This window comes from Artemia franciscana, chromosome 10 (assembly GCF_032884065.1).
Source record: "Artemia franciscana chromosome 10, ASM3288406v1, whole genome shotgun sequence".
NCBI classification, from domain to species: domain Eukaryota; kingdom Metazoa; phylum Arthropoda; class Branchiopoda; order Anostraca; family Artemiidae; genus Artemia; species Artemia franciscana.
The window spans coordinates 21392074-21525964 of NC_088872.1; the positions used below are offsets into that span (position 1 = coordinate 21392074).

Consider the following 133891-nt stretch of genomic DNA (forward strand, 5'->3'; position numbering starts at 1 on the left):
TGGTTGAGGATATTTATGTTAAAGCGCTGAAAAAGTCTAATTTTGCAGAGGGAGGAATTCACCCGGACTCATTACCTTTTTAGTTGCTGCAAGCTTAGCAAACACTTTCGACGAGAAAATTATATTGGATAATGAGATGAATGTTATGTCAGTTTCAGAAAAAGACCTTCACTGGTCTAGTGGCTATATCCTCCATGGTAAAGAGTTGAGCAATAAATCTGCCACTATGAATGAGGTAGACTGTCGCATCACTATCTCTAGCACAGATAAGACTGAGAAGGAGAATCCGTGTTTCAAGGTCCTTTTTGCTGATGATAAAGTGAGATCCCCAATCAAATTGGAAAACAACAGAGTAATGGTGAGTGATGATGTGGATCCCGGTGCAAGAAATAGGATCCATTTTGTTTTGCATAAGCAGCGAATTCTTCGTTTTGTATGTGACAAAATTGGTGCTACAATTTCAAGTGGAATATCTTATGAAGGAGAAGAGCTATCCCACATAGTACCTTTATCTAAAATGACTCTGCACTTTGATAATGAAGCCTTCAAAAGGGCTCTAGAACAAAATAGTCTTCCTGGAGTCCGAGATACTGCCGCCCAAATATTCATAATGGCCGACAGTATTGCTACCTGTATATCAGATGTTTCTAAAAGTGTAGCTTGCTAATACTTTACCCATTTGTCACTCAATACGATACTTCTGTGGTATATGATACTTATGACTATATAAATTTGTTTTTTTTTGCAATTATAATAGCAGAAAACCCAAATAGCACTATATTTATTTCATTCTTTGATTCGTATCAAAACATATAAAAATGAGGTGACAGAAATGAAAGAATGAAAGAGGGTTATTTTGCACTAGTATTCAACATGAGCCTCTAAAAAGAACTTTGTAAACCACAAGAGCATAGTTTTAAGCGCTCTAAAGTCCCTTTAGCTTATTTCCTGTGTGATTCTCGAAAACTTGGAACATCAAATTCAGTGCCCAAGGCCATCCCATTCCCGTCCATTTTCACCTCACACGTGGGGCACAAATGGACGGTGTACCAGAGAATAAAGACGAAGGTAAAATTCTCCGTGACTTAGCTTAAACAGATGATATGATCAGCATAAGCAAAATGTTAGCGAAATGAATGAGTATTCGGATACTTGGAATGTCCAGGATGCAAAAAAAAGAAAACGAATCCTAAGATTATTGTTATTCTCATCATAATTACCATAGCTCAGGCTTCAAAGGACTATTGCCAGGACTATAACCAAGGGTTGTTAATTGCCGACGTCTAAAAGGAGTGCAAAGCAAGGCCGAAAAAGAGGACTTTTTGCTTAAAAGAGTTTGCTTAAGAGAATAGCAACTTAGCCAAGCATTTCAGTGATCCTAATTTTGGTATTTCACTGACATGGGCTGTGGTCTTCTGCTAAAACAAAACACGAAAAAGAGCAAAACCATAATTGCGATCCGAGAAGATAATGCTCCCATAAACCTAATCGGACAATATCCACCAAACTAAGTTTTTTTTTCTCCTTTTATTAGTAATTTTTCTTTGGAAACGAAACTTAAAATTACAAGAAACAACTTTAGAAGGTTATTTTTTCTTATTGTAGCCCTGCTATTGTGATTATCACTAGAAAATGAGAGAAATAATTGACATGAAGATGTTCCCATTGGACGGAAGCTTCAATTCGTTCAACCAAATTTGGGAGCACACTGTTATCTGGATTTATTGACTTATTTATCGACATGGTGTCGGACAAAGTTCACCTCGTTCAGCCATAGAGACAACATGTTTCCATCTCTTTTACAATTGGTCAAAAATATACAACAAATAAAATATTTAAATATGAGATATATACAGAATAGATAAACTACAATTAATTCAGCTATAATATAAAAGTTTCCACCCCTTTCATAAATAATGTACTGACTAAAACGGTAGATAGAAGTTCGAATAGGAATATACCCTTTTATTAGACAGTGATAATAACATTCACCAAATACACCGGATATTTCGATCACATTTTACAGTGACCCATCATCAGCTGGTATTAAGCAGTATTCCTGCTGAGGACAGTACTGTACATGTGATAGGTATATCCAGTATATTTTGTGAATGCTATTATCACGCCTAATAAAAGAATTTATCCTTATTCGAACTTTTTATCGTCAAAGAAGGCGGTGTGTTGTTCGAAATTACTTATTTCCTAAGGCGTATATAGAAATACTACAAAATGGAGGATTTGGAAAGTATGGAAAATTTACCCTTTTTTTGCTCTACAAATAAAATATACAACCCTAATAGAAGTTTTGAAGCTGAATTCAACACTGCAATTAGAAATATTCCGCTGCCTAGAATTATTTTAGCCATATTTCCTACCTCTTTCTTCATTTTGTTGTTTCTTTTTCTCAAATTGGATGCTTTGGGCCTTTGAAAAATTATGAACATAAATTTAAACTGAAAAGCTTTATTGCTGCAACATTTTTTTTTATAAATTTCGATACCGTTATAAAAGAAAATTGAAGACCAAATATCCTACAAAGACTCTGGGAAAAATTCCAAAATACCGAAAATTTCCTTTCTAACATAAAACAGACCAATAAGGAAAGAGAAACTTCAGAAAACTATGGCACAAGAACTTTGAACAACGATTGTATTCTTACTTGGGTATTTGAATTCAACATAAAGTGAACCCCATCCCATTTCCCTCTCACTATTATTTCTCTTTATGGTCCTTCTAAGTGTCTGACTGACTTACCTATCCAAAAATGATAATCGGCTCTGAGCAATCATCTTTTTCAATCTGGAGGAACACCTCGTTATCATCAAGGATTTGAAATGGGTCTTGCAACGCCAAACAGAAAGGCAGCATTTTCCACCGGAATTTTCATTTTATTTCTGATATTTTTAAGGCCAAGAACAAAGAGTCTTCTAACGATTTCAGACCAAAAATCTTCCCCAATGATGTTCAATGTTTTGGAAATTTCATCTATGTTCCAATCATTTGGCAAGCTTTTTAGTTTCTTAACGAACATATTAAGCTGAACAAGAGATTTTGCTTCTTTTGAGAGTGCCTCTTCAAGCATTTCATGAAGAGAATGGCACAACACTAGGATTTATTTATTCAAGGAGTGTTATTACTTCTCTATTAAGCTGAACTGGAAGGAATCGTGAGTAGTCAACAACACCAAGGGTAAAGTCATTATTCTTAAATTTGACCATTGAAGGCCTTATCAAAATCTTTGTTCCTTCTGAGGTCAGTTCATTCATATATTTATCTTCTATAGCTAATAAAACACCTTTAACGCCAGCAAGCCGGATTTGAAATGCAGAAGGTACAGAATTTAAATTTAGTTGATTTGACATTTTCATAGCAAAGGACAATCGGAGAAAGCCGGTACCGTCAGTGAGCAGATCTCCTGAAACAGATTTGATGTTAGGAACAGCTTCTATATTTTCAGGAAGTGCTTGAACAGTAGGCTGGTCGCAAGAGCAAAATAAACACAGGCTTGATAGGTATAGAGAAACAGAATAAAATTCTTTCTGGTTCAATACAATTTCTGCTCTTATTTGAGCAGCCACATTGACGTTGTCACAAGCAACAAATATTGCATTGTGATTTCTAAGCCCACTATTGCTTGTAATCAAGAAATGGTATTTTTCACCGTTTAGAAGAAGTCCTTTTTGGAGTATGCTGTGAACAAATTTGAAAGAATTGACACCCTTCAAGTTCTGCAAGTTTTCATCACGAAACTTGACTACGGTAAACTTAAATTTCCTGTAGTTCCTAAATAGCCGTGATTTATGATCATTCACAACAGGATCATATATGTTTCTTGTTGGTGTTATAGTTACTTGACGAACCTTTGTCACTAAGGAAAAGGATTTATCTTCAATAAAAGTATCCGTGATTTCCTCTTTTATAGAAGAAATCAAAGAAGCAAAATCAATCCAATAGGACGAAAGTGGCTTCCGAAAAAAGTGACTTCTCAGTTTATTCACCAAGACAGTTGTATCACGTAGGTGTAGAGACATTTCCAAAAATTGTTTTATATAAGTATTAGGTGCATTGCAGTTTTTTTGTGTCTGAATAACAGACAGTTCCCATAAAAGTAGCTGGCGATCGGGATTTTTTACTACCTTTGCCCAAAGGTCTTTTAGTGACTGTGATGACACAGGTTCAATGTAAACCGATGTGTCAAAAACTGAACAAGGAAACAGCCCACTATAATAGAACAAGTTTCGGAGCATTATTGGCGAAGATTATTTTTCACATTAATTTGGATATGAGTAAGATTCTTACTCATATCCAAATTAATGTGAAAAATTATCACCGAGTTTTCTGAGAAATATTGAAGCAATTTCGCGTCAAGCCCATTTAATCCGGTTCTGTAAAAAAGGTTCAAATAATCTTTTTGGTCGTCCTTTACCACGAGCGACGGTACACTGCTGTAAGGCAAAAATAGTTTTGCTACATTTTCCTCTTTCCAATCAATTAATGCAAAATCGAGGAGAAATGAATAATCGAATAAGACTGTCCTACAATAGTTTCTTTCATGTACCTCAAGTTCCAGGGACTTTTTGTTGACAAACCGCAACAGGAATCGCATGGGTGGAGATTTCAGAATGGCAACTTCCTCACAAGTTTGCTTGTCAATAAAATTTCCAAATGACAGGGACGTCAGCTGCCATTCTACTTGGCATCACTTGCACTCACTGAATTCACTTGGTTGAAGAACGGACCAAATTTTTACTCCCGGATCATTATTGATCTTGAAATTCCAAGATGTGCAAAGTTGATCATAACAATAATTTGCTGTAAGTCCATTGCAAGGCCAAAAGCGGATAAGCACAGATTTTTCATCTGTAGATGAGCCGTTATTGACAGTGTCAGCATTAGTATAGGCCGTAACAGCTCCAGCAACAAGGATAGGCAATTCTACTGCGACATCAGCTCCTGCGACAAGGATAGGCAATTCAAGCCCCACGCCCGGACCGCCCCAATCCACCAATCAACTGTCTTGCAGATGCAAGTGACGCAACATTGCGATGTCGCAAAGGTAGGTATTTACGAACCTGGTGGTTATTACACAATATAGTCTAGGCTAGTAAATTTATGAATTTCTATGCTGGAAAAAATATTTCTAAGAGTAGGTCTAGGTTTTTCCTAGCTTCCAATATGGTATAAGCACTTAGGAGGTATAATTAAGCCTATACTAAATGATCCTCCAATCTCTACCCTTTTTCCCCACATTACTCTTAATTTTTATGCCTTATTCGCGTATTCCTAATTAAAGACATGGAAAAATTACGTGTGACCCGATACAATTTTAAACTAAACTAGATTCTCCGCAGATAGCGGACGATCCCGGCAATGCTTAATTGCTGTTCATACGTTTGTTTCAATACAGCTAGCGATGAAAAGATTGCAACCAAAACGTTGTTCATACGTTGGATTTATTGTGAAATGTGGACTTGCAACAATATTGTATTAGACTGTGGATACAAACACACAAATATGGATAGATTGCATTCAAAAGAGGTAAGTTTTTTTACATTATATTTTCTAGTATAGGTAGATTTTAGAAAATTAGACTGTACTTCAACTAGTACCTGTAGTTAAAGACATGCAAAGTCTGAATAGAGAAATCTACCTAGGCTAGATACAGCTTGGACTATATTTTCTAGATTGGACTGGCATATCCAACTTTTCATATTGGACTTGGGTTCGAGCCACCATCGGAAAAGCACGTAAAAGGTCCAGTTTTCAACCACTTATGTTTATACTTTGTTGTCTCAAATGTCTAACTTTCTATAAACACATTTTTCACTTTAAAACTTTTATTGAACAAAGCTGATCGATACAAAAATTTAATAAGAAAGCGATACTTGTTCACAATGCTTATCAATACAGAACGGAGACAATGCTTTAAAATCAACATTAAAGAATTTCACATTAATATTCTCACTTAAAAAATCATTCCACAACGAATTAGGTGTAAAAATATTAACAATACTTTGAAATGAATAACGACGTAAGCGTAAAAGAATAAACACTAATACATGAAATCCACAAGCCATAGTCATTGTATTTTGAATTTTTCTTCGATTCTGAGTCACTATTTCAAATCTGTCTACAAATTGTCCAATATTTTTCCATTCAGAATAATTTCTTCCGTAGGTGTCAAAAACCTCAATCGTCTCCCGGGACATCACTAGTAAAGCAACCCAATGACCAAAAAGCAGCCTAGATGGACTGGTATTCACAACGATGATTGTCGGGAAGCTGGTAAATGTAAGATGATCAAGAAAGTCGGAAGGTAAGCAGAAACTTTTGTATTGTTTAGCAACTATGTCCTTTTTTAAAACAGCTAGCACTTGATTCGTATTCATGGTGCAATCGGGAGAAATACAGCTCCTGATTTGTCAATTTCCAAAAATGTCTCTTGAAATCCGATAATTATAAGGCTAACAGACGCATCTGTAGCTTGTGAAAAAGTGAGATCTAATCGAAGTGTTCCGTCTTTAATAAGAGATAGATCTGGAGTTCCAAAAATATCCAAGCATATAAGGGAAGAATCACGTATCCATTTATCATAGGATAGTCCATTTTAAAAAGTTGTTTCGTCTCCTCCCAAAGTTCGCATGGTCATTTCATAAAGAAGTCTATAACTCTGATCAGAAAAGTTTAGGGAATAAATTGGCTGTCCATTCACTTTAAGATGCAGAGAAGATAGATGAAAAAGCTCAATTTTAAACGGGCTTGATTCGTAGCTTCCCAGCTGATTCGACGTTTTTACAAGGCCAAGAATAACTTTTGAAGGGAGATGTCCATATGTCGTCAATGAACTCTCAGCAAAAGAGAGACTTCCAGTTGGAATAATTCTAGCTGTAGGCATCAGTTTTGGAATCATAATTTTCAGATTACTTCCGCTTGCTTTGATCTTTTCTACTGCCAACGCTAGCGAGGATACAATTTTTACTTTTCGGATATGTAAAACTGCTTCACTTATTGTAAGTGTAACATCAGGAGCGGCTTTTACGAGTTTTCGAAAAACGAATCTAGGCAATGATGGGAAAAACTTTATGTCAATTTTTAATCCAGGTGGTATAAACTGATTTAGTTGGAAGAAATCGTGCGATGGTCGCGCAGCAAGGTGTAAAGTTTCAGTGGCGAGTACCGCCAATTTAGGATCCAAAGTACCATCTTCTTTTGTGTAAAAACCATAGTTTGAACCATGCGATTTTTTTGTACTGTTTGGCGTTAATAATGTATACGATGCGAATGAAGTGTAGGCACTTAACGAATTACCACTCGATACAAGCGTATCATTGACAAATACTTGAATGTTTTGGAATAAAGTATTCATAATGCCCCCATCATCGTATGAAACATTGTCGCTATCGGTTACAGGATTTCCATCTGATTTAAAAACTTTGACTTTTAATTCTAAAATACTGTTTCGCATATCAGAATAATAGTTTTCATTGCTTGAAAAGCGAAAATGAATAGGTGAACCATCTGATAAAGGGACTATTGGGTACATTGGATCAAAATATGCAGACTTGACAGATACATCAACATTTGGGCTTTGAAAATAGCTGATGGATGAACTAACTGAGGGCACACTGTCTTCGGTTGGAAGGAAACTCATTTTTCGTCAAAAAAATCTGCTTTTGAGCGCTTAATTTTCCGGATAGGTCTTGCTTTCACCTTGGATCGATGCAAACTGATCAATTTTCGTTTGCGTGGTCTACTTATACCACTTCCACGTTGTTTCATACTTTCCGTTATGTCACGTACTTTATTTTGTATATTTTTTTTCAAGGATGAACCAAAATTTTGTCCTTTTTCAAAGTCAGTGATTGTATTGCCAACAACATCAGACGCCACAGGAACAACAAATTTTCTTAAAAGAGGTATGGCAAATCGCATCATTTTTCCAAAAAATTGGCTAAATGCACCATATCCAACCATAGGTGCAGCTTTTCCTTGATAGTAATCCATTCCACCTCCATTTTGTATTGTTTTCACAAAACAGTCTACAGAGGGACAAATAAATTGTCTACGGCTATTCATCTTTTCTAAATTCGACTGTTAGCGAGATTAGTCCTCTATTAATGGGTATGATGTTATTCTTTTCAGTTCTAAAACTAAAATGAACAATTTCAATGTTTTGTCTACTTATATCTAAATAAATAAGTGGCTGGAACGAATAGCTAATCACTTCCTCGTTTGTCGTTTTTCTCGGGAGAATTCTTAGGATGGGAGCAGATGTATTTCCAATACGTGAACGCTGAACAATGTCCGTGTACACAAAGATTGAATTCCACTGGTAGTAAAGTCCTGGGACTAAAGGTCCTTCAATGCCATAAGTCTGGTGAAAATTATTATCCGGTTCTGGCTCAATAATGTTTTCTTTGTATCCAAGAACTTCTCGCAAACCATCACTAAGATAGCAGGATTCGCCGACTTTTAGTCCCAGTATATAGACTCGATCATATAGTTTATTGTAGTGAAAATTAACCGAGTCTTTGCCGGTATAAACCAAATTATTCATGTCTTTGATAATTTCCGGAATTGTATTGTACCGCTTATTCTTTGGAAGCGTTATTTTAGTGCCTAAACGTTTGCTTGAGTCTTTGTTATCACCAACAAATCTAAACAATTTGAAAAAATAGTCTTGATCTTGTCTCAAAGAATCGAAAGAGTTGGTTAAATGGAGGGATACCAAGGCCATTTTCCATCCTGATCCTTGAAGCACAATGGGGGGGGTTAAGCTTTGTCAGGAAATCTGCAATCTTGTTTGTTTGATCATAAACAGGGTCTGGGACGTCCGAACTAAATGAAACATAGAAGGATTCAATCGACATTTCTAGCTTGATCTGCGTTTATCCAAGTGTTGAAAGAGATGGGGTATCCTAGCCAACTGACAAGCAACTGTTTAACTCCACGATATATTCGTCGTTTAAGTACTTTATCTATAACGTATTCATCGGGCTCTTGAACTTTTTGTAGTTCACTCTGATAAAAACATCCGAGAACAGGCTCATCTGACAAATCCACTAATTTAAATGTGACTGGATCTGTGGATTGAACACTAGCAATTCGAAAAATGTCTTTGCTAAAATTAAACTGTCCTTTCTCAAAGATTCCTTTACCAAGTAAGATTCTAACACTTTGTCCAACTTGTAATTGATTCCTAACCCTTTTCTGCTTGCTTTCACTTTTTCCATACATAAAATCAGAAATATAAGGTGTATTTTGTAAGTTTACTTGATTCGGTGCTAAATTTCCAAGGCTACGATGCGATGAATCATTATACTGAGAAACAATTAAGTCAAGTCTTGGTACAAAAGAAAATGTATTAAAATGAGTACAAAATGCACTTAGACGAGAACGAAGTGTACGTATGCTTCTTTCAACTATTGTAGCTTTCAGATAACTATGGGTATGATAGAGTTCAATTTGATACTTTTCAAGAGTCTTTTTCACACTTGGATTCAAAAATTCTTTTCCTCTATCGACGTGAATCTTTTTAAATGTCTGTTCAGAAAACACTTGCTCCAATTGTTTTGCAACTTCACTTCCATGCTTACTTTTCAGTGGCTTTACAAAAAGTCTGCGTGAAAAACATCAATAATGACCAGTAAAAACTTGTACGGTGCATTATGCTTGGCATAAGATCCATTCAAACTCATTAAATCTGCTTGAGCAATCTCAAAGGGGTAGAGTGCTATAGTTTTTCTAAAATGTTTCGGTCTAACAGCTCTCCTATGCAAAGTATAGGACTCTTGCTTCTCCAAAAACTTTTGAGCTTCTTGTTGAGATGTATTTGCAGCCAATGCAAGACGGCGTGGTGAGGAAAGAGCACCAAACTTGCCAATATTTTCATAAACTTGCTTTAAATTTTTTGCCATTTGCTTAGTAATGAAATCTGTGTTGGGCTTTTTGATGGTCGTCGATAATGAATTCTAAAAGTACCAGTCTTGAATCTTTGTCTCGATTTGATTGGTGACTGGCTTGGTGACTCGAGAACTGTAGAGTTGACACTTGCAAAAGATCCGTCACTTTCAGTGACTTGTTCTGAACTGATTCTTCTTAAATTTTGTATGTCTTTTAAAATGGCTTTATTTCTGATTAGACTGAGGGGGATATTGCTGTCAGCTAAAAAGTTTATAATGTTTGAATCAATAGCATATCGTGACTTCCTATTCGAAATCAGGTCCGTTAATAAATCTGTTGCATTATAGAGCTTATCGTGAATTTTTATATTGTTAAATCCACGTTCAATTTCAAATCCATCCAGTTCATGCAAGTGATGATATAATAATTGTGCAGACTGTCGGTAGGATACAGGGAACTTTTCAAAAAGACCTTCATACTCTTGTGTGCTCGCCTGTGGTGAAAAAGGTTCCGCCACGCCCGGACCGTGATTTTGATTTACCGGTGCAGCGCACGGGCCCAGATTCTGATTTACCGCGGTTGGGTCCCGTCGTGATACTAGCGGTCCGCTGGGTTGCGGTTCTGAGGATAGGCTAGGTTTTGAAACAACATCCAATTTAATTGGTTTTGTCATATCACTTCGATACTTTTGAAGGCGAGACATTGCAGATTGAAATAAAAGTAATTTTTCAGAATCAGATATGGAATCGTTGTTCAAGAAATCAGCCATCTCATATTCAAAGCGCTGCCTTGGCTGAATAGCTGTCTCCAGTGGAATGAGCTTGTACGGTCGAACTGCTGCCATTTCTGGTAAGTAGAGATCCAATTAAACTTCAAATAATTGGTAATAATACACCAAAAAAGCCACTTCCTTGTTGCACTAATTTAGAGCGCTTCTGTTTAATATTCTTCTTTTTAACTGATAAATCACGGATAATTTTACGATGTTGACAGCACCGTTTCTTTTGACATAATGGCATCGAAATGTTTGAATTGGTGATATTTAAACAAAGTTCTGAAAATGCTTTCACAATATCCTTGTCCAAATTTTGTAATAAAGCACGTCTTAGCTTGGGTTTAGCTTTAGCTAAAACCTCTACAAAAGGATGAAGTTGCTTCATTCGTTCCATCTTCAAGACTAGTGTCATTTTTTCAATGCGTATGGTAGATATACTGTTGCTTCTTTTTCGAAAATTCTACTTGTTAGCATAAGATTTCTATCCTTGCTATTCAAATTTATAAATAAGTATCCAAAAGGTTTATCGGTTGCCATTTTATAGCTGTCCAATAAATAGCGAGAGTTTCCTGGGAACATTTGTTTCCCTAAAGCTGTAATAGAGGATTGATCTCGTGCTTGTCGAAATAATACAAATATATTTGTATTTAAGCTTATCGTTCGAATACTTTTTGTTTGTTGAAAAAGATTATGCAATACTAATATCACTGAAATGTTCATATGATGGGATTCGAGTGTCCATAAATCCAACAGCTTTTCAGAGTACTTTTCCATGTGCGTTGCAAGGTCATCAAAAATCACTAAAGAATTTGACTTGAGGTTCTCAAGAATCTCAAAGTTCTGAATAAAATGGACATATGGCATTTCTTCTTTTATTTTATCATAGATTGTCTGCCATATTCGATAACAATAGTAAATTTCTCTCGGAGGCTTTTCAAATAGTTTTTCGTTTTCTTTAATTAATTTAGATATGAAAACACTTTTCCCCGACATCGATGGGCCAGCAATAATCATCCGAAATGGTGTTTCAATTTTAAACATGTTGACTGATTGCTTTTCTTCTTTAAACTGACACTTTTCAAGATTATCCACTCCTCTTATAGATTATCTATATCCAGTTCTTTGAAGAGAAAAAAAAGTGTTGGTTGTAAATGTCTTTTAGAAAGTTCTTGCAGTCTTCACAACAATGGATTAAAAGATTGTTCCGTTTTTGAATAATTGCTCGAATTTCTTGAGGTTGTCTTTCTTTTTTATCAATATAGTATAACACTGTGTTCTGTAAACAGTCACGGATTGCATCTTCAAAGTCACATATCCCGCTATGGCTACTATAGCCTGCTAATTTTGCATCCAACGTTAAAACGTCCAAAATTGTTGTTTTGCTGCATTTACATTCTCTTCCGTTTTCTAAGAGCCTTATCTGTAGCTCAGGTAAAGAATTGCATGAAATACACACTCGACTATTTAAAATGTTCCAATTGTTATAGTCCATAAATGTTTTACACTTGCATTTATATCTTACTATAAACTTCTGACATAGGATTTCTAAACACTCACAAAGAAAACTAACTGTAGTATACATATTTTCACTAGCACTTTCTATACAATACTAAATTTGTTTTTGAAAATGTCAATCATATCTGAGATCACTTCATTTCTTCAATTTTGTAATGTCCAAGAGGAAGGGTAGTGATCCCATCATCAAAAATATATACTTTGTCCGAAACACCAGAGATGGCAATACGGACAACTTCCATTGTATATAATTTCAACTTGAGAGATCTTATGGCGTTTGTTGTAGTTTTAATGACCCTTCCTTCAAAAACAGCTTCTTTAAATCTTTCCGCCGTTAGATATTTCTTCATCAGATGTTTTGATGTTCCTTTGGCAGCCTTCTTTAATTTCTCGTTCTGCGTTACAACACAATAGCATTTAGGCGAAGCGGCGATTAATTCTATGAACGTATCGCTTCCTAGTTCGTTTTTAAGCCTGCCAAATTCATTCTTCTTCTGGCTATTTATCAGATGGGGATATTTGATGGGGTCCCAATTGGAAAAGTCTATGATAGGTCGGAGGGTTGGGGATGTCAAATTGCCGACTAAATCCTTTGTAAATATCTTAATAAAGACTGAGTCGGTATCTGAGTAAGCTAAATAAATTCTACCAGAAAGAGGCCCACCATAATATGGAACTAAATTGTCCCACAATGTCTCAGCCATAATTTTCTTGGATATAGATAAGATGGCTGCACCAGCTGCAATATTTTTGTTCAGGAGGGCATGTCTCTTTTTTCTGAATATCAGCGCAAGATTCTCATTAACTATTGAGAAAGAAGATATATTACAGTCTCCAACCAGACGTCTTGTAGTTTTCAGATCTGTTGTAACTATACACGACGTCCTTTTTCGTACTTGCTCTACAGATTTCCCAAAAATAGTGTTGTTAAATAGCTTATAGAGCTCACTCTTCGTTTTAGATTTTGTTTGTGATCTTCTTTCCATAAAATGGTCAATATACGTTTTCATAAAAAATTCCTGTTTGAACTGAATTACGTTATGGATATGATCTAGACGAAAATGATGATTGAGTATAAATTTCAAGTATGTATGGTGTAGGGTAATTTCCTTTTTGTAGCCAAAAGATGCGAGCAATTTATTTGTTGACGTCCATGGGATCTTGTCTTCCTTTATGCGTCTTTGGTTGTATGGTGATAAATCTTCAAAACGGATTTTCTGTCTGGAAATAGGGTGTGGCATCATTTGATAATAGTCGTGGAATTCTCGTGGAATTTCTCCACTAACTGTCACAAAATAGCCATACTCTCCATTCTCTTTTATAGTAGAAAAGTCGGGGTAATCCTGAGATTCTAAAATTTTATAGTCACCAATGGGCATTTTATAATTTGACATGCAGTTTGCATATAGTCCATTATGATCTAAACACAAACCGTAGCTTGGATTATCAGGATGAGTAGGGTCACATTGAATGTACCGATCATTATGGAATACCAAGATTGCCAAATAAAATGTAGTCCCATTTTTTCCGCAATACCTCTCTTAATTTCATCTGTACAAATCATAAATATTCTTTTTCTTTACAGGGTTCTCCTCCAGTATTCCTGAATTTCTCACAAGAAAACTATATTTATGTATATATTTTATTTAATTTGTATATTTTTAATTCAGTACAATAAATTTATATGTCTACTTCTTACTCCAGACTACTTATACCATATTGGAGGCTAGGAAAAACCTAGACCTACTCTTAGAAATATTTTTTCCAGCATAGAAATTCATAAATTTACTAGCCTAGACTATATTGTGTAATAACCACCAGGTTCGTAAATACCTACCTTTGCGACATCGCAATGTTGCGTCACTTGCATCTGCAAGACAGTTGATTGGTGGATTGGGGCGGTCCGGGCGTGGGGCTTGAATTGCCTATCCTTGTCGCAGGAGCTGTTGTCGCAGTAGAATTGCCTATCCTTGTTGCTGGAGCTGTTACGGCCTATACTACTGTCAGCCAAACAAACCTTCTCGATTTTAAGAGCTCTGCAATTGTTTAATGCAGCTTCAATTTTGCTTTGAAAAAGAAAGAAAATGTGAAAATAAAACCTATAATCTAAGCAGTTGCAAGGCAATTCTGAAATTTATTGAATTCAGATTCAAAATGTCCCTATGAAAGACGACTCAACCATGAAGGTCCGACTCAGGATTTTACTGTTTGCTCAAGAATGAGAAATTAGAAACAAAACGTAGGAATTATTTTATTTCTAAGCGTCATATATTGGGAAAGTTGTAGCAAAGATGTTACCTGCTTCGAACTGGAGTTAGATATGATTTCAGCTTTTACTTAAAAGAGTTCTTACTTAGATACCAAGCTTGGTGGAGTTATGTGTTGAAGCCAGAGCCAAAAAAGAAGATTCGGAGGGAGGGGAAAGGTTTTAACTCGAATTATTTTAAATAAAAGCTGAAGAACTTAGGGTAAAATAAGAAAAAAAGAAAACGTAGAGCCAACAACATTTCAATTTTATAACGAGAAAATCGAAACGCCGAATTACTTCAGAAAAAATCGTTCAAAAAACAATTGCTTACTTTTTTTGTCTAGTTGATGGAACATCTTTGAATTAATTCTTAACATTTTTACTTTTTCACATTAAAAATGAAATTGATCCTTAAAAGTGACTGTTTATTGAACTATCCTAGCAATAAAACCTTACTTCCGTGTCTCGCATAGTGGTATCTGCTTGACCTTTGTGTCAAAAAAACGAAAGAATATGTTTCTCGAACATCACTTTAATTTTTTTCTCTCTAGTGGTCTTCTCGACCAATCTTGAGACGAAAACGAGGGGGCTTAACTCTCTTTGCTCGTATATTACTAAAACAGAGAAGGTCTGCAGCCCTTCAGCCAAAATCTAGTGGATTACAAAGGTTCATGAATATAAAGCTATTTGATTTTAGATATTTGCTAGGTGTTACTTCGGCTTAAAAAAAACAAAAACTTAAGAAACTGATGAAATCTCAAAACTGAGTTTCCAACCCAGATTCACAGTGAGGGCTACATAACTAATATAATACCATACCTGCAAACAGGAAAGGTGGGGGCGTCATCATCCCTAACCCTTAATGTGAAAAACTAAAATATACTACTGAAAACTCTTATTTTCTTTGCAGTCGCCCCCCACCCTGTCCTTAAGGTAACACCTGTGGAGACCTAAAATAAAATGCTACTCAGTACTCTGAAATAATAACAATAAATATTTGGTATTCTAAAATAAATTCAACAGATATTAAGAGCAATAAAGAGAAATAAAAACATGAAAAAAAAAAAAAGAAGCAAAAACAGAAGCCTGCAGACAAGCCAGACTTAAAACGAAGTTCCGCTTTCACCTCTAAGAAATGAATTATTTATCTATACACCATTTAATGTGGATTAGGATGTCAGGAATTTATGCCTGATTTTCAGCATACTTAACGTCGTGCCATTCAAAACAAATTTTGCCCATGAGAATAATTCGATAAGATATTTGACATTCGACAACCTTCTGATGAATTTTATTTTTTAAGATGTGTCATGTATATTGTATGATCGCCGGTCAAGTGTTACCGCCAGAGATTGGCTCTCAAGTTTTTATTCACTTCCTCCTAGTTGAAATGAAATGAATGAACTAAAGGAGTTTTGTCTCTAGTTTAAGCTAGCATGAAAATGCCGGACGTGTCATTCTCGGTCAACATGGGTTAAAGCAATATTATAAAATATATTTTATTTTTATATATTTTGTTTATTTTTCTTATAGTATTTTTCTTTTTAAAGTATACACTAAATAGGTAAAAAAGAGCTAAGAGCTCATATGGCACTTGTGACGCGGCAAGAAGAGCTAAGAGCCAAGAGCTCATATGGTATTAGCTCTAACAAATTCTAAGAAGCAATAGATTGATTTAAAAGGAAAATCAGAGGCTTAATGCCGGTCAGGATTTAAAATAAGAGCTCTGAGTCACGATGTCCTTCTAAATATCAAAATTCATTAAGATCCGACCATCCACTCGTAAAATATAAATACCTAATTTTTTCTAATTTTTCCTCTCCCTTTAGCTCCCCCAGGTGGTCGAATTTGGGAAAACGACTTTATCAAGTCAATTTGTGCACCTTCCTGACACGCCTACCAATTTTCATCGTCCTAACACGTCCAGAAGCACCAAACTCGAAAAATCATTGAACCCCTCCCCAATTCTTCCCCAAAGAGAGCAAATCCAGTACGGTTACGTCAATCACGTATCAAGGGCAGTTACTTATTCTATACACCAAGCTTCATCCCGATTCCTCCACTCCAAGTGTGTTCCAAGATTTCCCCCTCCAGCTCCCCGAATGTCAGAAGATCTGGTCGGGATTTGAAATAACAGCTCTGAGACATGAATTCCTTCTAAATATCAAATTTCATTAAGATTCGACTCCCCCCAATTTCACAGGATCTGGTCGGAATTTAAAATAGAGCTCTAAAGCACGATCCTTCTAAACATCAAATTTCATTAAGATCTGGTCACCCTTTCGTAAGTAACAAATACCTCAATTTTAAAAATTACCCCCCCCCCCCCCAACTCCACCAAAGAGAGCAGATCTGGTCTGGTTATGTCAGTCACGTATCTTAGACAGGTTTTTATTCTTTCCATCCAGTTTCATCCTGATCTCTCCGTTATAAGTATTTTCTAAGATTTCCAGTCCCCCCTCCAACTGCCCCCCCCAATGACGCTAGATCCGGTTGATATTTAAAACAAGAGATCTGAGCTACGAGGTCCTTCTAAATATGAAATTTCATGAAGATCCGATCACTCCTTCGTAAGTTAAAAATACGTTATCTTTTTTAATTTATCAGCATTAATCCCGCCCCCCTAATAGGGTGGATCCAATCCAATTATGTAAATCACGCATCTAAGACTTCTGCTTACTTTTCCCACCAAGTTTCATCCCGATCCCTCCAATCTAAGCGTTTTCCATGATCTTAGGTTTCCCCGCCCCAAAATCCCCCCAATGTCACCAGATCCGGTCGGGATTTAAAATAAGAGCTTTGAGACACGACATCTTTCTAAATATCAAATTTCACTGAGATCCGATCACGCGTTCGTAAGTTAAAAATACTTCATTTTTTCTAATTTTTCAGAATACCCCCCCCCCCCCAACTACTCCAAAGAGAGCGGATCCGTTCCGGTTATATCAATCATGTATCCAGGACTTGTGCTTATTTTTTCCACCAAGTTTCATCCTGATCCCTCCACTCTAAGTGTTTTCCAAGAGTTTAGGTTTCCCCCTCCCCCCCCCCCAATGTCACCAGATCAGGACAAGATTTGAAATAAAAGCTCTGAAACACGATATCCTTCCAAGCATCAAATTTCATTAAGATCTGATCAACCGTTCGTAAGTTAAAAATGCTTGAATTTTTCTATTTTTTTCCGAATTAAAGGGCCCCCCTTTAATTCGCTTATTTATTATTAAAATACCTAATTTTTTTCAGAATTATCCCCCCCCAAACTAACCTAAAGAGAGCGGATCAGTTCTGATTATGTAAATCATGTATCTAGGACTTGTGCTTTATTTTTTCCACCAAGTTTCATCCCGATCCCTCAACTCTAAGTGTTTTCCAAGAGTTTAGGTTTCCCCCTCCCAACCCCCCCTCCCCCCCAATGTCACCAGATCAGGACAAGATTTGAAATAAAAGCTCTGAAACACGTTATCCTTCCAAGCATCAAATTTCATTAAGATCTGATCAACCGTTCGTAAGTTAAAAATGCTTCAATTTTTCTATTTTTTTCCGAATTAAAGAGCCCCACCACTCCCCCCCCCCATACTGGGAAAACTATTTCTGATTTAATCTGGTCCTGTTCCTGATACGATTGCCAAATTTCATCGTCCTAGCTTACCTGGAAGTGCCTAAAGTAACAAAACCGGGATCGACAGACAGACCGACAGAATTTGCGATTGTTATATGTCACTTGGTTAATACCAAGTGCCATAAAAACCATATTCGAGCTAATCTAGAAAATGCCCTAACAAAACACAAAATAGTGTGACAACTTTAATGCCCTGACAAAACACAAAATAGTGTGACAATGTCGAAAAACTAAATATGAGAATCTTGATAATGCACCTGAATTTTGCTTTCACCAGCCTTTTATGTGCAACTAGGGTCCGCAGGTAGTTTTAATTTTCAAATAGTATTTTGGCATATGACATACTTATTCCCGAAAATTGGTTCTGTTGGAACCTGTACTTTCACCTCAACTCTATTTTATTGTACACTCCTTTATTTTGAACAGGTGTCCACTAAAATTTTTATACTTGCTTTAGTACTACTATCTACTTTAAATTTAGAAGTTCTACTTTTTTCTTCTTTTTCATTCAAAAGCTTACGAATTTTTATTATGCAAATAGGGATTTCGGATAGTGGAGGGAAGTGACAATAAAGTTTGGAACAACATAATCATTTTAAAAGGGTACGCCAACCGGGGCCTCGCACCGGAGGAGGCTCACGTCCCCCAGATCCTTGATTTTCCTGAATTTTTGGGAAATTCTTATTCAAATTATAAAGCAAGTTGTTTCTTTTATTATTTTTCCCCTCCCCAAAATAATTCCGCTTACGCACTTAGTGTCAACCCGGGTGAAAAATACAAATTATTAGGTTTCCATTTGTCAGCATCTTCGAAAGCGACCCCAGAATGAATTGTGGTATCTGAGAACTGGACACTGGAAAATTGTCTAATAGAGAACACTATAATAATTTGTTAGTGCTCTTACGTGCCCACAGAAGGACATCTTCTTTTTCCCAAAAAATACACATTGTTTTGTTACTTTTGTCCTTCTTTAAGCAGTTGAGCACAATATTTTTCCATAAACAATTGTTTTCCCCATTATCATCTATTAACATTCGACGGAAATTCAGCTGTCAGCAATTCTACTTTGTTTTTCAGGCCAAATTCAGACGACAACCCAAAAACAGGCCTAGAGCAATCCTGACTAAATGAGAGGATTTGCTATTGGCACGTGAATGTTTACAATGTGGTAAAGGGATCTTAAAAAGGTGTGGAAGAAGTATAGAGATGTTTTCCAACAGAAACTGCAAGATATGTTGTTTTATTTCTTTTTTATTAACAGTTTAAAAGGACTGGTATTAATTATTTGACAATACTTTTAGAAGTTTTGTCTGTTATCCCAAGCTGTTGTTGTACTTTTCTGAAACCAATAACGAATCAAAATTTGCTTCTCAAATATGCATTAAAACCTTAGGTACATCTCTTAGGCTGTGTTCAGTCTGTAGCAATGACTTATAATAAGCTGTTTTCATCCAGCCAGACAACAGTAGAAGATGCAATTTCTGGAAGCTATTAGTGACACTCAGTATTTACTTTGAAACGGCTAAACAGTTGCCAAGCGTTCCACTCGGTGGATGCACCAAAGAGTGCAGGTGAGTTGAGTGTCCTACACAAAAATAAACAAAGCGAATGGTTTGTTAGTCTTAAGTGAATAATAACCTAAAAAAATTACTTTCAGAAGACTATATTGATTAGAATATGAATTAAAAGGGGGTAAAAAGTGATTCACTGAACATATTACAAGAGTAGTCAAGGAGTCGAAAAAAGAGTCGTAGTAGAGTCGTAGTAGTAGTCGAAAAAAGAGGGAAACCCCCCTAAAAGTCATTAAATCTTAATGATAATCACACCATCAGACTCAGCGTATTAGAGAACTCTACTGTAGAGGTTTAAATTTCCTATGCGGAAAAATGTGAAATTTTGTATTTTTTTTTGCCAGAAGAAAGATCACAGATGGATGTTTATTATTATTATTATTATTTTGTTGTTGTTGTTGTTGTTTTTATCCAGTGGTGATCGTATTGACAGAGTGGTCCTAGAATGTCGTGGGAGGGCTCATTTGAACGGAATTTAAAAGTTCAAACGCCCTTTTTAAGTGACCAAATAAATTGGAAATGACCAAATAATTGGACAACTAGGCCCCCTCCCACGCTGATTTTTTCTCAAAGTCACCAGATCGAAATTTTGATATGGCCATTTTGTTCAACGTACTCGAAAAATCTAATAACTATGTCTTTGAGGACGACTTAATCCCCCAGGGGGAAGGGCATTAAAGTCCCCGGGGGATTGGCTGAAAGTTATGACCTTTGCCCATTGTTTACATATAGTATTGATTATTTGGAAGTATAAAGAAGTTTTCAAGGGGTTTTTTTCTGGTAGTGAGGGGGGAGGGTTCCTGGGGAGGATGTTTCCATGGAGGAATTTTTCCTGGGGGAAGAGAATTTCCATGAAGGGAACGCTGGATTTCCCAGCATTATTTAAAAAATAATCAGAAATTAAATTAAAAAACACAAGCTCTCCAATAGAAGTGTACTAATTGAATAGATATATTGGTATCAATAGTAAACGAACAATCATGATTTAAATAAAAAACAATTTTTTTAGCTGAAGGTAAGCAGCAATATTGAAACTTCAGACGAACAGATATTATCACGTATATGAAAAGGTTGCCCCCTTCTCAGTACCTCACTCTTTACGCAAGTGTTTGAATTTCATTCCAATTATTTAAGAATGGCTCCTGACACACAAGGACCGTTTAATTAGAATAATAAGCTTTTTACAAATTCACAAACACTTTAGCGTAAAGAGGGAGGTACTGAGAAGGGGTAACTCCCTTATATACGTAATAAAACCAAAAGAAAAATCTGAGAAAATTGCGGTTCAAACAGTTCGTGGTAACAAACTGTAAGTAAGAAGCGATCGGGCTCAATAGTAACCGAAACTCTAAAAAGCGGGATTTTGATATCAATAGATATACTAAAAAATCGACTTTTAATGCTTATTTCAATTATATAAATTTGATTAAGTTTAGTCTTACCCATTAAAGGTTACGAGCATGAAAATAGTTTCCTGATTTTCGAAAGAAAGGGGGAAACACCCCCTCAAGTGATCATAATAAAAATCACACCATCTGATTCAACGTATCAGAGAAACATATTGTGTAGGTTTCAAGCTGCAAAAAAGTAGAGTTTTGTATTTTTTTTTTTTGCCAGAAGATAGATCACAGATGTGCGTTTATTTGATGATGTTATTTTCCAGGGGTGATCGCATCGACCCCGTGGTCCTAGAATACCGGAAGAGGGCTTATTAGAACAAAAATTATAAGCTCTAGTGCCTTTTATAAGTGACCAAAAAATTGGAGGGCAATTATGCCACCTCCCCCGCCACTTTTTCCCCAAAATTGTCCAAACAAAATTTTGAAATAGTTATTAGGTCCTTCATCGTTGAAAGGCCCAATAACTATTGCTAGGGGTATAACATGACCCCCTCCCCCCAAAGCCCCAGAAGAAAGGTCTTTAAGATATAAAATTTTCCCTTGTCTATGTATAGTATTATATTGGGATGCATGCATCGTTTTCAGGTGGGCGGGGTGGACGTCTTTAAGTTTAATATCTTTAAGCCTAGAGGATACTCCCATGGGGAGAGGGTTTTTCCGTGGGCATGGGGTCAGATTTTCTTGCATCATTTCAAAAACGATCTGAAATTAAATAAAAAAAAAAACTAGTTTTTCAACTGAAAATAAGAAGCAACATCGAAATTTAAAACGAACAGAAATTTTTACGTATATGTAGGGTATTGCCTCCTCCTCAACACCTCGCTCTTTCTACGTAAGTTTTAATCTTAAACCCAATTCTTTAAGAATGACTCCTGAAACACAAGGGTCGTTAAATCAGAACAATAAGACGCTTTTTTAAAAAAGCTAAAAAACTTTAGCGTAAACAGCGAGGCGTTGAGGAGGCGGCAACCCCCTTCATATACGTAATAATTTATGTTTGTTTTAAGTTTTAATGTTGCTCCTTACTTTAGTTGAAAAAGCTTGTTTTTTTTATTTAAATTCAAAGTGAAGAATGTTCAGGAGAACAGCAATATAATTTTGAGAACTAAGATTAGAATATTAAAAACAATGGCAATGATAGCAGTCAAATGTGGTTCTGAGAAGGGTCAGTTTAAAAAGGTAGAGGAAGTTGTGTTAGATGGTTTGCATATAATATTGTCAGTTAGAGATAATAAAGAGTTATCACTAAAATCGCAACTCTGGTACCCAGGGTTGGCGCCCAGTATTATCTAAAATCGGGACAGAATTTTTCTAATCTTGGGATGCAAATAAATCTAAAGTCGGAATAGCACCTTGCTAATCCCGGTATCCTGGGAAATCAGAAAAGAAAAACAGCATCTCGATTTATGTAAAGTAGCAGTTGAATTATTATAAATTCTGGTACCCGATGGAATCCAAAGTTAGGATTGCAGCTTACTAATTCTGCTACTCTAGGAAAATAAAAAAAAAGACGTCTCCCTTTACCTACATTAGCAGTAGGAGTACTGTAGATGCCCGGACCCCAAGAAATCTAAAGTCGGGATTGCAGCTTGCTCGGTACGCAAAGGAAAATAATAATTTTTTAGTCCAGAACCTTTATCTCAAAAAAGGGTCGAACCCGGACAAAATTGCAATATAAACGAAAATTGCACCAAAATGATCATAAAAAAATTCTATACAATATAGTTAAAGTCCCCATAAACCCGAGTGAAAATAGTTTAAAGTGAGTTATCTGGGGTTTTTACATACGCTGATTACGAATTGACATCTAAAATTCAGTATAGAAAAAGAGTACTGCGGAAAACGGGGGAAAGGGGAAAGAGGGGAGAAAAGAGAAGAATACAGGGTATGGGTAGAAAGCGATTTGAAAGATATTTTTGGGGTATTTCTATCTGGTGATTACGAAATTAAGAAATAAAATAATATAAAAAATCGATTAACATAAAACAGGGAAATGGGGGAGGGAGGGAAAAGAAAAAATATACAGGGTAGGGTAGAAAGCACGTGGAAATGTGTTTTCTGGGGTTTTTCTATCTACTGATTATAAAATTGACATCTAAAACAAAGTTCGACAACAAATACAGGATATCTATAGAGGTTCGGCTACCCCATAGGTTCCAAAAAGGCAAAAAAAAACTCGAGAAAGAAATACGGAAAGATACTGAAATTGCATTATTCCGTATTCCTTGCCGTTATCAACAAGCGCGTGGGTTCGTCGACATAATCCTGTTCTAATTCGACATTCAGTAAGAGAAGCAAGGTAGACTAATCACCGCTGAGTTCCTGACGGAATGACATCTAGCGGAGCCAATAGTCCCCAGTCTGCGTGGATGCTTACACATGTGACATGGTAGCAGGATAAATCAAGGTACGACGAGATTTTTTGTTAAGTCAAGCATAATTTTGCGTATCGGCAACTCTTCTTTCAGTACTAAGCCAAGCTTAATTCATTATTTTCCCTGGGTGCCCGAATTCATGGTTATTAGTTGCGTTTTGTTAAGATTAAACAAGAGCGACATCTAGTTTTTCAGCTTGTTTTCAGAGACGGTCTTTCGAGATGGCGCGCCATTTCGAAGGTTCAGAATTCATTTAGAGAGTTATCATTTAAAGGTATCTGCCCTATTTTTACCGAAACTAAGCTGCTCTTCTCTTTCAGTGCAAGATGAGTCGCTCCAACAGACTCTGCATTCTTTGTCAGCAGGACATATCAAGTTATGATGACACATCGGTTGTTCTGCCTGCTAAAGGAGCACCATCGGTGAGCACAGCAAGCAAAGACTGAGGTGAGCAGATTCCTGCAGAACCAGGTCAGATTGTTCATAAGGCATGCCGAAAAGATTACTGCCGCCAAAGTACCATTTATACCTTGAAACAGACAAGTGAACAACCTATCCCTAACGAGACTCCGAGAAAACTGAGATCTCAAGATTTTTTTAATGCCCAGGTCTGTTACATTTTTTGCAATTCTGAAGTGGGGTCGGAGAAGTCGATAAGAAAGGAGACCAACGAAGAGTGCGTGAAAGCAGCCACGACAAGAACTTAGACACTCAGTGTGGCGGGCTTGCGAAAGTAGAAGCAGAGACAATTGGGCGACGAGTGTTCTCAGAAAGATCAATTGCATTCTTTCTGACTTCCATGCTGCAGATGCAGTTTACCATTACTATGTGAGCTTTAAGACAAACAAAAGTATGCCAAAACCGTACGAAGAGGAGAAAGAGAACGATTCTGCCAAGGCAGGAAGACCAGCCGAAACAAAGAAGCGAGAAGCTTTTGAAAAGTATCTAAAGCACTTTAAAAATATAGAAGACCAATACTTTACTCTTAGTGATGTCGTAGAAAAGATTAATTTTTTACTTGGAGTCGGAGAAGCTTACATCCAACGTCTTTTGCTTGAAAGCTATGGGGATCGTGTGCTTATCATGCATTTGCCTCGGAAAGCTAGCATTGTGACATTCAGAGAGACAGGCTGCGAGAGCCCGCGATGCAGCTGCGAGAAAAATGGATTAGCGTGTACGTTCGCGTGCGGAAAATGTCAGGGTATCAACTGTTTGAACAGGGACAACGAGATTGTCGAAGATGAGGAGCTCGACTAGTGATATCAATGCTGTGTAATTTAAGTCAACTGTACTGCCTAAAAAAGTGCAGATTTTACCAATAGTTTTTGAAATTCTCTTTTTAGTTTTTTATTCAACGATATTGCCTTCGAAAGTGCAAATTTTACCTATAATAGCTGAAGTTTTATATTGTGATCACTACCAAACGGTTGTTTTATTTATGTTTAGTAATTCAAATGGTTGTAAGAAATGTCTGTGATTCAAGAAAGTAGAAGTTTGATACTTATGCGAGTTATTTTGTTCATAGGCCTACTTATTAGTCATTAGCAGGTGGCTCAGGAGTCAGACCTCCCTTCCTCTTTTCCGTTATTTCCTCCAGTTTTGTTCGGTTTTTGTGGTTCTCGTTTTCTTTCCTTCATTTGAGGTGTCAGTTTTGTGATCAGCAGATAAGAAAATCCCAGAAAACCCACTTCAAACTGATTTCTACCCCTGACTTCAATTGTCCCTTTTCTTCCCCTCTTTCCTCCTTTTCCCGTGTTATGGTGGGGCTCATGTTCTTTATTCCATTTTAGATGCCAGTTTCGGGATCAGCAGATAGAAAGACCCCAGAAAACATTTCAAAGTGCTTTCTACCCCTACCCTGTGTTTTTAAATTTTTCCCCTCTTCCTCCTGTTCCCCCCATTTTCCGTAGTACTTTTATTCTATACTGAATTTTAGATGTCAGTTTCGTGATCAGTGTATTGGAAAACCCCAGAAAACTCACTTTGAACTATTTTCTGGGTATGATCGGCAGTTTTCCAAATTTCCCCCGCATTTCCCCCTTTTCCTGTTTTTCGGGTACTCACCCCAATTGGATTTATGGGAAATTTAGTATGTTGTATGTAATTTTTTTCTGATCATTTTGGTACCATTTTCGTTTATATTGCAATTTAGTCCGAGTCAAACCCTAAAAGTCCTGGACAATTTAGGTTATATCATGTGATCTAATGTCTTCAAGACTAAGTTGTCGATTTTATTAACCAACAAAATTAGCAATCCGCATTCCCAATTTTATAAACTTGTCAATTTCATTGGTACCAAACAGGGGCGGCTCTTGGGGTAAGCGAAGTCAGCGGTCGCATATGGCACCGAGTGACAGGAGGAGTCTTGAACAAAGGGCACCCTCTGTGGCAAAGCGTATCAGAGACGCACTCCGCCACCGGGCGCCATGTGACTTAATCAAGACAAAAATTATAAGATAATTGGATAGCCTCCCAAACCGATTTACATCACCCAAAGAATGGTATAATTTCTTAGCAATGAAATTGCCTCAACTTGAACAATCCGTCTTGGCGCAACGCACGTCAGTTGCTAGTTATTTTATGGCACTAATTTCAAATTTTTCAAGGAGAGTCGTGTTTGCGTAGGGCAAGTGTACTGAAAAATCGAATGAAGCACTTCGATAATGCCGATGACTGTCATGGTTCTGGCTTGAACGCCGTTTCGATTCGCACCAGCTCACACAAAATTAACAGATATTAAACCTCAGACACAAAATTGATCGGTAACCACATTGAACTCAAGCGGACGGGGGGAGGAGGGGGGTGGGGAACTAGTGTAGAAACATTTTCTTTTAAAACAGGTTTTTATTGTAATTAAACCGAAAAAATTGTTTAACCACACTGTCAGTAATTTTATTTTGTAGTCTAAATCTAAAAAAAAACTAGACCTTGACTTATGACCTTCGGCTTTGTGATGTTAACGCTTTATGCCGTATAGTCTTTATTTACTTCTGCCTTGTATGTTTTAATGCATTGTTTCCCATAATATTTTATCAGAATATACTTGACTTTAACTTACTTGACTTAAGTCTCCTGCCGGGCACTGCTCGGCGTAGAGAGTGACGTCTGCCTCCTCCACCCACTTCGGTCCATGGCGAGTATTTGCTCTTCGCTCTGTCTGATGTTTGCCATCGCCAAGAACTCGGACAGGCTGTCGGACCAACGTTTCTTCGGTCGGCCGCGAGGTCGCTTCCAACCAACTTTGATAGGGTCAAAGTCATAGATCATCTTTGCGGGTAGATGTGATGGCATTCGAAGCAGATACCCGAACCATCGTAAGGCTCGCTCGGCTGCTTGAGTCGAAAACCAGGACTGCTTTTTGAGCTGCAGAAGCTTTTCATTGCTGACGAAGTCGGACCATCGTAGGCCCTCAATCCTCCTCAGGCTCTTTGCATGAAATACGTCTATTTTCTTGAGGGTTGCAGCTGATGCTTGCCATGTCTCAGCTCCATAAAGCATCACAGAGCCGACTAGAGCGTTGAAAATCCGCAGTTTTGCTGTGCGACTGATTTGGTTTTTGGCAGAGGTTACGATTCAGTCTACCCATGACAGAAGACGCTTTAGATAATCTTGCCTGCAGCTCGGGGAGAATTGAGCCATTTGAAGAAATTACGGAGCCCAGGTAGGTAAAGTCTTTAACAACCTCGATGCTAGTGGTGCTGTCCAGGCTAATGGGAGAGTTAATAGCAGGAGAAGACGGGTCTATGGCCATAATTTTAGTTTTGTTCCAGTTTATATGCAGTCCTACTTTGGCAGCCTCTTCTCGCAGAATTCGGAGCGCTTCCAGCAGCTGCTCCATGGAGTCCGCCAGAATGGCCAAGTCATCGGCAAAATCGACATCTGTGATGGTATGATCTCCGAATTTGAGCCCAAAGCTGAGACATGAAGTGGTTTTTGTCATAACGTAATCTATGATGACATTGAAGAGATCTGGGGCCACTACACATCCTTGGCGCACCCCTGTCGTGATTTGAAAGAACGGGCTGCGCCGACCATTAATTTGTACACAGCTCTCCGTCCCATGGTGCAGCGTCTTGAGAAGTCTGCAATATTTCTCGGGTAGGCCAGTCAACTCTAGAATCCACCAAAGAGCTTTTCGATCGACTGAGTCAAATGCAGCACGGAAGTCAACGAAGGCAATAAATGCTTTCTGTCGGAACTCTGTGGTCTTCTCTACTATTTGTCGAATCGTGAAAATCTCTTCGATGGTTGAACGATCCGACATAAAACCAGCTTGCTCCGGTCGCCGGATTTTTCGAATGGTGCTCTGACATCGATCCAGCAGGACCATTGAAAACAGTTTGCCAGGGACTGACAGTAGGGTTATTCCCCGGTAGTTGGAGCAGTCGCTTCTCGAGCCTTTTCTCTTCCATAAGGGGATGATGATACCCTTCCGCCAATCCTCGGGAATTATCTCTGTTTTCCAGATTGTAGAGAACAGGGTGTGTAGAAACAGGAGCATTGCAGGACCTCCATATTTTAGCAGCTCTGATTTTAAGCCATAAATACCAGCAGATTTATTATTCTTGAGTCTTTTTACTGCATGTCCAATTTCTGAGGGGCTGAGAGGCTCATCTGGAGGAACATCTGTTCCAGGTCTTTGACTGCAAGGTTGGCTGGGACTATCATTAGGAGGCGCAGACGGACCAGTATTGTTGAGGAGCGAACAGAAGTGGTTTCTTCCACCACTCAAGACAAGAACCTTCGTCAGAGAGAAGTGCACCATCCCTGGACAGGACGGGACCCAAGGTGGGACTTTTATTTTCAGTGAGGTCTCGGAGATGCTTGAATAGACTCTCCAGGTCTTTCTTTTTTGCAGCTAGCTCAATTTCATCGGCTTTCCTTGCAACAAACTGGGTTCTATCCCGGTGAATGAGTCTATTCCGCACTCCATTGAGCCTCCGATATGTGGTCATGTCCCCAAGAAGTCTTGCCTTCCGTCTTTGCTCTATGACTTGCAGTGTTTCATTAGTTAGCCACGATTTCTTTGGATAACTCCTCTTGCCAAGCACCAGTTGTGCTGCTTCACTGGTCTGCAATTTAAAATGCTTCCAGAGATCTTCGCTGCTATTAAGTGATCCAAGGGCCTCGAAGCGATTCAATATCTCGATACTGTACTTCTGGCGAGTATCTGGTTCCTTTAGTTTCCCAATATCTGCAGCGACTAGTTTTCTTTTCGATTGTTGTGCATGGAGGCGAAGCCGAAAATTGGCGCACACAAGCCTATGGTCTGCGTTTCCAAGCTCTGCTGATCTATAAGTTCTGCAGATCTTCACCAATGATCTCCAGCGTTTGGAAATAATGACGTAGTCAATCATCTTCTTTGTACGACCGTCATTACTATACCACGTGTACTGATGAATAGTTTTGCGTTGGAAGTAGGTGTTTGCAATGTAAAGGTCGTGAGATCGGCACAGTTCAAGTAAGCGGAGCCCATTGTCGTTAAGTGGGTCAGGGGATACAGGACCAACTGTGCCACGCAATAAGCCCACATCATCGTGGAATGTCGCATTAAAGTCACCAAGGAGAACAGTTATATCATGGGGTGGGATACTGTTGCAAGCCATCTGGACAAAGCAGAGTAGAAATCCTCCTTATTCGCATCATCAGAATCGTTGGTCGGGGCATAGCATACGATGACAGTCATCTTACCATGCTTGTGTCCAAAGCGGGCCTTCATTAATCTGTCAGATACAGCTTCGTGTAAAAGTAAGGCCTTTCTTGTAAGGCTATTTAGTGCAAGTCCAACACCATTCCTTCTCGAGCTTCCTCCAGACCAGAGCAATGAGTCATTGTTACCTATTCGCTCTTCTCCACTTCTGGTAAGACTTGTTTCTGTAAGACCTGCAATTGACACTTTGTTCTTGCGACGTTCTCCAGAGAGTAGGTTCTTTGACGCAGGTGTATTAAAAGTCAAAACATTCCAGGTGGCTATTTGTAGCCCCCTTCGGTCCATAAGGTTTAGTCTGTCAGTCTTTCTGAGGTCGTCAGCATGTCCATTGACGCGCGATGGTCGAGATCTTAAAAGGGAATCCGGGTCCGAGGCTATATTGTCACTTTTCGTAGCACTTAATTTTCGGGTGGAGGGTCGCTAGCCCAGACCCCTAGGCCTGGAATCTGATTAGGGCTAGGTTAAACCTAGGTACTGAGATTCCCGGGGTGGGCTCCACCCGCCACATGATGTTTCGGCCGTCCTGATCGGAGTGTTTAGTTAGGGGAAAAACCCCATATCCAGAGGCACGTGGTCAGCAGACAGAGTCTGCCTCATTCCGGACGAACTCCATTCACCTACAAATAAATACATAGCTCCACATAATCATTTGACGGGGAAGTAAAATTAATGTGTGTGGGTTTGTAGGGGGTGTGTTTGAAGCTTCAAAACGAGGATTTTAGTCCCTGTTTTTCTAAAAACAAAAAGAATAAATTATGAGACGCAATTCAGGTCGTCAGTTACAATAGATAGTTCTAAAATATGAGCCGCGAATTTTTCAATCCTGATGACTTAAAAAAAAAAGTTCTCAATTACAATAAAATGAAACAAACCAATTTTAAAAGGGGTCTTATTTCTATTTTATTTAATTGTAAATGGCAATGTACAGGGATCAAAGAATTTGTTTATGTGTAGGCATATTTAATATGGTAAATAAAAGTAAATGTTGTCAAAAGAAATGAAAAAACCGATGCTAATATTTCGTTGTATAGCTTAAGGCCGGACTGTATGTTTATGGAAAATTAGCTTACGATCTTACGGTACAAAAAAGGGGTGGCTATCTTGTAATGAATACAAATGGCTTTAGAAAGCGATCCTTACTTGACTCAGCAAAATTTGATTAGCAGGGTTTCAAGCTGACATGTGATTTCAAATGACAAAATCGGAAAAAAAGGTAAAAAGAGGACAAATAAGAAGAATTTTGTTTCACTCTCAGCATTAGCCTTTATTTAAGTTGAGGAAGGAGTAAAGTAAAAAAAAGAAAATCAATTACAGAAAAAACGTGGGGATAGCTGATAAAACATTGAAACGAAAGAATACGCTTATTTAGTGTAAATTATTTGATAATTTATAGATTATACAATTTTTTGATTGTTTACACAGAATATACCAATAGTAAAGGGGAAAATGTTCTACCCCAGTTGTGTCCCAAAAGAGTAAGGGTCTAAATGTTAAATTTCTGTTGATGGCGAGGAGTATTTCAAACTAAATCGAAAGCCATTTTGTGGATCCTAGTTATATGGAAATAAGAGTGAAATTTGAAAAACAATTATTTGGTGGAAACACGTAATGATAAATTAGAAATTATTGACGATAAAGAATACGCTTATTTTGAGACAAATTATTTGGTAATTTAAAAATTAGACAATTTTCGATTGTTTACACATTGGATTTATCATTGACAAAGGAGGGAATGTTTCAACTCAATTGTGTTCCAAAAGAGTAAGAGTGTCAAAGTGAAACTTTTGCTAAAAAATATTGGTACTTGTCTATACACTTGAGAAGTGAAACTTGGTCAATGCTGGTGGAAAAAAAATACGATGAAAACAGAATACTTTATTAGCAAAATTGTTAAAACTACAACTTAAAAATATGCTCCCAGAACGCAGGAATATCCTCAAGAATCACGTTAAAATGAACTCAGTCTTCTGCTTTTACTGCCTCCCGCCATATGCACTCTACTAAGTAAGAATGTAAAAGATGGCGGGATGTACCTCGATGCTGTTTGTTCCTCCACCTTGCGGAACCCCACATTCTCTATACTTTTCGGGCAGAGACGCCGGTTTCTGGGTCGACAAAATTTATTTTTGTAGGTCACTTTCAAATGAGTGGAACCTTCTTATTCCAGCTCAGTTGTGTTGTAGTCCTTCCAGCAGTCTGGAAGCATTCTTGATCCTGGCTCTTTTTGAAGCTTAATTTGTTGGGTATTTGTGTATAATTTAGAACACACTCAATTTGTGAAGTTAGGTTCTTTCGTGGAACAAACTACGATGCAGGTACATTTTAATGAAATATTTTATATATAGAGGTGGTTAGGTTAAGTTAAATTAGATATTTGATATAATGCACCCTCCCTCCCTAAGATGCAAATATATAGCCCAAAATTTTGATAAAGCTAATGCATTAAAACAAAATATGATGAAATATAATGCTTTATTAGGAAAATTGTAAAATTACAACTTAGAATTGACGCACTGTTTTGCTGTGGGCAACAACCCCTTATCCTAGAAAAATATAATTGCCTCTTTTTCAGTCTTTGGCAAATCCCAAATATTCATTTCAAAATCCATGTTCAGACACTATCTTCTATCACTATGCGTAGCAAACTTATTTGAGTTTTGTATTTGTAGCTATGGAACCGGATTTTCTCAACAAAATTATCGAGTGTGTTCTGAATTGAATTGAATCAATTCAATAATGAACAACGTAGTTTGTTTCACGAAAGAACCAAACTTCACTTATTGAGTGTGTTCTGAATAATACACAAATAACAATTGATGGAGTAAAGAATCTGCTAGTAAAGTTTCTGCTCCTCGCTCGGGGACTTCCGCTTAAAAGCTTTCACCGTGGAAAAATCTTTTCCCGGAACTCCCTCTCAATACCTACTCCTAAACCAAATACCTACTTGCGGTAAGATTCTTCCTGCATTATTTTTTCTTTTTTGTAAACAAGGATTCATCTATTTCCACTATATCACCAGTTCCTCCAATTTTCCCACAGTTTTTCTGTTGCATAGAAAACCCGCAAACTTCCCATTGATTTGAACATCCATGGTGGGATACTATATTCTATCACTAGTCAAAGCAAACTAACCGGTGTCCTCAAGAATCGCGTTAATAATGAACTAAAATGAACTAGGTCAAGAATCGCGTTAATAATGAACTTTTCTTTGCCTTTGATACGGTCAGCCGACGCTGAAGCTCCCAATTTAATAGCTCACAAATGACCTTCACAATTTTGCTAATAAAGTATCCTATGTTCATCACATTTTATTGTCACCAAACTTCACTTCTCGAGTATGTTTTAAATAATAGACAATTGCCGGGGTATTTTTTAACTAAATCAAAGGAACCATGTGCAAATGGCTTATAAAAAAAGTGTATCTATATTACTTTAGGAATAGCGAAGGGTTTTAACTTAAAACTTCCAGACCTCCTATTACTGCTGCTTCTAAAATGGCTGCAACCATTCATCAACTTGACTACAACTACTTGCGACTGTGACCATTTCTAATTGCAACTGCTTTCATGTAATTTTGAAGGGATTATTGATCAACATCAGAGCATATTATTTGCATGCAGGTTGTAAAAAATTTCTATCAGCAATAGCCTTAGAACAGCAGAGGGTGTTAAGTTGAAACTTTCAGGGGTTTGTTGAAAGGGATGTAAGAAAGTAATTGAGGAGAAGAGGACTGCATGTCTGAAGACTCAGATCCTTATAAATGTGGTGCCTCGCACTAGACGATAGGGCAATAATTATGAATGATACAATTTATCGATTGTTTCTATGTAGAACTTACAATTGAGAAAGGGAAGGGGGGTTATATTCTGGAATAAAAAAGATCAGAGGTTTACGGTGAAACTTCAAGACGTTTTGACTATTTTGAACGAAATGGCTAATTTTCATCTAATATCTTTGTACGAATGTTAACGAAAAAGGGCTTAGGTCTCAATCCCTTTGACTCTTTTAAGCACTAAAACTTTCAAATTTCAAATGAATGAGCACCTTCCGAAGTTTATATGAATGAAATGAAATTCTATTACTCTTTACTTATACCGCGTTTCAGATATTTGTATTGAAAACCACCAAAAATTTCATCATTTCAACACTAAGTTTTAATTGAATTCTAATAAAAGGATTTATTTTGGTACACAAAAACAGAACGCAGTGAGTGGAGAGAAACAACACACCCTCTGGAAATAAAAATGCATATATCATTAGGTTGCAACAAAACGTACAGGCCAAAACAAACTTGATACTTTTTCTCTACAAAACATGATCAAATAGAAAAAAATCTTAGTGACTAAAAAGACAGAAAAACACTTTCTAAGTATTAATTATTCGGTGTGGTATGAAAAAAAAAAGATATAGAAACAGTGCAATTCCTCCTTTCTTCTAATCTAAACAATTTACCAGCAAAGTTCTTATTGCACTTCAAAAATTTATACCTACGAGTTTTTGAACTTGCTTTCAACTTAACTCCATCCAAAATAATGGGAATATTTGAGGCACAGAAGCATTCTACAGTTGAAAATTATCCCGACAGATTTAACTTTGGTAAAACGTTTGAGTAGATATAAGTATTAAGCAAAAAAACATGATTTACGAATGATGATGAGTCAGAAGAATTGTTCCCCTCCAAGGGCATAAGTTCTTCCCCATTTTTGGCCTTCTCGAAATCTTTGCCTCCCAAGAAACGCTATCTTTCCTGAGACAAAATTCTGTACACGTCCTCAAGTGGGACTTAGCTCTTCTGTTTATCCTCTTTCATAGGTAGCGCAACAGCGCAACCTAAGAAGAGCAATGTGGGCACAATTTTATTACTTATTTATTTATTTCTTGGTTTATTTGTTTTAAACCAGGGCACCTCGTATCGAAGGGGTTGTCGTAGAAACTTCGAAAAGGGCTCTTTCGATTGAAAATTGAAAGGTGATTCCTTTTTAATAATTGGGAGTCATCTAAAATATCACCCTAATCATTTACACTAACACATCCAATCGAAATTTTGAGATGGTGATTTTTTTCAACATAGTTGAAAGGTCCGGAGATTATGTCTTTGGTGATGATATCCCCCCCCCCACATCCCTGAGGGCAAGGGTTATAAACTATCCCCTAGGGACATATAAGGTTCATATAGAAAGGGTTATCGTATAAATTTTGGAGGGGCTCATTGGATTGGTAATCAGAAGTTTTGGTACTCTTTTTAAGATTCAGCATCATTTTAGGGTGGATACCCCCCACACCTCATATTTTCCCTAAATATATCCGATAAAAATTTAGAGATGGTCATTTGTTGTTGGAAAAACTTTAAAAAAGCCTCATTAGATTGAAAACTAAAAGGGCCAGTAAGCTTTTCAATAGTAAAAGTGATTGGAGGGCAACAAGACCCCCCCCCCACGCCTATCAATTCCCCCAAAAAAATTAATCAGATTTTAGAGACAGTCATTTTGTTCAACATAGTTGAAAGGTCTATAATTTATGTCTTTGAGGATGACACCTTCCCCCCACAGCCCTCAGGGCAAAGATTGTAAAATATGCTCCAATGGCATATCGGCTAACGTTTAAATGGAAAACTTTGTCATAAAAACCCCAGAGGAGCTCATTTGATTGAAAATTAGACATTCTAGTGTCGTTTTTATGAGCCAGAGGGATCAGAGGGCAGTCACCCTCCTAACCCCCCCCACCCTGCATCAAATTTTTCACAAATGCATCAGATAAAAATTTTTAGATCACCATTTCTTCAAAAACAGTCCAAAGATCATGTAATAAGGCCAATGGGGTTGAAAGAATCCTCCAAAGTCTGTGGACAAGGGTTGTAAGTTATGCCCCAGGAGAACATAATATTTAGAAGGGGTGGTCGTGTGAACTTTAGAAGAGGCTCTGTCCAAGATCTCATGGGAAAGGTCTCTTAAAAGTTTTTGCTTGCTGGATAGCAATAGTGCTCCAGTGAGTGTGGATATAATAAATGGTTATTTTGCTTCAATTTCTAAAATTTATCCACTACCCCAAAATATGCCTGCCAAAAGTGCAGTGAGGGACATTCCTGATTGAAATACATCAGACCCAGCTTAAACTGGAAAATCTTGACACAGATAAGTCAACACCCAGGTGATATCCCTACCAAATTGATTGTGAAATATGCCCAGTATTTAAGTGTACCTCCAACTGCTATTTGAAATACATCAGACCCAACTTAAACTGGAAAATCTTGACGCAGATAAGTCAGCATACCGATGTGGTATCCTTACCAAATTGATTGTGAAATGTGCCCAGTATTTAAGTGTATCTCTAACTGCTATTTTTAACCAATGTTTTGTAGATGGTACTTTTCCAGTGTGTTTTAAACGAGCTACTATATCACCTATACCGAAAAATAGGACTCCAAAAGTTCCCTCTGACTTATGACCTATATCGAAAACTTTTATTTTCTCTAAAATTTTTGAAAGTTTTATTTTCTATTTCCTTTTTGACTATATTCAAGATAAAATCACCCCAAATTTGTTTGACTTTAGGCCGAATCATAGCACCACGCATTGCTTAATTTATATACTTGACACTGTTTTCAAACATCTTGAGCTAAATAGTTTCTATGTTGAGGCTGTTTTTGCTTATATCAGGTGTACCATACACGTATCAAGAGGTTCTCTATGTAGACCTAAGGATCGTTACATTCGATTCCTAGGCATCTTGCTTGACAGAAATCATCAAGCAACATATTGACCTGATTGAAATTAAAGTCTCCAGGAGTCAAGGAATCCTTAGAAAGCTCAAATACATATTTCCAGGGTTAATTCTTATAATCATGTTCTGCATCAATGCCGGGGATTGTGATCAGTGTATTGTTTTTGGTGATGACAGTACTCTTGGCACAACTGGTAAAACTGAATCTGATCTTCGTTCAAAGATGATAGGCCTTTTTGAGTATGATCAAAAATTATGTTAGAGAATTTCTAGCAAGTAAAACAAATCTGTTTTCTCTTGGATTTGATGTCTCTGGTTTGATTTAATTGATATTTAATATTTAATTGAGTTGGGATCTTTAATTGAGCTGGTGAAATCATGTGCTACCCCTGTCTAACTTGTCAGTTTTGGGGATTATTAAGTGGGCGACTGGATTTTATTTTGATTTAGTGTATATTTTTTGTATTGGAATTTTTCTCGCTCCTGTTCTTTCCCAGCCATGGAGCCTTATAAGGGAGATTGTCTTGAAGTATTTTTGTTTATGAAATTTCTTATTAAATAAAGCACTCAGAACTCAGAGATCACTTTGAATCTTAAAAAGATTACTAGAACTTCTGACTACCAATTTAGTTGGCCCCTCCGAAGTCTATACGACCACCCTTTCTATAAAAACCTTATATGCCCCTAGGGTGTAACTTGCAACCCATACCTGAGGTCAGCGGGGGAGGTCATCCTCAAAGATATAATTTTCGGACCTTTAAACTACGTTGAACAAAATGGCTATCTAAGAATTTTGATTTAATGTTTTTGGGAAAATGGTGGGCGTTTGAGGGGTTAGTTCCCCTCCAATTAGTTTTGACTATTAAAAGGGGAACTAGTCCCTTCGATCTTCAACCAAATGGGCCTTTTTTGGAGTTCCTATGACGATAAATGGCCATGTAAAAATTTCTATAGGCTGCATTTAGCGAAAACAAGAGGCTGGGGATCCATCCTCCGATTATTCTGAACCTATAAAGGGGCACTAGAAATTCTTATCACCAATCCATTGAACTAACTCCTAAGCTTATACAATCAGCCTATAAACACCCTATGGTACCTCATATAAGCTTTATATGCCCCCAGGGCATAACTCAAAACCTTGCCCTGAGGGCTGGGAGGGTGGTGTCATCCTCAGCTATAATTGCCGAACATTTCAACCACATTCAATAAAAGGGAACTAGCTCCTTCGATCTCCAACCAAATGGGCCTTTTTCGGAGTTCCTATGACGAGAAATTGCCATGTAAAAATTTCTATAAGTTGCACTAAGCGAAAACACGAGGCTGGGGAAAATATCCATCCTCCGATTATTCTTTCGACCACATTTAATCAAATTGCTATCTCAAAATTTTGATTGGATATTTTTGGGAAAATGGCGGGCGTGGAGGTGGTTTAGTTAACCTCCAATGACTTTCGACGATTAAAAAGGGCACTAATCCTTTCAATTCTCAATCGAATGAGCCCTTTTTGAAGTTTCTACGAACAAAAAATGGCCATCTCAAAATTTCTATCAGATTCATTTGGGGAAAATACGACGGATGCAGTATCCACCCTCCCATCACTCTGAATCTCAAAAAAAGGCACTAAAACATCTGATTACTAATCCAGCAAGCCCCCTTTGAACTTTATACGGTCACCCTTTCTACGCAAACCTTAAAAAGACACCTTTAAAAATAAAAAGACACTATCCCTTTCAATTTCCAATCAAGTAAGCCTTTTTTGAAGTTTTTACGAAAACAAATGGTCATCTCAGAATCTCTATCAGATACATTTCGGAAAAATACAAGGTGTGGGGGGTATCCAGCCTTCGATTGTCCTAAATCTCAAAAAAGGCATTAAAACATCTGATTAGTAATCCAGTCAACCCCTTTTGAACTTTACACGATCACCCTTTCTACGCAAACCTTATATGCCCCCTGGGAATAACTTACAATCCTTGCCCTAAGGGCTGCAGGGGGTTGTCATCCTCAAATACACAATTTTCCGACCTTTGATCTACTTTGGACTAAATAGCTATCTCAAAATTCTGATTGGATGAGTTTCGGGAAATGGTGGGCATGGGAGGGGGGTTAGTTGCTCTTCAATCACTTTCGATAATTAAAAAGGCACTAACCCTTTCAATTTCCAACCGAGTGAGCCCTTTTTGAAGTTTCTACGAAAAGAAATGTTCATCTCAGGATTTCTATCACATACATTTCGGGAAAATACAATGTGTGGGGGAGTATCCAACCTCCGATCACTCTGAATCTCAAAAAGGGCCCTCTAACTTCTGATTAGCAGTCCAATTAGCCCCTTCCGAAGGTTATATGATTACCCTTTCTATATACACATTATGTGCCCCCAGGCCATAACGTACCACCCTTGCCCTGAGGGCTCTAGGGGAATTTTCATCCTTAAACACATTATTTCCTAAGCTTTCAACTACATTAAATAAAATGGCTATCTCAAAATGTAAATTGAACGTGCTCAATAGTAGCGGAAACTCTAAGAAACAGTCATCTCAGTGGTCCTACAATGTCACAAGAGAGCTCATTCTAACGGAAATTGAAAGTTCTAGTGCCCTTATTAAGTGACCCAAAAATTAGAAGGCACCAAGACCCCCTCCCAAGCACATTTTTCCCCAAAGTCACCGCATCAATATTTGAGATAACCATTCTGTTCAGCTTAGTCGAAAACCTAATAACTATGTCTTTGGGGACGACTTAATCCCCCACAGTCCCCGGGGAGGGGCTGCAAGTTACAAACTTTGACCATTGTTTACATATTTTAATGGTTATTATGAAGTGCACAGACGTTTTCAGGGGGACTTTTTCACGCTGGGGTGGGTCGGGGGAGAGGGTTACATGGGAGGATTTTTCCATGGAGGAATTTATCATGAGGGAAGAGAATTTTCATGAAGGGGGCGCAGGATTTTCAAGCATTATTTAAAAAAAACAATGAGAAAATAAATAAAAAAGAATTTTTCACCTGGAAGTAAAGAGTAGCATTAAAACTTAAAACGAACATAAAATAATACGTATATAAGGGGGTTGATCTCCTCCACAATACCTTGCTCTTTATACAAAAGTATTTTTAGTAATTTCAATTATTCATTCTACGGCCTTTGTTAGTCTGAGGTCAATTTTAAAGATTTGTGATAAAATTCAAGCTTTAGTGTAAAGAGCGGGGTATTGACGAGGGGGCAAACCCCCTCATATACTTAATAAAAATACAAAAATATAGAAGTTCATTACGTACGCTAATTTGTAAGGTACGAATGTTTATTACTAACAAAAACATTCATACAAAAAATAAAAAAATCTAGTTGCTTTTTTAAGTAACCAGAAATTGGAGGGCATCTAGGCTTCCTCCCCCGCCCCCTTTCTTCCGACCAAAACTATGAGAACGCCATTTAGCAAAAAAAATTAATATGCAAATTTCGTTTTAATTAGTCATGTGCGGTGAGCCAAAAAAAACGTGCGTTAATAACGTACAGAGATTAAATAAAAAACAGAAGTTTTTTTTAACTGCAAGTAAAGAGCGATATTAAAACTTAAAACAAACAGATATTATTCTGTATATGAAAGGGGTTGTCCTCTCCTTAACACCTCGTTCTTTACACTAAAGTTTTTTTTTATTGTTTTAAAAAGTAGAGTTGCGACAAAGAGTCAAACTTTAGTGTAAAGAGCGGGGCGTTGCGGAGGGGACAACCCCTTTCATATATGGAATAATTTCTCTTCGTTTTAATATAGCGATCTCAAAATTTCAGCTATTTGCTGCCATATAATGAGGTATAGTGTCCCTATGCACTTGAATTATATTTATAGGGCCTTGAGTAGGGTGGTCATATTACTATCCCATAATGGGACCATGTGCAAATATTTATTTTTTTTCGAATAGGAGGGGGGAAACTTTTCATTTGCCAACATTTTTTTTCTTAAAATAGAAGAAGTTGCTAACAAAAATAAACAATACTATGAAATTATGGGGGGACACAATAAATTAAAAAACTGGGATAACTGTTTGACACGATTCTAACTACTTCCATTAAGGAAAGAAAACAATTCTATCCTTTAGCGAGATTTTAGGGGGCTGACGAAAGCCTTTCTAAAGCATTTATTATTTGCTGTTTGTTTAAAATTTGATCTGTGCTTTTTTTAATTTGGTATATTAAGCAATAATAATAATATTGATTTATTCCGTTTTGTTAGTAAGGTAAAAGAGGCGCCCTTTTTTAAGGTAGACATGTTTTATGCTTCAAAAAAGAGAACAAGAGCTAAGAGCTCATATGGCACATGTGACGAGGCGAGAAGAGCTAAGAGCCAAGAGATCATATGGTATGAGCTCTAACAAAATTCTATGAATCAATAGATTGATTTAAAAAGGAAAATAAGAGGCTTAATGCCGGTCAGGATTTAAAATAAGAGGTCTGAGTCACTATGTCCTTCTAAATATCAAAATTCATTAAGATCCGATCACCCACTCGTAAGTTATAAATACCTAATTTTTTCTAATTTTTCCTCTCCTTTTAGCCCCCCACATGGTCGAATCTGGGAAAACGACTTTATAAAGTCAGATTGTGCAGCTCCCTGACACGCCTACCAATTTTCATCGTCCTAGCACGTCCAGAAGCACCAAACTCGCCAAATCACTGAACCCCTCCCCCCAACTCCCCCAAAGAGAGCAAATCCAGTACGATTCTGTCAATCACGTATCAAGGACATTTGTTTATTCTATCCACCAAGCTTCATCCCGATTCCTCCACTCCAAGTGTTTTTCCAAGATTTCCCCCTCCAACTCCCCCCAATGTCAAAAGATCTGGTCGGGATTTGAAATAAGAGCTCTGAGACATGAATTCCTTCTAAAAATCAGATTTCATTAAGATCTGATTATCTATTCATAAGATAAAAATACCCCAATTTTCACGTTTTCCAAAAATTCCAGTTTCCCCCTCCAACTCCCCCCAATGTCACAGGATCTGGTTGGAATTTAAAATTAAAACTTTAAAGCACAAGATCCTTCTAAATATCAAATTTCATTAAGATCTGGTCACCCTTTCGCAAGTTACAAATACCTCAATTTTCAAAATTACCCCCCCCCCAATTCCACCAAAAAGAGCAGATCCGGTCCGGTTATGTCAGTCACGTATCTTAGACAAGTTTCTATTCTTCCCACCCAGTTTCATCCTAATCTCACCGCTTTAAATATTTTCTAAGATTTCCGGTCCCCCAATGTCACCAGATCCGGTCAGGATTTAAAATAATTGCTTTGAGACACGATATCCTTCTAAATATCAAATTTCATTGAGATCCAATCACCCGTTCGTAAGTTAAAAATACCTCATTTTTTCTAATTCTTCAGAACTAACCCCTCCCCCAACCACTCCAAAGAGAGCGGATCCGTCCCGTTTATGTCAATCATGTATCCAGGACTTTTGCTTATTTTTCCCACCAAGTTTCATCCCGATCCCTCCACTCTAAGTGTTTTCCGAGTTTTAGGTTTCCCCCTCCCAACTCCCCTCTAATGTCACCAGATCTGGTCGGGTTTAAAATAAGAGCTCTGAGCCACGCTATCCTTCTAAATATCAAATTTCATTGAGATCCCATCACTCGTTCGTAAATTAAAAATACCTCATTTTTTCTATTTTTTTAGAAATAACCCCCCCCAACTACCAAAAAAGAGCGGATCCATTCCGTTTATGTCAATCATGTATCTAGGACTTGTGTTTATTTTTCCCACCAAGTTTCATCCCGATCCCTCCACTCCAAGTGTTTTCCAAGTTTTAGGTTTCCCACTCCCAACTCCCCCCCCCCAATGTCACCAGATCTGGTCAAGCTTTAAAATAAGAGCTCTAAGACACGATATCCTTCTAAACATCAAATTTCATTGAGATCCGATCACCCGTTCGTAAGTTAGAAATACCTCATTATTCCTAATTTTTCAGAATTACCCCCCCCCCCCCAACTCCACCAAAGAGAGAGGATTCGTTCCGATTATGTCAATCATGTATCTGGGACTTGTGCTTATTTTTCCCATCAAGTTTCATCCCGATCCCTCTACTCTAAGTGTTTTCTAAGATTTTAGGTTTCCCCCCTTCCAACTCCCCCCAGTATCATCAGATCCGGTCGGGATTTAAAATAAGAGCTCTGAGACACAATATCATTCCAAACATCAAATTTCATTAAGATCCCATCACCCACTCATAAGTTAAAAATACTTCATTGTTTCTATTTTTTACGAACTAGCCGGCTCCCCACTCCCCCAGATGGTCAAATTGGGAAAACGACAATTTATAATTTAATCTGGTCATATCCCTGATACGTCTGCCAAATTTCATCGTCCTAGCTTACCTGGAAGTGCCTAAAGTAGCAAAACCAGTACCGACAGACCGCCAGACCGACAGACAGACCGACAGACCGACAGAATTGGCGATTGCTATATGTCACTTGGTTAATACCAAGTGCCATAAAAAGTGCTTTATTTTATAATTTAGAAATCTTTCCTATGACAGAAACTTAATCTCTCCTTATGCATATTAATCCCTCATGGAGGCAGTGACAGTTGTAATCTTCTAAAGAGCTAACCACGGCCCACGTTAACTGAAAATTTAAAAACGCATTTTGAAAAAAAAATTGAAAGAACAAAACCGGAAAAAAAATTTCCATTTAAGGCTGATTCCCGAATGGTGACTATTATCGAGATTAATCTTAATAGTGAAAGTTGCTTGCAAAAATACTTTTATGAGAATTTCAAACCCCTCGAAAATGGTAAAGGATGGAAATGAAAATGTACCACTAGAATCATAATGATCAAAAGCCTATTGCAGGAGATTTTTATTTCACTACTTTAAAAACCAGAAAAATATATTTTCATATTATTATTATTACGAATAGCGGTAAGCATAAATGCTTGTCGCAAAAACACAATAACACAAAATCATAATACTTATCTAAAGTAAATTGGCAACGACAAACTAAACAGCAAAAACTTCTAAATAAAACGACATTACACAACAAAAGCATCTAAATAAAAAGGCGTATTTACTAATGCACTCATAAAATTTCGAACACTCTCTGCTTCGACAACCTCCAAAGGCAAACCATTCCATGGTCCGGCAACCCTACTAACAAAAGATAATTGACCAATTTTTTTCAGTGGTTTTGGGGGATATAATTTATAATCATGCTGACGAGTAGAGTGATAATGGCTAAATTTAAAAAATAAATTTGGATCAACATCATCCACTTCTTTAATTATACGAAACACATTTACAAGGTCATTGCGACGTCTACGAAACTTCAACGACGGGAGTTGAAGCCTAGAAAGTCTCTGCGGATAAGAAAGACGCTGAAGGTATGGGACCAATCTAGTGGCCCTTCTCTGAACCTTTTCTATCCTATGCTCATGCGTTAGACTTAATGGAAATAAAACAGAAGTATTATACTCAAGAAGAGGGCGGACCATTGATTTGTATAGTAGTAAGAAATTACGAAGGTTAAACCTACTAAAGCTTCTCCTTATAGACGATAAACGATAATTCGCATTCTTTACAATTTTCGAGACATGCTTATCAATTTTCAATTGGGTATCAAAGTAAACACCAAGGTCACGCACTATTTCGTTAGAAGGGATTCGTATGCCAGACAGCTGGTAAGTATGCACAGGTGGGAGTTTACGAACATAGTGTAGAACAACACACTTAGAAGGGTTTATGAACATGGAATTAGATTCGCACCAATTAGAGAGTCAAGATCCTCCTGTAAAAGTTGCACATCGTTTTGGTCTCGTACTGGTAGATAAGGTTTTACATCATCCGTGAACATCTTGATAGAATGCTGAACAGAGGAAGGCAGATCATTAATAAATAAACAAAATAAAATTGGACCCAGGCAGCTACCCTGGGGGACTCCGCTTAACACATCAATTGAGGATGACATAGCTCCACCAACAACAACCTGCTGAGTTCGTCCATTTAGATAATCAGCAATAAATGTAATTGTTTTTTTTTACCTAATTTATAAGCTGCACATTTTTTAAGAAGGGTGGGTAATGAGACTTTGTCGAATGCCTTCGAGAAGTCGATGTAAATGCAGTCAAAGGGTATAGCTAAATCGGCAAAACGTTGACAATCCAAAGTAACCTCAAGAACCTGAGTATTACAAGACCTATTTTTTCGGAAACCATGCTGAGCAGGATTCCAAAGATGATTTCCGTCAAAATACTTTTGAACGCGTGAAACAATCAACTTTTCCATCACTCGGCAAAAAATAGACGTGATTGAAATTGGCCGATAGTTATTAAAATCTGACCTGGAGCCACTTTTGAGAAGCGGCTTTACCAAGGCCTTCTTCCACCCTGACGGACACAGTCCATGCGCCAAAGATATGTTAAATATATAGGTAAGTGGTTCTGCAATTTCATGAGCAATTTGTCATATCATTATCTTCGGGAAACCGTCTATATCCGGCGCTTTAGACGTATCTAATTTTATAAGAATAGTATAAACTTCGGTCAGTGAGAAACCTGAATCATCAAATGAAATAAGAATGTCCGGTGACGCAATCGACTCTACATGAGATGCAAAATTAGCATCATTTGAATGAATTGGCTGTGTTTTAACAAAAACTGAAGAAAAAATTTGGTTAAAAATAAGAGCCTTCTCAGAATCACTATCAATCTTTTGGTGTGTATCCTGATGTGTGAACGTAGATGAAGATGGTGCAAGGTTAGGCTTATTCCTATTTACATATTTCCAAAATATTTTAGGTGATGCGGTGCTTGAGTGAATAGTACGCGACTCAAGCTCTTCACGATTAGCCCTAAGAAGCCGAGTGACCTTGTTTCTCGCTAGGGAATACGCATGCCATTCACCTTAATCCTCTTGCAACTGAGTATCCAAATGCCCTTGTCTGACTACTTTACTATGTCGTGACTCAATATAAGACCGCCAAAGACTATTTTTTTAACGTATTGCTTGGAGTATGTGTCCCGGAAGTTTAGGATTATTTCTGCGACCGGAAAAATTCCTCACCAAAGGAACAAATTTATCCCTACATTCCCTCAACACTTTTTTTAAAAAATCAAACGCGGTGTCCGGAGAAACATGATTATTTTTTAGTTCATACATGATATTAATAGACGAAATAAATTGTCGCATTGATTCATAATCGGCTTTAGCATAATCATGCCGATAAAACTCAAAACCTCTCTGTTGAGCATCAATATTCATGTAAATATCTAACACAACATGATCGCTTTTACCTAAAGGCGGACGGAAATCTACACTCAAAATATCATCGATTGACTTGGTAATAACCAGATCTAAAATCGATGGAATAGCATCATTCCTGGCTTGAGTTGACCTAACAATATGTTGGTATAAGTACAGATCATCCAATCTATCTGAAAATTGCTGCTCAAACGATGAAGTGGACAAACTCGTACTATGCGCATTCCAATCTATCAAAGGTAAATTGAAGTCACCTAGAATAAGGAACTTTGAACTACGACCAACAAGACGAGAAATACACACTAGAATATTGGCATTATTAACTGGACTCGATAAATTCACAGTAGGACTACGATAAAAAGCTGCAATACACATGTAAGTACTATGATAAGGCAATTTAACATCAACCAAAAGACACTTCGACACTGAGTCTTCTAACGAATCAACAACCACAGAAAACTTAATAGAACAATGAATATAAATACAAATCCCTCTTTTAGCTGAATTTTTAGATACTAAATTATATTGTGGTAGCGGCTGAAAATAAATAGACGGGTCACTGAAATATTTTGGTAAAACTTCGGTAACAACAACTAAATGCGGTTTACGTTGCTTTATTAGCTCAATAAACTCTTCCCATTTAGATGACAGGCAGTCTGCATTTGTATATGTCACCAAAAATTTATCACTCAGACACTTCAACTTTTTTAGGGAGTCACTCTTCGATGTTTGCGTAGCTATTTGGGGTTTCACGAAAAGAGTTATTATTCACGAGGGTTAGTCCGTTTTTGCTACGTTGTATTTTCCAGTTGGTTTCTCCAGCGTTCAATTTCGATTTCAGCTCCTCTTTCAGGGCATCGTACTTCTTTTTTTCCAACAGTTCAATCGTGGTACGATCATGAGAGACTTTGAACAAGGGGTAGGTAGCTTTGATACTAGCAGTCTCGGACATCAGAAAGAAACAAGCTGTATCACGTTCTACCGGTGTCCTAAACATCAACTCAATTGGCCTGATCTTACCAGGCGTATGTTTACCAAGTCTAACTGAGTAGCTACATTTCGCAGGGTAAAGTACAAGTAGCTTGTCGTTGAAAAATTTGCAATCGGTCTCGTTTTGTTGTCTACGAGATGACAAAGTAGCGTCTTCAGCTGAAGCAAACACGATCAGGTTTTTTTGTTTTTCCACAAAATCTGATACACAAAATGAACTTAAGTTCGAGCTACTGACACTGATTTCCTTGTCCTTTTTCACATATTTTTCAGTTAGGCTTTTTTCCAAGCTCTGACACTTCACTCCTATTAGGTTCTCGGTAAAATACTGGACGTCGGAAAGTGTGCACTTATTTTTCAGGTCATTCTCGATTTCAGCTACTTTTCGTTGGCTAGGCTCTAATAAAGTGCAAAACTTATCCTCCATCGCCTTAAATGACCTTTGAATTTCACCCCTCAAAATATCTTTAATTTCTGCAGATGTCAGCCCTTGGTTGATCGTGTTTTTCTTTTGTTTACATACGGGGCAGAACCAAAATGACCCGAGCCTCTGAGTCATTTTTGTGAATAAGTTGTATTCCGGCTCTGTCATTTCCAAGCATATGATGCATACCAAGGATTCGCACGAGTCGCAAAGCAATGCAAAATCGTCATCTTGCAATTTGGAGTCACAACCTTTGCACTCATCAACACCTTTTTTGGGCAAATGTCTTGGTCTTTTTTGGGCAACTGTGTTAGACGATCTTTTATTTTTCTCCATAACTCTATCGTTCTAATAGTGACAACAGTGCGCACGCGCTAATTTTGACACCAAGCGTACACGTGGGATAATTAAAACAAACTCAAACAAAATAGTCCTTAAATAACAAGATTGACCTTAAATATGCGAGTTAGGGTAATACACCACTCTATAAGGTCACTTATTAGCAAAGCAGGTAAGCAGATTGATACTTATTTCCTCTGATTTTTGAAGACTTTTGGATTACACTTAGATAAGACAAGAAAACAGCGTTGCCAAAACAGCGTTGTTGCAGAGGAATCACTGGTGTATCTTCTCTTTCTGTCGCTTGAAGGGCACTAGAACATGGTAGAGAGCGGTTTATGGTCTCACTTGGAAACTGATTTTTATGTAAAAATGTCTTTTTGTATAGAAGTCTTGAAAACAACATCAGAAAGTGCCATATAACACCAAAAACGGCAATTTTTGGTGTCGTGTCTGGAGTCGAAAGGCTGGGAAGCATGACAAAGGTTTAAAATCCTTTTCTAGTACATCCCCTCACATCATAGGGATGTTGTACAAATTGCCTGCTGATAGAAGAACTAGAAGGTTACTGCACCATAGCACCGATATTGTTAGTGATACTTTTCAAACCTCTTGATCATATCTAAGTTATTTTTCAAAATTTGTCTTGATAATGCTATCGTAAAATGTCATATGGATCTAAAAATGGCACTCCTGGGTGTCATTTCTGGAGTTGAAAGACTGGAAAGCATAAAATGGATACCTTTATATTCCTCATGGTCGAAATCCCTCAAGTGCCGACTTTGAGCCCAATGTCTTGAAAACCCAGGAAACCAGTAGGATGTGTTGACCGCAGTGAGGTTCGTGATTTCTTATAAGCTATCTACTGACTAGCAGAACTAACAGATTACTGCAACATCGCAGAGATATTCGATGGCTGAATTCTAGGCTCTTGACCATTTCTATGTGCTTTTTATAAATTTGTCTTGATAATCCCATCACAACATGCCATATTGTATCAAAAATGACACTTTTTTGGTACCATTTCTGAAATTAAAAGCCAGGGGGCATAAGAAGTGCCATTATAATCTTTAAGGTCAAAAACCCTAACTCAAGGCACAAAACCTCCGCTATCGTGTGTTTCTTCTCCCAGCGTCTAAAAAAAGTAAAAATAAGATAAGCTTTCAGAAAAAAACTACAGATGAAACAATGGTTTCACTCAAATTCAAAAGTTATTTACAAATAATAGTACAAATTATTTATATTTATCCTACCACTAGAACTTAATTACAAAAGAAAAACTTCCGAAAATTTGAAAAAGAGCTTGAAATCCTGTTGTGATGTTAGAAATTAATATTTAATCCCTATTGATTTCTGGAAATATTTCTGGTCTACGCCCAGTTATTATGAAAGTAAACATTAAATCCCAAAATCAGCAGAATTTATTCTGTATAGAAAGGGGGCTGTTTGTTCCTCATCCTCCCCCTCGTTGTCGTAGAAACTTTGTAGGAGGCTCTTTTGATCGGGAATTGAGAGTCCTAGTCCTGGAGAAAGAGCTTGAAATCTTGATGCGCCAATTTTTCCTTTTTCTCTCCAACGAAGCGGGGCACTGAGACATCGTAGAAGCGTTCAACTGTGTAATCAATTGAAGTTTTGGAACTAAGGGTCCATTTCCCCAACCCTATCAATTTTCTTATGAGCTGGTAACTGGTTTTGACATGTCACACAGGCCTGTTAAATAGGGCCATGACTTTTTATTTCTTTTTTCGTTTTAACCTTATACTCCTCTTAATACGATTTCAATGATAAGTTTTGTTAAAGTGTTAATTTCCATGAGACAAAACAACGAAAGTATACTTTCTTATAAAAAGTTCAAAATTTTTTGCAGCACTACTGCAGAAAAATTGAATAAAAATAAGAATAATTTGCGTTTTTATATTAACTACAAATCTAAAAAATTAACGTTCTTCAGTTTTCAAAGTCTCTATATATTTCATATGCAACAATGCTCCGTAAAAAACTTTTTTATTATAACTTCTCAAAGATACCACGGATAATATGCTTCTTAGGTTCTGTGTGTGAAAAGTAAAACCAAAACTAATAGACAAACTGAAAAAAAAACTAAATGGCCCCAACCCACATAATGTGAAAAATGAATTTTACAAAATTATTTCCGTGAGTTGTCTTGGTTTTGTGTTTTCATAAAAAGCTATTCTTTCAAAATTCTACAAATATAAAAGATTGTCATTAGTCGGTTTATTTGAATCACTTTTGCACACGTATGCTGTATAAACTGCGAAAAAAAAAGTTTATTTTTTGCTTCAAGTTTTAGTTTTGTTCTTTAATCTCCTTTTATTCATTTATAATTAATCAAGATCAAGAGAGCAGCAAGGTTCGAATCCAAACACCCAAGTATAGTTGAGCTACTTGAAGCATATGACAAACTAGCTGTTTTATTTATTCGTCATTTTTTATTTAATTATTGATCGTTCTAATGTTTCAATACCTCTGCTCTATTAATCAATAATAATAATTTATTTATAACCCACAAAATACATTAAACTGAGGAGTAAACACAAAAAAAAAGAAAAAAACATAACAACATAAATAACATAATAGCATAACAACATACAACATAAATAAATTACCTCAATTCAAAAGACGGTCAAAGAGGGTCAAAAACACCAATCATTTCCTGAGTTTTAAGAGATATATCATTAGATAAATATTTTAGTCGCGAGGGTGCATCAACGATGTCAAATTTAGAAACAATTGTATGATTCTGATACCAGCGAGGCAGACGCAGCAAATACTTGCAGTATTTAAAATATCCTGAGCGTATTTTCTTTGAATCCTTCTTGCAAAGGAGGTAAGCAAAACCCGAAAGAAAAAAACAGCAGGGGCACACAAAACTAGAATAAATACGGCAGAGTCCTTTTCGGTTATACCGACCACGATTTGGTGAAATTTTGGTGTCCGGCTAAGAAGCAGAACATCATCAGCATATGCAACGTGACTAATGCCTAAATTATCATTGTAAAAAATTGACAGTTGAAGACGTTGGAGACACGGTGATAGACACAAGACACAGTGATAGGATGGCGATTAGAGCAAGCACTGGGGTCCTTACCCCTCTTAACTATGGGAGGTATACAACCGGACAAAAAACTATCTGGCACAACGGACTGTGCCAAACACATCTGAAACCATATGCTTCAGCAGTTCAGGACAATCATAAGCAAAAAACTTGAAGCAAAGACCATCACTATCGAGAGACTCAGACTTATTCACTTGCTTAAGAGCTCGGAGGATAACACCAGATTCCACCGACAACACTTGAGATTGGTTGATACGAATTGGGCGGATTGAGTTGACAAGCTTTGCAAAATGATTTTGGAGATTAATATTAAATGAAAGCAAAATATTTTTATAATGAGAAACGAAGTCAGATAGCCGAAGAGACGAATTAATTGGAGGTGAACACTTTACACTGTTTATAACACGATCCAAGGATTTCTTGTCACAAGGACCATCCCAGGCATTCAGTCTCGATCTACGCAGGGAATATTTGTACTCTCGTTTGGTTTTCTGTTTTATTTGATGTACTGAACCAGAAGAAGGACGATCACAGGCTATCCACATACGGAGCCAGAACTTAGCTATTTGCTTAGCCATCTTGACTTCAGGATCAACTTTCCAAAAGGGATTGCGAGTACCTGTTCGCACGCATTCGGAGGGAACAGCTGTTTTAGCAGCAGACTTTAGACAGAACACTATTTGCTGATAATACGAGTTGATATCTATCCGAGTTGAAGTTGTAGATACAGATGTTTGCAATAAGTGGAAAGGCACTTTAATAGATGATAATAACTGGGACAATGTCAATACATAAAGTGGAACATTGGTATTTTCCCAATTTAACTTTGAGAACCACTTGGGAGAGTTACGTTGCACAGAGCCTGCCATGGAGAAAGATAGTTGGCACGTGATTGGTAAATGATCGTCGTCACTTATAGAGTCGTCCACATGAACTATTGATGATAGTAGAGCTGAATCAGACACAATTACATGATTAAGGTTGGAAGTAAGACCACCACAGTTGTGAATATAAGTAAATAGAAGATCTTCATCAGCAAGATGGAATCCTCCGGGTAGTGAATCGAGAAAGATTTCAGATCGGTCAGAATTAGATAATAAGTCAGTGTTCATGTCGCCGGTGAGACCCCATTTGGAATTTTGTTTTGAAATGTCGCTAAGTAGTGTTCGTAGGCGATTATATGCTTGTGAAAAACTGGACAATGACTGCACAGTCTTTTTATTACAGGGGAAATAAATGTTTATAAATGCAGTATCACCACATTTTATCGCCAAGATGTTAGCGTCGCTTTGCAATAATATCGGCTAAGTCTTGTGTCTGAAAAAGATGGCCAGACCTCCTGATGGTCTGCCACGGGTTTTCTGGTCGGCTCTCAAGAAGTTATAATGGGTCCAAAAATGCTTTAGGCTATCAACATTCACTTTAGAGAGAAGGTGCTCATTTAGAAACACAATATCATTTTCAAGCAGCTCACTAATCAGTAGATCATTGTCTTTTGTACCATTAATATTAAGGGACACAAATCTAAACGGAGTTTGAGCATTCATTTATTAGCATTGTTGAGAGCCGATCGGAGAACTTTGTATTTCAGACCAAAACTTACGTGTTCCATAGTGCAATTTGCACATTTTGGCGTGGCTTGGCAAGGGTTTTCCTTGGAATTCACATGAGGGCCAGAACATCTGGAACACTTGGGATGTGCTGGTGAGCGGGGACAAGCTCCAATCAGGTGATTATGTACTTTGACAGCGAAAGCATCGACGTGGAATGGATTGAAAGGGCTTAGTGCGAAAAATTTCGTACCCAATATGGATTCCAGACTTCAGTACCGCGTTCAGAGCGGTTTTGTCAATAAACTCGAGACGAAAAGTGCGAGAATTGCCGATTTGATTATGACTAATAAGTCCTTCCACTGAGGCCTCTAAATCAGCTCTTGAATAGTTATGGGTATTTCACGGACAGCAGTTACAGGCTTTTTATCAATTACTTTGGTTTCAACGTTTGGAATGGAGCTAGTAGCAGCTGCAGCCAGCGTGTCGGCTGAGCGCTTATCATGTACCATCACAACCCAATTTCTGTTGTGTGGCTTAGATTTCAGATTTACGATCCCGTCCTGACCATCCAACGTTTCGAGCTTCTTCATGCGAAGGATAGGGTCGCTGAGCTCCGGGAGTGGGTTTCTTACAACGACAGCGTAGGACGGTTTTTTCGTGTTTTGAGTAGGGGCTACAAGCTTGGACTGTCCCTCAGTAACCTTGGCCACAATATCACGCAGCTGTTAAAGACAAGAATTCACCTTGGCACTGAGGGTACTGAAAGCATCAACACTGATCATTGGCACTTAGCTGGGACATTTGATAACAAAGTCCGGAAGCCTTATGTTCTGGGAATCACACTTTACAAGCGAAGAAATAATGTCCGAAGCACAGTTTAATGCAGCATTGGCTCCTACGCGCTTCGTTGGGACTTCCTTCGGAAAAAGCTTTAAAAAAAGCAATTTACGGGTCTCACAAAGAGAAGAAGACTCGAAGAAATCGGCCATGTACTCTTTGTTCCCCGTTTATTGCATCTTGCAACAGTGTAGGTCCACAAAGATTCGTAGGATATTGATCACCATCTACTACCGCGCTACTTTTTGATTAGAACAAATAGAATTTAAATCCAAGATGCTACAACAAAGATCCAGATTTGTTACTTTAAAATTCTAGCAAATCGAGGCAAATATAATCTTATTGCCTTGGAAAGCTTTATTCTACTTTGTCAGATCATTCTGTTCTTTACCTTTCTGGGCTTTATCATATTTTCGGGAACATGGATTTTAGCGATATTCGAGTGGTTTTTATCTGTATTTTTGAGATCTTCTCCTTCTTCCTCTTTTGTATAGGAATCGAAAAATCATAAATAAGTTTTGCGTTCCGAATATTACTGAAAAGCTGACTGGTTTACACGAAACGCTTTTGGAAACAGCGTATCGGCTTTTTTCGGCTTACCTTGGTTTGATTCGTTTGTCTTATTAATTTTATTTATTTAGTATTATTAATCTTTAATTGTTAGTGGTGATTTATGTTTTTTATGTAACGTTATTGTTGATTTTTGCATCACACTTATTTAGTTTTTTCTTGTTTGTTTAGTGTTTAATGCACTATTTTTTTTAATAAAAAATACGTATTTGTAGTATATAACTATGTCTGTAATTCAAAATTATTCTGCTTTTCTGTCTTGAATCATTTAGCAGAAAGCCCAATGTGACAGTTGGCCTTTGTCAAAGGAAAATTTCACCAACGTGAGGATTTTGTTTCTAATCAAGCCTTTCTTTGTTTGGGTGGTGCCAGGGCTTCTCTCCGTTGCGATTAATGTGTTGCAAGAAAAATACGACAATTTGGCCTTTGTCACCTTCCTTTGGTCACTATGCTAATTTTCAATTAAACACCTAATAAAATTCTGAAAATACAGTGTTTCAATCTTTATTACACTTTAAGAAACAGTACGTCCACCATTTTTGATTATATCGTAAAGTCTTCTCTCATCTACATTAGCAAAATATTTCAAAGCTCATTGCATAATCAATTTTTATCTAAGTAGACTCTAGTAGTAACAAGGGTATCCTAGCTCTTTGCACTTTTCACAAAGATCTTGACGATGTACTTTTTGTAAGTCACGAGCACCAAGTCTGCTTTCCAAAGGCTCCTGCAAATAAACAAATAAATGTAAAATAAATAGCCATAAAGGTATCCTTTGCTGAGAGGTCCAGACAATACTTCCCAAGAAGTTTGAATTAGGCAAATTGTAATATGTCACAGAATGTTCCAAAATCACCATCTAATTGGTATCAAATTATAGATAATATACTAACCCATACAAATGCTATAAATAACGTGGGCTTTTTTTTTCAGGGGGTATACTCCCTACTGCTACTAAAGTAAAACTCGTTGCATTCTAAAGCAGTCTAAAGTCAACTCAACTGAAAAAAAAAACAAACATTTACACGTTTTAGTGTAAAAATATCTCTTTATTCAGTATGTTTGTATGTATGTATATATTTATTTCCCATCAAAAGAAACAGATGGAGTATAAGATAAAAAAGCGAAAAACACACTACAAAAGAATGCACAAACACACACAGAAAAAGAACAAATGGATATCTAACTACAAAAAACTAAAACTATTGCCTCAAAATAATTGCCCAAGAATGAGTAACAATAATAAAGTTATATCTAGCGATCTGGGCCATGATCGCTTCATTAGGGCCGATAATCCCATACTGATCTGTCATAATACGGCTTGTCCATGGTGGAAGCTGTAAGAGGGACTTTGCATATTTACAATATGTAGACATCTTTTTTATCTTTCTTTTTGAAATATCCTCCAAAAGGGACTTAAATACAGATAATGGGGTATTGCCATTGCATTGTACAGCTGGGCCAAATTCCACCGATCAAACTTACACTTATAAACTACAACACGGCTATACGCTAAAGAGATCCATTTCTGTAGATGACTCTACAAAAAGTGGCAAGTTTCAAGCATAGACCAACCAATAGGGATTCCCAAATAAACTATTTGTTTGGCAAGCCGAACAGTAGCACCACCCAGCCTAATATCAACAACACACCCTTGCACAGCATTAAACAACATCACTTATTATTTCTCTTCATTAAAATTAAGTTTTATTTTTCCATATTTGACTTAAAACTGAATAAAATTCTCCTCTAAACTACGAAGGAGGTTGCTCAGACTAAGTACATTTTCTGCATAGCTTATTAGCGATCGATCACTCCTGCTCAGAATGTATGTCAGATTTGAATTATATTGCTGTTTAATGATGCTATTGTTAAATGCGGTAGGTGATGTCAATGCACCCTGCCTCACTCATTTTTAACGGGAAGCACCGGGTTATTTGTCAGGTTTGGTTTTGTCGGTAGCTTAAACTCGGCTTTTAAATTTTGATATATATCATATAAAGGGTTTGATCTACATGGGTTAACACTTGCTAGGCCCATGTCTAAAATAATCTGCTCATGAATTAGAGTGAATCGATGGCCCTTCTGACATCATGCGCGGCGAGAGCTATGCTCTCATCGCTTTTATCAGCATCTATCAACACCGAAACAAGAGCAGAAAGAGCGTTGCCACAACCTAGACTAGGCTGGGAGTCGAATTGATGGTCTGGAACTGTGCATTTTGACCGCAGTTCGTCAACAATAAATGCCTCAAATAACTTACAAAAAAACTGTAGCCACAGTTATAGCTCAGAATGATGAGCACTGTCAAAGTGGCTTTCCCTTTTTAGGCACAGGTACTAGTATTCCTATTGAAAAAGAATCAGGCACAATACACAGATCAAAAATCATTAGAAAAAGAAGGGCAAGGTCCTCAAGGAACATCTTGCTGCAAAACAGCAGGTACTGAATTGATATACTATCATAACCACGCGATTTCTTTTTTTTTGGTTTTCTAATAGCAGTACGGATGGATCACCTAGCAATTATAATACCTAGACTGTCTTCTTATCGCTTATGTGAGAAGAAATCATCCAGTTTCAAATCGAAACTTTTTTGTAGCCGGATATGAGAAGCTGAAAATTCATTTCTACAATGCTGAACCTAATTGTCTCAAGATATTGAGGTTATTGTTACATGAGACCTTTCTTTAAACAATGAAGGCCAAAGTTTGTTCGGGTGTGTAAGGACAGCCTGAGATTAAGAACGAATAATTGCACTACGGTGTAGAAAAAGTTCTTTCGCGAGATTATGTTTACTATGAATTCGAAGCTTATTCACCCAACCGTCTCGTGGATAGCCAGCCTCACGCCATACCAAAAGCCAAAATTTTGTCAAATTACACGCGTTCAGAAGATCAACATTTGCAGACCAGCTTCGTACTTCGGTACTAGGTCACACCCGTCTAAACAGTACAGCTAATTTTTCCGCGAGACGTAATGCGTGCACAAGCTCATTAAAATAAATATTCAACCGAATCCGTGATTGCGCTGGATATTTCTTTGAACTAACCATCAGCAGGTTAAAAGGAACACGGTTTTTGAAACGATTTCATCACAAGTCGACTGAAATGAACTCATAGACGCATTTATCCAGTCACAAACAAAATAAGGTCGCTTCTGGAGCCTTCCAGGAGGAGACGAAACACTAACATTTAAATCGATATTGAAAAACAACAGAAAATGGTCTGACGTAAAATTTTAATCAGAAACAAGAATATCACTCCATGTGACTGATTGATTGTGCATAACATGATATAGGTTTGACAGAGTTCCTGAATTATGAATATATGAAAAAAATTTTCTTAGACGCGAGTATAAACTCATAACCTAGCACAACGAGTAACATATTAGCTTGTTTAGAGCTTGAATAGTTGTTGCCCCTCAGGTTTTTATGATCATAGTTAAAGTCACCTGTTATCAGACACGGAAGTCCATACTTTTTTATTTTATCAATACACTTTGATAGCCTTGCATTACTTTTGGCAAACAGTCTATCTGATCGATCATCACGATAGTCCGTAAGGAGGTAACGTTCACGATAACCATATCTTGGATTTTGCCTGCGAGAAAGTCTAATGCCGATTCAAACACAGAAGTTGATAGAGAGGATCTAACGTAGGTTGCAGATGGCTGGCCATGAGTGCGAGAGCGTTTGGCTGCGGTCGTAAAAACCTGATGGTTTTGTCACAGGTTCAATAAGGTAAGGCGGGAAGAGGTTGCAACTTGTTCTTGCAAACACACAATATCATATCTTGAAATAAGGTCCGCAGTAAAAACAGACCAGTTAAGGAAATTGCAATTTAAACTCCACGCTGCAACTGCATGCTTAGCACGGATGGGTTCTAGATTCATTTTGATAAGGAATTCGTATTGATTATCGCTTTATTAGCCGGACATATCATGTGGTAGTATATGTGGCATTTCTTTTTGCCAAAAATGCAGAACATATCTTTAGTGCACATATTGTCTTTCGTGGATGTGTGATCAGAAGCATCACAACGACCACATATAGGTGTCAATACACAATTAGCCGCTAAGTGACCAACTCCATGGCATGGATAGCATCTTTTTGGGAGAACTTTGAAATTCTTCAGCAGGCAAGTTCTCATAACTGATTCATATGGGTCATTGTAGGTGGAGCCAGTTTCAAAACAGCAATAAGCATTTTCAAACAGTGCCCATGTTTAAACTTTTGTCGTGTGTTTGGATGATGAAAAAGTCCCAAGTGAATGGTCAAAGGCAGTAATTGTAAAACTTTTCAAAAAAGGACAAAAAACTAAATGTTATAATTGGAGAGACATTGCTTTACAATCAGTTGGTAGCAAGGTTTTGTGCCAAATTATTCTCAATAGAATTCAAAGTAAAGTGGAGAAAGTTCTGAGAGATGAACAACATGAATTCCGCTAAAACAGATCGTGTTGTGACCTAATATTTAGCCTGAGAGTCCTGCTCAAAGAATCTAATGAATGGCAGGCTCAACTACTCACAGCATTTATAGACTTTCTAAAGGCCTTCGACTCGATACACCACGAGACCATGTGGAAAATTTTGATGCATTACGGAATCCCGATCAAAATTGTAAATATAATTAAAGTGCTATACCTCGATATTATGTGCGCAGTGCAAACCGAGGGTGGCCTAACGGACTGGTTCAAGGTTCAGTCGGGTGTAAGGCAGGAATGCATTCTATCGCCACTGTTATTTGCCATAGTCATAGACTTTGTGCTTCGTGGATGTAGCTTCAGTGAGGGTCTAAAATTAAACCCACTAAGAGAACTTCATGATGGTGTTTATTGCGGACGATATTGCACTCTTCTCTTACGAATCAGAAGCTATATAACACAATATAAATGAACTTGGGCGTGTGGAAAATGCTGTTCGACTCTCCATAAACACTAAAAGGACTAAATCAATGTCAAATGCGGTCATTCATGACTTAGCTGAGGGACTTTTGGTCAACAATGAGGAAATTGAAGTAGTGAGACAGTTCAAATATCTCGGCAGCATTTTTAAGCAAGATGCCAATCCTGAAAGAGAAATTCTGTGCCGAATAGCATTGGCTGGCTCTGCCTTCAATTGTCTTAGAAATGTTTGGAGAAATAACAAATATTCCCAGAAGCTAAAGCTCGGAATTTAAAATAGCAATGTCCTCTCTATCCTTAAATATGGCTGTGAAACTTGGAGCATCACTGCGCAACTAGGAAAACGACTACGGGCATTCGATAATAGCTGCTTAAGATCTATTTTGAATATACATTGGGCGAAGAAAATAAGAAAAGATGAGATTTATATCATGACAAATCATACTCCCATCTTTGATGCCATTAGAAAGCGACGATGGATGTATTGGGGGCACATGGTGCGAATGGGTGATGGAAGGCTACCTCATGACATATGGTGTTGGACACCCTCTGGCCTTTGCAAGTCAGGGAGACCCAAAATGACCATTGGCAGGATTTTAGAGAAGGAGGTTAGGCTGGCGAGGTCTTCGATGGAGGAGCTTTGGTTGAGGGCTCAGGACAGGTCGTCGTGACGAACCACTGTTGCTGCCTTATGCACCCTCAGGGGTGGGAGGAGCTAAGTCTAAGTAATAAGCATTTTCTCTTTGAGTATGGCAGAGATCTCAGGCTTACTAACTTCCGTTTCCTCAACTATCTTTTCAGCAGAAGATTTGGACTAGACGAACAGTTTCAATTCCTGTCTCACCTTTCTTAGCTCCCTTATTTTGGCTGATTTGGGGCAGACACTATCCAAAAATTTCTTGCGAGCAACGGGATTATCGAGAGACTTTGGCATTTTAAGAAAAACGGCAAGAGATGGCTGGGGATTGACCATTACATGATTGGCGAGGCCTGGGACACTACTCACCAAAGGGCAGCAGAGGCTCTGTGCCTTAGCCATAGACAAAAAGTTCTTAATTTCTAGACATAAATCATTTACCTTGCGGGTTACCGTAGTGTTTGCTTCGCCAGGAAATTGTAGGGACTTCGTCTGGTTCGTATATAACGAACTTTGGCAGGGCCACTGAATTCTTATCACTAGTAGTCTAGAACTTTCAAAATGTCTGTAAATGTATCAATGACTTTCTGCCTTCCGGTTGGCCGAGTAGCATAATTCGCAACAGATCAAATTGTTTCCTTCGCTTCACTCACCAGATCGTCGGCAAAAAAAATCGCCACCAGTTTTGATAATATCGACATTTGCATTTCCTTTTGATTTCGGCCGCACGGCAAAATTTAGTACAGCTTTATGCACTAATCTATTCGGCTGAATCTCATGAAATGAAACCAGTCAACGCGCAGTTCCTGACTCAACAGTCCAAAAAAAGAAAAATCTTTTTTACTAAATACAACTTGGCAAAAAATATCACAGCTAAAGCATCTCATGGGTCATAGAAAGCAATTACGTCCGTTCGCATTGATTGTAAAACGAGTTTAATCCAATTAGACACAAATGGGTCTTGTATATCCACTGTTCAAAGGTAATAGTTGTTCAATTTCACAGCACTTGGCTAGTAAATGGGAAATAAATTTATCATCATCATCATCATTAAATCAAAAATGAGCGAAAATAGAATCTAATGATCTACCAAGCGAAAAACTATCACATATCAGCATCAATAAATAAATGAAACCCACAGCGAATACATATTACAATATATATCGAGTCAAACTCAAAACAAGCAGAAATTAACATGAGTAGGGCTCACAACCCCTATGCCATATCAAGGCCGTAGTATAATTTGCACTTTACTGAAAAAATTAAATGTTTTCTCTCTTATAACTTTAATAAATCAAAACTATTAAGATTCTAAGGAATAAGTATCAGCATTTGTATATCAAACTGAAAATAAATACAGGCCTGTGTTTTTTCTCTAAAGTGCAAATTATGTTTTGCCTTTAAGAAGGCATAGGGGTATGGAGCCCTACTTATGTTATGCAAGCTTGTTTACAGTTTGACTTGGTTATTTATTGTAATTTGGTTTGTTTTGGGTTTTATTTATTCATTGATGCTCATATATGTTAATTTTACGCTTTGTAGGTCCTTTAATTCTATTTTTGTTCATTTTTGATTTAATGATGACAATGATGATAAGTTTATTAATCATTTGTAGGAAAAAAGAAAATTGTCTTAAATGGAGTATAAAATACTGAGAAAAGGAAAAAAGAAAAACACTTAAACTGTCGATTATATTCCGATTTGCCCAGTACGAGCACTCTATATGCTTTACAAGTTTAATTTATAAAATGACTGATAAGTCCATCTCGAGTAGACTTCATGATTCTACCAATAGGTAGTCCAGGATGCGTGAGGGACATCGAGGACTCCACCTCATGATTGCAAAGGTTAAATGTATCAGCACTATGAGGTCTATACGCACTGCGGAATGTCAAGACTTCATTTTTTGCATTAAAAAACAGACCAGTAGTAGCATACATATCACTTAAAACTCGAAAACAATCATAGAAACAGCTCTACTAAGATTTAGAATGTCATCAGCATAATTGAGCAGTGGCAAGTCCAATACACGAAAAATGAAGCTAGTCATAACACGTGTCTATGAATCTGTGAGACTTTTGTTATATAAAGGTAGAGATGTAATTGCACTTTGGCGGATGCCATTCTTAACCGGGATCGGAACAACCGAAACATCATTAGATCCCAGCCTAATTTTTATATTTTATTTCTTATACATGTTTCTAAGACTCGCAATAATCGATTTGTCTAAGCCTCTACTACTTGCTGAAAACAACAAGTGAGAATGGATACCAGAGTCGAAGGCAAGTCGTACATCGTGCCCCGTAAGATGCACAGTCTCTCCTGTCTCAAAACAATCTATTAATGCATTAGCTAGAATTGAATGAATATGCTCCCTACTGATGCCACGCTTAAACCCAAACTGTGTGTCAGGCGAAAAACATACTGCATTTATCTTATCAATTACCAATAGCTCCGTTAATTTACACAATACAGGTGACATAGTAATAGGGCTGTAAGACTCGCACTGCGCAAGGTCTTCTCTCTTTTAGAACTGGCATAAAACTCCAACTCTAAAAATATCTGGGACAAGTCATGTATTAAAAATAATCTGATACAAAAATTTGGAGATGAATCATTAATATCTCAGTACCATAAACAAAATGCATTCTGCAAAGTTTATCTATTCTCTGAGAATGGTTTTTCTTCAGCAGGCGAATAACAAGACAACGCATTGACATATCTATAACATACCCAAAATGCTGAGAGGATAATGAATCCTCAAGTAACTTTTCATACTTAGCTTCTAGATTTGGGTCTGGTGGAGCAAACTCGGCACTAAAATGTCTAATCCAAGACTCTTCATATGGCCCAGGTGTATTCTAACCATGACTCACACACCAATTACGCTTAATGAACTTGTTGGCTCTGTTTGGAGAGCCTTTGAACGACCGGCTACAGTCACCTACAATATTTAGCCTGTGTTTTCGTAGACCCTTAGCGCACTGCCTCTTAGCTAGGAGGCGTACTTCAATCACTTTTCCACACTTGAGACGGCCACATTAGACTCAGATTTTATACAAAAATTTTGGAAGTTGGCATTATTCTTGAAGGAAACTATTATATGACTAATTTGGTATTTTGGAACCGATTCTAACTCGTCTGGTAGGTAACGCAGCATCTTCCACACAGCGAAGTGCGTGGATTATCTCACAACAATATATATTCAGGATAATTTGCTTTTCGGGAGTCTGGATACATGACTTTACCTGTCAGTTCTTACAACCCTCTTCTACACTTCATACAACCCTCTGTTCCACATGAACCTTAAATGGCCTTGGTGCATAATGAACAGCCCTTGTACTCAGGCTCTGTGGATTTGTTTCAACCCAAAAATCCATTTTGTATTATCTTTAGACTATTTGGGATAAAAGGGCTATCTCAAAATTTATATTGGATGTATTTTTGGGAAATATGACCAAAAAGGATTGGAAAATCCTTTTAATTCTTCAAAATGGCACTAAAACTTCTGATTACCAATGCATAGAGACCCCTATGAAGTGCATATGATGACTATCCTTTCTTTAAAAAAGATATACACCCTTTAGGGATAACTTACAACTCTTGCCCTGAGGACCGTGGGATTGTGCTATCCTCAAAGACATAATATCCGAACCCTTCAACTAAGTTTAACAATATGGCAATCTTAAAATTTGATTTGATATGTTTTAGGAGATGGAAGGCGTAATAGGTGGGTTAGCAGCTCTCCAGTCACATTCCTTATTAGAAAGAGCACTAGACCTTTCAATTTCCAATCGAATGAGTCCTTTCTGAAGTTTCTATGGCAACTCCTTTGATACGTAGTGCCTTGGTCTAAGACAAACGAAGGTAGTATGAATGTATGTACTCCTGACAGGACATCATTTTTGGGCACTAAAGCTAGCCTATCCCACAGACAGCACACCTTTATTTGGACACTAACTGCAAGGACACTATGCAACACAGAAGATATATCTTTGTTTTGGCAATAGAGCTTGCCTATGCCATACACAAGATACACCTTTATTTGGGCACATAATTTTACCTATATTCCTAATTCTACTGCCTGAGGCTTGTCTTAGCTAAATGTCATATATACAGAAAGTAAAAACCATGTTTTTATTTGAAATCAGACCGTACTATTTAATGTGCGAGAACAAAGAATTTTGGATAGTGGTTTAGTTACATTTTTTTTTGTTTATATACTCCATGATAACGTGGCGACAGTATCAATTTTGAAGCAGCTTCAAAATGAATTTGAGATTTTCAAATGTAATCAATTAAGAATTATGTGTGCCTTACCTTTTTTCTTTTCTTTTAAGTAAAATAATAAATCCACATTTTTCATAGATCAAACTTACCTTTATAATAAATTTGTTTACCCAATATGTTTAACATAAATGCAAGCACTAACTGAATACGTTTAGACGAATTGCCAAACTTGAACTTTTTTAATCCATTTTGTCAATCGAATGCCTTAGGTATATTCGAATGTTAAACAGGGATGATTATTTTTAAAGTCTATTTTACTAATCTATTCAAGACTGCTACATGGATGTAATCATGTGAATTGAACGGTATTTTTTGATGAATTTCGTATGGAAGATAATAATATGTATGGGGATAATAATTATATTAAAGCCAATATGAAAAAAAAAGAGTAGAAATATATTAGTTAGCAGTGAAATATGCTTAAATCAAAGAAGATTGAAATGAAACAGTCAAATATATTGGTTAACGTTAAAGTGAAGATTAGAGGAAGGGAGAGGGTTTACGTGGCACTGGAAACGTACTGAAGTCCTTTTTTATTCATTTTAATTACATTTTGAATTAACTCTTATGCATCACCCCGTAGGATAAGATTTCGAGATTTTTCTGACGGCATACTCTTTTTTGTGTCTTTTCTCTAAGTGTTTTTCAGAATAAAATCTAAAGAGAATTACCTACAGCTTATTTATTTATTTTTCTAAACTTTGCGTAAATATATATTGTTTTTCGCCTATATATGTATTAAATTTGACTCTATTGAATTCGCCGGCGTGACTATGGTTTTCAGGGGGTAATCCATATATTTTATCTCCCCTATAAATTCAGACTCTGTTGGGCTTAGGCCTAAAGGAATTTGTTAGAATTCTTAGAAGGTTAATTAAAACTTTTCATCCTTCTTTCCTTGGGATTTTTCTGGTGGTGGTCTGTCATATGTGTTCCGTAAAGTTACATTAAATAGGGGTAGGGATAAAGGGGATTGAGTTAAATGGGGATTGACTTGCACAAGGGTTGAGTTTCATGAAAGTTGAGTTAAACCATTGTGATTTCAATGGGATTGAGCTAAACGGGAATTAAACCGGAAATTAATCACTTTTGAGGAAAGGACAGCAAATTGTCTGCAATTAGATGCCATGTAGCTAAAGTTTCCTGCTTCAAAGCCTGAAAAGCTTAACAAAACATTTCTTAGAAAATCTTCAAGAATTCAACCGAGATCTAAGATGAGGGGTTTGATTCAAGGGGAGATTCAAGATTCAAGATAGGTGATCAACACCTATGACTTTTGAGGTGAAATTCTTCAGGGGGTGGCAGGCTAAGGATGGCAAAAGGAGAACTGGAAAACATGAATTGAGGGATATGGAGGAAAGATTTTTTGGTGGCACTACATACATTTATTTTAATATTGATGATTTTTTTTTCTTTCTAGACATTCTGTTCTCTTTGATCTATTTAGACAGAAAAAGAACATAAATTAATACTAAAACTATATTTCTTATTTTAGACTAATGCAGATTCTTGATTCTTCAACATCAACCAAAAGATAGATGTGGAATATACTTTTCAAGATTTTTTAAATGAAGAAGACATGCAATATCCTGGGCGTGTTGATTATAAAATGATAGATAATCATTCGAATATGGACGAGGCCATCCTAAACCCTCAACAATTGGTCAGTTTAGCCATTGAAAACGTAAGAAAAAACTGAATTTATACCCCCCCCCTTTGTGTCTGTGTGTGTGTGTGTGTGTTTAAGTCTCTCTCTAACTCTCTCTCTCACTCACTCTCTCTCTCTCTCACTCACTCACTCACTCTCTCTCCCTCTCTCCTCTCTCTCTCTCTCTCTCTCTCTCTCTCTCTCTCTCTCTTATTCTTTCTCTCTCTCTCGCTCTCTCCACCCTCTCTCTCGCTCCCTCCCCCTCTTCCCCTCTCTCTCTCTCCGTGTGTGTGTATGTGTGTGTTTGTGTGTATGTTTGCGAACGTATGTGTGTGTTTGTGTTTGTTTGTTTGTGTATGTGTGTTTGTGTGTGTGTGTGTGTGTGTATGTGTGTGTCTGTGTGTGTGTGTTTGTGTGTGTGTGTATGTGTATGTGTGTATGTGTGTGTTTGTGTTTGTGTGTTGGTGTGTGTGTGTGTGTGTGTGTGTGTGTGTGTGTGTGTGTGTGTGTGTGTGTGTGTGTGTGTGTGTGTGTGTCTAAATCATATCAATGGAATCATATCAAACAGCGATTTTTACTTCTACTACCCAAAACCATAAAAAACGTTAGCCTTCCATCGCCATTTTTCATCCCCAGTACCTATTGCAGCCAAACATGGCGTCAATGCTATTATTGTTGTTATTTGTTTATGTTTGTTTGTATTAAGCACGTTTATAATTTTATTTTGCTTCAATTTCTACTTAGGGTTATTATATCAAACTATTGGCCATAGAATTTTGGGAGGTGTTATTTCGACTTGAAATAGTGATCTCTACTTCTATCAAAAACCAACTAGGCTTCTATCGCCATTTTTCATCCTTCTTATTATTGTAATCTTAGAAACAGATTCTAAGTAATAGGCATTTTTGGATCAATAGATTCCCAAAAGTCACTTATTTGTTTTACAAAAAGGATTTTTGGGTGTTAATTTTTTGATAAGCCTCCTGGAAATAAATCTATATCAAATGAAGTGGACAGAAAAATATCAGATGTAATCTTGTTACTTTGGAAAAACAGTTCAAATGAAATGTTAATTTTAAAAGGTTGTCAGAGAGCCTTCAGTCAAAGCACGATCAATGATTTCATGAAATATGATTCTGGATTATTGTGTGTGATTTATGCGTCAAGGTCCAAGTGCATTCTATCTATTTATTGATATTCTGAAAGAGACAAAACAAAACTATTTTTTACCCATTACCCAGGTTTTCAATTACTCCCCATCTCATGGGAACCAATAGTAGATCAGCATAAGTGGGGTACTTGATGTAAAATAAACATTTCGGGGCAAGAAATAGTATATAATCAAAAGTTTGAGAGTCGATAGTAAAAAAATAATCTAAATACAACCAATCATTTGAATACATTGAGCAGCTGCTCGTCATATGTGAACTGTACTTATGCAGACGAACGTGATGAAAAGTACTGATTATACAATCTGTGTAAACTACACAGAAGATATGCAGTTCAAACTAAGGATTTTAATTCCTGTGTTAAAGAATTTCTGCTCTTGCACTAGAGGGTTCTTATTCTCCAACTTTGACTATGATAGTTGTTAACAGTAGAAAAATACCTATCCTGATATGATTGGAAAAAAACAAACCAACAATTAGTTTATTTCTAAGAGACTGATATCGTCGTGGTTTTGAATTTTGGGGAGGAAAAGTCTGGTCAACGCTTCATTTGTTGCAAAAAAAGGAGAGAACGGTTTCTACTTCATTGTTGGAACGACAATGGGTATTATAATTATGAGCCTACTTAATTTTTTTGGCAGTTACGGATTTTAATTTTTCATTGGAGAATTTTTTGTGTGATATTGCATCGAATAAGCTATTTGAATTTTACGAAATGAATAAAAAGAGCATCATAGACTTCAAAAAAAGTATAATAAGAGTAAAGTTACAACGTATTCTACGAAATATTTTTGTGATGACTAAATGGTATAAAGTGAGCTCAAATGATCTACCACCGCTGACTGTTTTCAACGACCTCAGATATTCTAATTTTGGTGTTATTGATAGTTCTTATGTTCCAGAACTTTTAGGTGTTTGCAAATTGTCATTGACACCTACATTAACTTTTTTTTTGCATGGGTTTTGACTGTTCAATCGTCGAACCACATTTTAAGCATGAGCAATTTTTGATCGTCGGCAATATTCTCATTGCCAATTAATCATAGATATTGTCCTTAAGACATACGACTGGTAAAATGGTGAGCCCTCTTATGAATTAACTTGCAGGGTTTAGCTATTTTTTTAAGTAGTAATATCGGCAGTAAAAGCAGCCACTACTCGCTTGGAGAAGATAGTTTCTGTTGAGTTTCAAATATTTTTTACTCCTTTTCTTCTTAACTGCTAGGGTATGTAAAATAGGGTGATTTTGCTTAGTCTGTTGTTTAACTCCATCTCAAATTTCAGCATTACTTTAAGCTAGATCAAACAGAGCTCAGATATGAGAATGGTTAATTCATTGTCAATACCATACTTGAGTTTAGTTTTCCCAAGTGCAGGCTTTGAAGTGCCATTGACGGTAAAAAAAATGTCTATTTTTATGTAGTGTTAAGACTACTTGATATATTTAGTTTTAAGATGTCAACTAATGGCCTCTTTGTTGTTCATTTGAAGATGTTAGGTAATTTTATTATCAAAAATATCGGTGACTGCAAGCAAATTTTTAGATGTGTCCTGATTGAGATCCAATAAAATCTAACCATGGGTTTCACATTAAGCTTAATTATTTGACAGCAGCATTAGCTGTGGAGCACTGGGATAAATCTCATTCTCTAATATTATGAGGGAACTTGAATCTCGAACTAGACTATAAGAAATATAGTAAGTGAAATTCCAAGAAACTATTCTCAAACACTTGCTCTTACCAAACAGATTATGGAAGACGATAGTTACAAAATCTATTCTTGATGAGAGGGGATAATAAACAATATTAGCGTTTCCTCAAAAAGTGTTCAAGAGTATCAGATAAATTATCGATCATCAACCAAGAGTTCGGTTCGTAAGATTTATTATATTTAGTCCTTGTATGAATTTGTTGTCTGGTTCAATATACGTGATACACTCTTAGGATTTTTCTCATATACTCATTGTAAAATTTCTTTGGATTTTCCAAAATTATTGTATTACAATTTTTAATGTGTTTTTTTTTTAATCTAGTCTTGCCAGACATTGTTGGTCAGCCGAAAAATGATCCGAACAGAGTTTTAAATTGATAAATTTTTCTCCGCTCAAAGTCAATCTTTTCATTCTTGATCAAAGTCAATCAAAATAAATCTGTCAATTGAATAAACAATTTCGTTTATTTAATAATGTTTTACTCTATGTTCGCAAAAACAAAAAGTAATTGAAGTATCATACATTCAGTTACCCACAATTTTTGGGGAATACGAGAGGGGGTCCTTACACCTCCTTTTGATCCTGAGAGATGTCAGTAGTCTCTGATGACTATTTGTTCCAACCCCGGCCACTCTGATTTGACTACGATCTGTGATTTTGTATTTGAATCAGACCGCTTACTGATTTAGCTTACTGTGTTAGAGGCTATTTAATTATGAAAGGGATATTAGTCGTGTGAAGCCAAAGTTGGGTTACAGCCCCGTTTGGAACTTCTTCTTTCGAGCAATCAAAGCGGGTAACAAGTGAATGAAACAGCTTTCTTACAAGAAATAGCTTTTTTTACACTTTTACTACTAATAATTGAACAAACAATTTTCTCTATAAAAAATGGCTAAACCTTACAAAGTGATGCCTATATCAATCGCCCTTTCACTAATGGAACACTTTTAGTGATAATATTAGTAAATTCATTAATAATGAGAGAATTTGCTGTGATAAAACTAATTTTACTTCAAGATGAACTTCGACAAGGGAACAAACATAAGCCCTCTCACATGAAACCAGTCAAGGTAAATGCCATTGATAAAAAGGAAACGCCTATTCAAGATTCTGGAAAAAAAACAACACAATCAAAGGAGCAAAATTCAGTGTTGTCAAGTGTTGGAGACCTACTACCACACTAATATAGTGAACACCTAAAAAAAAGTCTCAACCTATCTCAAGGAAAGTGAACACATTCAAGTTGATATTAAGGGAAACGAATTATAATTCAGGGTAAAATTTTCATCTACTTGATTTAATATATGATATTGTTACAAATCGTAGAGAACTTTTATCATCTGACAATTATATATACTGCTTTTTAAATACATTAAACTTTACAAAAAGTTTTTCTATCAATAAGCAAAAGAAATTAAAGGAACTTAGTAGTCTAACATTAAAAGAAGAAGAAGATAATTTTTAGTCAATTTTTGAAAATATTATCACACCTACCGCCAATACTAGTAGTAGCAGAAATAGTTATTTTATGACACCAGTGGTGGTGGTCATCATCAAATCATCACCACCACCATCAGCTAGTATGCAAAAGGGTAGTGGTATTGCACTAAATGTTTCCGTTCAAAATGGTTCGTTAAAAATGCCATGCCATGTCTATGCCATGCAAAAAATATGCACAAATATTTGTGGTTTATTTATTTATTTATAGTTTATTTATAAATCATGTCAAGTTTACCACTTGTTATGTCATCCACCGCAAGGTTGCGGAATATCTAAGTGCTAACTACATCCTATCCAAGAAAGCAAAGTTTTAGGGGTAAAATAATGGCCTTTTAGATTGTTCAAAAAGCCACTCTTAATACGTGTGTTCTTTAAAATAATAGTCGTATTTTATTTCCAATATCATGGATTTACCGTCAAAAGACAAGACTAAGGATTTACCAAATAAATATTATTCAGAGAGAATGTCATGAAGAAATTTCTATTCTTAAATACATTAGCCCTAAAATGCTTTAGAAACAATACATTTAGGGCTTAAGAATAAATTTTTGTATGAGTCTGTATTGCTTTTGAAGCACTAAAGGGTTCCTATTCCCCATAGAAACAAGACAATATATATTAGTAGCCTTAAAGATACGGAAATATGTGTTAGCTCCCATAGAAACATGGCATAAATACACCAGTTTGCGACCATCCCCCCGAGAGACTGGTGTAGCGTTTGTAAGATAGGTAAATCATTCAGGGAGAGTCAGAGACCCCCTGAGGTAGCTGGGATTGACAGCAAGCCTTCTACTTTTGCGATTTACTGTAGAAAACCAACATTTCGAGCTATATGCCCATTTTGAGCTATATATTTATTATGTATGTCTCATAACATCAAAGAAGAAAAAAACTATCACAACCAAGACTGTTGAAAAAAACAACAACAAATGAATGTGGATTGATGGTTTATTACACAAAAATGCTGTTGTTTTTTCCTTGACAACTCTTAAAAATGTTGGACATATAAAAGTTAAAAATAGAAAACGTTTGAAATGTATTTTGTTTTTAGTAAAATTTAAATTATGTTCTGGTCCGCAGAAAGCAGAGGTGGTGCTAGTCGCCTACTCCTCATCATGGTAGTTTCTGCTTGTTTTGAGCTTGACTTGGGAATTCATCGCAATTTCTGATAGTTTTAGTTTTTAATTTATTTATTAATGTTATTTATGGTAGTTTTCAGCTTGAAACCTTATTTGACTTTTTTGCCTATTCAGAATTGGTTTAATGTTCCTTTTTACTTTCCTTAGGAAAGACTCTTTTGTGTAAAACCTCTTTTTAAAATCCTATTTAAAAAACCTTTTTTAAAAACCTATTTCTGGTCGTTTTAATAGAAATACTTTTCGTTGATTAAGAAATTTTTTCTCCAATGCTTTAGCGGTGGCTGTTTAAACAAGAGTAATCTGATGGAGATAAAAAGTATTTTTTATAAGAGCTCTCTTAAGAGCCTATTGAGTTCTTTTTATTCAAAAGTAAAATTTTCTTGTCAAATGATCTGAAGTCACTTAATCAATAAATCGCTTTCAATATTACTCTTCAGTTTTGTAGGATAAGCTATTGTTTTGTCTAACCAGAAAAAAGGCAAAGGTTACTATGATGTTACTATTTGTTTCTATGATGGCCAGCAAAGGCTAAATTTTACTAGAAAATATTTTTCGATAAAATCAATGGAATTGCCAACCACTTAGTTTTCCCACGACAATACTAATATGGTTTTCATGAAAACTGATAGCTTGACACCAAAATTGTCAATTCTCGGAAAAGAATAAAATGAAACAGAAAAAAAACTATTAGTAGAGTAAAAATGATAAACAGTGACACTGAGAGAAAAAAAAATTAATCGATTTTTTTGGAAGAGGCTTTCCCAACGGCGTTGTATCTTCGTTCGATATGTTTTATTTTAATCTCATCTCCGAGAAAGGGTTTTAGAGTTCTTCAAAGTTGAAGTAAATAGCTAATGTTGCATTTAAGATCTTTAGAAAAAAACTAACAACTAACCTGTTTGTAGGGATAGTTATAGCCTTTATAAAAACAGTTTCTGCATTGTTGTCCATATCCCCTCAAGGAGTAAGCCGAGTTCCATGTTGTCTTACAATTTGAGCATTTGTACCAGCCAAAGCAGCGTCCTGCTGGTGCCTCTTGAATATCCTGTTTTAAAATAATGAAATTTATGACTAAATTAAATTAAAATTTAGTGGGTTGACTTATGATTTTACTAGACACATTCAAATAAAATCAAGTATATTAATATTATGTAAAAAGAATGTGATTTAGGTAGCTTAATAGCTCGTTCAAATATATATTTTTTTATTGAAGAACACGCTTGTACAAATAGTAAATTAAATATGTTTTATCAATTTTTTGTAAAGTTCAGTATGTTTTTTTATCATTGAAAGCTTAATCGAGAAATATATTTTACTGTGAATCGGCATTACTGCATTTGGAAATTATGTTTTCTTAGGATTTGCGACTTAAAGCTTGGAATAACATATGATCACAACTGATTGGGCATGGTGGACAATATTTGGGAATTATTAATCGTTTGAGAAAACCTGCCAAGCCTTACATAAATAGACAATGCACAGACTTGATAGTGATTCCACTACTACTTATTAAATGAATATTCTTCCCTGTTTTCGAAGAATCAGGAAATCGTTATTTTAGACTTGCTGGAAACCCAAAATTTTAGTATATTAAGAGCTGGGACTGTACTTTCAGAGTGAACTTTTTTTCAAAGTAATAATATAGGCCCTGATTTAACTTAGTACTTGCAAATTATATCTGATGAAATTTTTCAATTGGGCTTTGCACTATAAATAAAAAATGCTTAAGAAAGAATCCATGTATGGCCAGATACAAATCCTTTTGCACACTGTCATATTTTATCGAACATATTAGAACTTATAATAGTGTTGCAATAACTAGAATTATCGCATCAGACGCAAAAATCACGCATTAGCTTCAAATTTTTTAAACTATCAAATAAGAAGAATTTTTCGATCCTCTTGGTCTACCATAAGCGTTTTGCAACTCTGAATCTAGATCCTCGTTGGAAATAAAAGAAGAGGTATAATCCAAAGTCTGAGGACAGTGCAAGATTTTCCAACAAAGAGTTCTGGATGTCTAAAAATTGATTTTGTATTCTGCTTAAAACGACATACCTATGAAGAGTTTTTGAAAAGTTTTCGGATTTGTCTTGCTTTAATGACTTTTTAGTGGAGAATATAGTCTTTTATTTCTACGATGTTGATTTTATTCCCGTTACAAAAAACTGTAGGAGTAAGAATAATGCGTGTAAATCTTCTTAATAATAAATAAATATACATCCTTTAGTACTGATTTATTTTAGTGATTTTTTTTCGATGTCTTTTATATCTATGAATGGTCATCTTCAAAATATCTAGTGTGGGTAGACGATCCAGATGAAGCACAATGATCAACTACTACTACTATTAACACCTCAATGTAGAACCAAGACACTTGAAGCCAGCACAGGTGAGCATTCTCCTCTTTTATCTTTATTTATTCAGAGCTTCCATCTTTACCCTTTCGCATAACATTCCAATTTCTTTTAAATCTTCTATTACTACCTATTCCACCCCATTTGGAGAAAATCTATTTTTCTTTTAGCCCTAGATGGGTGACTGAAAAAGACGGTCCTTGAAAATCTGTCGTCCTTCATCCGAAGAACAAGTCCTAAGTCATCCTAACATTTCCTTCATTATAGCTCTAGAATGTGGCGAACCATCGCCCACATTTCTTAACCTTAAACCATTTCTGACAGCTTACTCTTTGAAATATAGTCTGTTCAATGGGTACCCAAAACTATCCACAGATAATTCGAAACATCTAGCAAGTCATTCTTTCTTTTGGAAGCATTGCTTTTTCACAACCAAACTGTCATCACTGTCTTCACTGTGTCCTTTAATATTCAAATCTTGGTTTTTAGACTTACCTTCTTTTGCTTTCAAACTTTTTTTGCCTGTAAAAAAAACACACCTGGATCTTGCCTATTCTACACAGCTTCACTGTTTCTACTATATTTATTAATAATGCATCTAAAGTAACTAAAAATATCCAAGCGGATAAAAAAGAATTTTGGACATTCATCAGTGAATGTCATCTTTAACATGATTTTAGACATTCACAGATATATATATATATATATATATATATATATATATATATATATATATATATATATATATATATATATATATATATATATATATATATATATATATATATATATATAAATCCTTTCCAGTACCTGTTTCACAGTTCAGCACTGACCCAAAAACAGGCTGACTACTTTCTACTATTTTCTCGTAATACCAAAAATATATTTTATGCCGTTGACTTTATCAACCAGATCTTGTGCTGTCTTTTACATTTACATGGCAACCACTTTACACATCCTTAATCACACCTTAATGCTTTCTCAACTTCTCTTACATTCCTCTTAATCTCATATGATCAATCATTCAAATACTTCTTGTAAAAAACTCTCTTCTTTTTTAGCAGACTTAAAGTTTCTTTACCAATATTTCTCGCTACATTTCGGAAGTTTCATCCCTAAGACGCCATCGGCAGCTACTTCTTAAACTGTTTCCGCACAATTATTACTTTCTTCTTCTCCATTGATAAATTTTAGACTCTCTAGTTTTTCCTGAAAAATTCAATTGAAATTTTCCTTCTGGAGTCTGCCAAATTACGTGAATTGTCATTGCAGAAAGAATATTAAGTGAGTGGTGGGTAAAAAGCTTTTCCATTGCATTGAAAAATATAAGACTAAAACCTTTTCCATTGCATTGGAAAAAATGACTGAAATCTGATCTTACGTGCAAAAAAAAACATTGCCAAAAAAAAAACAAAAGCATTAGTTGAGTAAGGTTAAAAAAAATTTTTCCATTGCATTGAAAAATAAATCAGTAATGTCTCATCTTACGTAAATCATCATTACAAAAAACAGAAAAATAATTGAGTGTTGATGAAGAAGAAATAATTAATGTATAATCTTCTGTATATAAAATCGGTTAGCCTGTTTCTGGTCTTAGAAAAATCCTGTTCATCTGTCACTGGCCATATTTTATCTTTGAACACTAGTTTGTCTATAAATGTTACTCCTACATATCCAGTGATATCACACATGAATTTTCTTATCACTACATCGGAATTTAATATATAGTTTGTATGAGAAGAGATGCATACATTTTTAATAGCATTAGTATTAGTGCTTGTCTCATAGTTCAGATAATCGTCCCTATGAATATTCAATGTTACGATAATGCCATCGTCTGCTTGTCTCATAGTTCAGATAATCGTCCCTATGAATATTCAATGTTACGATAATGCCATCGTCTGTATATACTTTCTTGGTGTAATTTACATCTCACGTCAAAGAAAAATACCATTCCCATTAAAAGCTCTCAATGGTACCTACATATATTGGTTTTCACTGTCGTTTGCAATGAAATTGTACAAGATACGAAAAAAAAATATAATTTAATGTTGCCTTTCAACTATGAATACATAGTCTTGGCTCAAAGAAATCGGCCATTTCTATTAAAACTTATCAGAATACTTCTTAATATGGCTTTTCACTGTGTTCAGAAACAAAATTCCACTAGATACAAAGAAAATCTGACTCAATATGTGCTTTTTTAATCAGCAATGCCAAGTTCTGGCTCAAAAAACAGGGAATATTTCCTTCTAAAGCTCCCAAAAAAGCTTCTTAATATGACTTTTCACTGTGTTTTGTAAAGAAATTATATGAGATACCCAGAAAAATACGATTCAAATATGTGCCTGTCAATCAATATTGCCTAGCTCTTCCTCAATGAAATGATACATTTTCATTCAAAGCTCTTAAAAGAAGCCCTCAATATGGCTTTTAACTGTATTTTCCAAGTAAATTATATATGATACGAAGAAAAATTGGGAATTTTTATTAAATGCTCCAATAGTTCTTCTTAATATGGCTTTTCACAGTTTTCTGCATCAAGATTAGCAGTGAGGGTTTATTGGATTTAAACCTTCCCCTACCCGCGCTACTCTTTACTCCTTCACCGTTCATCACGAAGAAAATTATTGGCTATTCTCTCAAGGCGTTATTACACACACCTGGGTCTTGCGTAATTCTATTTTACACTTGTATGTTATAGTACACCTGATTGTACAGCTGCTATACTACATGATATAATACATCTGACAAAAATGAACTGTTTGTTTACTTACGCAAATGTTTTCTTCGACATTTCTTTGGTTGTTCCGTAATATGACTTGTTCAAGGCTCGCGGGGAAGTCCCAGTTGTAAAAAAATTGATGGTCGAATATATATATGTGAAGATGACATAATCTCACATGACTTTTTTCGGTTCCAATAACCTTTCTAATCCAACTACAAAAGTTTTCCCCTTAAATGGCTTAAGAAAAACTTGTTTTGGCTCCCAAAAGGATCTTGGATAGAAGCGGCTAGGTATATTTTCCCGCAATCAGGCGACCAGATGGCTTTTGCATTTCTTAGTATACAGTCTAGCCGGTGTTACATATTGAAGGTAATCAGCAGTTAAGTGAGCATTATTGCGCCGGAAAATTCAAATTGAAGATATTTGAAACCGTTTTTCATGATTTTTTTTTAAGGACATTTTTCAAAAACAATTTCTTTAAGACATTTTTTTTCAAAACATTTTTCTAAGACATTTTTCAAGATGTTTTTTAAATTTCATTAGTGGTTAATGCTGGTCTATGAAACTTATGCTTGTCTTGTTTTATTTAAAAATTTCAGATTTTATCATTTTTCAGCCTTGAATAGTGTTGCTTTGTGCAACTTAGGTTTATTTTGTTGCTTTAAAAAATCTCAATTTCTTATAAATGCTGGTCTATGCAACTTAAGTTTATCTTGTTCCTTTTTGAAACTTCCTAATTTTAGCAATAGTTATTGCCGCTCTATGCAACCTAGGTTTTTTATCTTTTGCTTTTTCACATTTGAATTTTTTCAAATATCAACAATAGTTAATGCTGGTCCATGTAACCTAAGTTTATCATGATGCTTCTTAAAATTTATGATTTCTCAATTTTCAACTGTGGTTAATAGTGGTTTATGCAGCCTAGGTATATTTTGTTACCTTTTAAAATTTCAGATTTTATGATATTTCAGCTGTAGTCAGTTTTGCTCCGTGCAACCTTAGTTTATCTTGTTGTTTTTGAGAGTTTCAGATTTTTTTAAATTTCAGTTGTGGTCTGTGCTTGCCTGTCAAACCCAGCTTTGTCTTGTTGCTTTTAAAAATTTTTGATATCATATTTCAGCTGAGTTGTTTGCTTTTGCCTCCTACCTTCTTTGGCTTTTCAAACTTCAGTAGTGGTTAATGCTAGTCTATGGAACTTAAATTTATCTTGTTGCTTTTTCAACTTTCAGCAGTGGGATACAGATTGTCTATGCAACCTAGGTATGCTCTGTCGCTTTTTCAAATTCCACTTTTTTCTTGCAAATTTATGGAGTGGTTAATACAAGTCCGTGTTACATAGGTTCATCTGTTTTCTTTTTTTTCAAATCACAAAGCTTTTCAAATTTCAGCTATGGTTAGTGCTGGCTAATATAACATGGTTTTATCTTCTTTCTTTATTTTTTTTTATATTTCAGTAGCGGTTAATGACAGTCTATAAAACTTAGGTTCGTCTTGTTGCTTTTTTTAAATTTTAGCTTTTTCCAAGTTGCAGCAGTGGTTAATGCTTGTCTATGAAAACTAAATTTATCGTATTGTTGTTTTTTCAAATTTTATATTTTCAAATTTCAGCAGTGGTTGATGCTGGTCTATGCAACCTAGATTTATCCTGTTACTTTTTCAAGTATCAGATTTTTTGAATGTTAGCAGTGTTTTTTATTATCTGCACTTTTTTAAGTATCAGATTTTTCAAATTTCAGCTGTGGCTGATGCTGGTCTCTGCAAACTACATTTATTTTATTGCATTTTCATATTTAAACAGTGATTAATATTGGTCTATGCAGCCTAGGTCTGTCTTATTACTTTTTTAATTCCTGACTTTTTTTAATTTATGCAGTGGTTGATGCTAGTCTATACAACTCAGGTTAACTCTGTTGATTTTTCAAATTTAAGATTTCGTCATTTTTCAGCTGTGGTTAGTGCTTGTTTATACGAAAAAACCTGGATTTTGTTTTAGGCTTTTTAAAATGTTAGATTGTTTCATATTTCAGTAGTGGCAATTGCTGGTCTATGGAACCTAGGTTCATCTCGTTGCTTTTCAAAATTTCAGATTTTCGTAAGTTTCCGCTTTGGTTAGTGCTGATTTATGCGAAAAAACCTAGATTTTATTTTTGGCTTTTTAAAATGTTAGATTGTTTCATGTTTCAGTAGTGGCAATTACTGGTCTATGGAACCTAGGTTCATGTTGTTGCTTTTTAAAATTTGAGATTTTCGTAAGTTTCAGCTCTGGTTAGTGCTGGCTTATGCGAAAAAACCCGGATTTAGTTTTTGGCTTTTTAAAATGTCAGATAGTTTCATATTTCAGTAGTGGCAATTGCTGGTCTATGGAACCTAGGTTCATCTTGTTACTTTTTAAAATTGAAAACTTTTCTATGTTTCAGCTGTGGCTGGTGCGACCAACATTTATCTTGTTACTTTTTCAACTATCGGATTTTTTTGAATTTCAGAAGTGTTTTTTTCTTCAAATTTAGAATTTTTCAAATTGCAGCAGTGGCTAATTCTGGTCTCAGCAACCTAGTTTTGTCTTGCTGCTTTTTCAAATTTAAGCAGTTATTAATACTGGTCTATGCAGCCTAGGTCTATCTTATTGCTTTTTTAATTTCCTGATTGATTTTTTTTTAATTTATGCAATGGTTAATACTTGTCTATTAGCCTAACTTAGCCTTGTTGTATTTAAAAAACTTCAGATTATATCATTTTTCAACTGTGGTTAGTGCTGGTTTATGTGACCTGGACTTATTTTTGGCTTTTTAGAATTTTAGAATATTTCATATTTTAGTAGTGGATATTGCTGGTTTATGCAACCTAGGTTCATCTTGTTGCTTTTTTATAATTTTTGGTAATGCAAGTTTCAGCTGTGGTTGGCGCTGATCTTTGCAACCTAGGTTTATTTTGTTACTTTTTTAGATTTCATATTTTTTTTTAAATTTCAGCAGTTATTAATGTTGTTCTATACAACCAAGATTTACCTTGCACTTTTTCAAGTATCAGAATTTTCCAAACATCAGAAGTGTTTTTTTTCTTCAAATTTAGAATTTTACAAATTGCAGCAGTGGCTACTACTGGTGTATGAAACCTAGGTTTATCTTCTTACTTTTTCAAATTTCACCAGAGGTTATTGCTGGTCTAAACAGCATAGGTTTATCTTGTTGTTTTTTTTAATTTAAGCAGCGGTTGATGTTGGTCTATACAACCTAAGTCCCTCTTGTTGCTTTTTTAATTTCCGATTATTTTTTAAATTTCTGCAGTGGATAATACTGCTTTATGCCACCCAAGTTCATCTTGTTACTTTTTCAAATTTCAGATTTTATCATTTTTCAACTTTGGTTAGTGTTGGTTTAATAAACCGATTTTATCATGTTGATTTTTAAATATCAGATTTTCTCATAATTCAGCAGCTGTTAATTCTGCTCTATGTAATCTTAGATTAAGTTATTACTTTTTCACATTTCAGCAGTGGTTAATACTGTTCTATCAAACCTAGGTTTATCTTATTGCTTTTTCAAATTCTAGATTTTATTTCGAATTTCTGCAATACTTGATGCAACCTATATTCCCCTTTTGCTTTTTAAAATTTCAGCGGATTTGCAATTTCAGCTGTAGTTACTAATGGTCTATGCAACCTAGGTTTATCTTGTTGCATTTTTAAATGTAAACTTTTTTTCAAATTTCAGGAGTGTTGAATACTGATCCACGAAACCTAGGTTTTTTTTTCATTTCGAATTTTGCAAGTCTCAGCTTTGGCTACTGCTGGTCAATGTCAACCTGGTCTATGTTGTTGCTTTTTTTAATTTTTTTTTTTTAATTTCAGTATATGTTTCTTTTTCAAATTTCAGACTTTTTTTCAAATTTGAGCTGTGGTTAATGCTTTTTTTTGCAACCTAGGTTTACCTTGTCACTTTTTCAAGATCCAGCGGTGATTAATGCTGTTCTATGAAAACTTGGTTTATATTGTTGCCTTTTTAAAATTTTAGATTTTATAGAATTTCAGCAGTGGTTAATGCATGTTCATGCAACCTAAATTTATCTTGCAACTTTTTCAATTTTCAGATTTTTGTAATATTTCAATGCTAGTCATTTTTCAAATTTCAGCTGTCGTTAGTGCTGCTCTCTGCAATCTAGATTATATCTTGTTGCTTTTAAAAATTTTCAATTTTTTTCAAATTTCAGAAGTAGTTAATGCTCATCTATCAAACCTAGGTTTATTGTGCTGGTCTCAAAATACTAAGACTCTGTCAAATTTCCCCTCTGGTTAGTACTGCTCAATGCAACCTAGGTTTTATCTTGTTATGTTATCAAATTTCAGCAGTAGATAATGTTGGTCTATGAAACATACTTTTATATAGGTTCTAGGTAATTTCAGCAATCGTTTTTTAAGATTCATATATATCATATTTCTGCTGTGGCTAATACTGCTCTATGAAACACAGGTTTATCTTTTTAATTTGTTGATTTTTTAAAAATTTTCCCAGTAGATAATGCTGATATATGTGACCTAAGTTCATCCTGTTAAGTTTTCGATTTTCAGATTTTTTTTAATTTCAATTGTGCTTAGTGCTGTTTTATACAACCTAGATTTATCTTTACGCTTTTTTAAATCTTGAATATTTTCATATTTCAGCACTGGTTAATGCTGTTCTATGCAACCTAGATTCATCTTATTGCTTTTTTAAAATTTAAATTTTATCAAGTCTATGTTTTAAGAAATCTGAAATTTTTATAGGTAACATGATAAAACCTAAGTTGTGCAGAGCAGCACTAACCGCAGCTGAAATACGATAAAATCTGAGATTTCTAGAAGCCACAAAATACGCCTAGGTTTCATACACCGGTATTTACCACTAATGAAATTTAAAAGAACATTTTGAAACACGTCTTGAGGAAAAAAACATAGAAAATCTCTTGAAGAAATTTTTTCGAAAAACACGTAAAAAAAAATACTTAGAAAACGTTTAGAAACGCCTCGAAGAATAAAACATCTTGAATCGTCTTCAAAAATGTCTTGAAGAAAAACTTCTTGAGCAAAAATGCCTTTAGCTCCAAGTGCAAAAGGAATAGGGCTGTTGCAGCATTACAAGACTTTTTAGAATCAAAACAAGTGTTGTTAACCCTCAAATCCTGCTTGACCTTTAAACATATAAATCTGCAAAAATTTACAACAGCCACTGCAAAAACATACATAATATACATGGTCGTTTGAATTTCCTGGTGCACCCATACGCCTGGCTATTGGAAAATCTATTTGGCCACTTATATCCATGACGCTTTTTCGAACCAAAACAAGTCTTGATGAAATAAACTAACGGGAAAACTTTTTGCTTTGATTAGAAAGGTCTTTGGAACCAAAAGAAGTCAAATGAGATTATGTCCCCTTCACATGTAATTATTGGACCATGAATAATTCATTTTACAACCAGGACTTCCCCCAAACCTTCAGCTTTAACAAGTCATTTTACGCAACAGCCAAAGAAACCTGGAAGAAAAAATTTGCATAAGTAAACAAACAATCCCTATCATGTAACAATCAGGTGTACTATAACATAAAGGTAAACTATAACATTGGGTATGACCCATGTGTGTGTAATAACGCTTTGAGGCAATTTTAATTAAACTTCCGTGTGAATAACAGTGAAGAAAATTATTTTCCAATACGGCATCAGTAGTTCTTCCTTTCTTCCCAGTAGTTTTCTCATAAAGAATTCCATTCATACCTTCGATGTTTGTAACTTTTAAGAATCTGGTCATGTGGCAACTTCTCTATTGCAAAAAGATATAATGACAAATATACATTGTGGCATGCATTGTGGAATGCATGTGTTGCTTTTAGAATATGCATTTCACATTGAAGATTTTTGAACCTGTGATAGACACATTTGCAATCTACATAATAGAAGTTAAAGATGTTCCAATTCTCATTATAATAACGTGAACAATCCGACACCACCTATTCAGGTTTAATTGTAAAAACAGACACAGAGGAATTTAGTTTACATGCTAGAAATTGGTATCGACTTTGATTTGATTTCTGTTTCGAGATGAATAGATCACGTTTTAATCCTTTAAATAACATGAGAATGGGGTTTCAACGACATAATTGTAATGATAATGGCTACTATAATTAAAATCTGACCAATCCTCGTATAGCAATTAAAGAAAGGGGCGATACAAAGTTGAATACGACCGCAAATACTTAAAAAAATATGTGGATTTAGATATTAATTTCATGGTATGAATAAACGAAGTCTCATTGAATATGCAAAGAAATACAATAAAAGTATAACTACACTCTATTGTAGAAATGCAATCCAGATTTTTAACTTCGAGGTGAGTAAGTTGCAGAGTTGTAGGATATGCCTCCACTAGTCATGGAAGACGATAGGACATTGTTTGAAGATGATGATGCTTGAAGATGTCCTTAAAGATGATATAGTATATGTTTGGATCCCTTTTGAAAACTTCAACTATTTGATTGGTATTATAATCCAAGATCCAATAAAACACTGCCTCTGGGGGCTATTTCCAGTTGGTTTCAAATTGACTTAGCAAAACTAGCGTAATGCTTTCTGCGTAATCATCTGCAAATGAGCAGTCTGAGTGCAGGGTTAAGTTCTAACAATGCTAATGTCAGAAGTATTCAAGAAATCCAGAATCATTTCATCATGATATTTTTAAAATGTGGAATAGGCTATTTCAAATTCAAAAAGTTGTGAATTACGGTCCAAAGACAAATAGGTCAATTTGAACAGGGCTCAGTATATATTCCTTTTTATCAAACAATAGGTTTTATTGGGGAATTCCACTAATTTGGGAGACAACATTGGATACACCAAGAAATTTAAAATCGTAGGGGAAGGCTGTCCAGTATCAAGATAGTTTCAAAAATTCTGGTGACAATTTCTTAATAAGAGACAAATGTTATTTTAAATGTCTGTTTAAGGGCCCTAAATTAAATTCAAAACGAAATAAATTTGTATATTTGTAAAGAAAAAACGCATAAAGATGGAGCCTATGGTGTGTCAAGTGGATTTTGTCTAAGTATGGCACAAGCTTCAAAAGTTAACGTTTTGTCGGTTTGCTTTCTTAATTTTTTCGTATTTTGTTTTGGTGCTTCAATAGCTGAATCATTACTCTCTGTAGTGTTAAAAATTGTTACATTATTTTCGCTGTAAGCACAAAGTGTTCATACTTCTTTACCCTTAATTTAAACTTGATTTAATGTGACAAATCATGTTTTGAGTGAAACCAACACTACATAGAATTATATTTTTAAATCCTACAAAAGTTCTATGACCAAGGTATATTGTAAGATCTTTTAAATGAGTTTTGTTATTTGAAATAAGTGACTTAAATTTTGGGTAGAATATTTTAAAATAATAAGAAAGAAAATTTTAAAATACTCTATGGAAGCACTCCGATTCATTTCTTACCTTAGTTTCACTCTCTGGAACATTTTCGGTACTCAATAGCTTTGAACCTGCATAGACAGCAGCAGCAACAGCTCCAGCAGCTACTCCAGAAGCCAGCATACTCTGCAAAAAAAAATATTCTGTAAAAAAAGTATATTGTTTTCTAGAAATAGTTAATTTTAGCCTGCTAACAGGTCGTCGTTTATACTATAACTGTAAGAAGAAGGCGATAATATTAAAACATAAAATAAAACATTCGAGATAAAATTAGTAAAAAGATATACACTCAATTACTTACTTTTCGTTTTATTAGCGTTTTGTAGAAGCATCTGAGACACAAATATTCAGTTTTCAATACCTTGTGATTCTAAACTCATACTCTAAAATAACTCCATAATCATTTTGCTTCTTCTTGAATATCACCTGAAATCAATTTTGTTGATGAATGAAATGTTGTTTTACTTTTACTAAGCTTATTTCAAAGAGTAAATGATTATTTTTTGAAACCTAAAATTACTTTTCTTTAATTTTTAAACATAGAAATGGTTTAGAACCCCCCCCCCCCTCTAGTTGTTATGCAACATTTGAATGATTTTTTAGACATAGACCAAAGAAATTAATCGTAAAGATTTCCATAGTCAACAATGTACAAATCTGAAATGCTGTTTAATTGACATTTGTCGTCTCACACTTACTATTTCGCAATAAGTCCTCAAAATCAGTAAACCTTTGTATATAAGTGTAACCATAGAGTATGCGTCATTTCCTACAATATAGATAGTGATGTCCTTAATAAGCACCATATGATTGAAGATTTTATTGGGGAATTGAGACGTATTGTGATTGCAGAAACATTTTACGATTCAATATCAAAGCCAACTTCTTGAATTTTTCAACTCCCACATCAGCTTTGTTATCGCCAGACAAATGCTCTCTCAACCACGACAGACCATCTGAGGGCATTAATAGCCTAGTTCAAAAGCAAATTCCCAGGATGGTACTGGAGGCTTCAGCAATCTATACAAATTCCAAATCAGACTATTATTAACATATACCTTCCAAAAAGTACAAGTCCAAAGAATTCGAAATATGCTCTACCCTCATCATTAACAGTCTTTCAAAATGTGGTACCTGACACTATGTCCGAAAAGCCTTTAACTGGTGATATGAGATGGATTTAAGTCGCTCCGATCTGATCCTGCAGCTTACTGGTGATTAAAAAGTTCTAAAGAAGAAACATGACGTGACTTGCTCTCAACATACTCGGGTTACTAGGAACGTCAAGTCCCAAGCCAAGTAAAAGATAGGACCTAAACATTTCCTTTTGACTATTTTTCGAAAACTGTCAAAAACGAAATGAATGCTTAATTCCCGACAGCCAAAAGGTAAAGTGATATGTCAAAGATTAAAGAGGACGAGGAAAGATTTATCAGTCTCCAATCAGTCTGTGATACGATCCTCCGTAAAATTATGTGTGTGTGTGTGTGTGTGTGTGTGTGTGTGTGTGTGTGTGTGTGTGTGTGTGTGTGTGTGTGTGTGTGTGTGTGTGTGTGTGTGTGTGTGTGTGTGTATGTGTATGTGTGTGTGTGTGTGTGTGTGTCTCTATGTGTTTGTGTGTGTTTCTGTCTCTCTTTCTCTCTCTGTTTGTGTCTGGTCATCTGTTTGTCTGTCTCTGTGTCAGTCTCAGTGTATTTGTGTGTGTTTCTGTCTCTTCCTCTCTAGTGCTTGTGTGTTTAACCGTCTGTTTTCCACTCTTGTGTTTGTCTCTGTGTGTCTGTGCGTGTTTCTGACTCTCTGTCTCTCTCTCTCTGTGCCTGTATGTGTGACCGTTTTTTGTCTATCTTTGTGTCTCTCTCTGTATGTATTTCTCCCTTTCGCTCTCTCTCTCTCCCTTTCTAGCTCTCTCAGTACGTGTTTCTGCCTCTATCCTGCTCTATTTCTCTCCCCCCCCCCTCTCTCTCTCTCTCTCTCTCTCTCTCTCTCTCTCTCTCTTCTCTCTCTCTATCTCTTCTCTCTCTCTCCTCTCTCCCCCCTCTCTCTCTCTCTCTTTTTCTTTCTGTGTTTATGTTTGTCTGGATGGCTGACCTTCTTTTTGTCGGTCTCGGTCTTTCTCAATATGTTTGTTTGCGCTTTTCCTTTCACTCTGGGTGCCCCTGTGTCTCACCATCTGTTTTTCTTGCTTTATTTCTGTCTCTATGGTTTTTTGTATGTTGCATTCTCTCTCTCTTTCTCTCTCTCTCTCTTTCTTTCTCTCTCTCTCTGTCTCTCTCTCTCTCTCTCTCTCTCACCCTGTGCCTGTATGTCTGTCTATGTAATTTTGCATGCGTTTTTTCTCTTTTTTTCTCTCTCTCTCTTTCTCTCTCACACTCTCTATCTGTTTCTCCCTCTCTATGAGCCATAGTGTCTGACTGTCCGATTTTCTTTTTCTGTATATGTTTGTGTATTTTTGTCTGTTTTGTCTCTTTTTTCTGTCTGCCTGTATATCTAACCGTCTCTTCGTCTCTCTCTGTGTCTGTCTTCTTATGTTCGTGTGTTTTTTCTTTCCTTTTCTTTTTCTCTCTCTCTCTCTGTCTCTATGTGCCTGTGTGTCCAACCATTTGTATTTCTGTCTCTTTATCAGTTTCTGTGTGTTTATGTCTGTTTCTGTCTCTTTTTCCCTGTTTGCCTTTGTTTCTGACCGTCTATTTTTCTTTTTCTGTGTCTATATCTGTGTGTTTGTGTCTTTTTTCCCTCTCTCTCTGTCTCTCTCTCTCTCTCTCTCTCTCTCTCTCTCTCTCTCTCTCTCTCTCTCTCTCTCTCTCTCTCTCTTTGTGCCTGTGTGTCTTACTATTTGTCTCTGTTTCTTTCTCTGTGTCTCTCTAACTCTATCTCTCTGTGTGCCTGTGTGTTTCTGGCCGTCTGTTTGTCTCTCCATTTGAAATATGTGCCATACAATCACAAAGGCCTAGTGCCCGTTATAAGGGGAGTCTCCGTGAAAAGTTCCAAACGTTGCAGCCGACAAGTGACGTAATGCCAGGGAGCGTAAACTGCATCGGAGTATCATGAGGGGATGGCTTGCTAAAATAAACCATTGGAGTTAAAGCCTCATTTCTATCGAGAAAATGTCACAAAATTCCTCAGGAATGATAATGGGTACCAGAATACAACATGGGCTAGTAACAAAGTGCCATAAGCCGGCAATTACCATGGAGTATCATTGGGGGTTGGCTTGCGGAAAAGCAAAGCAATGGAATTAAAGAGCAATTTTTATCAAAAATATAATTAGCTTGTGATAACATAAATCAATGGATTTAAAGCACAATTATAGAAAGAAAATGGCCGAATAGCCTTAGGAATGAAAATATGTGCCACAAGGTACCATGGGCCAGCCAAAGAGTGCTACAGGTCGTGAAAAGCCTTATGGGCTGCCCTGCGTTTTTTTCTGTATTCTATCTGTTTTTATATACTTGTCTGTTTTTCTGAGTTTTTTCTGTATTTCTAGCGTTTTTCATGTACTTTTCTGTTTCTCAATCCTTTTTTTGTACTCCATGTGTTTTTTTGCATACTTACTTTTCATTCCTATGTTTGCTTCTGTTTCCATCAGTTTCTCATATACTTGTCTGTTTTTCTGCATTGTTTCGGTATTTCTTGCGTTATTGTATAGTTATCTGTTTTGTTTTTTTGCTCTCTGTACACGATGTGTTTTGTGTTTAATTAATTTTCATTACTGCGTATTTTTTTGTATTCCTTCTATTTTTAATATTCTATTTTCCAGGTTTTATTTCTGAGTCCCTTACGCTTTTCATATACTTACCTGTTTTCCAGCTATCATTTTTCTGAACTCCATGTGTTTTTTGTGTGCTTATCTTTTATTCCTACGTTTTTTCCTTACTCCTTTCATTTCTCATGTTCTGTTTTACAGTATTTATTACGGTGTTTCCTACGTTTTTCGTATATTTATCTGTTTTCCAGTTTTTTTGTACTCCTTTTGTTTTGAATAGGATTTTGGGCAAAATCGATGCAACAGAGTACCATGGGCCAGCCAATACTTCCACGGATCGCTAAACGCCACAGGGTATCGAAATTGATTGGGATTGTCCTGGAATGTAGTGATCCATGAGGTGAGAAGGACTATATGACCAGGAGCCGGACGGGAAAGAGAGTGCCCCGTGCCAACAATTTTCATGGTCCATGGATGACAACTCATCTTTTTTTGTCACATCCAATGATTTCATCCTTTTCTCAATGGAATATTCCTACAAAACATTTGAATTAGTTCTTACGTTAGTAATAAAATAAAAATTATGACTTAATGGTCATCACACGCTGTTAATTTATCTGTATTTCCTATTCCTTCCATTTTCAGGATTTTTTTCCATTTCTTTCATTTGCTTTTTCTTGTGAATGAAATTCCCGTCAAAATCAATATCCCACATTGTTTTGTTTTCTGCCTCTCGTCACAACCTTTAAGTCAATATTGATGCCAGGATGTACCAAGCAAAATCAATATCCCACAATGTTTTGTTTCTTGCCTCTTATGTTAACCTTTAAGGCATCATGGAAGCCTGGCTACTCCGGGCAAAATTATTATCCAACAATGTTTAGTTTCTTGACGTCACAATACAAAACAAAACTAATAAAAAAAGGTAATAGCATTGAAGCCATGTTTGGCTGCTATAGTAACTAGGGTGAAAAATTGAGGGCCTAGCTGGTTTTTGATTACTTTTGGGAGTAAAAGTAGAATTCGCTGTTTCAACTCAAAGTAAACCCTCCCAAAATTTTATGGCCAGTACTTGGATATGGCAATCATTAGCATAAAACGAAATAAAATAAGACATTAACAATAAACGTGGTCAATACAAAGAAAAATAAACAAAAACAATAATAGCATTGACGCTATGTTTGCCTGTAATACGTAGTGGGGATGAAAAATGGCGATGATAGCCTAGCTGGTTTTGATGGTTTTCGGCAGTAGAAGTAGAACTTACTGTATCAACTTAGTGTAAACCCTCTGGAAATGATAGGACTACTAGTTTGATATGATGACCCTTAGCAGAAAAAAAACGTGCGTAAAAAAAAATGAAATAACAAAAACAGTATTAACATTGACAGCATATTTGGCTGCAATAGGTACTGGGGATGAAAAATGGCGATGGTAGCCTAGCTGATTTCTTAGCTGTTTTTTTTTGCAGTAGAAGTAGAGCTTGCTGTTTCAACTCGAAGTAACCCCTCTTAAAATCCTATGGCCAGTAGTTGGATTTGATTACCCTAAGCAGAAAATGAAACAAAACGAGACAAAAACAATAAACGTGGTCAATACAAAGAAAAAAAAACAATAATGGCATTGATGCTATGCTTAGCTTAATTGGTATTTGGGATAAAAAAAAAACGGCAATGGTAGCCTATCTGGTTTCCTATTATTTTTGGTAGTAGGAGTAGAACTTGCTGTTTGAACTCGATATAACTGCTCCAAAAATGCTAGGACCACCGATTTGATGTGGTTGCCCTCAGCTGAAAACGAAACAAAACTAAAAAATAAATAACAATGCGTAAAAAACACAAAAAAAGAATAATAACATTGACGCCATGTTTGGCTGCATTACGTACTTGGGATGAAAAATGACGATCGTAGCAACGCTAGATTTTGATTATTTTTGGTGGTAGAAGTAGAACTTAGTATTTCAACTCGATTTAGCCACTCCCAAAATGCTATGACTACTAGTTTGATATAATTACCCCTAGCAGAAAAAGAAACAAAACAAAAAAAATAAACCTGCATAATACAAAAAATAAAAATATAGAACAGTAATAACATTGAAACCATGTTTGGCTGTAATAGGTACTAAAAATTGCAATGGCAGCCTAGCTGGTTTCTAGTATATTTGGCAGTAGAAGTAAAACTCTGTGTTTCAACTCGAAGTAGTCCCTCCCAAAATTCTACAGTCAGCAGTTGGATATGATTATCCTTAGTAGAAAACGAAAAAAAATAACAATAAACGTGGACAATACAAAGAAAAAAAAAACTAAAACAGTAATGGCAATGACGCCATTTATAGCTGTAATAGGTAGTGGGGATGAAAAATAGTGATGGTAGCCTGTTAGGATTTTTTTGTCAGATTATTTTTGGTAGTAGAAATAGAACTTGCTGTTTCAATTCGATATAAACCCTCCCAAAATGCTAAGACCATCGATTTGATATGACTACCCTTAGTAGAAAAAAAATCTATAAGTGCGTAATACCAACAAACAAAAATATACAAAAACAATAACATCATTTACGCCATGTTGGGCTGCAATAGCTACTGCTGATAAGACATGGCAATGGTAGCCCAGCTGAATTTCTTATTATTTTTGGCAGGTTCGAAGTAGAAATCGCAGAGAAATTAGAAGAGAAATCGCTGTTTCAATTCGAAGTAACCCCACCGAAAATTCTATCGCCAGTAGATGATATGCAGAAAACGAAACAAAACAAGACAATAACAATAAACTTGGTTAATACAAAGAAAAGTGAATTAAAACAATAATGGCATTGACGCTATTTCTAGTTGCAAAAGGTAGTGGGAATGAAAAACAGTTATGGTAGCCTGTCAGGATTTTTTTTCAGATTATTTTTGGTAATAGAAATAGAACTTGCTGTTTCAACTTGATATAAACCCTACCGAAGTGCTAGGACCACTAGTTTGATATGATCACCCTTAGTTGAAAACGAAACAAAACCAAAAAATAAATAAAATTGCGTATTACAAACAAACAAAAAACATATAAAAATAATAACAATATTGACACAATGTTGGGCTACATTAGGTACTAGTGATAAAAAATAGCAATGCCCAGCTGAATTTGTATTATTTTTGACATTAGAAGAGAACCCGCTATTTCAACTCGAAGTACCACCGCCCAAAATTCTATGGCCAGTAGTTGGATATGATTACCCTTAGCAGAAAACGAAACAAAAAACAATAGACGTGTGTAATTCTAACAAAACTATTAAAAAATAACACTATCACCATGTTTGACTGCAGTAAGTAGTGGGATAAAAAATGTCGTGGGAGTCTTAGCGGCTTTTGATTATTTTTGCCAGTAAAAGTAGAACTCGCTGTTTCAAGCTAAAGTGAACTTTTCCGCGCTTTAAATGTAGTTTTCAAAATAAACTGAAGAAGAAAATGGAGACCCCCGAAATGAAAAATTTTTTGTCTTGTTAGATAGTTTACTAGGTTACCCCTCCTCTCTCTATGAAAATTCATTTTTTTTTACATCTGAGGGTTTTCCACTTGATTAACGCCTAGAAAAAACACTGAGGGGATACATCTTGAAGAAAAACTAATCTTGAAGAAAAATATCCCCTAAACTATTATGTATCAACCTCATGCGTGTTATAGATCAATAGTCAGTAACACCGTCTGGCTGCTAGGGTGCGCTGTGGCCGGATCCAGTTGCCTAGGCTCAGCGACCAGACCTGGAAACTCTCCAATACCATGCTGTGCCAGATTCTGTCTATAGTGTTCAACTAGCTTTCATTCAGTGCGGACGAACAAAAAACAACATTTTTCTGGATATTACCTTGCTCTTGAAGCGTGAACATAAGCTAAATTAGACGGATTATTTTTTTCAAATTAGCACGATAAAATATTAAAAAATTGTAAAGATTGAATCGCATTAACTACATCACTCGTACAAATACCAATCTACCTGTGTTTGCTGTGAAATTGTGCAAAAAAGATTGGATTTGATTGTTTTGCTAATTAATGGATTAGCTGACATTGAGTCAGGAACTGCATGTGAACTGGATTCATTTCATGGGATGCAGCCGAATACACTAGTACATAACGCTAAACTATATTTTGCCGTGCAGGTCAAACCAAAAGGAAATACAAATGCTGATATTACCAAAACTGGTTGCGATTGTTTCGCTAACGATTTGGTGAGCGAAGCGAAGAAAACTGATAAACTGATTGCTAATACATTTGCAGACATTTTGAAAGTTCTAGACTACTGTGATAAGAATTCAGTGGCCCTGCCGAAGTTTGTTATATACGAACCGGACGAATTCCCCACAATTCCTGGTAAGGCAAGAGCTACGTTAACCCACAAGGTAAATGATTTATATCTAGAATTTGAGAACTTCATGTTTACGGCTAAAGTACAGAGCCTCTGCTGCCCTTCGGCGAGTAATATCCCAGGCCCCGCCAACCCTGTAACGGTCAATCCCCCGCCATCCTATGCCATTGTTCTTAAAATGCCAAAGTCTCTCGATAATCCTGTTGCTCGCAAGCTGTTTTTGGATAGTATCTGCCGCAACGCAGCCGAAATAAGTGAGCTGAAAAAGGTGAGACAGGACTGGAAATTGTTCTTCAAGTCCAAATCTTCTGCTGAAAAGATCCTTGAAAAAATGAAAGTTAGTAAGCCTTAGGTCTCTGCCATGCTCAAAGAGAAAATGTTTATTGGTGTTTTGAAACAGGTTCCACCTAGTATGACCCATACTGATATAGAATCCCTTGTTCCATGTGCATTAAAAGCAATAGAAATCGGTAGCTTTGAGCGCTCCAAAGTGTTCAAGCTGTATTTAGGACCAGTAAGGATCTCGAAGACTTTCTTGCAGTCTCAGTCCGAATCGATTATAAGAAGCTGCCTGCTGAAGAATCCAAATTTCTCCCAAAAAGATGTTATTCGTGTCATAGAGTTGGTCACTTAGCGACTAATTGCGTATTGACGCCTATATGTGGTCGTTGGGGTGCTTCTGATCACACATCCGCGAAGGACAATATGTGCACTAAAGATATGTTCTGTATCTTATGCAAAAAGAAAGGCCATACATACTCCGGCTAATAAAGCGATAATCAATATGAATTCCCTCCAAAATGAATCTGGAACCTGCTTGTGCCAAGCATGCAGTTGCAACGTTGAATTTAAATGGAAATCTCCTTAACCGGTCTGTTTTTATCGAGGACCTTTTTCAAGATATGATATTGTGTGTTTGCAGGAACATTTGGCAACCTCTCTAAGCCTTACCTTATTGAACCTGTCACCAAACCATCAAGTTTTCACAGTCGCAGCCAAACGCTCTTGCACTCATGGCCGGCTTTCTGGCAGCCTTGCGACTTACATTATATACTCTCTATCCACTTCTATGTTTGACTCGGTATTAGACTTTCTCGCGGTCAAAATCAAAGATATGGTTATAGTGAACGTTACCTCCCTACGGACTATCGTGATGATCGATTAGATAGACTGTTTGCCATAAGTATTGCAAAGCTATTAAAGTGTATTGATAAAATTAAAAATTATCGACTTTCGTCTCTGATAACAGGTGACTTTAACTGTGATCTGATCTTGAAAACCTGAGCGGCAACAACAGTTCAAGTTCTAATCGTGCTAATATATTACTCGGTATGCTAGGTGATGAATTTATACTCGCGTCTAAGAATAAGAATTTTTCATATATGCATAATTCGGGAAGTATGTCTAACCTAGATCATGTTATGCACACTCGATCACTTACACCGAGTGAGGTTTTTGTTTCTGATTCAAAGTTTACATCAGACCATTTTCCGTTGTTTTTAATATTGATTTAAATGTTTGTGTTTTGCCTCCTCCTAGAAGGCTCCAGATGCGTCCTTATTTTGTTTGTGATAGGAAACGTGCGTCTATGAGTTCATTTCAGTCGACTTGTGATGAACTTGCTTCAAAAATCCGTGTTCCTTTTGATCTGCTGATGGTTAGTTCAAAGAACTATCCGGCGGAATCTCGAATTCGGTTGAATATTTATTGTAGTGAGCTTGTGAAGCATTACATCTCGCTGAACAGTCAGCTGCACCGTCTAGACGGGTCTGGCCTGGTACCGAAGTACCAGGCTGGTCTGCAAATGTTAATCTGCAAAACCCGTATAATTCAGTAAAATTTTGGCTTTCGGTTTGGCGTGAGGCTGGCTGTACACGAGACGGTTGCGTGATAAAGCTTCGAATTCATAGTAAACATAAATTCGCAAAAGAACTTTCACTACACTTTAGTGCAACTATTCGTTTTTCATCTCAGGCTATCCTTACCCACCCAAATAAACTTTGGTCTTCATTGTTTAAAGAAAGATTTCATGTAACTATAACCTCAATATCTCGAGATAATTAGGTTCAGCGTTACAGAAATGGATTTTTGGCTCCTGATATCAGGCTACAAAAGAGTTTCTATGTGAAACTGGATGATTTCTTCTCAGGTATGCGAGAAGAAAACAGTCCGGGTGTTATAATTACGAGGTGTTCTATCGGTACTGCTATAAGAAAACTAAAAAAAAGAAATCGCGCGGTTGTGATAATATATCAATTCAGCACCTGCTGTTTTGCAGCGAGTTGTTCCTTGAGCACCTTGCCCTGCTTTTTCAAATGATTTTTAATTTGGGTATAGTGCCTGATTCATTTTCAATAGGAATATTAACACCTGTGCCTAAAAAGGGAAAGCCACTTAGCCAGTGGTCGTCATTCCGACCTATAACTGTGGCAACAGTTTTTTGTAAGTTATTTGAGTCCCTTATTGTTGATGAACTGCGGTCAAAATGCACAGTTTTTGACCATCAATTCGGTTTTCAGCCTAGTCTAGGTTGTGGCCACGCTCTTTCTGCTCTTGTTTCGGCTTTGATAGATGCTGAGAAAATCGGTGAGAGCATAGCTCTCGCTACACATGATGTCAGAAGGGCCTTCAATTCACTAATTCATGAGCAGATTATTTTAGATATTGGCCTAGCAGGTGTTGACCCAAGTATGTTAAACCCTTTATATGACATGTATCTAAATTTAAAAGCTAGGCTTAAGCTACCGACAACACTAAACCTGACAATAACCCGATGCTTCCCGTTAAAAAAGGTTTAAGGCAGGGTGCATTGACATCACCTACCGCAATTAATATTAGCTTCGTTAAATCGCAATCTAAGTCAAATCTGACATACTTTCTGAGAGGGATTGATCTATCGTTAATAAACCAAGCAGACGATGTAATTAATCTGAGCCACCTCCTTCGCTATGTAGATGAGAATTTTATCCAGTTTCAACTAAAATATGAAAAAATATACCTTGAGTTTAATGAAAAAAAAAAATCAGATGTGTTGTTGTTTAATGCTAAGCATGGGTTTGCTGTTGATGTTATGGTGGATGGTGCAGCTGTTCGGCTTGCCAAACACATAGTTTATTTGGGAATCCCTATTGGCCGGTCTATGGTTGAAACACGTCATCTTTGGCAGAGTCATCTAAAGAAACAGATATCTTTAGCTTATAGCCGTGTTTTAGTTTATAAGCGTCATTTTGATCGGCAGATTTTGGCCCATCTGTATAATGCAATGGCGCTACCCCATTATCTGTATTTAAGTCCCTTTTGGAGGATATTACAAAAGGATGATAAGAAAGAATTGCGGTCTACATATTATAAATATGCGAAGTACCTCTTGTGGCTTCCACCATGGACAAGTAACCGTATTGTGACAAGTCGGTATGGGATTATCGACCCTAATGGAGCGATAATAGCCCAGATCGCCAGATATAACTATAATATTGCTATTCATCCTTGGGCAATTATTTTGAGGCAATAGGTCTCGTTTTTGTAGTTAGATATTCTATTTGTTCTTTATTTTTCTTGTGTTTGTGTATTCTTCTGTAGTGTGTTTTTTTGCTTTTTTATATTATACTCCATCGGTTTCTTTTGATGGGAAATAAATAGATACATACATACATAGTGAGACATTTCTAAGAAAAGAGTGACTAGCAAGAATTTTCAATTCCCTCCTCGAATTTTAATGCATAAAACGCTGAAAAGCTAACTTCAGCCTTTAGTGCCGTACAAATAGTGTTTTTTTTTCTGACGCGAAGTAAAGTAATCTCTGCTACAATGATATTGGAATGGAGCCTGGTTAAGCGTATTTATGGTATTTGCTAGACTCCTCCAGATTTTAGTAGTAATTTTATGATAGACCAACTGAGCTTATTTTACCAAATGATAGTTTCCGGAGAAAGAGTGCCAAGCGTTTTTATGAAGGCAAACATCCCCCCCCCCCTATTCAAATGAAGCAAACCTCACCACCTTGCACTTCTTTTATACCTATTCGTGCACGGAATGTTTTTTGAAGTTGTAAATATTATGTTCCTTTGGTGTATTTTGGTTTTTAGAAGACATTAGGGTACGGTCATATTCTGTCAGTGCTATGCGCTATTGTTTTGTATCACGATGCAGCTAGTTAATTGTTAGTTCATGGCAGTCATGATCTTCATTCGACTCGCTGGAGACAAATATATTCTGTGTTTCAAACACTTTCCTGTAATGAACTCTAAGTGAGGAGAGACCCGGCCCAATAGCAATCGACATTCTATGAAATGAACTTCACAAGGACTAATACTTCAAAATAATTTGTTTTTCGCTTTGATTTCAAATATATAAGTTTATGTTAATGTTAAACCTATCAAGTTTAATGTTACCCACCAAAAGGTATGAGCCCGAATTTTCGTAAAATAGGGAAAACATCCCCAAAAAGTCAGGTGATCCTTATAAAAAAAAAACAAAAAAAACACCAACAGATTAAGCAATGTTGGCGTAAATTCAATTTTCTTCTTTCTGCTTATCCTTCACAGACTCGCGCAAGCTAACTAATATGTTTCAATATTTCATATAGAAATATAGAATATCATATAGAATGTATTTATATTTCAAGTTTCATATATTCTATATTTCTATATCTAACAGTAGATTTGGTTGTGTGACATTTTCCTTTGTAATTCAATATGATATTGCTATTTCTTTGTTTCCAAGCCTTTTTCTTTAGCTCTATAGAGTCATTTATCATATTGTGTAATTTCGCATGCGTCATAGACACTAAAAACAATAGGACCATTCCGGTTGGAAAAAATGGTGTAATTTATCCCTTGAAATGTGTATAAATATGACATCACTGACATGATTTTTTTTTCAAAATTAGGGCAATAAAAGAATTTTCTCAAAATCGTGACTTATCTATATCACTTTATTAGGCTTAAAAATCACATTGAAAATTAAAAAAAAGGACTCATTTTTAAGAAAAAATACTTACACATTTACATAAATACACAGTTGATCGTTTAAAGAGAGGATATATTATGTCATGCCATCATGTGACTGTCATGACTCAACTCTTTGCACTGGAAATTGGTATTTTTTTCAGTCATTTTGTGGTGCCAAACTATGATTCTTCTACAAAGAGGACCAAACACTTATCGGTCAAAAATTCTAAGACAGCCAATCGGTTTAACAATATCAGAATTCTAAACAATAGTGGCAGAATTTTGTATTAACGTATCCTTTATACATAAACTAGGTTTCTTAGCTTGGCACTTCCTTGTTAACATAATAACATAATGTTAATATTCAAAAATCGTGAAAAACAAGAAACTGTCTGTGGATCAACGGAGAAGTAGGCAGCAGCTGAAAATGTGCCAAAAGATCAAAGGAAGAAACTTAAAGAGAAAGAAAGATATGAAGGTCGAGCTATACTAATAGCTGAGAAAAAAAGCACTATGACTAAAAGAAGGACACTGTCAAATTGAGAGTGAGAAATTTAAAGTTTTTGCTATTTAGGTGTAAGTGGTTACTGATTACTTTCAGCTTTAAAAGAAAGCTGTTCCTGTGTCATCAATTTTAAGAGCAGCTTCGGTAAAAATAATAGCACTAAAATCAGCTACATTTTTGGACGAAAAACCTGAGGCTTCACTTCGTAAATGTTTCGGCTCTTAAATGGCTTCTCAAAATCTCTAGATCCATAGTTCTTGTGTCATATTTTGAGCAATAAATTCTTTCAATGTCGAATTCATCATAAATGGACCTCATTCTAGTTTTATAAGAAGTTCCAAAAAGAAACTTTTTCAAAGAAAAGTAATGTATGACTTAGAACAAAGGGGTTAAGAACAAAAACAAATAAAAGCCATATAATGTGTCAAACCTAAAACGAGCAGAATTTATTATGAATAGATAGATGATACCTAAAAAAAAGAGAAATCAAAGGAATCGAAACTCAAAACATATAGTTGTGAAAAAAGTACAAATGGCACTCTTGTCTTTGGTTACTTTGAAGCCGTTGGTTTACTAGGTTGTTGCCAAGAAAAAACCCAAAGGATGTTTCAAGTGTGTGATATATCTATATAAGAATCAAATAGTTAATGGTAACAAACCGTAAATAAGGAGTTACCTGGGCTAATAGTAACGGAAACTCTAAAAAAAACATATAGCCTAAGATAGGCTTTCGACTATATGGACGGATGAATCTGGTATGAATCTTTATGAATCTGGTGGTCTGTACTTACATCCATGATCCGGGTTTTAGGTGTTGTTTTGTACTCTTTGTGCTCGATTTGCATACTCCGTCTTGTTGCTTTTTTGAAGTGACGAGAGAAAATAAATAGTTTAGGTGTCCTTCATAATCTAAACGTATATGCTGTTTTCACTTAAGTCTACGATTTTTCAAAATGTATGAAGTATTTTAACACAGTATTTTAAAATGTATTTAAATATATCTGAATAATGGGGATCACTTAATTGTGGGGTATGTGAAAGAAATTAGAGAGAAAAAGCCTATTAACTGATTATCCTTTGCCAATACTATAATAGTTGCTAAAAACTAACCCCAAGGTTCCAGTCACTTGTTTCAGCAGCATTAGGCCTGTTGGCATTACTTGGGTTCCTTTTGTTGCTGTTTAGACTATGACCATCATTAGCTGCATACCTGGTATTGCTAGTTTCATTGCCCATATTCAGCTATGCCTGAATAGTCTGGAATTATATATGGAGGAAACTATATTTTGATTACTTCTGGATTACAATGTAAAATCGTAGAAAAAAATAATGATATTTTTTTTTAACCCGCTGCAAAACCCTAAAACAAAAGCACATCACTAGGAAAAAGAAAAAAAAAATTCAATACACACAAATATAATACACGATCTTTAACAGCAAAACAATCGGATAAGTGGATGGAGACAACCTACACAGTATTATGAGTCAAAACAGTATCAAATCTTTTGAAAGGCACAGGAATATCCATAGCATTGTATTTAATAACAATGACAACCTCTGGGGGGGGGGTTATTTTCCTTCCTGACTTCGATCCAAAATTCCTCTCGAGAAAATCAAAATATAACAGTCTATCAAGGTGTTTTTTTTCTCCAAAAACCTGGTTCCCAGACAAGTTGTTTTAACTTGAGGACTCATTTCAAAGTGCACGTTTGAATACAGAAAAAAAGTATTTTATTTCACAAGGAGGGGGAATAGTCGGCATTTTCGAAAATTAATGAAAAATTAAAGTATTTTTCAACTAATAGTGCTATAGGAAAAGTTTTTCAAGCCGAATAGTGCTATATAATATCGTGCGTAAGACATTTTCCGGGGGAATTTTAAGCGAGAATCGAATAGGATAAGGTGGATTTTTCTGGTGGTTGGTAGGGGGGATCTTATGTTAAAATATTTTCCTTGAAGTAACTTTTCTTGAGGGGGAGTGAATTTTCCATAGAGGGTGAGCCACATTTCCCGGTAGCAGAGGCAACGCAATAGCGTTGCCTATAGCAAACCCCATACGGTTCCCAATATTTTATTATTTACCTTTTTTCCCCAGAGGCACTTTGTATGGAAGGGGTAGTCGTATAAACTTTGAAAGGGGCTCATTCGATTAGAAATTGAAAGTTCTAGTTCCTTTTTTAAGACACAAAAGTGATCTGAGGGCAACTAGTCCTCCAAGCCCTTTGTTCCCCAAATGTATCGGATATAAATTTTGATATAGCCATTTCAAAGATAATATAACAAAACTCTAGTGTTGACGTAACCCTCCAGGGCCCCGGGGCAGGCGTTGTAAGCTATGTTCTGGAGGCATATATGATTCTTATGGAATTAATCCTCGTATAAACTTTAAAGAGGTCTCATTTAATGGGAAATAAAAATTTTTAGTTTACTTTTTGAGTAAAAAACATCGAGGAGCGAGTATCCCCCCAAGCCCTTTTCCCCAAACCCATTTGATAAAAACTTTGCGGTAGCCATTTTGTCAGAAATAGTTCAAAGGTCATATAACAAGAACTCCGGTGTTGACATGTACCCCTAGCTCCCTGTCGCAGGCGTTGTAAGTTATACCCTGGAGGCATAGGCCTATATGGTTCTTATTGAAGAGATGCTCGTATAAATTTCAGAGAGGGCTCTTTTGATTGGAAATTGAAAGTGCTAGTTAACTTTTTTAAAGTCAAACGAGATTGGACGGCAACTAGCCCCCCACACCCTTTTCCCCAAATGCATTCGATGAAAATTTTGAGATAGTCATTTTGTTAACAATAGTTCATAGGTTAGATAACAAGACTTTGGTGTCGAAAATACCCCAGGGCCCAGGGTCAGGCGTTGTAAGTTATGCCCTGGGGCCATATATGGCTCTTTCGGAAGGTATGCTTGTATTAAACTTAGAGAGGGCTCAATTGATTGTAAATCGAAAGTTTTAGTTCACTATTTAAGAGTAAAAAGAGACCCCCGGGCAATTCGCCCATAACACTTTTTCCCCAAACCCATCCGATAAAAATTTTGAGATAGTCATTTTGTTGAAAATTTTTCAAAAGTCAGACATCAAAGACTCTGGTGCGTACAGAAGCCCCCGGGGCCTGGGGGCAGGCTTTCTAATTTATGCCCTGGAGGCATATATGGTTGTTATGGAAGGGGCGCTCGTATAAACTTCAGAGAGGGCTTATTTGGTTGTAGGTTGAAAAATCTAGTTCATTTTTTAAGAGTTAAAAGAGATCAGAGGGGAACTAGCCTCCCCTCTCCTCGGGCCCTTTTTTTACCAGACTGATCCGATACAAATTTTGAGATAGCCATTTTACTAAATAGTTAAAAGGACAGAGAACAAAAACTCTGGCACCGACACAACCTCCTCAGAACCTGGGCGCAGGCATTGTAAGTTACATCATGGGGAGGGGGGTATAACGTCATTATGGAAGGGATACTCGTATAAACTTCAGAGGGGTTCATTTTATTGGAAATCGGAATTTCTAGTTCACTTTTTTAGAGTCAAAAGATATTCCAGGAAAGTAGCCCCCCATACCCTTTTCCCCCTGATCCATCCTATAACATTTTGAGGTAGTCCATTTGTTGAAAATAGTTCAAAGATCAGATGAAAAAATTTGGTTTCGACACAACGCTCCAGGGCCCGAGGGTAGACTTTGTAAGTTGTGCCCTAAGGGCATGTATGATTTCTATAGAAGGAAGTCTGGAATAAACTTCACAGAGGGCTCATTTGATCGGAAAATGAAATTTTTAGTTCGTTTCCCTAACGGTAAAATTATCATTCTCTTACTTAAATTTAATAAAAAACAAGTTTTTTAAACTGAAAGTAAGGAACAACATTAAAGCTTAAAACGAACAGAAATTACTTCGTATATGATGTAAACAAAAAGAGTTTTGTTTACTATTGAGCGGGGTCGCTCCTTAATACAGTTCGTTACCAGGAACTGCTTGATAACTAATTCTCTTACTTAGAAGTATCATTCTCTTACTTACTGGCTACAAAGCTCTGTAAAATCAGTTTACCTTTTTTGAGTATAATAATTAGGAGAACAGAATTCAAAGACTAGTGAAAATTTGATTAACGATTGGTTATTAGATCACGGTCTTCACTACAAACAAGAGTATGGCTATTGCTCGTTTTCCTAACGTAAAATTATTATTCTCTTACTTTATATCAAACTCATATTTAGAATTATGATTCTTTTACTTAAGTGGCTACAAAGTTCTGTAAAATTAGTTTCACTTTTTTATTATAATAATTGGGAAAACAAAATTGAAAGACAAGTGAGAATAGGATTAAGGATTGGTAATTAGACCTCGGTCGTTTTCAGGGAGTAGGGGTTATGCATTTGTACTGAATGGTGTCTTCACTACAAACAAGAGTTTGTTTACTGCCTGTTTCTCTAACGGTAAAAGTACAGCTTTACAGCTTTACTAAAAGGAATCATTTTACAAATATTTCCTTTTGTACTTATTACAACATTAAAATGAAATGGAAATTGCAGTGAAACAAGACCAGGATTTACCGATAGGCCAACTAGGCTCTGCGTCTTTCACTATTCCTGTAGTGTTGGGGAATCCCCCGAAAAAAATATAAAAATGGTAAAAACAGTTAGACCTAGAAGCGTCAAAGCTTTAGAACTGGTCCTTTGTGAAACAAAATTTTGAGCTGGTGAGCTTTCATCAATTAATGTCATTAAATATCAAATATTTAGTTTAATTTATTAGTTCTTACCAAGACTGTTAATTTATTTTGAAAAAAAATTATTTTAAAATGGAGAACTTTCAAAAACTCGAAACTTTGACAATCAAAAGAAAACAGAGAGAATTGAGAGAATTTCCTGTGATAAAACTAATTTTGCTTCAAGATGAACTTCGACAAGTGAACAAACATAAGCCCTCTCACATGAAACCAGTCACGGTAAATGCCATTGATAAAAAGGAAACGCCTATTTAAGATCCTGGAAAAACAACAACACAGTCAAAGGAGCAAAATTCAGTATTGTCCAGTGTTGGAGACCTACTACTACACTCATATAGTGAACAGAGTAAAAAAAAATCTTAACCTATCTCATGGAAAGTGAACACATTCAAGTTGATAGTAAGGGAAACGAATTATAATTCAGGGTAAAAGTTTTCATCTACTTGATTTAATATATGATATGGTTACAAATCGTAGAGGACTTTTATCATCTGACATTTATATATACTATTTTTTAAATACATTAAACTTGACCAACAGTCTTACTACCAATAAGCAAAAGAAATTAAAGGAACTTAGTAGTCTAGCATTAAAAGAAGAAGAAGAAAATTTTTAGTCAATTATTGAAAATATTATCACACCTACCGCTAATACTATTAGGTTATTTTATGACACCAGTGGTGGTGGTGAGAAAAAAGCGAAGACATAGTGATATCAAACCATCACCACCACCATCAGCTAGTATGCAAAAGGGTAGTGGTATTACACTACATGTTTGCGTTCAAAATGGTTTAAGTTTAGCAACTTGTTTATGAAAATACTGGTGAAGTGTAAAGTCTAAGCTCTTCTATCGCACTCTCTAATATCACTTGACTTAACAAGCATTAGCGAGAGAGTATCTACCAAATGAACTGAGTCATACTCTACATCGAAATCATAATGTTCGTCGTAATAATTATTGAAAAACTAAAGCCTTTTTCCCACTGCATATAATGCAAGCAGAATCAGTGCTACTATGCTACTTGAAATCAGTGTTCCTAGTCGCTATTTATATGCTATTTGATTGCGGACAAAGATAGGTGTTGAAGTTGTTAAGGGTATAGCAAGTATTCTTGAGCAGGATTGCCATAGAAATATTAAAACTGATAGATGTATTGAATTTGTTAATCCACATTTAGAAAAAGTACTGTTGAAATATAATTCAATGCCCTATCACAGTCATAGTCCTATTAATGCTGTATTCTCCGAACATTTGATAAGAACTATTTGAGTTTTAATTTCAGGATATTGTACATTGAAAAATACTAGTGCTACTTTGCAAGATTTAGATATAATCATGCAAATTTAAATTCAAACTTATGATCATCAATCTCTGTCAAAGGTTGGCCCTCAGGAAGCTTTTGCAGATCTTGAGACAGTTGAGCCTTTTCTTAAACAGTATTTCAGTGAGAATATCGTCAAGAAAAAATTCAATCTGGGTCATGCCTTTCAAATTAATAGAGCTACTTATATTTTTGAAAAGGTTAATCACTTATGGTTCACTGAGCTTTTTAACGTTTAACAAATCTCAGTCACTAGACCCGTAACACATCGTGTACGAGACACCAAAGGTGAAGCGATTTTCTGCAGTTTAGGGGGCACTTCCCCCCCCCAAGCCCTCCCGTACGTGTAAGTCCTTACGCGCCATATTAGTTACGCGCCATTGTAGTTGTGTCCCTGTGTCCCACCTGTGAATATAGATAGATATATATATATATATATATATATATATATATATATATATATATATATATATATATATATATATATATATATATATATAATGAAAAGAGAAATCACCAATGCTACAGCACAAACACAAACACAAAAAAAAAAAAAAAAGTAGACAGAAGGAGAAAAGGAAGACTGTTTTCCTAAATTAGTGATTAATATAGACCAGCACTTGAATGAGGCTTTAACCCTACTCATCCATACAATCACATAGGTCAAACAGCATAGCCACACACAATCAACCATAAAGAATAATCCATGGACAGGCAGTCATGTCGTCAATAAGTATAAGTCGTCATTTACCAAACAATAGAAAAAATAATATTGACAAATAATTCAGAGGCAACACCCAACATAAGGGCTCATCAGGAGAATACACTGGCCTATATAGGGTTTCGCCACTCTAAATTCTCTACCCAGCAGAGTGTTGTGGCTACCACAGAATATCCATGGCATCCCCGCGTCAGGTATCACCCCCAAAATACATGCCTATGAAAAAAAAAAAAAAACAGCAAATGTAAAACAACCAAGTAAAACCAAAACCAAGCTTATCCTGTTAATATATCCCTCCTTTTAGTAACAATAGGTAAACTAAATATTATAAATTTTACCAAATCACAAATATTAACACATTGCAAAAAACCTGAATGAACTAAACAATTATATAATTCGTCTTTACCATGTGGCTAATTTTTTAGAAAATCCGCTCAATTAGAAACACAATTCAAAATAAATGGCGCTGTGACAACATTTCTCGAACCTCCGAAATTAGTTATTAATTTCTTTAAGTATTTCTAGATAATTCTTTTGATATTTATTTAAAAGTTCGTTATAATGAAAACTAAATTTTTTAAATTGCCAAGTTAATTTATTTGCAGAAAAACCTCTTGATATCAATTTTTGGCTTAAGATTTTACATCAATTTTTAAAATCAATATAATTACTACAAATCCTTGCATAACGAAGTAACTGTGAGAAAAACGCTGAATATGTGATATTTGAGTGTATATTACTTTCAGGGAATGGGAAACTAATCACTTCAAAATCAAAATCATCCGTTTTATTATACATTTTAAAACTTAATTTATTATTATCACAAATATTAATATTTAAATCTAAGAAATGATCTTCATGACCAGCGCCATGACTAGGCTCAAGAATAAGCTCTGATGGATATATATTTTTAGAAATATCAATGAAATTCTTACAATTTAAGACCAAATTATCATCTAAATATCTTTAATTATTTGACAAAGCATGTTTTAAATTAATTGGATTATTCTTATCCATCATATATTTATATTCTAGTTGACTTAAAAACAAGTCAGCTATAAATGGGCTGGCATTCCCCCTCATGGGAATTCCCATAATTTGCTTGCACAAATCACCCCCAAATCTTATATAAGTATTGTATAAAACAAATTCCAATAACTCAAAAATCATATCCAAGCTGTAACATCTCAAGTTAACTGTAGTATTAAACCAGTTTGTCCATATAGCTTTTTTATTATAAATGTCTATTTTTAAGAACCTTTTACTAGATAAGAGGAAAGATTTCTTTATAACAGTTTTTAAATTATCAAACACTAAATTAAGTGATAAATTAGTATACATTGTCGCAAAATCGAAAGACTCAATTCTTTTAGCTGAAACCATTGTTAAAGAATATATCACCTGCAGTAAATTATTAACACTCCAATATGGATTAAAATTCGAAAATTTTTTAATGCCAGAACAATAGGTTTTAAGTTTATTTACAATTTCCTTTAAAATTAAATAGAGGTCAGTAGCAGCAATTTGGGTTGGACGTTTAGCTGCTCCAGCAATAAACCGTGGTTTAGGGGGATTCTTATGAAATTTTACAGTCCAATATAGGAAAGGGAACTTTTTATCATTGTCATTTATTTTAATATTAAAATTTTTAAAAAGTATTTCTTCAGTCTTTTCAATTAAATTCTCATCCTCTATATTTACCTTTTCGTAAACATTAGTTGTGCATAACTCCCTTTTTAAGATATCACAATACAGCTTCTGACAAATTATGGCAAAATTATTATTAGCTTTATCCACTGGCACAATTACAAATTCATTCTTTAGATTAGCAATTGCTTGTTTAATCTTCGCATTATAAAATAATGATTTAGCGTTACTATTTTTTAAGTTAGAATATATTTTATTTCTTACTCTACTAATAATTAAATTCTTCCAACTTTGAAAACTCTCTTTATTTTTATTCTCTTTCTTGCACCACTTATCAATAAATAAATCAAAATCATTTTCCAAGCCATCAATAACACTCGATGGTTTCAAATGATGAGAAAGACGGAAATTAGCCCCTTTATTCATTATAATTTGAAGATCATCTTGCTTTATTATTGACAAGTCCCCTGTTATAACATGTTTGTAAGTAGGATTTACAAATGGGCCAAGTTGCTTACAATTACAAACCGGTTTCCAATTTATATCACTATCTAGTTTTTTAGTATTAAATTATAATGAAAAATAATTTGCCCAATAGTTTTTGAAAATTTATAAGTTAAAACTGGACTATCATTATAATTTAAATTACTAGGAAGGGCCTGTTTCACATGCCGCTGATTTAAAATTTCTGGTAAATTAATATCTTCAATCTGCTTACAAGTAAAATTAATAGGTAAATATAATCTGTTATCCTTATTACTAATCTTATCGAACTTTTTCTTTTTTGAAATAAATTTTGTTTTAGTTAGAATGCAAATTGTATCACATATTACTTTAAAATTATAATCAAGAGCTGTGTTATTCCTAACAATCCAGAAAAGTTTGATTAAATTCCTCTTGGATAAATTATTTAGACACTTTATTACAGAAATCATACCCCTAGATTCAAGTAGCTGGCATAGATCTATAGAAAGCATATGTACATCTAATTCATTTTTTCTATTATTTTTCCTATGTCCTCTCGATCGTTTTTTACGTTTAGCAGGACAAGTAAAAGAAGGATGGTCCATAAAACCATCAATACATTTAACAACAACATGAGACATGTCACTTTTGTAGTTTTTACCTTTTCTAGTTTTTTTTTTATTTTTAATTTTTTAGTTTCCTTTTTCTCCTTTATCTTTCAGTTTTTTTTCTTTTTTAGTTTTTAGTGTTTTTAGTTTTTTTAGTTTCTTATTAGTTTTTAGTTTTTTTTTCTTTTTAACTTTATTTTAAGTTTTTTTAGTTTTTTTCTTTTTTATTTTTTTTGTAGTTTTTACCTTTTTTAGTTTTTTTCTTCTTTTGTATTAATGCTAAAGCCAAGGTTCGAACCTGGAAACTCTCGGACCTAGAACCTGGAACATAACGCTTTACCAACTCAGCTACTTCGGCTTGAATACATTTGCCTTTTTGAGTTTTTTTATTTTATTTTTTTTTATTTCTGCCCTTCGACAATTTGACTCTTAAAAAGTACACTAGAATTTCTGCTTTCCTATCTAATGAGTCCCTTTAGAAGTTTATACACCTACCCTTTAAATAAGAAACCTCATAGGCCCCCAGAGCATAGCTTACAATCTTTCACCAATAGGCTATTGGTAGGGGGGTTTTCATCTTCAAAGACATAATTACTGGACCATTCAACTGGCTCTCTCAAATTTTCATCGGATGTATTTGGGGATTGGATGGGCATAGTGGAGGAGAGCGGGATCTGGTTTCTCTGCAACGACTTTTGACTGTTTAAAAGGGTATTGGAGGTTGGAATTTTCAGTCAAATGAGTCCTATAATGTTTTTCCGACAACTACTCCTATAAGAAGTATCTTGGTATAAAACCTAAGAATAAGGGAGTTTATCTGCCTTCTGATCACTTTGAACCTTAGAAAAAGATCTAAAAATTCAAATTAACCGTTCAACGAGCCCCATCCAAAGTTGATACGACCATCCCTCCTATAAGAAACTTATATATCCCAAGGGAATAACTTAAAAAATTTGCCTTATGGGCTCTTGGGGGTGTCTTCCCCAAATACATAATTTAAAGATCGTTCAACGACTCTAAGCAAAACGACCATCTCAAAATTTTGATTGGATTTGTTTGGGTAAATGATGGGAATTGGGGGCTGGTTGCCTCCAATCACATTCGACTATTAAAAAGGCATAACCCCTTCAATTTCCAATTGAATAAGCCTCTTTTTAAGATTCTGCGACAATTCATTTACGAAGTGCCCTGGTCTAAAACATGTAAAAAAAAATACATTCTGCCCATGTCCCTCTTAACCTAGACAAGAATATAAAGCTGTCTATGATACTCTCAATAGATATATTGATTATCGTTACAGTAATTTTTGGCGTGATTACCATTGCCACAAGCGGTTTTCGATAATTATTCATTTATATTAAATGAATAATTTACATTAATTTACCTATTGTATGTTTGTTTGCTATGATTGTTTATTTAATTTCTGTTCGTTTTGGGTTTCGTTATGCTTCAATAGCCAAATATTTTTGTTCTTTTTAAAATGATTTCCATATTCAACTTAAGCTTTACTCGTTTTAAGAATTATTTCTTCATTTATATTAGTACCTTGAATGTTTTTTGCTGATTGTTTATTTAATTTCTGCTCGTTCTGGGTTTCATTTATTTTTTAATAGTAATGTCTGTTCATTTTGAGTTTGATTAATTATAGTTTTCTATTTCTTCTAATTTTAAGTTTCATTAGGCTTTTACTTTGCTTTAGAAAACCACATTTATGGAAAGTTTTTCTTTTAAATTATTTATCAAAAAATCTACCAGGAACTGTATAATCAAAACCAGTTTTTTCAACTAAAAGTAATGAGAAACGATAAAACTTAAAACCAACAGAAATTATTACGTGTATGACAGGGCTGCCCCCTCCTCAATACCTTACTCTTTACGCTATAGTTTGATTTTTGTCCCAATTCTTTAAGAACGACTACCGAAATACAAGGAACGTCTAATTAAAGCAATAAAAAGCTTTTTAGAAGCACTACAAACCTTTAGCGTGAGGAGTTGGTATCCCGTGTAGCCATACTAAGCCACAAATAAAAAAAAATTTTTAAAGATGACTGATAAATCTCACTGATAAATAATTTAGATTGTGTTTAAAGAAAAGCGCAGTATCTGTATGCTCTAATTTGGGTGTTTGGATTCTTCATATGGTGTCTTCACTACAAACAAGAGTATGTTTACTGCAGATTGCTTAAATTACAGTAGAATCAGTCAGATACGTTTCGAGGAATTTATTTTGGCCTTCGGGGAGCGTAAGAGGAGGGCGCTTAAAAACGAGAAAGGCAGAAAGTCAGGGAATTCTATTGAAAACACAAAATGGTAGAAAATTCAAAAAAATATCGTGATTAGGAGGGGATGGTGGCCTGAGATTTTCACATGTCTAAGTTGGGCGAAGACCATTTTCTAAAATTTTTGAAGTTACTATTATTAAAAATTAACTCAGATCATATATTTTTCAATGTATTTCTGAACAAGGTTTTAACTCGTCCATTGGTCGAGACATATCAGAAGTGGTTGAAGGGCTCATAACCCTTCACCGGGGGGGGAGGCATCACGTTTAACCTCCCCCCCCCCGAAAAAAAAATTGTTCCAACTTGAAAAAAGTTACAAAAGTGCATATACACAAATTTTGACATATTTGACTCCATTTTTAGGGGTTTCGGGCTATTTTTTAAGATTATCTTAAACTTGTTTTTGAAATAAAATTTTTATTTTAAGAATAATCGAGATTATAGTTACCATTCCTGAATAAAATAGAAATGACAATTTTTTAACAAGCCATTTTTTATAAAACACATTTTTATTGTTTACTAGCTGTTGGGGTGGCGCTTCGCGCCACACCAACACCTAGTTGGTGGGGCGCTTCGCGCCCCCCAAGCCCCCCCCGCGCGCGTAAGTCGTTACGCGCCATATTAGTTACGCGCCATTGTAGTTGTGTCCCTGTGTCCCACCTGTGAATAGAGATAGATATAAATATATGTTTTTAACTACGTAAAACATGCGAATATACAACATTCTTCGCTGTCCCATTGTCTGTGCATATAAATAGATTGTCAGGTTTACAGACTCTTGAACATGCAACATATAATTGTCCATGGGAAAAACAATCCGTATTCAGATCTATACCTCATTATTCTAATGATGTGTCCCTGTGTCCCGGTCGTCATTTATATTCCCTGTGTCCCGGTCGTCATTTGGGTCCCAGTGTCCCAGTTTGTAATTTCTCTTTGAGTGTCCCGGTCGCATTTATATATCCCGCCTGTGCCCCCGGCGTCCATGGGAAAAACATTATTTCTGGGATGTTCACTTCTTTCTCCTTTGGGATTTTTTCACATTTTACTCCCCCTCATGTCACTGAATGTGGTTGGGATTTAAAATGAGAGTTCTAAAGCACATGATACTTCTAAAGATCACCCGTTCACAAGTTCCAATTATCTAATTTTCCAATTTTCCGAATTTCTCCCCCCCCCACTCCATCGAAGAGAGCAGACCTGGTCTGGTTATTTCCATCATATATCTTGAGCTTGTACCTATTCTTCCCACAAGTTTAGTCCTGATATCTCCGCTTTAAGTGTTTTCCAAGATTTCCGGTCCCCACCACGCTGGCTCCTGATACGCCTGCCAAATTACATGGTCCTAGCTTACCTGGAAGTGCCGAAAGTAGCAAAACCGGGATAGACAGACCGACAGACCGACTAAGTTTGCGATCGCTATATGTCACTCAGAAGATATCAAGTGCGATAAAAACCGTTCCATTCGGTAGATAGACAGACTGTATGCGACCAATGCGACGCAGAGATCGTTGAATTCAAACAACAAGACTAATAATAGAATTTCCAAAAGCAATTCAACACAAATTTAAAAACTTGGTAATGTGCCAAACTTTGCGCTAAGTATTCGCTATTTTTGGAGTTACAATAAAGGACGTAAGAAAAAAGTCTAATTCCTTAGAAATATATGTCGGTTCTAGGATTGTTACAATCATAGAAGCTGACGCGATAAATTCTAAAGAGAAGTCAAAACTCAAGGAAAGTTCAGCTATTAAAGTTTAAAACCACGAATTTTGCACACATGGGTAATTTGTTATTGTAACTGTGTAAGGTTATACATATTGACAGGAATATATTCTAATAAAATAGCATATGTCTTTCATAGATTTATAAATGGGCATAAATTTAATTAAAACTTCTTCCAAAAAAAAAAATTCAAAGGAAAGTAAAGAGCAATTTTAAACCAAAGACAGACAGAAATAAAGCCAAATAACAATTAGAGGAAACAACCAACAGCTATAACTATTAAGGTGAAACTTTAAGGAAATATTGAGGGGTAGGTTGATAAAAAGCAAAAGATACTATGTGCACCTACGTTGTCACAAGGGCGTAGTTGCAATATATCAAACACGGCTAAAGGTATCAAGCAGAAATTTACTGGAGATTTTGAATCAAATCAAAAGACGGAATATGCATCCTGCCTGTCAAAGTGGTGAATCTGAAATATATCAGGAACGGGTAATAAGAAATGTGGGCTTCAAACTTAATCAGGTCATTAAATTGGAACATTTGAAGAATGTTCAGAGGGTTTTTCTAATTAAATGAAAATCACACTATGTGTATCTGGGTTATATGGGAACTGGAGGGGGTAACCCCCCCTTTCATTTATCAACCTTTTCGGTTCGTAATAACCTTATGTTTCCCCTTAGCATAATTGGAATAAAAAATGTATATATTTAATTCACAATATGATTCAGAATTATTTCAATGTTCTGATTGAAATAATTTACAACATCTCAAACTTTATATTTAAAAGTTGGTGACGGAGGAGGGAGAGTATGAAAAATTTCACTGGTTTAGTCGCTGGTGTCTCCAATCATAAGAGATTTCAAGTCATTACATCTTGTTTAAACAAAATGGAAAAAGGGCTACCTTTTCTACTAAGTGTAACCGTTGCACGTAAGCTTAAATAACTTCTTCATATTATTTGTAACTTCGGGACTTCACCTTTTGAATAACTTGGATAATATCTTTGCATCAAACCCCATTTGAATTTTAACTATTTTAATGACGGGATAAATTCTAGCTTACAGAAGGGAAACCTATGGAGGAGACCCCCCATAATTAGCATAATTTTTGCTTATTTGAAGTTTTACAATTCACATATATTCGAAGTTTTATAATTCAAATGGAATTTCAAGCAAAATTCAAATAGGTTACTTACAACCAAATGTTTGAATATCCTGAGCGATTTCGATCCTTGCATTAAAAATATGAAAATCTTGTTTTTTGGATCATATTTCTCCAATACTATTTTTACTTCACTCTTGATAGTATTATTTGCATTGTGATAAGTTTTTATCTTGTTTCCTTGAGATATGTTTACTTTTATGTTGTCATCCTTCCTTTGATTAAACAGAAAACTTGTTTTTTTAACGGTGAATAAAAAAAACATTAAATATCTTACTTACTTGCTTAATCCTCATGCCGGGGTGGCATTGAGAGCATCCTTACCCTTCAATCTCCCATTCAAGTGTCTTCAGGCAGTGGCAGAACATGTATGAGTTGTTGAATTGTCTGCTGAGAAGCTTGGTATAAAAAAGGGTAATTGGGAAGTAATACTTATACTTCACAGGCGATCATTGATTGCCTATTAGATTAAACAGTGTGGAGGCAGTACTGCACAGCTCCATTTGCAAGCCAAGTATCAGCTCTGTACAACAAGAAAAAACAGACTGAAGTTCCAAGGATCATCATTGAGGTAGCTTGATCATTAAATGTTTCCAAACATTACTCAGCCTACTAAACACGGCAGAGACATTTGCCGAGAAGGAACAGATTCATGCTCAAAGCAGCCCTCCAACGATATAACAGTACCAAGGTAGACGATATGGTTAACCACTTCGATTTTGCTTTCAGAGATCGATTAATTTGATTTTTTAGCTTCAGATCTTGGCAACACTACCACAACTATTTCTTCGTCCAGTTAATGGCTAGTCCGGTTGTGGCAGATGGATCTTGAAGCTTGTAAATAGTCATTACTAGCTGTTACTTGTAGTCGACGACAAATGTTATGTCATATTGGTGACCACTCTGTCCCGGTAGTTTAGTCAAAAGCTCAGCTTTCGAGTGGTGACAGTCATAACATGGTCCGTAATACAGTTGAATAGCTCAGGAGCAACTCAGCTGTCTTGCCTGACTCCTGTTCTTATTGGATATCTGTTTCTTAGCTTATAGAAATTATTTCATACATAGGATGCGGGATCCCGTTTCCTTCTTGCCTCCTGTATCTTCTTCAATTGAAGTTGGAGTGTGATTAGAACTAATATTTCGAATTAGTCTTTAAAGTTTGTTGGTTGATAAGTAGAGGAGACAAAAGTCTTAGCTGGTGTTAATTCAAAGAGTACGTTAGTCTTTTTTGTTCTTGCTATTACTTACGTATGAAATAATATTTATCTTCAAGTTCATATTTGTAAATTCTCAGATAGATTTGACTGTGTATAACTAGTAAATAGTCATGCTTTTCAAAATTTGAGACGATGAACAACCGTTTGTCCATTCAATACTTAACTGTTAGAGCTAATTATTCTTTTTTCAAGAACAAAAAGAATAAGATTGAAAATTTCAGATTCATCATCGATGAGACCAATTGTGAACCGTCGGTGCTTATGAATGATATTGATTACTATAGGATGAGTGATCGTTGCTCAATTGGTATTGAGCAACGATTTTTTTAACAGAGAAAACAAAAAGGATATCTTCTTTTAATTGCACGGACAACAATCTCCTGCTGAATATATTATAAAGATATTTGGGACCACACCAACTGAGCGTCCTAAATCTTGTCAAGCCTTCGATACTTACTGATGAATTGATCGTTATATCTTTGGAGGCTTATAGAGCCTGACTGAGACATATTAGTACTCCCCATGACAAATGCGGTTTTCTTTGGTTTTCGAGATGAGAGATAGTAAACCTCCAGTTTTGGTTTTCTTCTGTTAACATTCCAACGTTACATTTTTACAATAATTCTGCTGTCATTTTCAAGGAGGTTTGAGCTCTCATTTTGTTTCCGTTATTATAAATTATCATTTGGATGAATAAAAAAAAAATTATTAACACTTTCAAACCAGTGTCTATTGACAACATTTTCGTTTTAAACAGTTTCTTCGAAGTCATTTTTTGAGATTTTTTGTTTGTTTGCTAATATGGCTCGAGGTTTGGTCCTTACTAGACTGTGACTAAAACCACAAAGATGATTGTAGTGTTCACATAGTGCCTGTTCATTTAGTATGGACTATAAATATTTTTAGCCCTACCAAACGTTACATAGCAAAATTTGGTTGGCTCTCCCACAATTTTCATAGATCCCTTGTCCAAAACAATCGTTCCTTAGTAAAAAAAAAATATAATAATAAACAAAAACTGGCAGTTATCTGAACCTTACTCTAGTAACTTCTATTTTGAAAAAATGCAAGATTTCGTATTTTTCATAGATAGCGGTATGAAGTCTCTTTTGGAATAACGCGTTAAGAAAATGCACAATCTAGAAATCTAGAAAATGCAATATGCTACCTAAGATCATATCAGGTTCGTGACAAAGAAACTTCCTGTTGGTCAGTTTTGACAAAACTCATTTAAGCGATTTTATCTATAAGCCACCTTTCAAGTAAAATTAGGGGTTGTAAAAGAACATAAAACTCCCATGCTTTCACAGAAGAGCTATAACCATTACGAAATATTTTGTTTGAAATAAAAAATAATTGATCGCCTTATGTCAAATTCGATTAAAATCATCGAACTCTTATTTACAAGTAACTCTTGTGTTTCGAGCGCATTATACCTGCACACACATACCTGCATATCAAGGAATTCTCCCAACGAGATTATTCCGCGACCCACTCTGAAAAATTTGTGGTTAAACATGACATTTTTGTCTATTATTCTCCTTCATCAGAAAAGCTTTTAATATAATATAACCTAGAGTCCTCTCGGATAAAGTGTTTTTCATGTAACTCCCATTTTTGAAAAAAAAACTCCTTGACATCCTCTCCCCTAAAGCCCTGTACCGCTGTTTATAAGTAAAACAGGTACCAATATTAGAAGATCCCTTTTCCATCTTCTGAGTTGTTGAGACTTGGTGACAGAAGACGTCAATGCCAAACTACAGCGATACGTGGTGTTATCTAGTTCCCAATCAAGTAAGATTTTTATCTTTTTTTTTAAGCCTCTGAGGGCAAAGGCGTTCATTGTCGGATGCTATGTTTTTGGTAGAAGTGTTTAGAGCAGATTAAACAGCATGAATCTAAATAAAGACATGATAGACTAGAATAAAAGGAATTAAAGTCTTGTTCAATCTTGTTCAGTTTCTTTTAATAAATTCAGATACATATATAAGAATATAAAACACACTATACACAATACAATTTAAACAAAAACAGGAAATGACAGAAATACTAACATTGGTCTTAGTAATATAGAATACAATAAATGAAGCAAGTCTTAGGAAGATTAATATCAACTTTTTTCACTCCCACTATTCAAGTAAAAAACTATTTTGGGCTCTATTTTACCTTGCTAAACGATACAATACGTTTTCTGTACTAAGCCATTTTACCTTAGATACTGGCTAGCCAGCTAATTCAAATACTGTCTAAACTACTCAAAAATATAAGGAATTCAAAGTATTTAAATTCAGGGTGTTAAACTAAAACGGAAATCCAAAGGAATATTTGATGAAAAACTTCCTCATTCTTCTAATAGATAAACATGCTAGGATTCTCGCACCTTTCTCGCTAGGCTGCCCCTGCTCCTTCTATATAAGATACTAACTAGCCCCCGCAGAATCAAAAATAAAACTTTACCAGCGAGGTATCACACAAACAATAATTCGCTCTAGGCCAATAGTTATCTGAGCAGTGCTTCTATCTTCATACAGCAGGTCCAGGTTCCACCTCATTTGAGATCTGAAATCAAATTGTTACTGGGAAATGTTTTAACCATAAGCTCCCCAAAGTAATTATATGAGCAGTACTTATATAAGCAGTAATAATTATTTCGCACAAAAAATAATTTGCTCTAGGCCAGTAGTGATTTAAGCAGTGCTTATAACTTCTTATAACAGGACCAGGTGCCAACTCACTTGGTATGGGAAATTTTTTAACCATATGCTCCCCAAAGTAATTATATGAACAGTACTTATATAAGCAGTAGTAATTATTTCATTTATAAGTGAAAAGCTTGCTACATATGAGTCAACATACTAATTAGTGTGACATGCCCAACAGAACAGACAAACCGATTCATCACGGTTAACTTCACCACTAAATCGAAGTGGTGATGTTCAAAACCACTAAAAGATGGCAAATAAGCAATGCGTTGTCTACAATCAACACTAATTGTTTCAATTTTATATGGTTTTAAATTGTTATTACGTTGAATGCGTTATTTTCATGCTTTTTGTGTAGACTGAGAACACTTGAGAAACAGTCTAAATGTCTTCTATTCGATTTGATTCAACTGAAACGTTGTTTTAATTGTAGCACATTAGTTTCCGACTGTAAATTATTAAAAATAGGATTCTACCTTACTAAGTTTTATTTAAGTGGCCCAAGCCAAGCAAAACCTACGGATATTTGGAAAAAGGCATGTCTAATATGATATCAGACGGTAAGAATGCATTTTGAGTGTCTACAGAAATTAGTTGAGCCAAACCAATTGTTTGATGATGGCATTATAAAAAACGCAAAATAATTTTCCCTCTCCCAAATTACTGCAAAATTTATGCTGCAGAGCTTAACTCTGTTGGAATTCCCAGTACCACATATGCATAAGCTAAGCTAATAACTCACCCCCAACTCTTGTGTAATATCTCTCTTTTGACATATTATATGCTAAAATCCTAAAATCCCTTTAAAAAAGAAACAAATTAAACTAGGATCCTTGCTAGAACAATTCAGTCTAACAATTCACACTCTTGCAACCTGTTACTGTAAACAAAACCTCGAATACCAATCACTAATTTAAGAGAAAAATCTAATTTTCTCTGTTTCTTTATATATATAAAGAGTTGCTTCTTTGTCATGAAATATAGAGGAAGTGTTTGACCACGTTTTTAACATCTTAAGAAACTTGGTGTAATCTTTAGGTTAAATATATTAAAGTTGTGACTTCAATAATAATAAAATGAAAAAAAAAGTAGTAATTTTTTGACTGCCTGGTTGCTCTATAGGTTTCAACTGCGAAAGGCATCAGGATTTTTATTTTCATATCAAAGCTTGTTTTTATTTGTTTGCTTATTTGAATGGATGAAATAAAAATAATTAGTCAAAATAGGAAAAATTAGTTTTTTAGATGCCATGAGCTAAAACCTTCCCTCGTATTTCCTTTTAAGAATTCAAACGAGCTTTATTCATTCAACATGTTAGAACTATCCACTACAACAAACTTACAGAAGAGTATTTCAGTAACTACCTTTTCAGTGCCTGTCACTCTTAATATTGCTCATGGGTATCACGAGAATTAGTTTCAGAATTAAAAAGAATATCAACTCACTTTGTTGATTTATAGAGTCTGACTATACGTTAAGTTTTTCAATTGACATGTAACAAGAGATTTATAAATGCATTTTTACATGATTCTTTGTATCTCTGAAGGACTTTAGAACGTCCAAAACTATGCCCTTATGGTTTACACAGTTTTTTTTTACAGTGTTATAATGGATATTAGTAGAGAACAATCCTCTTTCATTCCTATTTCATTTCATTTTTATTACTTTTGGTATTAACTAAAAACATGAGATTAATCTACTGCTAGTTTGGTTTTCAGTCTATACAATTGTAATAAAATAGTTTTAAAAATTGTGTGAGCTTTTTACTCTGCAAAACAGGGTGCTGGTCCTTTGGCCTTTGTTTCATTACTTTTAAATCAGTGGTATCGTCTTCAAGCAGCTTGTTATTTCTATGGCGAGTGTACTCCTGTCGACTCAGCTCTTTAGAAAACAGTGTCTGAAATCTTTGGAAAGATATTTGTTCATGTTTATATACCATAAATCAGCGGGAACCTCCGGCAGTATTCCTGTTTTGATAAAGTCTTCAGCATGAGCTTCTGCTTTAGCCAATCTCATAGCAATGGAATCACAAGCCCCTTTATCAAGTTAATCAAAAAGAGCAATATTGAGATTTTCAATTTGACTTGGCATAGCATTGGATAGGCACTTAGCAAAAATATTGCTAAGGCTTTCTAGATTCCAAGACAATGTGCAAGAGGGCATCTTAATCTTCAATTTAGCATAATTGGAGAGAGATACAAGCACGGATTTTGGTGGCACAAGTCATGCGTCTAAGATCACAGAAAATTGATCAACATCCAAATCACCTCCACTACAAGTTGCAGAGAGAATGTACTTGCAACTCAGTTTCGGGGGAAAAATTAGTACATTTCAGTACATTTGATATTCCGACCTATTTATGGCTTATACAACACGGGTGTCACCAGGGTGCAAATAAGGATTGTGATAAATCAAGACCTAAAAAATAAGAAATCATTTTAAACTAGTGAAAGGAACAGAGTCAGGTTTTTTTTACAGCTAGCTTTATCAAATAGTATATTAACCAAAGAAGAAAATATCGAAAGCAAAAACGAATTTAAAAACAATTCAAGCCACTAGGAACAGGGAATATATCCACATACAAACACTTGAAGAAGACAAAAATAATTCATTTGTTTGTTAGTCCTGTTAACAGGACAAAATGTTAGGACTGTCAGTGGAAGACACAAAATACGATGGTTTTGGAGAAAGCTAAAAATATTGTAAATTTAAATGTCTTATTCATCCGTTAACAAGCTCACTTAATATACTAATAAGATGATATTCCTCTGAAAAAAAGGAAAGATTGTGATCGTAACATAGATTGATCTGTCTAAGGCACCCAATTTTTCTGGTGAAAGTTATTTTATTTGTCATTTATTATTACTCATAAGAAAATAATTTTTGGTCTCCTTGTAAAACTTATTCCTGAGCAGAGTCCCTCAGCAGTTTGTTCTCCACACTTACACTTGCGCACAAATATAAGAAAATCCAAACATATTTGAAAACACCCTGAAGGCGTTTTTTTATTTGTTTACTAAAAACTGAATTTTGTCTGCGATTAAAGGATACCAAAGGCTAATAGTCACAATAGCATGGAAAAAAAGTACAAATGGTTGTAAATGAAGGATTTAATGCTTTGAAAATCGATGAAACGAGCAAGCTAGCAATTCAGAAACCCTGCATCTGTCCTGAAGAGGCTAAGCCTAAAAGCTTGATCGAATTCTTTGCTGGAAGGAAGCACCTCTTTTGGGTCAGAATTGCATCGAAAACTAAATCACACCAATGAATAGAATCACAATGAAGGATTTAATCCTGTCTAAATGGGGTTGATTCATGTAAATCAGCCCCAACACAATTAATGCAAGGAAACAATTAAAAACCAATACATTGCCCAATTAAATACAAGGAATATAAAAAACACGGTTACCATTACACTAGCTAAGCCTTAATGTACTCCATTTTTAAGCAGCAATCGAAGTTTATCCGTAACACTATATTCCAAACGCAATACTCAGCAAAGTCTCTTTTGAGACAAAAAAAAACACTCCCCCCCCAAGACTGAACTAGGAATGTTTTTGTCACTCTGAGGTAGAATATGCCAAACAAGAAGACCATATTTGTGAATTACAAAAGATTCCTAAATGGTGCTCCAAAACAGGATTGCCACCTGCAGCGGAAAAGTAATACTTTAGCACTATTAAAGTGAGTTATATGACTGTAGCACAAAAATCGCTGTGTCTCACGTAAATAATGATAATTGTAGTACTTGTGAAACTGACCGTGGTGACAACCCTGCTCCTATGCCCAAGAATTACATTGCACACTTTCCACACACTGTGATCATGATAATCTTCACCTATATCGACCAATTTTAAAAAGCAGGAGTTGTCAGATGTTTCATATATTTAAATAGAAAATTACAACTTGGTAATTAAAAACTTTAGATATTTGCCCAATTGGTAGGTCTGGTGAGCCGTATGGAGACATACAAGTAGACTACCACATATACTGTAAAACAATAAGAAAAAGCACAGGGAAAACGTAAAGCTACAAACAGTAAAGAGGCCATAGCGGAATTACAGCTTGCCGAAGAACACATTGATAAAAAAAAACATTCATAAGGAATTAAAAATAGGAGCTTTAAGTATCGTCATCAGTTTTTCAACTGCACAAAAATACCTGAATACATAAACAAAAGACCTTACCTTAGACCTTAGATCCTCCTGAGAAATCGGTGGTGCATAGGGCGTCGACAAAGTCTGTCCATTCATCACGAAGCTGTGCGGCTGCGTTGATATATTCCCAGTGCGGAGTGAGGAAAATTTTTGTCCTTTTGAGGTCCCGATCATACTGCCTCCGCAGTGTGTGTTTTGGTCGGCCTCGTCTTCGTCTTTCTTCAGGCTGCCATTGATACACTCTTGAGGGCAGTATGTCTTCGGGAATGCGTAGAAGATGACCCAAATATGTCCATCTTCGTTTAAAACTTCGGTCACTATGGGCTGGTTTGTTTACAGCCGGATTTCCCTATTGGTAATTTTCTGATGCCAACTGATTTTGAGGATCCTTCGAAAGCAAATGTTTTCGAATCCAAGGATACGTTTCTCAAGTTGTTGGTTGAGTTTCCAACATTCACTGGCGTACATCAATATAGACAACATATTTCTGTTGAACAGGTGCAATTTTAAACGAAGTGAGTATTTGTTGCTTCTCCAAATTGGTGTTGGTCTGTTGAAGGCACCTGATGCTTGTCCAATCCTTCTCTTGATTTCAAATCTTACATCGCCAGTATTTTCTATCCAGCTTCCTAAGTATTTAAATTCTTGGACCTGTTCAACAGATTTATCGGAGCATTGAAGAGTTAGGGGGGAGCCAGATGTAAGCATACTTTTTGATTTATCGACGTTGATCGAAAATCCGACCTCTCGGGTTTTTTCTGAGATTTCATCAAATAGCAGCTGTAATCGATCTTTGGCGTCTTCTAGTAGTACTATATCATCTGCAAAGTCAAGATCTGCAAGTTGTTTGTTGTTGACGTTTACTCCATAGCCCGTAGACAGAAAAAAAAGAGTGAGACACATTTCATTGACATCCCCCAAAAGTTGACAAAACGATAAAATGGACTCGACTGGCTAACTTACACAAAATAGCGAACTATAGATCTGAAAGCCCAAAACACTAGCCAGAACCAAAGAGCTGCATTTAGCACATTTGTGTGAGACATATTCTTCTACGACCTGGGGTCAATGCTTATGTCTCAAATAGTATCTGCAGAGACAATAGAAATCATGACTAGGCTGTGATTTGGGTTGGTTACAGATCAGAGAGCACCACCATTTTTCTTCTTTCCATTGATAATTGCATGTTTCAAGAATTTCAACCTGGTTTGCAAGGATGCAACGCCAAAGAGGATCCAACTATGTGTTTTCCGTCCAGTGCTTAATGAAACAGGTAAAACTTCCATAGGAAGAACCAGTATTAGAATGTATCGACAGTCAAGATAGCCACGTGTCACTACAACTTGTGAAACCTTAAAAACAACTGTGTCAACATCTTAAACTTCTTTTTGCACTGTTCATATTACTTGAAGCTACTCAATATCTTAGTTCGGTAGATCTATTGACTGTTTCCAATGGGTACCGGTATAAATCTTGGGGGAAGGGGAACAGGAAGGGTCGGATGGTTTGCACCCAACCAACCTTAGCACTCCCTACTGAAGGCAGAGAATCAGAAAAAAAGTACCTGCACTACGCAAACAATTGATCTGCATACAAAACAGTATTTTTTATAGATGAGCATACTAAAAACTCTTATCATTTTCCTTTAAATGTTTTTGTATCTGATAATATAGCTACAAGATTTTCATTCAAATATTAGATACTTGTTTCCTGCACGATTCTGTAAGAACTATAAGAACTATTCAGTATTCAAAGACTTCCCACGCCCGTCTATTTTCAACTAACAGATGGGACAAAACGAACGCAAGAGCATTGCTTAAAAACGAAGGTAACACTCTCCTTTAACTTAGTTCATAAAGATAGTATGATCAGACAGAATGTTATCAAAATAAATGGGTTTTCGAATGTTTTCTGAATACGAATCCTAGATTATTGTTATTATTATTACCATAGCTCAGGCTTCAAAGGATTTTTGTTCTAAACTAGGGTTGCAGGGTTTTTGCTCAGAATGAGATGCAAGTAAAAACCACTGTATAAGAATAGGTAAAAGTTTTTGCTCAGCAAGAGATGCAAGTTAAAAAACATTGCATAAGAATAACAACTGAACTTAGCATTTCAGTGACCCTTATGTTTACCTTTTACTGACATGGGCAGTTGTCCACTGCAAAAAAACACAATTGCGATCCGAGAAGGCTATGCTTCGATACACCCATTCGGATTATATTCACCAAACCAACATAATTTGTTTTCTTTTTATATAAAATAATTTTTCTTTAGAAACGAAGATTAAAATCGCAAGAAAATACTTTTGAAGGTGTTTTTTTTTTTTTGCAGCCCTACAATTGTGATTATCACTATATAGTGAGAGAAATAAATGGGATGAATATGTTCCCATTGGACAGAAGCTTCATTTTGCTCAATCTGATTTGGGAGCACTGTATCTTCTACGGATGGTCAAGAATATGCAACATTGAAAATATTTAGACTATGAAACATATACAGACAAGAGAAATTACATCTCGATTCAGCCATGATAAAAAAGTTTCTAATCTGCGAACAGTCCCTTTCTCTTATTTATTTATTGCTGTATTACTTTATGACAGGCTGACGGCCTCATATCTATATTTACCTATTTTATTTATCTGCTCTTATTTACCAATTTTTTTGTCGACCGTTTGACCAGTAGCCTTCACCTACGGTCAAACTCAAATATTTAATCTATTGCAAAACCGGATCGAAGAGGACTGCCCTTAAAAGTAAATGTTAGAATAATATTTGGGGGATTTCTAATTCACAATTTCTGGACGACAGATAGAGATTCTGGGCAACAGATAAAGATAGAGACCCTGCTACTCTGATTTGAATTATCTTCTTTCCTTTGGTATCACCATTCTTTCTTTTGAAACTAGCATTTCTATTAACACGAGGTACAGCCTCTTGTGTGAATTAACAAGATTTACCGTAAGTTTTTTTTATTTCCAGATTTACACTTTGTTGCCCAAGACATGATATTTCATCAGCCAGGAAGAACTCTCCCGTTCGACGTCTTTCCACTTTATATTTATTTTACCTGTTTATTTAAATAATCTTTTTAAAATGAAATACCTTGTCTGGGGAGATCGTGAGTTCTAATAGGCCTTTGGAAGCAGATTGACTGTTGCCACAGTAGAAAGAGAAGTGAACCTATATGCATAGTGGCTACTGGTGACACGCCACCATATTCAAAGAGCTAGCAGTAGCTTACCTACCCCATAAGGGTAGTCCCCTACATCAAATTTCATGGATGACGGAAAATATTTCCATAAACATATTTAAAAACACTATAACATGGAGGATTTCCATAATACAGAAAAATTTAACTTTTCTTTTCTTATTAAACAGATAAAATATACGACCCTATAAGAAGTTTATAAGCTAAAATCAAAAGAGCAATTAGAAATACTCCGCTATCCAGACCTGTTTTTGTAATGTGGGCCTTTTAAAAATTATTAACATAAACTCTAGCCGAAAATGTTTATTGCAGAAATTTTTTTTTAATTTCAGTTCTTTTAAAAAAGAAAACCGAAGACCCAATATCCTACACAGAATCTAATCACTATGGAAAATACCAAAATACTAAAAGATTTCTTTATAGCACTAAATACCCAAAGGAGGAAATAGAAACTTCAGAAAATATGGCACAAAACTGTGAACAATCATTGCATCCTTATGATCACTTTACAACAGGCTGACGTCCTCATATATTTATTTACCCATCTTGTTTATCTGCTCTCATTAACCAATTTTATTTGTCTCGACCGTTGACCGGTTAACTTTACCCCAACGGTTAAACACACATCTCTAATTTATTGCAAAACCGGATGGAAGAGGACTCTTCTAAAGTGTGAATGTTAGACACATATTCGGGAAGTTCAGATTCACAATGTCTGGACGACAGATAGTTATAACATCCTGCTACTCTGATTTGGCTTATGTACTTTCCTATTGGATCATATTTCTTTCTTTGGATCCTAGCATTTCTATTAACATGAGAAACAGCCTGTCGTGTGTATAAACAGGATTTAACATATGTTTTTTCATTTCCGGATTTATATTTCATCGTCCAAATCACGACATTGCATCAGCCAGGAAGAACTCTCCAGTTCGACTTCTTTCCACTTCATATTTCTTTTACCTGCTTTGTTTACACACTCTTCTTAAGGCCGTGATTAAGTGAACATGAAAACATCGAGGTTCAAAATTGAAGTTAGGGTAGCCTTCTGTTTTTCAATTCTCTAGAGACCGTCGATTGTCAAAAACTCTTTAAATGGCTCTTATTCATTACCATAAATAGCAGGTTAATTATACCAGCTTGTCAATCCAGTCTCTAGGGGTGTTATCAGCGATCTGAAACAATTGTTTCTGGTAAAAAACCTGTAAAAATTTCAGGTAGCTGAAAATATCCTATGGGACTGTTCGAAAACAGGAAAATACATCGAAAAATAGTTGCAATCATCTTACAGGCTATTGTTTTCTGCTCATGATAGTACCGATTTTGTTCTAAAAGCAAAGATATTGCTTAGAATACAGAATACACTTGTGAAAAAGAGCTAGATATTTTCTAAGATTTGTAAGAAATTAGAGGAAATAGAGCAAGATCTCTAGAAAACATTTTGTAGAAAATCCTGCATCTTCAAGAAGCTACGACCTAATATTAAAAGTGGTATCTTCCGCCAATGAATACTTGAGTACTTTTTAAATATAAATTTTCAACTTTAACATGGGATTCTCGAGTTCCATCAGTTCACTTAATTACGGCCTTAAAGTAAAATTCCTCGTATGGAAAGATCGTGAGTAGGAAACAGATAAACCGTTGCCATCGTACATAGAGAAGTGAACTCATACGTATTGTGGCTACTGGTGACACGTTACCATACTCAAACAAGTAGTAGTCACTAACCCATCTCATAAAGGGTGGCCCCTTACACAAGTTTACTATTATAATAGCAATTTGTGTAAATTGGAAAATCATTCCCTGCCGCTGAAATGATTTGTATGCCTAATCTGAATATGCTTTCTGCATATAGTGTGCATATAATTTCTATGCCTATTCTAAATATCTTTTTTTGCATATAGTGTATATTCGTATAAAATGTGTATCTTTACTACAATTGTAAATTAGTGTTGTCTCATGAACGGCACTTCAGCACGGAAACTTTAGACTTTAACACGGAAACATACATGCGAAAAAAAACAGGAACTTTTTCAAATTAATAGATCACAGAACATAGAAGAAATTTTCTCTGATATTTACCAATTTCCTAATAGTTTTTATTTTCAAAGCATGTTTAGTACCATAGAAAGGAAAGACAACTAAGCGGTCTGAGGTTTAAAAGAAACTACTATAGTAAGTGACGCAGGACCCGTGTAGAACATGTTTTTTTTTTCAACCCTTGTTAAAAATTATGTATATATTTTAACTTACTAAGAAGTGACTATGGAAAACTCAATATTTGAATAACAAATCCTGATGATATTTTGGGAGGTTTAAAATAAAACATTTCAGTTTTAACAAAACTTGCTGAAATTTTCATGGATATAAGGCTTAAGCATAAGACTTCATCCGAAAATGAAACAAGTCTAGCTATAATCTAGCACTCAGGACGGGGAGATGTGCTATAAAATCTTGTACTAATAATGACTGTCTGGAGTCTCCATATATGAGTCTAATTGAATGACAAATAGGAGTTATTATTATTGTGAAGCCTCTTCGGTGTCTCATATCACATAAATTTTCAAGAGGGGGACTTTGGATCCTACCCTCAACACAACAGAGACTGGGAGATAAGTTGAAAGTCAAACTTTACATATATTTACAACTAAATTAGAACTTCAAGAATTAAACAAATCTGAGTCTTAAAAACCTGCTAAGCATAAAAATTTGCGATTAGAGTCTCAATGGCTGAAATCCTTACGCCAGAGGCTTGTAATTCAGATTGTGGAACTCCCTACCCAGCTGAGTAATTTTCTTATCTTCCCGCACTGATATTACAGTTAGTGTTGGTATGACTATTGTATTGCCTGTGGAGGGGGATAAGTACCACGGTGTTTTGATTGAGGTTCTAAAACCGGTGTCATCACTAATAAACATATACTTTGTGGGGGACGAGTCCTTCGGTTGATATTAAAATGACGACACATCTCAATATTCTTTCCTAACTCCACCAGGATTCGGCGAAAAATAATCGCATAGAGTCATAGCAAATAGCTCACTTTGGTACCTATTGTCATATCATTTCCAATGTCTTCACACAAACGATGAAGTCTGAACACGAGCTCTGAAGTCTAAAAGCAAACTTCAACTGACCCTGAAGCCTAAACACAAACTTTAACTAACTCTGAACTCTAAGAACGGACTTTGAAGTCTCAGCAAAAACTAGCTTACAAAATATATTTCCAAGTAAAACGATTGTCCCGCGTGAACACGGAACAATCAAACATTTTATCAGTTCAAGTCTAAAAAGCCTTATTCATACATTTCTTTTTGCAATTGCCAGAGCTATGTAAAGATAGATTTTCAAAGAAATTTCTTCCCTTTTGCAAAATTACAATGAAAACAGGCTTGTCTCTATGAGCATTAAATTTGTAAACAAAAACCACACTGCAGGTAAATTTATGTAAAAGGGGAAAAGGGCGTTTATCTGAAAAAGAAAAAAAGGGCACAGGTTCCAGCAGGTAGCAAATGAAAAGGTTTTAGGCAAAAATTGGTTAACACTTTCGTTTTCTTAACGTAATTGAGTCAACAACAATGAGCATTACATAGACTAATTTCAACCCAGCTATACAAAATAGAAGGCTAGCTAAGATGAAAGTATAGCCCTCATGCGAGATCAGAAGCCTCGAGATGGTGACACCTATGGTAGAAGGGCTGTCACCGTTCCAATTTAACACCTAATTCTGCGCAATTGTAGATCACATGGAGGATTAAAGTAAAAAGAATGTATCAGTTGGTCAGAGAATCGATATTTCAGGCTACATCCCTCTGCCTCCTCCCCTAATTATAAACTTGAGTTTCAATTAGCCTCCATAACACTCCCTAAAAGTTTAAAGTGGATACATTTAATCCTTTTAGAAATTCACCAAATACACTATTTTTATATCACCAGACCCACCCAAAAATAGCAAAGACCCTCCCGGAAATATCACGAAACATACCTAGCCCTTCTTTTCCCCACTACAAATCTCAAAATATAAGTTCTAAGTGTCCCTTTCGTTTCCTAAGAAACATCTCGAAAGGTTTAACCTAATCTTCCAAGAAAATCCCTAGATTGTTCAGGTACTCTATAATAACTTGTCTCTTAGCAGCATGCCCTTCAAAAATATTTCTATTGGATGGTGACAAAACATATTTAGCTCCTCCTCCAAGGGGATTTTAATTTGGTTTTCTCTGACTTACCACCACTTGTCTCCTGAGATATTGTAAATTCCAGTAGTCCGGATTCCCAAGTTCCATTTTGGTTTTCTTTTAATTCACCCCAAATCTTGGCTCAGTTTTTTGTATCTACACCCCTTTAACACACCCTGAGAGGTTCAGTATTTTACTTTAAATCGTTCCCACGACATATTACATAGAGTATGTATCTTTTCATTTAACTTGGAATTTACCTCTGTATAAGTTACAAATCCCATGGCTGCATTTTGTGCCCAAGTGTTTGTGGGTCAGGCACTAAAACTGTTAGATCCTTTCTTCTTCCCTCTGTGCAAAGGCTTAAGACCTGTCACCCCGAAGACTGCCTAGTTTTTTCTTCGAAGGTATTTGAAGTTTCAATATCATACGGCACATTGCAATCTCGAAGACCTGGACGCATTTAATGTCTTTTGATATCACTTAATCCCTCTCCAAAGTCAAAATATAAGGCAAATTTTTCTTCTTACACTCCTTCATCAAAACTAAGTGAAATTTCAAATATGGCCTCTAAATCTTTTCCCAAAATGTTATAAATGTAACCTGTTGCTAACTTGGCAACGTAAAATGTTATTTGATTTACTTTGCTACTCATCTGTACATTGATTATGTTCCATAGGAGTTTATAGTACAAACACTGTTTTTTGGGCCACAGGCAAAAATTTCTTAGCCTTCTTCCTCTTCTCTAAGATATGGTTTGAACTAGTGATAGAAAATACAAAAAACTATTTTGATGAGCTGGATACACACACCGTGTTTCAATCTACTCTTCTTCCTCAAGATCTCTTTTCATTTACTCAGGATTTCCTGTTCTTTCTTAATTTATGTTCAGTTACTTAATATACTGTTTGACGCTATGAATAATAATATAAAAAAAAACTTCGTTTTCTTAAAGAGTTAAAGAGGCTGCGTCCCAAAGTCGAACCTTAAAACGTACAGGAATTAGGAGAGGCAGTTGGGGGGCTGCCGCCCCCCAAACCACCCGCTTTTAAGGAGTCTTTTGTACAGGTTTTTTGTTGTGGGGGACTTCATTGTTACTAATTACTAGTTTCGGCGCAATGGTTCTCCTGTCCTCTTGTGTTTAACATTTTTCGAAGTTATTCCATTATTCATTCATTTAAAATTTTTGTTAATTAAAAGAGGGCCTTTCCGAAGCCAAGAGCGGGGGGTTAGGGGTGGCAGCCCCCCACAACAAAAAACCTGTACAAAAATTCTTTAAAAGTAGGGGGTTTGGGGGGCGGCAGCCCCCCAACTGCCTCTCCTAATTCCTGTACGTTTTAAGGTTCGACTTTGGGACGCAGCCTCTTTAACTCTTTAAGAAAAGGAAGTTTTTTTCATATTATTTCTGTACGTTTTTCTACAATCCATGGTGGATGTAATTTAATAATAATTTTCTATGCTTATTTTCTCGCTTTCTGTATCAATAAATTCAAACTGACAAAATTATCTAATTTTGATAATTTTAATAGTTTAGCAGCTTAATTAAAAATTTAGCAGCTAGTGGTTTTTACCCACCCGCCTTCGGTTTACGGGCCCAGCGCGCTTCCGGTGCGCCAAGCTGCTGTTATGCTTGTTATCAAACAAGTTATTACAATAGAGAATTTCACCAACGGCTTCAATTAGGAAATCAATTTGAATGGTTCTTTTAACTTGCTTCCATCAAGCCTTACCTCCGCTTCAGTATAAATTCTTGTGAACATTCTAGTATGTAATTCTGATCACATATTTCCATGTTTATTTTCTCCCTTTCTGTATCAATAAATTCAAACTGACAAAATTACCAAATTTTACAAATTTTAAAAAATTAGCAGCTAGCGGTTTCGATCCACCGACCTCTGGGTTATGGGCCCAGCACGCTTCCACTGCGCCAAGCTGCTTTTAGTGTATGCATTTTTCAAACAAGTGATGTTATTACAAGAGAAAATTTTACCTTCAATGGGGAAATGGGTTTTTCTAAGCTAGAAAATCGGGGGGTTAGGATTTTCCGACGAAACTTTCCAGGAAAATTACTCGGAGAATTTCGCGTCGAATGAGTCTTCGTACACCCAGATCCAATGTCGGCTATAACTTGTAGGCGTCTCAGAAAAAAAAAGAACATGAACATTAAGTGGCTTTGCGTGGTTTCTGGAAAACAGGGAAGGAGTTATCGGATCGAGCTGCAATTTTGCGGATAAGCTCCTGGGCCCTAGGAGACCTTAACTTGTGAAGTTCAGCCCGATCAGACAACGTTAAAGGGGGGGGGGTGGGGTTGACGGGTCGAAACTTTCAGCCAGATTTTCCCCATGAAGGAAAAGTCGGAGGGGGATGAAATTTAACAGGTTTCTTAGTTGGAGCTCGGGCTACGAAATGCATCCCTTCCCATCCCTTTGCGACCACTGGAACCAAAGATCGCTTAACATTGTCGTGGTTCGCCTTTTTAAAGAGGCACGAGTGTGCCTCCTTGATGGACCTATACCAGGTAAGTTAGATCGTATCAAAGCTAGAGTGGAGGCACCGGAACATATCTGCATCTAACCTAGTACTTGTAACTAGAAGGGTAGATCCCTCGTCGTCTCGAATCCTGAACCAATGTAATGACGCAAGTCATGTTCTGAACCCAAGTATTATGACTTTATGCTAATAAGGACTAGATGCTTGGAAGGTATTACAAATTCTTGAAACAATTTCGATGAGCTGCTGGCATTCTCTGATAACACTAAGAAGGTCATTAGAAACTCGGCGATAGGAAAATAAATTATTTGCATACCCGATAAATTTTGTGTTCTTCATATTTTTAAGGGTCAAAACATATTATCGGGATATAATTGGAATTTTAGCAACGAGAGGAACGATAAGATGGCAAGAGAGGATTCTTATGAAACATATGCGTACACTTCTGACTATAAATTATAATTTTTAGATTAGGCTCTGGGACTACATCTAGGCCATAGAACTGAGACTCTCTCACGATCTTTCCGCCTTCACGAAACTGAAACTCATAGGCTTCATAAAAAAAAATTCCAAATCATGCTGGAACAGACTTGATATGATTCCAAAAGAAAAACCTGGAAGCTTTTAAAAATCATGACAAGCATATTTTCCTTTTTTCGTTTTACCAGTATCTGTGCTCTTTTTATTTTTTTAAAGATTTTTCTCCTGACTATTTCTATCTCTATTCCGTAATCTGTTGTGGCTGACATTTGTAAAATCATAATCAAAACAGTGATCTACTTTTAACATTCGGGCAAGACGAAATTAGACGGTGCCTTCAAAACTTTTCTCAGATTTATTATCTGTTAAGCTTGGAACATTCTCAGTTTAAATTATTTAAGGTTCTTGATTTTTTTTTTTTTTTTTATTATTATTTTTCTTTCGTTACTTTAAAAGGGGTGGTTGTGTTATGTCCAGAGATAAATCTATTCAAGTGTAAAATATGTAAGAAAGATTATCTAAAATCTAAATTTAACTCAACACTAGAATTTATGGTGGAGACAAACTGCACAAATATGAGATGTTTGCTAGAAACTTTCCTCATAAGTCAACATCATCTAAGCATTTGAAAATTTATACGAGGTGTAATGATATACCAAATCACCAAAAAAATAAAATATTGTTTAAATTCCTTTTTCAAGTACAAAGCAGTGCCTCATTTTGTCAAGCAAAAATAAAATGATATTCTTTTCATACTGGTAGAATAAAATATATTATTTACTTATTTCTTATTATATTAACTTATATTAGTTCTTCTTTCATTAATATTTCAGGGTCATGTACTAAATACAACTTAGCTTCTTTAAACTCAAAAGGAATTTAAAGTAAGTCCGAAATTAGTTTAATGTCATCCTCATTTCATGAGATTAATGCGAAAATATATTTGACTTATAATTGTACTTTTCTCTCAGCATTTGCTTATTAACCTCTAACATAATATTTTTGTGCATGTTATATTTGAATAAACTATTTTTGATCCATCAATTTAGAAAAAAGTACGTTTGATGTTAAGTATATTCTATCATAGTTTCGTAACATTATATTAAAACCGTCACGGTTACCTTACATATCCAAAGAGCTGACTACATAATTTTCATTATTGTCTTACAGAAATAATAAAAAATAGGCGATTATCTCTATTCCGTAATCTTTTGTGGTTGACATTTGTAAGACATAATCAAAACAGTGATCTAATTTTAACATTCGGGCAAGACAAAATTAGACGGTGCCTTAAAAATTTTTCTCAGATTTATTATCTGTTAAGCTTGGAATATTCTCAATTTAAATTATTTAAGGTTCTTGATCTTTTTACTTTTTATTTTTATTTTTCTTTCGTTACTTTAAAAGGGGTGGTTGTGTTACGTCCAGAGATAAATCTATTCAAGTGTAAAATATGTAAGAAAGATTATCTAAAATCAAAATTTATATTTATAATAAATTTTAATAAAATAAAATGAAATATATTATTTATAATGTATTAATTGCTAGAGATTTTGCCAAATTCCATCTAGTTAAGAACGATCCTTCTATTGTTAATCGCAATATAATAAGTCTGATTATTTTCTTTTAGATTAATAGAGTTTTAATCAATTTTTTATTTGGCCGTTCTATTTTCTTACTAACATTTCACGGCCAGATGCTAAATAGAACAAACTTTCGTTAAATAAATTTTATTGGTCTGGTCTGAATTTAAAAGAAGTCTCTTATTACCCTTTTCTGCATATAGTGAATTTGAATGTGTGTATATCTTATAAATGTTCTTCTTCCTCGGTGACTGCTAGCTAATTTCTAATACAACTTTTTTCATTTAACTAACATTAAACAATCGGTTTTTACACCAAGCCTTATAAAATGTGTTTAAATTGCTTATAAAATTGCTTAATATTATCTTGAAAAGTATGGAGTTTGTTTGCCATGCATCGAGTTCAGATTACCCGATCTTCATACTATTACAATCGAAAAATAGACGTCCCTTATATATGACATTATTATTATATGCCATTGCCCATTTATGAAGTAAAATCTGCCCGTTGTGAAAAACGAAACTTATTCTAATAATAACAACAAAAAGACTACCAACAACGACCACAAAAGGAATTGGAAATGCTCGTAAACTGTAATTATGGTGTCCGTAGTGGATATTCTTCAACTTCTAATAATATATTTTTTCGTTTGACCTATTTTTAATAAAACTGTTTTCTTCTCGAAGTTCTTTTTTCATTAATATTTCAGGATCATGTACTAAATACAACTTGTCTTCTTTAAACCCTTTAGGAGTTTAAAGTAAATCCGAAATTAGTTTACTGTCATCCTCATTTCATGAGATTAATGAGAAAATATATTTACCTTATAATTGTACTTTTCTCTCAGCATTTGCTTATTAAGCTCTAACATAATATTTTTGTGCATGTTATATTTGAATAAACTATTTTTGATCCATCAATTTAGAAAAAAGTACGTTTGATGTTTAGTATATTCTATCATAGTTTCGTAACATTATATTAAAAACTTCATGGTTACCTTACATATCCAAAGAACTGACTAAATAATTTTCATTATTGTCTTACAGAAATAATAAAAAATATGCGATTCTTAAATATAGATGAGATGAAATATGCCAATTGTAAAGCAAAACTTACTGCAACGAATAAAAAGTGGTTAACAGCGATTAATGTAATGAATTTGAAATATTTTTCAACTGTGTCTATGATATCGGTTATGGACATAATGACAGATTTGTAAATTCAATGAACAATCAAGATGAACTAAAACTCCACAAGAACACCTGAAATGTTGAATTTATAAAACACTCAACAGAGAAAGCAAAAAGACAAAATAATTTTGATTTATATAAAATGGGATTAAACTCTATGGCGTATGTAATTGAAAAAAGAAAATATCACTAGTGTAGGATCTAGAAAGAATATGTACCGACGTCATTGCAAGAATCTTTATGAAGGCAACGTAAATCAAGAGTTAAGGCGAACAAAATGAGGGAGAATAAGGATAAAAATCAAAAGGAGAAACTGAGGAAAAAAGTTCTCTATGATATGAGGATGATGGCAGTTGACATTATTCACATTATAAAATAGAAAGTGAAACTAAATCAAAACATGCTGTATCTACATATTGTTAAATGGGCGCATCACCAATATCTTTGGAACGGCTTACCATATCCATATAATGATTCCGGGGCATCACGAGGGGATCTTCAACTGACTAAAAAGCAATATATGCATGCTACTACACCTATTAATACTGCTTGTACTCCTGTTACTATTGCTATGATTCAAACGCTACTAGTGCTATTACTGGTCACACTACTACTACTAACAATAGGATACTAGTACTAATAAGGCTAAAGGTATGAAGATAAAAATTTTAGAGAAAAATTAAAGAAAAATTCAAAATAAATCAGAACACACTATATACAGGTAGATGGTTAAAAAGGCTTATCCTCTAGAATTTGTTAGGGTATTATGTTTGAAGTTTCACAGGCTGCTTAAAGTGAAAGATCATTTGACTAAGGCAATGTGTGGTCACTACTGCTATAACTACTACCATCGCTATTGCTACTAATACTAGCCCAAGCACTACTTATATTACTGCCTATGCTAAGAGTATCCAGGTGTAAGTCTTTGGAAGTGTTGAGGTGGAAGATGAACTAAATTAAAACCCACGATGAGCACGCAAGTTATCAAAAGGTATATTGGCAGTATCATAGTAATAGCTAACTGTATTTAATTGAAACTTCCACTATTGTTACAGCTATTATTGCTACTGAAGCTAAGTGTATTAAGATAAGGCTTTCAAGGAATGTTTAGGCAGATGTCCAATAAACCCTAACGGACTATGACTATGTAGATTTTGTCAAGTGTGAAACAGAAAATCTCCCGATCAGCTTACATTATTAACTTGGAACTTTCTGCCTATATGTTTTGGTGAATTTTAAATCAATAAAAGGCTGCTAATGCTACCGCTATGATTGTTGTAGCTCGTGAGGTTAAGGGCATGAAATTGAAACTTTTAGGAAACATTTAATGCAAATTTTTAGTTAGGCAAAAAAACTATATGTATATTATCGTTTAAAAAAAAAATCTTTAAAAGCTGTAGTCCCCATTTTCCATTCTTAAAATTATAAGAGAAGGAGAGGGGAAGGGAAAAAATGATGACTCCCGCCCAATGAAGGCAAAACTGAGGGGAGACTGTAAAAATTATTCAGATTAGTTAGAATGACATCTAGAAAGATATTATCTCTAGTTGTTGTTATTTTAACTATTTGCTAAGATTTCAGAGAGGAGGAAATCACCAATCAGAAGAAAGTCCAGTGTTTAAGTACTTAGAGATAACAAAATCAGCGTGGGTCTGCAACTGCAGGAGAAATTTGCGTTTTGTATCAATATTTAGGTTTTGCGAGTAATAAAAGACAGCTATTGTAGTGATTTTATAGGGACGGGGGAATACTTTAGGTCTAATACTTATCCAAAGGATTTCATCGTACTCAGATAAATTAGGAACAGGAATAATTCTTAGGAAGAGGTTGCAAAGCATCTTCCACTTGAAATTTTTCTTACGAATATCAACATATAGAGGTTACAAGGAATTTTATTTTTCGTTTATTACGACTATATACTTTTCCCTAGTATAGGCCAGAAAAATATGAAACAAATTCTATAGGTGATATCATTTTTGGGAGAAATGATCTTCTAAAGTGAAACGAGTATATCTTTATTAGGAAAAATGCCACGACCTACAGCTTCACAATTTATTGCGTTTTTTTTTGTACATGCTTAAATTGACCAATCGGTGAAATACACAATATGCCTTGTCTCGAATCCAGCTCAACTTATTGCTGCTCAG

The 133891-nt window shown here is 35.6% G+C and overlaps 2 protein-coding genes across 2 annotated transcripts; both read right to left on the bottom strand.

Moving 5' to 3' along the window:
• Window positions 1-28073: 28073 nt before the first annotated feature.
• On the bottom strand, window positions 28074-29012 carry LOC136032415 (uncharacterized). Its single transcript, XM_065712724.1, has one exon. The coding sequence runs from the start codon at window positions 29010-29012 to the stop codon at window positions 28074-28076; it is 939 nt and encodes a 312-aa protein (XP_065568796.1).
• A 24346-nt stretch (window positions 29013-53358) lies between these two features.
• Window positions 53359-110711, bottom strand: LOC136031907 (uncharacterized). The gene is made up of 5 exons (XM_065711902.1): window positions 110576-110711; window positions 96998-97144; window positions 82418-82519; window positions 70765-70914; window positions 53359-53597 (listed from the first exon to the last, which is right to left on the bottom strand). The coding sequence occupies exons 2-5, from the start codon at window positions 97121-97123 to the stop codon at window positions 53496-53498; spliced, it is 480 nt and encodes a 159-aa protein (XP_065567974.1). The 5' UTR covers window positions 97124-97144; window positions 110576-110711; the 3' UTR covers window positions 53359-53495.
• Window positions 110712-133891: the final 23180 nt, after the last annotated feature.

What these genes read in the sequence shown, in the direction of transcription:
- LOC136032415 (XM_065712724.1), bottom strand. Translation starts at nt 29,012, where the DNA reads ATGGCTTGCAACAGTATCCCACCCCATGATATAACTGTTCTCCTTGGT.
- LOC136031907 (XM_065711902.1), bottom strand. Translation starts at nt 97,123, where the DNA reads ATGGGCAATGAAACTAGCAATACCAGGTATGCAGCTAATGATGGTCAT. An exon ending in CAAGTGACTGGAACCTTGGG is followed by an intron (nt 82,520 to 96,997) that starts GTTAGTTTTTAG and finishes TTTTTTTTGCAG; the next exon opens with AGTATGCTGGCTTCTGGAGT. An exon ending in TTCCAGAGAGTGAAACTAAG is followed by an intron (nt 70,915 to 82,417) that starts GTAAGAAATGAA and finishes ATTTTAAAACAG; the next exon opens with GATATTCAAGAGGCACCAGC.